The following is a 144,179-nucleotide window of genomic DNA, read 5'->3' as shown; positions in this document are numbered from 1 at the left end:
GAGTGCTGTAATTACAACTTTCTATTAGAAAAACAAATGATACTTAATGTATCATCAATAAGAACGTTCTAGTTGCACTTATTGGTGGCAAACAGTTAATGTTTATATATATAACATACGAATTTTCATCTTTCTGAGTCTAATATTTGGCCCCTTCAATTTTTCGTAAAACGCCAATTTTGGCCAAAATATTGGTCTGATCAAATCGAGACTTGTAACTTTTAATTGTGACATACATTTCCATATTCTGACTAGTAGATATATGGTGTTTTTAGCGAGATCTATTTTTTTCTCAAGATAGTATATTTTGGGTAATATATTCATTTCATCATTCTGAGACCTTAATAGACTGAAGCATACACTGAAGAAATTTGGAAAAGTTATTTTAATTTTTAATTTAACTCTTAACATTAATGTCCAATTCTTTGTATGTTAAACACAGGGGCGTTATGATGACGTTGCGTTGGTAGTAGTGAACTGGGGTAAGCTGCGGCACACTCACTCGCCTCTGTACGTCTCACAATGATACAGCGCTTGCTTCGCCTCTCATGAAGTTGATTAGAAAATATGACACCAAGAATAACCCGGTACGCACTGTAAAACTTCAACTCTACAACGAGCGGCTCTGGAAACGTGTACCGGCATTGTCAGAATACTTTAGGCTGCAGTGGCGATGAATGCGCACTGTGAGTGAATGCCATCGATGTGGGCAAAAAAAGGTAATGAAGACAGCTGCCAAAGATGGACTCAGAACACAGTTGTGCGTTTAATTACTTTGTCCAAGGAAAGTCCAGCATTATGAAATGTACAATTACTAGACTTTGGGAACAGCGATGAGATGCAAAGTTTGGTGGCTGAAATGGCTACAGTTTATAACATCACTACATAAGATATTTACCACAATAGCAAAGCAGTTGTATAACGTAGATTAATTGACATTGAGGAACAAGTGAAGTTATGTTTAAAAGTAATCGTTTTGGACCAAGGCAAGCTGACGTTTAACTTCAAGTAATGCAGCTGTATCTTTACTTTTTATATGACGCCATATTTATGGATTGTATTATTATGTTTGGTGTTGGAGAACAGACCTTCAGGACTGTACGAGTGGTTCTTTAATTCAATACACGTAAAAACGTTCAAATAAATGCATGTCCGGAAATGATTTACCAGATATCAGCTCTATTCGGTTTTTGACCATCTGTGGGTGCCAAGATGAAATTGGTGTCATGTTATTTCAACGTAACTGTTACTTTCCAAATATTAGAGGGAATCAGTGTAGCTGATGCTAGAAACATTAGTGTCACATACAGTCTGTCTTTAACTCCAACGGACTGACGCATAATAGTGCCTAGATTTGTAAAGTGGGTGCAATAATAAAGTGCACTTCTTCCAGCTCCATTGCTGACTGTCTCGTACAATTTCGATATTATTGTGTATTTTCGATCACAAGCTCTACAATGAGATTCCTGCATGCTCCAAAATCATCTTGCCGCCTAATCCGCTCTCTTATCCGGAACGAACACGGTCGTTTATGTTCTTTCTAACTAGAATTATGGGAAGTGCAACAGTAGTCCTACGCCCTACCGTTGCAGCCTCTTCCTTCGGGCACAGAATCAAGACAGAAAAATCTCGCGAGAGCGATCTCTCAGCTGTGACAGACACTCTCACCCAACAGTGTGCAAACGCTTCCGACATCTGCTCTCGCGAGACTCTCAGACACTTACAGAAAGGACTGGAATGGAACTATCAGACAGTAAATATCAGCGAAAATTCTGCCATTACTATCTGAGAGAACCTGTCTGTACCCCAGCCCCAACGTCCACTCCGCGATGAAACAGACCGATACGTTTACTACCAAATCTCACAAGGAATGACAAATACACAACTGGCCATTAAAATTGCTACACCACGAAGATGACGTGCTACAGATGCGAAATTTAACCGACAGGAAGAAGATGCTGTGATATGCAAATGATTAGCTTTACAGAGCATTCACACAAGGTTGGCGCCGGTGGCGACACCTACAACGTGCTGACATGAGGAAAGTTTCCAACCGATTTCACATACACAAACAGCAGTTGACCGGCGTTGCCTGGTGAAACGTTGTTGTGATGCCTCGTGTAAGGACGAGAGATGCGTGCCATTACGTTTCCGACTTTGATAAAGGTCGGATTATAGCCTATCGCGATTGCGGTTTATCGTATCGCGACATTGCTCTCACGTTGGTCGAGATCCAATGGCTGTTAGCAGAATATGGAATCGGTGGGTTCAGGAGGGTAATACGGAACGCCGTGCTGGATCCCAACGGCCTCGTATTACTAGCAGTCGAGATGACAGGTATCTCATCCACATGGCTTTAACGGATCGTGCAGCCACGTCTCTATCCATGAGTCAACAGATGGGAACGTTTGCAAGACAGCAACCATCTCCACGAACAGTTCGACGACGTTTGCAGCAGCATGGACTATCAGCTCGGAGACCATGGCCGCGGTTACCCATGGCGCTGCATCACAGACAGGAGCGCCTGCGACGGTGTACTCAACGACGAACCTGTGTGCACGAATGGCAAAACGTCATTTTTTCGGATGAATCCAGGTTCTGTTTACAGCATCATGATGGCCGCATCCGTGTTTGGCGACATCGCGGTGAACGCATATCGGAAGCGTGTATTCTTCATCGGCATATTAGCGTATCATCTGGCGTAATGGTATGGGGTGCCATTGGTTACACGTCTCGGTCACCTCTTGTTCGCATTGACGGCACGTTGAACAGCGGACGTTACATTTCAGATGTGTTACGACCCGTGGCTCTACCCTTCATTCGATCCGTGCGAAACCCTAAATTTCAGTAGGATAATGCACGACCGCATGTTGCAGGTCCTGTACGGGCCTTTCTGGATACAGAAAATGTTCGACTGCTATCCTGGCCAGCACATTCTCCAAATCTCTCAGCAATTGAAAACGTGTGGTCAATGGTGGCCGAGCATCTGGCTCGTCACAATACGCCAGTCACTACTCGTTATGAACTGTGGTATCGTGTTGAAGCTACATGGGCAGCTGTACCTGTACACGCCATCCAAGCTCTGTTTGACTCAATGCCATTATTACGGCCAGAGGTGGTTGTTCTCGGTACTGATTTCTCAGGATCTATGCACCCAAATAGCGTGAAAATGATATCTTATGTCAGTTCTAGTATAATATATTTGTCCAATGAATAACCGTTTATCATCTGCATTTCTTCTTGGTGTAGCAATTTTAATGGCCAGTAGTGTATATCGGCCAGGAAGGTTGTAGAACCCTCGCAAATGGAAACTGATTTTCCAGCTGAACTACAATCCATGACAATCGTCACTCATTTAACAGCGCAGTGCTGATTTTATAATGTGAGAGAAGGTTCAGTTCATGTCACGATCGTAGAGCACTGCTGATTTTATTAGCGTGAGCCAAGATGTAGTCGACATTACGGTCGTAGAGCGGTGCTTGCTACACAGTGCGACGCGAGATATTTCAGTGTTGCTGCTCTCTGCAGAGTACCGGCAGACGGACGCCTGGAGCGGGTGGAGTGTAAGCAGACAGCCACGCACTGCCCTCCAGCACACAGCGCTGGCCCGCCACGCCGCCAGAATCAATCTCGCAGTGGCTGCGCCGGTGCCGACCTGAATGCATAATCACTCACCCGGCGTGGCTCCATTTGAATGCTGCAGCAGCGGAGGGGGCAGATGGATGGATGGTGGGGGGCAGGGAGGAGGCCCTGTGTCTCAGAGACTCTCGTGACCCAGTTTGCAAGCGCCGCCCATTGTGGGCATCGGAGACATCCGCTGAACTCGTGCAGTTGCTGCAAGTGTTTTGTCCGTAGCGGCGCTGGCACGAATTGAGGCTTACCGAAGTATTCATTCCTCTTCCTTCTGCCGAATATTTACTATTGTCACGATCGGGACTGGGAAGATTTGAACGTAATGGACAGTGTCTTAAAAGGAGGATATAAGAGGAGCATCAACAAAAGCAAAACGAGGATAATGGAATGTAATCGAATTAAGTCTGGTGATGCTGAGGGAATTAGATTAGGAAATGAGACACTTAAAGTAGTAAAGGAGTTTTGCTATTTGGAGAGCAAAATAACTGATGATGGTCGAAGGTTCAAATGGCTCTGAGCACTACGCGAGTTAACTTCTGAGGTCATCAGTCGCCTAGAACTTAGAACTAATTATACCTAACTAACCTAAGGACATCATACACATCCATGCCCGAGGCAGGATTCGAACCTGCGACCGTAGCGGTCACTCGGTTCCAGACTACAGCGCCCAGAACCGCACGGCCACTCTGGCCGGCGATGGTCGAAGTAGAGAAGATATAAAATGTAGACTGGAAATGGCAAGGAAAGCGCTTCTGAAGAAAAGACATTTGTTAACATCGTGTATAGATTTAGGTGTCAGGAAATCGTTTCTGAACGTATTTGTATGGAGTGTAGCCATGCATGTAAGTGAAACATGGACGATAAATAGTTTGGACAGGAAGAGAATAGAAGCTTCCGAAATGTGGTGCCACAGAAGAATGCTCAAGATTAGATGGGTAGATCACATAACTAATGGGGAGGTACTGAATAGAATTGGGGAGAAGAGTAGTTTGTGGCACAACTTGACCAGAAGAAGGGACCGGTTGGTAGGACATGTTCTGAGGCATCAGGGAATCACAAATTTAGCATTGGAAGGCAGCGTGGAGGGAGACCAAGAGATGAATACACTAAGCAGATTCAGAAGGATGTAGGTTGCAGTAAGTACTGCGAGATGAAGAAGCTTGCACAGGATAGAGTAGCATGGAGAGCTGCATCAAACCAGTCTCAGGACTGAAGACCACAACAACAACAACACGATCGGGATAGAAATATACTTATTTACCGATATAACTCGAGCAACTGAAAATCTCCCCCCTAGTTTCCACAGAATGTTCTCGTGCCAGTAACAATACCCTTGTGATCTGTGCGTGTTTTAGATTCATAGTGACTTCAGAATGCAAGCTACGCATGTCGTCACACCCTAAAACCAATACGCAGCATGAGTGACATATTGTCAGAAGACAGAAACCACATTAAAAATTAAAACTGTTTTCTTTGCACGTTTAGCTACACCTTCCAGATACTTCTCTATATAATCGCCGCTCCCACTTAGACATTTGTCAGAGCGTTATACCACATTTCCAACACCATCGTCATAGCCGCCTGTGCTTTCCGATAATTCTCTACGCTGGTCTATAGTGCGTAGCCTGCGCCCAGTCACCCAGCGTTTCATGTGAACAGAGATGATACTCAGGTCCAGCCAATTAGGGCTGTGTTGTGGGTGATCTAACACTTCACATCGGAAAGGCTGCATGAGCGTCTTCACTGCCCCTGCACAGCGCGGCTGAGAATTGCTGTGGAGAAGGAAGTGCGTGGTAGTTGTGTCAGGTGGGCTGCATTCATTAAGGCGAAGCCTCTTAGTGGACCCTCCTACTTAGCGGGAGACATTGTTGTTCCAGGCACCCTTACTCGCTCACAGTGCGCTCATAACTGAAAAGAGCATCTAGATTCGATAGACGGGCATACTAGAGACAATACCAAAAACGTCTGTGAAAAGCTTCATCGGGTTTTCACAGTGGTTTCCATTTCGCGACCGATCGTTCCTCACTTTCTGAATAGGCCTCGTATACTCCATGTTTCCTGCAGACGCTTGTCTTCCAGTAGCGATTATTCCTGCATTCCGGTGTATGGAGTGAAATTGTGCAGCTACATGTAACTTGTCCACTGCTCAAGTACGTCAGAAAGTACCATTCTTCTGAGCGTAACTTCTAATACACACACAGGCTCACCGTTTTGGTTTCTACTTCTATGTCTGCGGACACTACAATATTGACAACCGTATTACTATTGTATTTGGAAGGCTTATTGGGGTAAATTAAAGTAATTGAAATGGTCTTGTCGATTAGATTACGATGAGTATGTGAGAATCCCATATTCTTCCATTTCGTGTTTGATAAAAAATTTGATAGGCCTGTTTTTCTTTTCTTTTTTTTGCCAGATGTAACAGAGTGATTAGACTCAATATACTTACAGCATTAATCATATTAAAAATGAGATCACATTGAAACATTCGAGTTTAGGAAGAACACGTTCCCCAAGTAATTCGAGTATTCCATTAGGAATGATTTGGTTCTGAATTCCGCTAACGGTTACCTCTTTTTCTTCTCGACAGTGTCGCGCTAGCGCATCAAAAAGCAGTGAGGAACCTGAGTCTAACATTGTATCAGCACCTCACTTTGGCAAAAAATACTGTAGCCAAGTGCTGGAAGACCTCGTTTTGCCTCTTTCCGTTCCACAAGTTTTGGAACACATTTCCAAAATGGCATGTGAAATGTACACTTGAAGATGTCTCATTTTTCTGAACCGACGCTATTCCGATGAGATGCAACACGGCACGAGTACGAAATCTCAGGATGGTTAGAACTAAGCGTGATTCCTCGCATTCGTCGAATCTGCAACATCCGTCTATTTGATCACGTCAGTGCCACTTACAGCCGGTACCATGGCATCGCCCAGTCAAATTGTGCAGCTGGTATACGTTGTGTCCACTTCGTCGGTTCTTCATTGAGCGTGCATCTTAGTACCTCCCAAAACAGATGAAGCACCATTCATCTCAACACCGAAATAGAAGAGCTCACTTCTTCAGTACACTAGCGTGACCGTCCACAGAATTGCGACATTCTCAGACTCGTTCTCTGTTACTCGTCTATGGAACAAGCTACCTTTCACTCTGCACGCAAGCCAGCGTCATGTCACATTTCAGGAAAAACTGAAGCACTTTCTTATTTAAAATACATAAATTCCCTCCCAAGTAAATTAACGCATATGGCGGTTTCCCAGTGTCAAACAGTAAGCATATCCTCCTCTCTTTTCCTAAACACGATTCTCTGTTTCGTCGTTCGTCAATAATTCACGTCCCTTTCTTTCCCCCTCTTCGCTACTTGTGTTTTATCGTGCTCCTCTTTCTCTCCGTGTCCCAAAACACCTCTTATGCCCATTCTGCAAGCATTAATAATTTATTTCTATTTGCTTGCAATTTGTCTTCGTTGTTCTAATATTCACGAACTAATAAACACTGTGCTTTTTTCTGCTAAACTTACTATTATTTCCATTTGTGTCGCAGTTACATCTAAATTTTGTGTTCTGTATTTGATCAAAGGCATCTTACAACATGGATGACATAATGAAGGAAATGTAAAATGCGTAGAACGACTGGTTAGACGTAACACACGGCCTGATGGTGCTGATCTTCCCACGATAAATAAATAAATCTTTCGAACCAAGTCAGCTTTAATGTAATCAGATTTGAATGCGATTAACACCGGGAAACGTGGTAATGCTGAATGTTTCTTCTAAACTGTTAAATTTCAACGGATGTCTTTCGCCGATCCACTACCGGTACGAATACAGTTAAATGAATTTTCTACTCGCCGAACGAAAATAATTGATTATTGACCTGGCACAGAAGGAGCAATACTCGTACATAAGGCCAGTTCATTCTGAATACTGACAAGACATTGTGACGCTATGTGTTTGTATATACACTATTTTTTTCCAAAAATGTCAAGGTCTTATGCTGTTGACGTGCCCATGTGTACGAAGACTGGGTTGATGCAGCTCTCTATGCTACTCTATCCTGCGCAAGGCCTTTCGTCCCCAAGAGACTACTCAAATCTAATTTCACTTAAACCTACTTACTGTACAAATCTCTTAGGCTCCCAGTACAATTATTATCCTTCGCATTTTTCTCCAATACTAAACTGATGATTGCTTGATTTCTCAGAATGTGTGCTATCACCCTATTGCTTTTCTCCCCAGTTCTATTTGCAACTTTCTCATCAATTAGCGTTCTACCCATCAAATCCTCAGCCTTCTTCTGTGCACCACATTTCAAAGTGTGCTACTCTCTTCTTGTCTGAACTGCTTATCGTCCCGATTTCACTTCCATGCATGCCTACAATCCACAGAACTACCTTCAGAAAAGAGTTCGGAACACTCGATTGGTGTTCCATTTTAACATATGTCTCTTCTTCAGGAGCGCTTCTCTAGCCACTGACAGTCTGTGAGACCTTGCCCACTCGTCTAATTTAGGGTGCCTAGGAAGCTGTCTCTCGGATAGTTAGACAACAAATCAAGCAAATTATTACAGTAAACTGATTTGCCAATACTTGCAAGCAAATGGCCACATACAAATAATCAAAGTCCTTTGATGTATACAGTTTCGATGCAAGCAAATAATACAATTTGTAAGTCACGGATAAAGCGTTCGGATGATGGCCGTCTTCTAGTACGGCTGCAGATAGGTGGAGCGGCGCTTATGTTTTCTTTGTATAGGGGCCTCTCCTGTCGTGGTGCCGTCCTAGTCAGCGTGCTATTGGCTGTCGTCTCACAGCCCTCCCTGCTAAAACGTTACAGGCCGACGTGCCGGCGCTTCATGTTACGCTGGAGCATTCCTCCCCCACCCCCCCTCCCCCTCCCAAAGCGAAGGACCGTCGTCGTGCAGGGAGCGCGACAACGGCGGGAGAGGCCGGAGCGTAGGCGCTTCGCTGGACTGGAAGCTGTGGCTGCAGCGGACGTCAAGCTTCCGGTCGTACCCCGCCGTCCCTCCTTCGCTCTGGCGGAAACGTCCCCCAGAAAATAACTAGAAGGGTACGCGTCCACCTCCTGATGCCATGAACCAGATAAAGAGGGCGGCGACTGCTGCGGCGTGGGCTCCATCAGTAGGACGAGAGGAGGCGGAGGAGGCGGCGAAGGCCCCGTCTCCATGGGGTCGTCCCGCGGTGTCGTGAGGACACCCTCTGGTGGCTGCTGTCGCCGCGCTCTCCTCTGGACCCGTGAGTCTGGGGCAACAGAGACTGAAAGATCATCGTGTACGTGGCAGAGGCGAAGTTGATTATGATGGCAGAACTGCAAACCATCTGGACCTGAAATAAGATACATGCTAGTGCCAAGTCGACGGACTATCTCCCCTCGCGCCCGCCGTCTGCTACCGCTAAAAACCCTGTAAAAGACAACATCGTGCGGCAGGAAGCGATACTTGCGGCCTTCCTTCGGCGCCGGACGCTGAGGAGGGTGGAGCAGATGGAGCAGTGTCCGATGCCGGCGGCCGTGAAGCAATTCCGCCGGCGATGGGCCATCTCGTGGGTGCGAACGATACGAGGCGAGGAACAGTTGCAATGCTTGATCCCTGGTGTGTGCGGAGCAAAGTTTGGCCATCTGCCGCTTGAAAGTTGTGACAAAAAGTTCCACTTTGCCGTTTTACTGTGGATGGAACGGTATAATTGGTAGATGCTGTGTGCCATTGCGTTCACAGACTGTTTCAGATTCATCTGACGTGGACCAAGGACCGTTGTCTGACACCATGACTTCAGGCAAACCTTAGAGGCAAAAAAATAGAGGACAACACCTGAATTGTGCTACATGATGTTGTCGAGTTCATTGGCACAGGGAAAGGAAACTTGCTACACGAGTCAACCACAATCAGCCAACGAGTGTTCGAAAAAGGTCCCGCACAGTTTATATGCACACGTTGCCATGGTGATTGCTACTTAGGCCAAGCTGGGAGTCTTTGTGGCGCAGCAGACTAATCTTCCGCACGTGCGTGATACTGTGACGTCATCTGTCCTATTTAAGAGTTCATACCCTGCCAACTACAGTGTCGACGCGCTAATCGTTTCGTGCGAACAATGCCCCAGTGTCCTTGGTGAAGTAACTGCAACACTTCTTTTTGCAAAGCTTTAATGATCAACACACGTGACTGTCCACTATCATTTATACATGAATCACACCATTTGTATTACGAGGCTACGCCACCGTGCAAAGTATCGGCGCACTGCAGATTTATTTATGCTGTGGAAGGAACGAGGCCAAGATGTGCGAATGTATGTTAGCAAAATGTTCAGTTCTGAATCAGCTTCCGTGACCTGTGCAATTTTCCTGTAGTTCGTCGGAAAAGACTGAAGCAGTTCAGAATCCTGAGCATCGATGTGACAATAAGATGCAGTAGAAACGTCAAAGTCTGTATCAGGGCCAATCGGAAGACGTCCGCATTACCATGTTGAGCTGTCGGATGAAACACAATCTCTTACACGTATTGAGACAACAACAAATCCCATCTTTGCAATTTTTGGGCAGTTCGTACAGGAACCGGCATCATCGGATGAAACAAGGACTGCAAAGGCTTGTAATCCGTTTTTTCTGCCATAAAAAGTGTACTAGAATTTGGTGACACCATACACAGTACCCGAAGCCTCTTTCTGAATTTGTTGAATAGTTACACTGAGCTTTAGACCACAGTTTTGATGCGAAAGCAATACGTCGGTCTTTATCACCAAATCTGTACCAAAACACTGCACCGATTCTGTAAGAGGAGGCGTCAACTTTCAGCACAACTGGTTCGTCGAAATCAAAGTGAACTAACCATGGATTACTGGGCAATGCGTCTTTAAGTTTCTGAAAAGCTACTTGGCACTCATCTGTCCAAACAAAGGGGACATTCTTGAGACGCAAGTGACGTAATGGAGCTGCGATTTGTGCTGCATCCCGTATGAACCGAATATAATACTTCATTTCCGTAAGACTTACTGCAGTTCTGTGACATTGCGAGGAACTGGCAAATGACGTATGGTTAACAAATGCCACTGAAGAGGATGTAAACCTGGACTGTTTATGACATGATAAAGATGCTGAAAGTCGGGCTTACAAAAATCACACTTGTCCAGTCGACACTTTAGTCCTTCATTTGTCAATGAGATCCTCTGGGCGTGGCAATGGATAAGTATCAATCACAGTTTGTGTGTTGACTGTAGACTTGAAGTCAACACAGAGACGAATGCGACCTGAAGGTTTGGGAAGCTAGACCAGTGGACTTTCCCACCGACTAGCTCGTATGGCCGCAATAGCTCCGCTATCTTGCAATTCTTTAAGTTCAGCAGCGACTCTGTCCCGTAAAGCAATTGGAACAGATCTGGCCCCGCAAAATTTCCATTGAGCATGGTCTTTCAGAGTAAGATGTGCAACAAAACTGTTAGCCTTGCTTAAAGCTTCAGAAAAGAGTTCTAGGGATTCTTTCAGCAAGCTAACTACACTGTCTTTACAGGGAATGCAGACACTGACAACACATTTTCCTGAATGTTAAAGCCGAACAAATCAAAAGAATCAAGACTAAATATTTTCCCACAATTGCGGGATTTTAGCACTGTAAAAGTCACTGTTCGTGTATGGGAGAGATACATGGCAGCGAAAGTACATTTTCCGCGGTCTTGTCCATTATAAGCCGTCAGTTGCGTGCTACTTTTAGACAGGCTTGGGAAGCCTAACAGTTCATGTGTGAAGATTTAGCAATGTGACAGAGATACCTGTGTCCAGCTAAAATATCACATGTTTTCCACAAAGAAGCAATTGAACAAATCTTTGTTGGACTGGCATATCACTGAAGAAACTGCTCAAGTGCTACTTTGGGAAATGCTTGTTGCGGACTTGGAATATACGAGGTGCATTCAAGTTCTAAGGCCACCGATTTTTTTTCTCCGGACTGGAAAGAGATAGAAACATGCCCGTTGTTTTAAAATGAGGCCGCGTTCATTGTCAATACGTTCCAGAGGTGGCAGCACCGTACGGCAGATGGAATTTTACCGCCAGCGGCGAGAATGAGAACTGTTTTAAATACTTAAAATGGCGACGTTTTCCTTACTTGAACAGCGTGCAATCATTCATTTTCTGAATTTGCGTGGTGTGAAACCAATTGAAATTCATTGACAGTTGAAGGAGTCATGTGGTTATGGAGTTATGGATGTGTCGAAAGTGCGTTCGTGGGTGCGACAGTTTAATGAAGGCAGAACATCATGTGACAACAAACCGAAACAACCTCGGGCTCGCACAAGCTGGTCTGACGACATGATCGAGAAAGTGGAGAGAATTGTTTTGGGGGATCGCCGAATGACTGTTGAACAGACGGCCTCCAGAGTTGGCATTTCTGTGGGTTCTGTGCACACAATCCTGCATGACGACCTGAAAATGCGAAAAGTGTCATCCAGGTGGGTGGCACGAATGCTGACGGACGACCACATGGCTGCCCGTGTGGCATGTTGCCAAGCAATGTTGACGCGCAACGACAGCATGAATGGTACTTTCTTTTCGTCGGTTGTGATAGTGGATGAGATGTGGATGCCATTTTTCAATCCAGAAACAAAGTGCAAGTCAGCTCAATGGAAGCACACAGATTCACCGCCACCAAAAAAATTTCGGGTAACCGCCAGTGCTGAAAAAATGATGGTGTCCACGTTCTGGGACAGCGAGGGCGTAATCCTTACCCATTGCGTTCCAAAGGGCACTACGGTAACAGGTGCATCCTACGAAAATGTTTTGAAGAACAAATTCCTTCCTGCACTGCAACAAAAACGTCCGGGAAGGGCTGCGCGTGTGCTGTTTCACCAAGACAACGCTCCCGCACATCGAGCTAACGTTACGCAACAGTTTCTTCGTGATAACTTTGAAGTGATTCCTCATGCTCCCTACTCACCTGACCTGGCTCCTAGTGACTTTTGGCTTTTTCCAACAATGAAAGACACTCTCCGTGGCCTCATATTCACCATCCGTGCTGCTATTGCCTCAGCGATTTTCCAGTGGTCAAAACAGACTCCTAAAGAAGCCTTCGCCGCTGCCATGGAATCATGGCGCCAGCGTTGTGAAAAATGTGTACGTCTGCAGGGCGATTACGTCGAGAAGTAACGCCAGTTTCATCGATTTCGGGTGAGTAGTTAATTAGAAAAAAATTCGGAGGCCTTAGAACTTGAATGCACCTCGTACTGCATTAATGACATGGGCGTTGTGACTAGATTTTTGTGAGTGGGCCAAATTCTTTTGTTTGTTCCGTTGCAAATACGGATTGTACATGTCCTTTCCTGCCACAACTGTAATACTGAGCTTGTCAGGAGGGGCAGTCCTGGCATTTGTGTCATGAATAACACCGAGGGCAAGACTTAATTCTGTTCATATATACTAAGATGGTGTCTGTTCTTTCGGACATGTCCGAAATAACAGATACCATCTTTATATATAGTTAAGGCTCACCGGCCACTTACCATCTTCTTCTTCTGTGCGAAAGCACAAGCAGAGCCCGAACTCTTACGGGAATCGGCAACGCGCCGCGAGTAATGAGTATAATGGGCGGGGGCACTACGAATGTAGTGCGGGACAATACGTTGAGAATGTGGGTTTCGCAGGAGGCGTGCCAGAGATAAATCCCTGCAGTCGCGCTATCCTCTGTGTCCTCGGTGGTTCAGATGGATAGAGCGTCTGCCATGTAAGCAGGAGATACCGGGTTCGGGTCCCGATCGGGGCACACATTTTCATCTGTCCCCGTTGACGTATGCCAACGTCTGTAAGCAGCTAATGGTGTTCATTTCATTGTAATTTAATTCTGTTCACCTGTGTAGCCGCCTATTGAGCTAGCTGCTTACGTGGTGTGGAGACCTGTTTACGTGGCGTGGCGAGTGCAAGTTGCCGCTGAATGGGCCGGTCAGAAACAAGGAACTCTACCTGACAAATTGCTGGCTGCTCAGATTTATTGACCAACAGGGTACCTGAATCGTACTGATCTAGTATTTGCAATACCTGCTGAAATGGTAGTTTCAATATCTGTTCTCTGAGTCTGACATCAGGTACATTGTACAAGATCATATCATGCAGCATAATTTCTGAATATAAAGCACCACAAGCACATCAGACTTGAAATTTCCTCTTCACATCCTGCAAAACTGTTACGCACTTGCGATAAGTTTATTCTGACCGTTTTTTGCAATTGTAGAACTGATACCAAGCTGCTACTACATTCAATTGTTCGTCATAATACGTAGTTAGCGAATGTACAACCTGTTCATGCGAAAGTTCACTCGGAGTGGCGTCAGTGAACAGTTTGTTTAGGAGCCTGAACACTGCAACTCGTACTATTGGCAAGAAATAGGGTAGTTTCACAGTACCTGGTACATTGTGAGCAAGTACATGGCTTCAGACTGTTGTAACCACTCGAGCCATTCCTCTTCTTGTTCATGAAACTGCCGAAAAGGTGGTACAGCTGCTGTAGGTGTTGCTTGTTCTTCCGGGCGTGCAGCGTTGGTCAGTAGCTGCTGCACCATGTTGAGAAGTGCAGATATTTGGTGAGTGTGTAACTGAAACATCTGTATTAGCTGTGTTGCGTCATCTCACAGCCTTCTCAGCTTTTACATTCCAGGCCGCCGTGCCGGCACTTGATGTTACGCTGGAACACAGTCTGCATTCTATATCCTCTCCTTCTGCCCAAACAGCAATACATCTATAATACTTCGAGTGTCTGTTCTTCTAACCTAATTCGCTCAGCATTGCCTAATTTAATTAGACTACATCATTGTTCATCTTATATTCTACCTTCAAGACACTGTGTGTTATGTTCAAATGTTCTTCCAAGTCCTTTGCTACCTCAAGAAGAATTACGATGTCATCAGCAAACTGCAAATTTTTCATTTCTTCTCCCGGTAGTTCCTTTCCCAAATTTTTCTTTGGTTTCCTCCATTGCTATCTACATGTCCAGATAGAGTAACATCAGGCGTAGGTACAGCTCTCTGCCACTCTCATCTCAATCACTGCTCTCAGTTCTTACAACCGCCGTCTGCTTTCTGTACAGTTTGTAAGCAATCTTCCATTCCTAAAATTGTAAAGGTGCAACATTACCTAATAGATATTCGCCTGTGTAGTTGCTTCCATTTGAGAAAACCAACTGAGACTGTACTTGCGGCTAAGCCTACTCTAACTCAGTTGCTTACAGCTCTTTCCTTCTTTCTTTTTTTTTTCTTTTTTTTTAAAAAAAAAGAAGAGTAGCTCACTTATGAGTCGAGCCACACATGTCTACTTCCCTTCCCAGTAGTTTCCTCTCCTCAAATAACAGTCTGTAGGTGTGATCCTGCGGTCACATTCTGACATTGCTAATTTTCTTTAATTTTTTTTTACAATAAGAAATAAGATCTACAGATGTGAATTAGTGAATAATACACATCTTTCTGCGGAATACAAGGAGTTGTCAAGGAGAAAATTTCTCAGTTTTTGTCAAATTTTACTTTGCTGCATGTCAGACTTTTATATCACTGGGTAAGTGATTAAAAAATTTTGTTGCAGCGTTATGCACCCATTTTTGAGCTAAAAAAGCACCTTAACATGAAGTAATGACTGTTTTTTTTTCCTTTTGGTGTTGTAAACCTCATTGTTCCTTCTGGACTGTGTAGTGGGACGAAATTGAAGCGTCACCCATCCACCAGTGTCAGCCCAGTTTGCAGGTGAATATAAGTTTAATTTAGTTTTGTTTATGTATTTTTATAATATTTTGTAATAGTTGTGAATTGTCTAAAGTTTTTGTATTTTCATGTACGGAGAGGGCGGCGCAACGAACGGAGACAGCGTCTTCGCTGCTGGGACCAGAGAGAAAATTGCTGGCCACTATACGTCGCGGGTCGACAGCCAAAGAGCAACAGAAGATCCTGGAACCGAGTTGTTGCGTCGTGCTTCTAAAAAATAAAATAAATGAAAATTTGGAATGTTTTGTACAACAATGATATCATAGGAAGTTTAATCTTATTGAAAATGTTAGTTTTGTCTCGTCAAGGCTCAGGTTCACGTCTGTATGTAGGAAGATAATAAACTTGTGGATGCTACTAAAGTTGAAATACGTGTTCCGAGGATTTATTTATGAAGAATTATGTGAATGAATTAACAATATATTTGACAAGATTATTGAATTTTGACTGTGTTCATCGCGACTTTGAATCTCAAAGTTTATTCAATGTGGTTCTAATATCGATTAAATCAGATAACGTGTATCAATATAATTTCTGAGGAGAAACAAACGAAATCTAAATTGAAAAAGTTTACGCAAACCAATTGGCCCTAGTGGCGTAATTCTGTGCATACGACTCAAATGATGTTTTACAGTTTCGTTCAAGAACCATTCCGAGACAATTTAAAAAGAATATAAATAAATTTGAAGTGGGTCGTAACTGACGTAGGTGACGAAGTCTACACATGGTCATATGTCGAAAGAAAATCATTTATAAACAAATCTATACGTCGTTACACTACAACTGCAGTGGATTATTTACGACAAACTTCATGAGGACTTAAATATACTAAACGGTTCTGATGACTTTCAGGTATGTTGTTATGTCTGTAGTTTCCATAGTTTCTTTTTTGTCGGTCATGTGGTGGAGAATTTCTCCCGGAATCGTAATTGCGCGGTGGACCATTGCATCTGAAGTTATGTTTCTCCCTTGATAATAATTATTTTGGTTCCCATATTGTCTGTTTCTGTGATTGTCTCTGTCATAGTCATTACTGCGGAGAGGTGATCTTTCCCTGTAATTATTACTACTCTGCCAACGGTTGTCATACGGGTGGTGTCTGTTTTGGTCACGATTTGCGTTGTAAGAATAGCCTTGTCGTCTCCAGCTATTATTTCTTTCATCGCGGAATTGTGACGGGTGTGACCTGTAATTGTTGTGTTCCTGTTTTCGTGTCCCACGATTGTCAGTGTCAATTTCCAATTCTTGTAACAGTCCCTGAAAAGCTTCAACGTCGTCTTAGCAACGTCGTGCCAAAACAATATGTCGTAAATGTTCAGGCAATTTGATTAAGCAAATGCAGATGAGTTCCGAGAGGCTGTATGGGTTTGAAAGGTACTGATTCTTGTGCAACATGTCATCAAAATATTTCACAAGACTGGAAAATTGAGATTGTTCTAAATGTTTCATCATTATGATGCTATGTTTTACTCGGTCTTGTGTAGCTTGAGACCCATATGCTGAGAGGAAGGCATGATAAAATTCTCCTTCACTGTGACAATCGTGAATGACCGATCGCATTCTTACAGCTGGTTCATTCTCTAAGTAGCCACACACAAATTCTAATATGTGCTCCAATAACTAGATGGGAGGAAAACAATGAGAGAATTGATGAAGCCACGCTTGTGGATGAATGTCGTTTCCAGAGTTCTTAGAAGTTTTGAATTTACGAGTAGTAATGAACAGCTTATAGTCAAAACCATCCTTTCAGCGAGTCACATATCGGTCATTGTTACGTCGTGTCGGCGGTTCCATCTCAAAATTCGGTGTACCTTGCCAATTTATTTCATAATTTCCGAATTATTTTGTGGCTTTTATGTATTTCTAAGTCCCTCTTCCCGTGTTAGAGCGCGAGGGTCCTCTGAAATATGTCGTTCTTGTATTGCTTGTGCCAACTGATCTTGTACTTCCCTGGTTTCTCTTTTGTGTTGGGTATTAATTTGATTTTGATTTTGTTTAAATTTCTTACTTTGCTCATACTCTTCTGTGTCAGTGAAGGCTACAAGCTTTGTGTCATTCAGATCATCATCTACCTTTGTAAATAAGTTAGTGAACTCATCCGAACGTTCGGCTACTTTCTCCGATAATGAACTGATTTCCTCAGTGTGTTTTTCTGAACCAGGTTTCAGAGTGTCCATTTGTGTTGAAAACGCGTCTACTGTGTCCTTTAAGGTTTCCTGAATTTTTGCAAGTTGCGTAACCGAATCGGTAGATGCAACTGTGTTAATCTTAGCTTGCAAGGTGTCGTGATTTTAATGAACAATAGTTTACAGTTCCTATAAGGCTACTTCGTGATTCTATAATGCGTTTTCATGACGCAAAGAAATAGGTTGGAAATGCTCACAAATTTGTGTTTTTGCGTCATTACAGACTTTTTGACATTTCGATTCGATTTTAAGTGACTCAGCAGTTAAACCTTCACATGTGTGGTGTCTAACTTTTGAAGCTTTTGTCCCATTTGTTTCTCATTTTGTTCAAGCGTTGTGTCTAAGTTTTGAAGCCTTTGTCCCATTTGTTTCATTAACTGTAATAACACTGCACTGGTGTCTGAAACATGTTCCTCAGTTTTTTTCGGCAGTGCATCTGAACCGGCAGTATTCGCATTTTGAAAAGCAGAAAATGTGTCTTGACTTATTTGAGAAAACGGTGAGGACACAAAACCTGAATCTACAGTATTTGCAAGATTGTGTCCTGTCATTTCGGCTTCCTGAGGCGAGCTGTTGCCGACCGATCGATCGACAATACTACCCTGTTCACTAGCTGTTTCACTGTCTACACCATTGTTTATTGCCTGGTCCATTCCCCTATGCACGGTTACCAAACTGCTACTTTCAATGTCCGTTAATTCATTACACGGAGGTGCTAATAAGCTACGCTCGTCGTCGCTATCATTTCTCAATTTACTTTGGATCCTAGTGTTACGTTTTTCACACGCCATAATTATCACGTATTTCACACGATAACAAGAAAAGCACAATCTGAAGAGCAAAAATAAGCAAACACATTAACATAGCACTGAAAATACTTTCTAGTTCATTGCAAGTGCAGCTGCGAAATACTTGGTGCAAATCTACATGCATGCCACAACTGTTTTACTGTACAACAGTGAAAAACTACAACTACAAAGGAAATTATCTCTACAATTACGCGCTAGCAATAAACAATAGCTACACTAATTACACAAACTACAAGAAAATATCAGAAGATTCCAGTGAGGTACCCTCGGCTAAGGGTCGACATATGAAACATCCCCTTATGAAAATTTATAAATGATTGTGCTGGTAAACCCCTTACTTTATTTGATTTTCAAACAGCTGAGCAGAACTCAATGTACTCAGACATTTCGCTCTTTACTTATTCTGATCAACACTAAACTGACACACAATATTTTTAGCGCAACGCAATCTGACTTTCAATCATCCCTACAAAAGAATGGCCCTGACTAGCAATAACCTATATCGTTCATGAATCACTTACCTCACAAAAATCTTCGTTTCTCGAACTACTGCAATACAGCGAGCGCCAATACTGCCAGCTAAATAAAAGATTCTAACTACTGAAGTCACTAACTACTGGTAGGCATAGTTAGCATATGAAAGATTTTGATAGAGAAAAAATAATGTATTTACCTTAATAATGTTCTAAAGTCATCATATATATATATATCAGTTCATAATATACAATATTACAAATTTATCCTTTCTGATGGATACACGTCCAGATCATCCGCTCTCCAAAATCTGCCATCTCTCTCCCCACATCCACCACTGCTGGTGGCTTACCTGCAACTGCGCAACGCTACGCACTGTTCACATCCAACTGCCCAACACTACAATAGCGAATATTCCAACAATGCAAACCAACCACGGACTACGCACAGCACAGTCAGTGATTTTTATATAGAGCTCTACGTGGCTTCACCAACATAAAAACCTAAACAGCCTACTTACATAAGAGCGCTCGTGGCTTTACGAACATAAAAACCGAAACAACCTACTTACAGTTCTATCTGATTCAGGTATGGTTGATAAGAGTCGGTCTAGTTAGTTGTAGAGCTCTTCCTTTTTATCATCCTCTAAATCTGTGGCTGATGTGTATGCAGTAATTATAGCAGCTATTTGGTTGTACACAAGTTTGAGACGGAAGTTCATAAGTCCTTCATTTATTCCAGACGGTAGTTCGTCTAGATCCTCGACAAGTTTTGTTTTTCACAGCCAACCCTACCCCATCGATACGAAGCTCATTTTCATCCAACTTGTTCATTTAGTTGACTCTCTCACAAGTCTTGTTTCACTGAGTGGAGCAATATCGATGTTGTGTATATTTAGTTCACGTTCGAAAACAGCTGTCCTTCGCTGTAGTCTGTTGCTTTTGTCTGATTCAATGAGAACTCGAACATTACAGGTAGCAATATTTAAGTCTTGTTTCTTCTTTTTGTTTCCACCGCACACGGTGTACCCTCTGGATGTGGTCATCCAGTCACGTAGTTGTTTGGTTAGGCTCACTATGTTTAGGGCACCTTTTCCAGCCCCCTCCCCTGCGGGGTGAGCAAAGTGCATACTGAATAACAGGCTGGCTGGGTCACGAGTGCAGGACGTGAGCTACTCTATATTCTCCTCGAGTAAACCGGAGATGACACGCCGCCGCCTACGCACCGATTTCTCACTAAGGACTCCCTGATTACACAGTCCTGCTCCCGTCGCAAATTGCCGATCACTGCAGGGCTATCCCGTATCGGACAGATGGTATTGTGCTTTAAATGACGCCTCTGCATGTATTTTTTTTTTTAATGTGTAAATGTTCTTGCACAACAAGTCCACAGTCCCTGACAGCTATGTGAATCTTGGCCCAGTGGCTTAGTGACTACGACGACTGCATAAGGAAAAGAAAGAAAATGGGTCGTTGTAAGGCACACTTGGTCTGGCTCCTCTGCTGCAATATGTCCGGCTAGGCTGGACCTGCCAGTAGCTACGCTATGGCTGACATAGCTGCCAGCTTCATTGGAGCACACGAACTCTGTAGTGTTGGCAGTTAGCCAACACTACGCACACTACTTGAGAGAGGAGGCCGAATGCACGCCTTAAACTCACGCAGGCTGGTGTGAGGTCTGAAACAGGATACGTAATGAATGCTATAAAGAAAAGTACGTAGCTGCTGGAATACTTAACTTTAATCCATCATTGTTGTACATCGCTCTTGACGATACAAGTGAGACTCTGTAGATACATGCAATGTAATGCTAATGGCGCCTTGCTACGTCGTAGCCATTGACTTAGCTGAAGGCTATTCTATCTGCTCTGCACAGGAGCGAGGCTTCGACAGTGTTGCATCGCTAGCTAAGTCGTCCGTACAACTGGGGCGAGTGCTAGTAAGTCTCTCTAGACCTGCCGTGTGGCGGCGCTCGGTCTGCAATTACTGACAGTGGTGACACGCGGGTCCGTCGTATACTAACGGACCGCGGCCGATTTAAAAGCTACCACCTAGCAAGTGTGGTGTCTGGCGGTGACACCACGAACTCTCTCCCTCACAAGGACAGTGCTACAATAAGGCGGTGCCTCCTGGGAGAGTTAGCGACAATAGTATCCTTAGCAAATCAGTTTGCGCTTCAGGCAGGTTGCTCTACAGGTTGCGCTTCAGGCAGGTTGACCATTTACACATTTACCCACCAGATTTTACAAGCATTAAATAATAAAATAGCACCTGTTGGTATTTTCTGAAACTTCTCTAAGGCATTTGACTTTGTGAATCACAGTGTTCTCCTAGATAAACTGACATTTTATTGGACTTATGGCATAGCCAACCAATGGATAATTTAATATGTATAGGGTTCCCCAAGGTTCTGTTTAAGGTCCACCACTGTTCCTCACATATGTAAACAATCCTGCACCTGGTTTACTAGAAGAAGAACTAGTCAACGTTGCAGATGACACTAGTATTGTAAACAGTCTGAGCATGTGTGAAGAAGCAGAAGAAATAGTAAACAGAGTTCTTAAAAGTACCACTGACTGTTTTTCTGCGAATGATCTCACGCTCAGCTTTAAAAACACGCAACATATTCAGTTCTGCACATCTACTGAAACTACATCAATGATAAGTGTAGCACATGCTCAGGAAATAATAAATAGGGTGTAAACTTCAAAAGTAACTAAACAAATGCTGTTTTTAGCCTTGTTTCACAATTTATTATCAATGTTATTGAACAACCTAGGTTTCAGGTTATAAGCCCAATTTCAAGTACAAAATGGGCTTATAACCCGAAACCTAGGTTGTGCAATAACATTAATAATAAATTGTGAAACAAGGCTAAAACAGTGTTTGTTTATTAATTTACAATGTTTCACCAACAACCCACAGTTGATTCAATTAAAACTTCAAAATTCTTAGGGGTCCATATAGATGAGAATTTTGTTGTTGTTGTGGTCGTCAGTCCTGAGACTGGTTTGATGCAGCTCTCCATGCTACTCTATCCTGTGCAAGCTTTTTCATGTCCCAGTACCTACTGCAACCTACATCCTTCTGAATCTGCTTAGTGTATTCATCTCTTGGTCTCCCTCTACGATTTTTACCCTCCACGCTGCCCTCCAATACTAAATTGGTGATCCCTTGATGCCTCAGAACGTGTCCTACCAACCGATCCCTTCTTCTGGTCAAGTTGTGCCACAAACTTCTCTTCTCCCCAATCCTATTCAATACTTCCTCATTAGTTATGTGATCTACCCATCTAATCTTCAGCATTCTTCTGTAGCATCACATTTCGAAGGTTCTATTCTCTTCTTGTCCAAACTATTTGTCGTCCATGTTTCACTTCCATACATGGCTACACTCCATACGAATACTTTCAGAAATGACTTCCTGACACTTAAATCAATACAGGATGTTAACAAATTTCTCTTCTTCATAAACGCTTTCCTTGCCATTGCCAGCCTACATTTTATATCCTCTCTACTTCGACCATCATCAGTTATTTTGCTCTCCAAATAGCAAAACTCCTTTACTACTTTAAGTGCCTCATTTCCTAATCTAATTCCCTCAGCATCACCTGACTTAATTTCACTACATTCCATTATCCTTGTTTTGCTTTTGTTGATGTTCATCTTATATCCTCCTTTCAAGACACTGTCCATTCCATTCAACTGCTCTTCCAAGTCCTTTGCTGTCTCTGACAGAATTACAATGTCATCGGCGAACCTCAAAGTTTTTAATTCTTCTCCATGAATTTTAATACCTACTCCTAATTTTTCTTTTGTTTCCTTTACTGCTTGCTCAATATACAGATTAAACAACATTGGGGAGAGGCTACAACCCTGTCTTACTCCCTTCCCAACCACTGCTTCCCTTTCATGTCCCTCGACTCTTATAACTGCCATCTGGTTTCTGTACAAATTGTAAATAGCCTTTCGCTCCCTGTATTTTACCCCTGCCCACCTTTAGAATTTGAAAGAGAGTATTCCAGTCAACATTGTCAAAAGCTTTCTCTAAGTCTACAAATGCTAGAAACGTAGGTTTGCCTTTCCTTAATCTTTCTTCTAAGATAAGTCGTAAGGTCAGTATTGCCTCACGTGTTCCAGTGTTTCTACGGAATCCAAACTGATCTTCCCCGAGGTTGGCTTCTACTAGTTTTTCCATTCGTCTGTAAAGAATTCGTGTTAGTATTTTGCAGCTGTGACTTATTAAGCTGATAGTTCGGTAATTTTCACATCTGTCAACACCTGCTTTCTTTGGGATTGGAATTATTATATTTTTCTTGAAGTCTGAGGGTATTTCGCCTGTTTCATACATCTTGCTCACCAGATGGTAGAGTTTTGTCAGGACTGGCTCTCCCACGGCCGTCAGTAGTTCCAATGGAATATTGTCTACTCCGGGGGCCTTGTTTCGACTCAGGTCTTTCAGTTCTCTGTCAAACTCTTCACGCAGTATCATATCTCCCATTTCATCTTCATCTACATCCTCTTCCATTTCCATAATATGTCCTCAAGTACATCGCCCTTGTATAGACCCTCTATATACTCCTTCCACCTTTCTGCTTTCCCTTGAGAATTTTATTGGACAAAATAAATGTTTGAACTCCTAAAACAATTTAGTTCAGCCATAATTTTACACTTAGAATCATTGCAGGTCTTGGGGAGAGACAAATCAGTAAACTGACATATTTTGCATATTTTCATTCAGTAATGTCGTATGGAATAACTTTATGGTGCAACGCACCTTTACGAAATAAAATTTTCATTATGCAAAAACGTGATGTAAATATAATATGTGGTGCTCACCCATGATCATCTTGTAGACATCTGTTTAATGTGTTGTGCATTCTGACACATGACTTCAGATGCAATGGTCCACCGCACAATTACGATTCCGGGAGAAATTATCCACCACATGACTGACAAAAAAGAAACTATGGAAACTACGGACATAACAACAGACCTGAAAGTCATCTGAACTGGCGGGATTCAAACAGGGCAGGGCCCCCTCAATAAGGTGAATTTGTAGAAGTTAGATCTCCAATAACAATGCACGCCAAAAAAGAGGCAGTAGACAATGACTCGCACTGCAGGCAGCCACGTGCGCAGCCACGTGCGTCGGCTGGCTCAGAGAAAAGTAACATAAGCTAACCTTGAAAAAAATTCCAGTGTTCTTTACCGACATGTACCGCATGATAATTGCGTTCAAGTTGATACTCGGCGTACTGAGGATGAGTAAATAATTGCACCACATTTCACATATAAAACCGTTTATTGAGAGATAATCTGATTTTTAACTTCGTCTTTGCCATAAAATGTTTCATTTCACATTGCTAGTACGCTTTGTCACACTTAGAAACTGTTAACATGCAACAAAGTTTTGAAGTTAGCTATCCAGTCTAGAACCTAGGGAACATATTTAGACAGTAATTCGAATTCATTGTTATAGTGAACAGACGACACAGTGTTATTATGGGTGTACATTCTTGCTTGTTAGTTGCACGATTATGTAACGACTTTAAGGCTGACATACTTAGAACTTATACCGATACTGCTAATGAGATTTTAATGCAACATTTTGGTTTACTTGAAAATACATTATGGATTTAAAGTGCTTTCTGAGAGATACCAGATGACACAGTTGTTAGTTTATTTGGCAGCTACACGACTATATCATGACGCTACTAATATGTGACACAATTTACATTGCTGCTTTTGCGGTGTATCTGTTTTATATCTGCACAGTTTTTCTGAATTATTCTGGAAAGTAAAACAGGTTTTAGTAGTAACGTTTGTGGTATAGCTACAATGAGACAGCCTTTTCTGTAGCACAACAATATGTTACAGTACAGTACTTTCTTCATCACAGCAATAAGCGTAACAACTACGATATCTATACGCATAGCAATTCACTTTGTTTATTACGAGGTAAATACATTGACTTCTACAGAACTTTGCTTACAAACGACGATAATTACGACATTTGGCACAGTTTTTACCATTAAGTAATGAGAGAGATTATCTTACAACAAGTCGCGCAGTTTAGCGCTGCAGTACACGTATTTGAGTGATTAATTTAGTACTTAAAACATTGATTTTTAAAGATCTTTGAATTACAGAGAAACATAGGTTTTCTGTGATACATTTAATTCCATTGGTGTAATCTGTAACACCTGAGGGTATAATTACATTAATCCTCTGGGGGTACACGCATGCTTTGTGTGATGGGGAGATGAGCGGGGGGCGTGCTGAAGAGGGCCAGCTAGGGAGGGACGGGACGTGGGAAGGAAAGAGGCAAGTATGGAGTGCAGGGTCTCAGGGGGAGGGGGGGGGGAAGGAGGAAAATCCGCTCTGGGAGAAGGAGGGAAGAGGAAAAAAGGGAGCCCTGGGGAGGGGGGGGGGGGGGAACAAGGCCAGGTTATAGTTGGAAGGAAGGGTAGATGTCACGGCGAAGTTCGTCATCCGGGAGGGGGAGGTGTTGGAAATTGCCCTGATGAAGGTGATGGAGGGTGTGGAGGTGGAGAGAGGGAGGGATACAGCGATAGAGGCGTGGCAACGGTCGTGGGGTGGAGAGGAAGGAGGAAACCAGAGGGTGGGTGGGATCAAGCCTGCGGACAATGTAAAGGATGCGGAGATGTTGGAGGAACAGGAGGAGGTGGGGGAAGGGGATCAGTTCATACAGGAGCCGTGTGGGGGGAAGGAAGGCGGATACGGAAGGCAAGGTGGAGCGCATGGCGTTCAAGGATTTGGAGGGCCTTGTAAAAGCGGGTGGGGGCGGAGATCCTGGCAATGCTGGCATAACAGAGGATAGGATGGATGAGGGATTTGTAGGTGTGGAGGATCATGGAAGGATGCAATCCCCATGTCCGGCCAGAAAGGAGTTTCAGAAGGCGGAGGTGGGAATGGGCTTTCTGCTGGATGGTCTGGAGATGAGGGGTCCAGGTGAGGTGGCGGTCGAGGGTGAGGCCAAGGTATTTCAGGGTGGGGGTGAGCTGGATAGGACGACCATAAATGGTGAGGTAGAAATCATGGAGGCGAAAGGAGCGAGTGGTGCGGCCTATGATGATTGCCTGGGTTTTGGAGGGGTTGAGACGGAGGAACCACTGGTTACACCAAGTGGTGAACTGGTTAAGGTTGGTTTGGAGGATACGTTGAGACCGTTGAAGGGTAGGATAGAGAGCCAGGAAGGCAGTGTCAGCAGCATACTGGAGAAGGAGGACTGGTGCGGGTGGCTTGGGCATATCAGCTGTGTACAAGATATAAAGGAGAGGGGAGAGGACAGTACCCTGGGGGACGCCAGCTGTGGGATAAAAGATACGGGAGTTGGTGCTGTGGAGGGTGACATAGGAAGGACGGTGCGAGAGGAAGGAAGCGACCAGATGGACTAAATTGATAGGCAAGGTGTAGGTTTGGAGTTTAAAGAGGAGACCGGGATGCCATACACGGTCATAGGCATTTTGGAGGTCAAGGGAAACAAAAATGGCGGAGCGACGGGAGTTGAGCTGGAGGGACACAAGGTGAACAAGGTTGAGGAGTTGGTCTTCAGCAGAGAAGGAGGGTCGGAAGCCACACTGGGTAAGGGGGAGGAGGTGATGTTGAGCAAGGTGCTCATGGATACGGCAGGAGAGGATGGATTCAAGGACCTTACTGAAGACAGAGGTGAGGCAGATAGGAAGATAGGAAGAGGTGGCAGAAGGGGCTTTGTTGGGTTTGAGGAATAAGAGGATGTGGGAGGTCTTCCACAGGTCAAGGTAGAAGCCAGTAGAGAGGATGACATTATAGAGATGGACGAGGACAGTCAGGAAGGTATAGGGGCTTTCTCGAAGGTGACAGTAGGTGACACAGTCATGACCAGGGGCCGTGTTGCGTTTGGACCGGAGGATAAGTTTAATGTCTTGTTCTGTGATGGGAGTGTTTATGTTGGAGGGGGGCAACTGCCCCAATTACTGGAGACTAGGAGCAAGTGGAGCGACCGAGGTATTGGCACATTCCATGACGGTGGGGAAAAGAGAATAATCAAAGTGGGGATCATTGGGCATGGAGAAGACCTCAGAAAGGTGGGAAGCGAAGTGGTTGGCCTTACTGAGTTGTCAGGAAGGGGGCGATCGTTATGGAGAAGGGGGTAGTGGGGAGTGGAAACGGAACCTGTAAGGAGATGGAAGGCTGACCAGTACTTGGAGGTGTTGATAGGGAGGGTGGTGTTGAGTCGTGTGCAGGTCTGGCGCCAGTCTCGGCGTTTTGTTGCTGTAATAGGGTTCCGTACGTGTCGCTGTATTTGCCGGTGGCGTTGAAGTGTATCCCTGTCACGAGTGCGCAGGAAGGAGCGATAGAGGCGGCGGTATTCACGGAGGAGGAGGACAGCCCGCGGAGGGAGAGTGGGACAGTGTGGGTGGATGGTTTTAGTAGGAACATGGGCCTCCACAGCGTCAGTAATTACCTTCTGAAGGAAGGACGAGGCGTGGATGATGTCGTCAGGATGGCGATAGGTAAGAGGGTGGCTTTCGACCTGGGTGGAGATGGAGTCCCGGTAGGCATCCCAGTTGGCACAGTGATAGTCATGGACGACCTTGGGAGGGGGTGCAGGTTGCGGAGCCAGAGGGGGGCGGTGAGCAGATGTTATGGTGAGAAGGACAGGGAGGTAATCGCTACCTGTGGGGTCAAGGACGGCGACAGCGATACGCCCAAGGAGGTTGGCGGAGGCAATGACAACATCAGGGGTGGTGTCACTTTCGGGTCGGGTGTGCTGGGGAAGGGGAACAAGGTCACCTTGGATTGTGGAGATGAACTGATGCCAACGCCGAAGGGCAGCAGGAGTGCGGCTATGGATGTTGAGGTCGGTGGCAATCACATAGGTGGAGAAGGTGTGGTCAATGTGCGAGATGAAGTCAGAAGGAAGAGGAGCAGTGGAGCGGACATAGATGGTGGCACAGGTAATGGTGAGGGAGGGGAAGAAGACGCTAAGGATAATGTGTTCAGTGGGGTCATTGAGGAGAGGTTGTGGCCAGATGGGGATATGCTTAAGGTGGCCAATCGCGACTCCACCCTGCGCACGAGGACCAGGAGGGTCAGTGCGGTGGAGGATATAAGGAGAGGTGCAGATAGAATGGTGGGGCTGGAGAAAGGTTTCGTTCAAGAGGAAGGTGTCGACCTGGTGGTGGTAGAGGGTGTGCATGAGAAAGTATTTGTTGGAGCGGAATGAGCGAATGTTCTGGAAGAGGATGCGATACTCGTGCCGTGCCACGGCGGGAAGGAGGGGGGTAAGAGAGTGAAGGGAAGAGACTTAAACTAGGGTGTCGAGGCGGGTGAAGGTGAAGTGGGCTTGGTTGTGGGAGTAGGTGGCATAGGTGTTCAGGTGGAAAACGGAGCAAGCGGCAAGGGAGATTTGTTGGAAGGTGTGTGGGTGCTGAAAAGGGTGAATGTTTCGGAGGACAACGGTAAGGAACCAGATGATGTCCTCAGCCGTGGGGGGTGGACGGAGGGAGTTGTTGGGATGGGCAGGGGGATCGACGAGGCGAACTGGGACTGTAAGCTCAGGGGTGGCTGGAGGGGGTTTAGCTTTACACTTGTGAGAGTAGGTGGGATGGGGGCCATTGCAGGTATTACAGGAAGGAGGAGCAGCGAGGTTGGGGCAGTTCTTAAGAAAGTGGGAGGCCTTGCAATGGGGACAGGTGGGGTGGGTTTTGCAGTTGGGAGTCAGGTAGTCATTGTACATCAGGCACCGCTGGCAATGGAAGGGTTGGGGAGGCGATTTGGAGGATTCGACAGGGTGGCGACGGTGGTATATCAGGGTACCCTGGGTAAGGAGATGGTCAATGGATGGGGCGGACTCAGAGAACACCCGCATGAGGTAGGTGGGACCAGAGGCATTGTGGATACGGTGGACAGAGCGGATTTCCAAGTCCGGGTGGGAGTTCAGTTCTGCCAACACTTCATCCTCTGTGATCACCGGGTTGAGCTCGGTGATCACAGCTGTGTAGGTAGGGGGGCGACGGGGAGGCTGGGGCTGATGAGGAGTGGAAGCGGAAAGGAAGGGTGTCAGAGAGGCGTGGGGACCAAACATAACTCGTGGGAGTTTTCGCAGGAGGTCTGTGTGAAAGGATGGGGACGGGGACTTGATAAGAACTGAGTCCCTGCGGGGAATGAGTTGGGAAATGGGAGCACCAGGTAAGTACTTTCGTATCTCCATGGTGAGGGTACGAGCATCGAGGAACTTAGGATCGGGAGTTGACAGGATAAAGGTGTGGAGGGCGGGGGCCGAGGTATGTGTGGCAGGAGGAGGGGTGGTGTCCATGAAGACCGCAGGGGGAGGGGGAGGTGGTGTGGACTTCTTGAGGGAAGTGGCAGGAGCAGGGTCGGAAATGACGCGCTTTTGGGGTTTTTTGGAGACTGGAGGCTGGGAGGAGGGGAGAGGAACGGGGAGGAGAGGGAGGTGGCAGGTGGCAGATCCCTGTGGCGTAGTGGAGGCACCGGGAGAAGCAGCCGGTTCAGTGGTGGCGATGGTGGCTCGGCGCGACGTGATGCGGGCGGGAGATGCAGATGACGAAGTGATGGGGTGGGTGAGAGAGGGGAAGCCGACCACTTGGGGGGCGGCAGCAGAGGCGACAACAGAAGCGTACGTGAGGGCGGGGGTAGTAGTGGGAGCTGTTGAGGGTGTGGAGGCTGGAGGAAGGGTGTAGAGGTGTGGGTATACAGCAGGGGAGGAGATAGGGGGCTGGGTAAGTGAGGGAAGGGAAGGGGAAGTGTGAGGAGGGAGGCCAGGGGCGGCACTCCAGGAAGTGACTGTGGGAGAGGGGGAGGGGGAGGGGGAGGTGTAGATGATAGTGGAAGTGGGAGTACTCATTGCAGACGAACGGTGACTGACAGACGGACGGGCAGCAGGCGGCGGCTGCGGCGGCGTCGGTGGCGGCGGTCGGCGACGAACAGCGGACGGACAGCAAACAGCAACGGCGGCGGCGGCGGCGATGGACAGCGAGCAAGCAGGCAGACGGACGGACAGACGGACGAACAGCTACAGCAGCAAGCGGCGGGCGGACAGACAGACAGACAGACAGACACAATCTTCGAAGACAGAGATTCCACCCTGAGAGTAGCCCAGGCTTTGCAATCTGACGCTTTCGAAGGAGGGGATCCAACCCTCTAGATGGCATTATACTCGACCGTATCGAGTTATGTAGTGGATTTTTGTTCCATTTATTGCGAGTTGTCATGGCGGATGGTAGTGGTGTGCGACAAATTCTGGAGAAACAAGCGAGAGACATTGTTTGCGGGGTACATGCTTTCATCACACGTAACATACGTGTATGTGCGTACCGCAGCCGTCGCGTGGAACCCCCGAAGCGCTATCCCTGTTCTTCCCTCGAGCTGCGCGAACCGCCATTATTCGTGGATCGAACTACACCAGGTGTAGAGGTATGAAGCCGGAATTTCCGTGTACGTGGTGCTAGCCGTCAGTGTAGGGCCCGTGAGACGGCGTCCGCAGCGCCATCTGCTGTCTGTAACGGCTGACGACGAGCGTCAACACGGTAATCAGAGTTTCATACATCGGTGTCTGTTTCAAACCTGTAAACATGTCGAGTTTTGTGCCTACGAACTACGATTTGCGGACAGCATTGGTTTTATGTTATTGTTTGATAAAAAAAAAATTGCTGCAAAATCGCATCGAATTCTTGTCGAAGCTTTCGGCGAACATGCTCGTGGGAAAACACAGTTTATCGAATGGTTCAAAAAATTCCAAAGTGGTGATTTTGACGCTAGAAACGAGTGCGGGAAACCACCGAAAAAGTTGGAAGACAACGAATTGCATGCTTCGTTGGATGAAGATGGTACTCAAACTCAACAGTAACTCTCGAAACAATGGAATGTGTTTCTCTTCGATAGAAAGCTATGGGAAAGGTGCAGAAAGTGGGAAAACGGGTACCGCATGATCTGAACAAAAGACAGCAAGTAAATCGAACGAACACTTGTGAAATGATGCTTGCTAGCTGAAAATGAAAGTCGTTTCTCCATCTAACAATGACAGATGATGACAAATGGATGTACGAGGTGCATTCAAGTTCTAAGGCCTCCGACTTTTTTTTCTCCGGACTGGAAAGAGATAGAAACACGCGCATTGTTTTAAAATGAGGCCGCGTTCATTGTCAATACGTCCCAGAGAAGGCAGCACCATACGGCAGATAGAATTTTACCGCCAGGGGCGAGAATTAGAACTGTTTTAAATACTTAAAATGGTGACGTTTTGCTTACTTGAACAGCGTGCAATCATTCGTTTTTTTGAATTTGCGTGGTGTGAAACCAATTGAAATTCATCGACAGTTGAAGGAGACATGTGGTGATGGATTTATGGATGTGTCGAAAGTGCGTTCGTGGGTGCGACAGTTTAATGAAGGCAGAACATCGTGTGACAACAAACCGAAACAACCTCGGGCTCGCACAAGCCGGTCTGACGACATGATCGAGAAAGTGGAGAGAATGGTTTTGGGGGATCGCCGAATGACTGTTGAACAGATCGCCTCCAGAGTTGGCATTTCTGTGGGTTCTGTGCACACAATCCTGCATCACGACCTGAAAATGCGAAAAGTGTCATCCAGATGGGTGCCACGAATGCTGACGGACGACCACATGGCTGCCCGTGTGGCATGTTGCCAAGCAATGTTGACGCCCAACGACAGCATGAATGGGACTTTCTTTTCGTCGGTTGTTACAATGGATGAGACGTGGCTGCCATTTTTCAATCCAGAAACAAAGCGCCAGTCAGGTCAATGGAAGCACACAGATTCACCGCCACCAAAAAAATTTCGGGTAACCGCCAGTGCTGAAAAAATGATGGTGTCCATGTTCTGGGACAGCGAGGGCGTAATCCTTACCCATTGCGTTCCAAAAGGGTGCTACGGTAACAGGTGCATCCAACAAAAATGTTTTGAAGAACAAATTCCTTCCTGCACTGCAACAAAAACGTCCGGGAAGGGCTGCGCGTGTGCTGTTTCACCAAGACAACGCACCCGTACATTGAGCTAACGTTACGCAACAGTTTCTTCGTGACAACAACTTTGAAGTGATTCCTCATTCTCCCTACTCACCTAGTGACTTTTGGCTTTTTCCAACAATGAAAGACACTCTCCGTGGCCGCACATTCACCAGCCGTGCTGCTATTGCCTCAGCGATTTACCAATGGTCAAAACAGACTCCTAAAGAAGCCTTCGCCGCTGCCATGGAATCATGGCGTCAGCGTTGTGAAAATGTGTACGTCTGCAGGGCGATTACGTCGAGAAGTAACGCCAGTTTCATCGATTTCGGGTGAGTAGTTAATTAGAAAAAAAATCGGATGCCTTAGAACTTGAATGCACCTCGTATTTTGAGAACCATAAGCTTCGTAAATCACGGCTGAATCCAGGCAAACCATCGACATCCACTGCAAGACGAAATCGCCTTGGAAAGATTGGTGGGATTAGAAGTGTGTCATCTATTATGAGCTGCTTAAACCTGGCGAAATACTGATCCATACCAACAGCAAATGATCGATGTAAATCGAGCATTACGTAAAGATCGACCGGAATATGGAAAAAGGCAACACAAAATCATATTGCACCATAATAACGCCCCCTCGCACACAGCAAAACAGGTTAGGGAAACAAGCGAGACGTTCAGTTGGCTTATTCTCCAGACTTGGCTCCGTCCGATTACTAGCTATTTGCATCAGTGGGACATGCTCTCGCTGAAGAACGCTTCAGTTCCTATGAAAATGTACGAAAATGGCTCGCTGACTGCTTCGATTCAGAAGAAGAAACTTTTTTTTTGCGTGGCCTTCATGGCCTGCTGGAGAGGTGGGAGAAAAGTATAGATAGCAATGGAGATTATTATGAATGAAATATCATTTATCGACTACCTATAGGCAGATGATGAGCAGCCTCACAGATGTTAAGGTCATTCCATCTGAGGCCTTAGACAGTGACCATCGGCTGTTGGTAGCCACCCTGAGAGAGAAAAAAGATAGGAGGGCAACAGATATACAGGAGAAAAGGTTGAAGACATGTATGCTGAAAGAGGATGAACGGAGGACCCAGTACCAGACACTGATCAGGAAGAAGCTGCCAAGGGAAGATCAGAGAACAGTGGAAGAAGAATGGGGAGATTTTGAGAGGGCTCTAGTTGAGGCAGCTGAGACTGTGTGCGGAAGAACTAGCACAAAGAGGAGAAGTAAGGAAACCCCATGGTGGAACAACATATGTAAAGAGGCAGTACTTCGAAAGAACAAAGCCTTCAGAGAATGGTTCCAGACCCGAACAGAGGAAGCTAGGGTAAAATATAAGGAAAGCAAGAAAGCGGAACAGACCATAGTAAGGGCAGAGAAGAAGAAGTGGATGGAAAAATGGACAAGAATGTTAGAAGAGGACAGTGAAGGGAACAAAAAAGTACTTTACACCATGGTAAGAAATAAGAGGAACGACAGAAGCGAGTGCCTGAGAATCATGGATAATAATGGAAGAGTTGTGGAGGAAATGCATGAGCTCAAAAAGATTTGGAAGGAGTAATTTGAAGATCTGTTGAATGCCGCCAAGCTGGTAACTAACAGCGTTGGAGAGCCTAAGGCAGCAGACGATTATAATAGTGGGGAAATTGATGATCTAACTTGGAATGAAGTGGAAGAAGCCATAAAGAGGATGAAAGGGGGCAAGGCACCAGGTTGGGACGAAGTAACAGTGGATATGATACGAGCAGCAGGAGAACTAGGAACCCAGTGGCTATACAGAGTGCTGAGGGTGGTGTGGAAGGAGAACAGAATTCCTGAGGATTGGAAGAAAGGAATTATAGTCCCGATCTTCAAGAAAGGGGATAAAAGGAGATGTGAGAACTACAGAGGAATCACTCTGCTATGCCACTGTGGAAAAATCTATGAAAAGATCCTGGAGAAGAGAATAAGAAGCAGTATTGAAAGTAGACTGAAAGAGGAGCAGTATGGTTTCAGACCGGGAAGACCAACAACGGACCTCATATTTGCGGTAGGGCAACTGCAGGAAAGGCACTATGAGTACGGGAAGGACTTAATCATGGCCTTTTTAGATATTGAGAAGGCGTATGACAGTATCTGTAGGGACAAGCTCTGGGATGTGCTGAACGCAAAAGGGATAGATGAAGAGATAACATGAAAAGTCAGAAAAATGTATGAGGGAAGTGAGAGTTGTGTGAAAGTGGGGAGGGAACGTACTCCATGGTTCAAGCTGGAAAATGGGCTGCGACAGGGAAGTGCACTTTCGCCTTTATTGTTTATTATTGTTATGGATGAAATCCTACAGCAAGTATCAGATGCAATTGGAGATCATAAAATGAAAGCAGTGCTTTTTGCCGATGACCTGATGTTATGGGGAAATTGCGAGAAGGAGGTGCAAGAGCAGTTAGATGTATGGGAGGCAACGGCAGCACAATATGGAATGCATTTCTCTGCAAAGAAAAGTGAAATAATTGTCACAACAAAGAAGAAGAATAGGCCAAATGTGGGTATAACTTGTGGAGGGGAAAAACTACAAGTGGTAGAGAACTTCAAGTACCTGGGAAGCATGATTGAAAGTAAGGGGGCAAACGCAATGGAAATAAATGAAAGGTGCAGAAAAGCAGGGCAGTTCTACAAATGCATTAGGGGGCTTATTTGGAGCAAGGAGGTGCCACAGAAATCCAAGGGAATTATATACCGAACCTACTTTGTCCCCATATTGGCATACGGATGTGAGACATGGGTAATGCACAAAAGCGACAAAAGTAGAATACAGGCTAGTGAAATGAAGTTCCAGAGGAGCAGGTTGAGTGTAACAAGACGAGACAGATTGCGAAATGTGTATGTGAGGAAAAGACTAAAGGAGGAACCAGTACAGGACAGGATAGAAAAATCAAGACTGCAGTGGTATGGACACATGAAGAGAATGGATGAGGGAAGAATTCCAAAGAGGATGTTTGATCTGCAACTGGAGGGGAAGAGGCCCAGAGGAAGACCAAGAGATAGATGGGTGAAGGGAGTGAAGGAATGTGTGATGAGAAGAGGAGAGAACTGGACGAAGGTGGAAGAGGGGGAATGGTGGAAAGACAGAACACGATGGAGAGGCTTGTGTTCCCGACAGACCCAGCCAGTGGCTGGAAACTGTCCAAGATGATGATGATGATGATGAATATCATTTATCCGTTTCAAACAACAGACGTGTAATCATTGCAACCAAATTCCGGTTTCATACTTCTACACCTGGTAGTTAAATTCGTAGACTTCGCAAACTACGTAAAGAACATCATCGAAGTTCTGAAGTGCTTTCGCTCGCCGCATTCCTGGATAAGCGGCCGACGGTCGAGCGTGTGTCGTTTTCCGCAACTTCTACAGTCGCTGCTGACGTCAGCAGCAGCAGCGCCAGCAGCAGCAGCAGCAGCAGCAGATGGGACACCGGGCAGCGTCAGTGTCTGCCGGCAGCATCTTGCCGAGAGAACTCTAGAGGCAGGCAGCCATAACGGTGTGGTAAAACCTGAAGCCAGAAGACAATGTCCTGTCACAGAGAGTGACACACACTCCACCGGATGACGTAACAAGCGATGTTCACCACTGAATATGGCTGGGGACATCGTAAATTTCCTCCAAGAAAGTTCCTTTTGCTGTAAGAAACGAACTAATGCAGAAAGGGTCCAAAGTGGCCATGTTTCCGTCCAATTTGCTTGGACTGATACAAGATCTACGAGAGGAGAGTGAACGATTAGGTTGAGCTTCTAGTACAGGAGAACTCCAAACTGAAAGAAAAAGCAAGTGCGTCTATTCCTCCATGTTCTGCTGTCGCAGCTTCGCAAAAACCAACGCTAAGTACAACAGCCAAGATACAGAAATCAGCAATGAAGAAAACCAACACACTCTATCCTAGATCCACCGACAACAATGATGCCAAACATTTAAAGAAGAAACTTACTGACGCAATAAATCTGAGGATGCATAAGATTACGATTTAATCGATCCGGACAGCCAAAAGCATTGTCATAGTGGAAACAGAAAATAACGATGACTGCAAAAGCTTCAACGGAAAGCTAATCAGGTACACAAAGTTAAAGGTGAACCACCGAAAAGGGGGAGGCCTCTGCTAATTGTGTGCAGTGTGCTTAAGAAGGTGGACGACAATGGGCATGTCGACCATATTTATGAGCTTAACTTGTCTGAGCACCGACAAAACAAGGAGTTTGAAGGACAGGTATGACTGAGATTCCGAAACGGACCGCGAGAGGGAAAATACGTCAATCACATAACCAAAGTCACTTCTCGCGTTTGTAAATTTCTTCGGCAAAAAGAAAATGTGTATGCCGGTTTCCGTTTTGGGAATGAACGATTACGTGGACGTGCCAAAATGTTATAAACGTTGTAATATAGGTCACACCAATAAGATCTTGTAAGTGTAAAGAGAGGATGTACTCCCACTGTGGAGCAGAGGACCACCACAAAAACACATACTCAAGAATCGGAAAGAAACCTGTCTGCATTCCTTACCGTAACAGGAACAGAAAATATGACTCACCTGCGAAAGACTGTACAATTTATGCATTGCCTTTAGAACGTGGAATAGCTAGAACAGACAATGGATCCATCTAGAATACAAGCAAACGTAGACTTGTCAACTCCATATCAAATGTGATTAAAGGAAAGGGGAAAAAAACTAGCACAGGAAACGGAAGGTCAGATCGTGCCACATCCTGGAGTCAGAAGCTTGGGGCTATACTCACCAGTAGACGAGTGTCACATCTTGCCGATACTGCAACACCAATCACTAAAAAGTTCATTGAGAAGCAGCATCTTGAGACTTCAGGAATTTCACAGATGACATGAGACTGCAGTGGAGATTAGGGACAATAGTTCCAAAATAACGTACAAGACAGACTCTTAAATGGGTAACAATCCAGCTAAAGATGTGTTGCATGATAAATGAACTCAATCCAAAGCAATTTTGTGTAAATGAAGCTCAACATTTAGGAGGCTTACACAGAGACAGTATAACTGACCTGTCCTCAAGACAAGAATGCACATACATAATTTGTCAACAAAGTTTAGACCATTATCTGATCTTCTTCGGCAGGCGTTTAAGGGAAGAAATGAACATTCGACATTGAGCATTTTTAAGTGAAAGCGTAGATGAACGTTCGACATTGAGCATTTTTACGTGGAAGCGTATGGACTTTTTTTTATCCCTCCCTCCCCTCTCCAAATACTTTGTTTGCATTCGAAACACGTAAATGGTTAAAGATACTATAGATAAATGCTGCTAGAAGCAAATTTGCCCGACTATGACTGAAAAACGAAAACCAGTTGACGAGTTGAGTGTTGATAGGGTCAGTTTGCAAGAATCATACAGAGCTCCAATATTTTCCTGAAGATATATTAAAAGTTACCGGCCACTATTGGGTAATGTCTGCCACTGTCCGTACAAGTAGGAAATTCACTGTGTCAAAAGTGGCACACCTGTGTGACAGGCAGTTGGCCACAGTAGAAGTGAATTACGCGCAGACAAAGTGGGTTGTCGAAAGCATATATACGCATTATTCTCGTCTTTTCATACCTTATGTAGGTCATCTCAGGTCGGTTGTTCTATGTGGGTGAGGTGCGTGTTTCCTTGTGGCTACAGATGCGAGTGCAAAATCCTCCCTCTGGCCCAATAGACAAACTGACGAAAGAGTTGTGAAACTAGAGGACGCACTACAGGAAGTGGACCTCATTGTTTTCAATCTAGAAGGCCAGTCGAACACATTCGAGGGACGAGAAGGTGTAGCCACTAACATAACTATCACTTTATCAAACAGCATCGTAGCAACTATGATTAACAGTGGTTCAGGAAATTAAAACAATACGCTGGTTGAAGATGACTGCAATTTGACTTATGAGAAAATCGCATTTGTTATTGACAGAAAAGATTAACAAACCCACAATTCCTAAAGAGGATGGATCAATAACGATTGGATGGAGGGAGTCAGCAGAATATCTGCTAATCGCCCTACTTCCTGATAATAACACAGACACAGATATTGAAATGCACGCAGAACTTAGAAGTGAAATAGATAACGAAGACAAAAATCAGACGTTGGTGACAACTTTCGCTCAAGAAGAAGCTACTGTCACAATTTCCAAGCTCACAAGTGGAAAGGTACCAGATACTGATGGCATCTAACCTGGCATCGTGCGGATAATAGGTCCACTAATAGCGCCAAATTTGACAGCATTACTAAACCAGTCGTTGCAAATAGATACGCTCTCGGCGATACGAAAACAGCCAGAACAGTAGCGATTAAAAAGGGAAGGGATAAAGAACCTGCATCACCGGAAAGCTATAAATCTATTAGCTTTATAGTCTTGGCCAAAGTTCAGGAATGTCTGCTCTGTCATAGGTTGCAGGTACACAGAGGGCTCTTGGGGCTAAGTCAGTGTGAATATGGAGTCAGTCCACAGCTCGTGGTCGTGCGGTAGCGTTCTCGCTTCCCACGCCCGGGTTCCCGGGCTCGATTCCCGGCGGGGCCAGGGATTTTCTCTACCTCGTGATGACTGGGTGTTGTGTGATGTCCTTAGGTTAGTTAGGTTTAAGTAGTTCTAAGTTCTAGGGGACTGATGACCATAGATGTTAAGTCCCATAGTGCTCAGAGCCATTTGAACTTTTATGGAGTCAAAAAATGGAAGTCTATAGATGTTGCGGTTAATGGGGACCTCCAAATTGTAGAAAATTCGAAAGCGAAGTATGCAGTCGTGCTCATGATTGACATCGCAAGCGCATTCGATAATTCTTGGTGCCCTGCGACGTTCGCACGCCTTGTAGATCTCAAGAACCTCAAACGTCCGTTCAGCAGCTTTGTAGATTATTGTAGAGGACGTAGCGGCTTGCGTTGCAGAGCTAGGTAATATAGAAGGTTACCCAGGGCTGTTCTCAAAGCTCCAAAAATGGTCTATTGGATTGGGATCTTAGTACTAAACTCCTACTACACCACTTAAATGGAGCAGATGCTATTGAAGGTGTCGTTGGATAAGTAGATGTGAAACGTCCCCTTTGAACAATTATAAATGACCTACTGTGCTGATAAACCTCTTACATTATTTGATTTTCAAACAGCCGAGCAGAGCTGAACGTACTAAGACATTTCGCTCTTTCCCTATTCTGATCAACAGTAAACTGAGACACAATATTTATAGTGCAGCGCAGTCTGACTTTCAACAATCCCTACAAAAGAATGGCTGACTAACATTAACCTATACCTTTCACAAATCACTTACCTCACGAAAGTCGTCGTTACTCGAACTACTGCAACACAACAAGCGCCACTACTGCCAGCTAAATAAAAGATTCAAACTACTGAAGGCACTAACTACTGATAGGCATAGTTAGCAAATGAGAGATTTTGATAGAGAACAATGTTCTCTTACAAGTGTTCAAAAGTCATAATATATATAGAAGTTCATGACATCAATTCTTACAAATTTACTGTCTCTGATGGACACACGTCCAGATCGTCCGCTCTCAAAATTCCGCCACCTCTCTCCCCACATCCACCACTGCTGGCGGCTCGCCTCCAACTGCGCAACGCTACGCGCTGTTAACAGCCAACTGCCCAACACTACAATAGCGATTATTGCAACAATGCCGATCAGCCTCAGACTGCACACAGCACAGCCAGTGATTTTCATACAGAGCGCTACGTGGCGTTACCAATAAAAAAACCTAAACAGCCTACTCATGCTCCCCACAAAAAATCTTACAAATTGTTTTGGGCACTGGCCAATACATATTTGAAAAAAAATTTTTGATACAATGTTGGTCAAAAGCTAAAATTTTCTCAGTCCATAAAGACAGTCCTGATCATTCATCACAGTAAAATTGCAGCCTTTTTTTTCTCAAAGTCTGAGCAGTAAAAGAAAATGCACACGGAAGTAGTGGATTTCCATGCAGTCTTGAAGAAGTAGTGTTGTCCTTCCAACGGAAAAACAGTGCTGATTCTTGACATGCAGACAGGTAATGGGCCACAACAGAGCAAACCCACAGCAGAGTCAGTCGAAGTTCGAAGAATATTGGTAGGTAGGTCATCACAGAGCAGACCCACTGTAGTCCTGGTAGAGCTTATGGTATTGGTGGGCCATCAGAGGTGTTGACCCACTGCAGTCCTTGTAGAGACGGCCAGCAGCCATCTGCTGCGACTGTGCAGGTGCACAATCACCATCGAAGTGTCTTGCGGAGAATATAGCAAGTCCATAACCACCACTTGTGCACTCACAAATTTTTTTTTTTGAAATGTCCTTAGAACCAGCAATGCTGTTAACCAGTCCCTTGCTGAATTATTAACACACGTCGAAACACTAACAGTCCTCTTTTTTTTCACATATTGTGCATATACTATGACCAACAGAAATGTGTGCAGAGAAATGCACGCTTACAAGTTACTTAATTTGATGAGCTGGTGTCCATTACAATTTTATAACATGAGAATACAATTACAGAGATACAGAGAACATCATGAAAACATAATAATATAGGTAACAATTGTAGTAATACAGGCTTTACAAAAGAATAGAAATAGTCATATACATCAGTGTTACAGGAATTATGACATAAGTAAATATAATAAATAATGAGAATACTTTTTGAAACATTAATTTCACACATGAGCATTAAAACAAAACAGAATAAATAATGTCTCAACATCTTTACAAAGTAAATAACATATTATTAATGCAAATTATATTTGAGGATAACAGTATTCCTCATCATAGTGAATGTAGCTTAGTACTAGAAAAATTCTACAACATAAATCTTATTAACTAATCACATAAAGAAAGGAAGAACACAAATTCATAAGGGTACACAAACACATAGAGGGATAACACAAAAGGAAAGGACAGGGTTTGTTTTACTGCAGTACTTTGCATGGAGATCTCCCTTCGTTCATCATTATTCCCAAAAAGTCCTATCTAAGCCTGCTTTTTGCATTCTATCCATCCTCTATTAAAATAATTATTGTTCATTGTACAGTACCTTTTCTTTTACGAACTTAGTGAATGTAGCTTAGTACTAGAAAAATTCTACAACATAAATCTTATTAACTAATCACATAAAGAAAGGAAGAACACAAATACATAAGGGTACACAAACACATAGAGGGATAACACAAAAGGAAAGGACAGGGTTTGTTTTACTGCAGTACTTTGCATGGAGATCTCCCTTCGTTCATCATTATTCCCAAAAAGTCCTATCTAAGCCTGCTTTTTGCATTCTATCCATCCTCTATTAAAATAATTATTGTTCATTGTACAGTACCTTTTCTTTTACGAACTTTTTTCGTATAACTTCTCAATGCATTTCTTCCAATTCATCATAACTCTTTCTCTTATATAGCCTACCCCCTCTTAAGCTAACTTAAATCTACTGAGCTCATATGCATAAACTAAGGGACGAGGCAATGCAGCAGCACAAAACAATTAATACAAACAGCAATGACAAAAAAATTCAAATTGGCAAAGCAAGCAGCAGTATATCTAAATTAGCAAAGCAAATGCAACATTACAACTAATATAAGGCAATGTGCAGCAAATAAGAAATATAAATCAGTAGTAAAACTGGCTTAGCAGAGTAATACAAAGAGAAATTCAGTAGCACTATGCCTGGCAAACAGCAGCAACAAATGTAATGACTTACATTTAAACATGAAAAACCCACAAGCAGAAAAAATAGTTCACTAAGGACAACAATGCAGATAAGGTAAATTTATATTCACATCTTAATGTCTATGTAATTAAAGTGGTGCACCACAAAAACTTATTCTACAAAAAATTACCAAGTACTTGAAAAGAAAATTATGTATGCAGTTACTGTTATTAGTCCCTTCTTACCGTTCTTTCCTTTCCAAGTGCTGCTTTCTCGAAGAATGTGGATCATAAAATTATTATTTAATAGATCTGTTGACAGAAAGTGTTCACATTAGCAAATGCATTTAATTTTATTTTATAAAAGCAATGCTGTAACACAGCTGGAAATCAGATATCAAATGAAATAAGCAACTATGTACAAAGCATAAAAATATCATTCAAAAGTCATGTGACATTTCATAAGTTAGTAGAAATTCTCTCAACTCTTGTAGAAAGACACTTGTCATAATCAAGTGTGCAGATGTAAGAATATTTCCCATCAGTTTATAAGCATTTCAGTAAGCAGCACAAAGTACGCGCTCCACAATATAATCATATGTTTCCAAGTAATAACGTGTCATATTTGTGATGCTTTCTACAAAGGAATGTCAATAGCGAGGTTAACGGTCTCTCTCTTTTTTTTTTTACCTAATGGTTTTTTCTCCAGGCAGGTGGCACAGCTGGGCGTCCACGACACATTACGTAAAGGTCACTTAACTTTCTTACCGAAATATTTACAACAGCAGTGACAGTCTCATATAAAAAAAAATTTCACAGGTCGAGAAATTACGTTACGAATGTGTAGAAACAAAATCCTATAACTATAACAGCGCCGGCCAGAGTGGCCGTGCGGTTCTAGGTGCTCCAGTCTGGAGCCGAGCGACCGTTCCGGTCGCAGGTTCGAATCCTGCCTCGGGCATGGATGTGTGTCATGTCCTTAGGTTAGTTAGGTTTAATTAGTTCTAAGTTCTGGGCGACTGATGATCTCAGAAGTTAAGTCGCATAGTGCTCAGAGCCATTTGAACCATTTGAACTATAACAGCGTCCAAAAAATTATCGCCAGCATTGTGATACATTCACGCATAAACACACATTTCATAACTCTTAAAGTATGATTCTTGGTTTCCAACATCCTTTTTCACAAACCGGAGTCCCTAACCACTACTCATTATTCCTTACCTTATTACACATATACATATTCGTCGATACTTCTTCAATATTTCATCATAATAAATACATATCATAATAAACATTCCTCAACAGCATAATACACATCGTCGTCGTAATAATAACATCATAACACCTCAGTCAAATCTCAAAATCGTCGTAGCTTCCTCCAATAATTTTAAAACCTAAAAAAAATTCTCTGCTCATTTAAATAGTGTCATCTACCTCAAATGTACTTGAAAAATCGTGATCCCATACCAAATACATCATTCAAACCTCTCATAGTATCACAATGGTTCTGAAAAAATATGAAGAGTTCACAAAGTACATACAAAATACAATTTCATAAGTGTGAAGTTATCCAACTGTGTAATTACGTAAACCTCTGTCACTGATGTAGTAAAATAAATGTTTGTCTCCCTCAGTTAAATGATCACATAACTGCGTAATTTATGTGTTAGAGAAACATAGTACCGATGTGTAAAGTTGTATAAGCAAATACCACATTACCTAGGGCTCCTTGTGCTTGCCAAACACATGGTACACAATGTAGGCGTGTACCCCCCTGAGGATAACCCTCAGGTGTTACAGATTACAGCAATCGAATGAAATGTGTCACGGAAAACCTTTGTATCATTGTAATTCAAAAATCTTTAAAAACAAATGTTTTAAGTACCAAATTAAGCACGCAAATGCGTGTCCTGTAGCGCTAAATGTGCGTCTTGCTGTAAGATAATTCTGTGGAACTGTGTAGTTATCGTCCTCTGTAAGCTAAGTTCTGCTGAAGCACAAAAGTGAAATGCTTTGCGTATAGATATCTTAGTTATTACGCTTATTGCCGTAATGAAGAAAGTACTGTACTGTAACGTATTGTTCTGCTACGGAAAAGGCTGTCTCATTGTAGCTATACCACAAAAGTTACTACTAAAACGTTTTTTACTTTCCAGAATAATTCAGAAAAGCTGAGCAGATAGAAAACAGATACACCGCAAAAGCAACAATGTTAATTGTGTCACACATTAGTAGCGTCGTGATGTTATCGTGTAGCTGTCAAAGGAACCAAATACTAAGTCATCTTTAATCTCACAGAAAGTACCAATAAAAAAAACCTAAACAGCCTACTTACAGATGACGTTCTAGTAATTGTGTCTGAGACTCTCGGACGTGGAAAATGTGAATGATGTAGTTGCTCAGATGTAACATTGGTGCAAGAGTAACAAACTGAATATGGCCGTTCATAAAACCACATAGAGGCTCTTAGGAAAGGCTTTCTCTTGTCGGAAATCCTATCCTGGCGCTTGATGAATACCTGTAAAACGCAGCACTTTTTGCAGATACTTAGGTGGTGTTCTAGACGAAAAAAGAAACTTTCTAGAACATGTAAAATCCGTTACTCAGAAGGCATCTAAAATTATGCATAAGACTGCTCGTGCTGGCACTGCTGACGATAAATTACCGTTGCATGTGGTACGGTCATATCACGAAGCTATCTTCAACGCCATTGTTGGCTTGGCTGCCTTAGGTTAGCCAGCTACTAAACCATGTTGCGACGAATTCACCGGAGTGTACTCCAGTGGCTTTCGCGCTACACTTGTAGTTGGTTAGCAGAAATATCCCACCTTGCTTAGATGAGGTCTTTTTACCTATACCTCTTGTAGCCGCATCGACAGGTTTTATTTATCTCATTGCTTATGTGATAGGATTCTCGGTTAACGTTATCCCACTTTCCTTTTCTCACCATTGCGCTGTGGCGGGCACTGTTGTCCTTGAACGGTAGCCTGTGAAACTGTTTCAGACTCAGTGGATACTGAATGTCTTCCATTTCATGGACAGCGTGCTGAATGATATGGTTGGCGCCTTGTTGGAGCGTTATCTCCACTCCACTGAGCGGTACTCTGTTCGTCGTCTATAACATCGTACTGTGTCCTTTGCTACTCGAGTGAGGGATTTTCGGAAAACTTACAAATTTTAATACACTCTTCTGCGTGGACGTTATGAATGAGTGAGGGACATCCCACAATGGGTCCAAGACATTCGCAGTATTAGAGCAAAGCTGCTGCAGCAACAAGCAGCTTCAGATGGGAGTTTTCCTGGTCAAATCCAATCCTCGATCAGCTCTTGAAGTGGAATTGACATCCTTGTTTCACCTGCATCACCATCATTCTCGAAGTCGCCGCACTTTCATTTCGTCTCTCACAGTTGGCAACTGACTGAGCACGCGCTCTACTAATATTACGCGGAACTATGTGCGGCGGATGAACATGTGAGACCACTTCCTGATGATGTTCATGGACCCCTAAGTGGGAGGATCACACCTGCTCGGAACGTTGAGTTTCTGGCCAGCTTTCAGGTAGATGAGGTGTTGACTAGTTTGTGCTTCTCCCTCCCGTAAATCACCTGTTTCGGATGCGCACCTTAGGGAGTTTTATGTCCGCTTTTGTTCCCTCTTGCCTGCCACGTTTACGGCAATTTTAGCGGGCCGGAGTGGCTGAGCGGTTCTAGGCGCTACAGTCTGGAACCGCACGACCGCTACGGTTGCAGGTTCGAATCCTGCCTCGGACATGCATGTGTGTGATGTCCTTAGGTTAGTTAGGTTTAAGTAGTTCTAAGTTCTAGGGGACTAATGACCTCAGAAGTTAAGTCCCATAGTGCTCAGAGCCGTTTTGAGCCACGGCGATGTTAAACGAGGTTTTCCGGGGGAAAACAGCACCCACAGCCTCTAAGGAGAGTAAAATTGTGTTAATATCAAAATACTCTGGCCATGTCCTTGTGGATTCTTTTCGTCCTCCCAATTTTCTTAGTTTTGATTACAAAATTTTTTCCATAGTCTCTCACTTCTCTTTCGTGGAATGACCTTATCTGTGCAACCCTCACGGTGAGAGCATATGCCGACGATTCGGTGGTTTTTCTGCGCCAGGCGGTATTCGATGATTACTGTCGAGTCACAGGTGCACGTCCAAACAGAGACAAAAGGAAAATTTTTACTCTCCAGGCCTTCAACGGATAACCTGTACCGTGGGCCGTTGCTGTAGACAGGCTTATGTCTCTGGGGGGGGGGGGGGGGTCATAATTTACCGTTGCCCTAATAAAATGGCGACATTTAATAGGAAAACTGTTGGTGACAAAATCCAGGGATCCACAATGCAACGCGAATGGCGCAAAATTACAAGTCTCTAAAAAGTTCGCATTTTGGAATCTTATGTGTTGTGTAACGCATTTTACATAGCCCAATTGTTCCTGCTCCATTAGATGAGGAAAAAAGAATTGTAGCAGTCGACTGGGTGGTTTTTATGGAAACGATAAATATTTGGGTTGCGCTATGCAATCAAACCACGTATCTTTGTGGGTTTGGGCCTCTGTCTCATCAACACCAAGTCTTCTGCTTCATACATTCGGTTCACGGATTTGATCGTTACCCAGAACTCATATTTCACGTCTCCGCTTTTCACACTTGTGCGTCTATCGAATCTTACGCAGTCTATTGGTGTTGCTCCGTCTTAATTTTAAACTACGCCACGCCAGAGAATTTTATCCTGCCGCGAGCTGTTTGGTTGACGACGTAGTGCAATGTCCGGTGCTTACGAACCGGCCTTTGCTCGCACGCAGGGAGGGGGTGATGTCTCCCCATCCCATAGAACTCTTGAAGCCGCGGATTCCCTGAAATCTCCGTACTGGTTGGAGGACAGTGGCCTCTTCTTGCAACAGAGCCGTAAGTAATGTAATGCCCACTAATGATCGTTTGCATAGAATTGGGGTTAGTGACAGGGACAAATGTAGTACGTGTGATCTTATAGATACCATCCAGCATTGATTATCTTCCTGTGAGTATTTGGAGCACTAGTATTGCCTGCGGAACACTTGGCCTTCCTAATCGACCCCGGCAGCTGAGTGGTCAGCGCGACAGAATGTCAATCCTCAGGGCTCGTGTTCGATTCCGCTCAGGGACTGGGTGTTGTGTTGTCCTAATCATCATCATTTCATCCCCATCGACGCGCAAGTCGGCGAAGTGGCGTCAAGTCGGAAGACTTGCACCAGGCGAACGGTTTACCCGACGGGAGGCAAGTCACACGACATTTCCATTTTCTTTATCGGGTCTGTTGACACCGTCCACAACAGTGACATTGTTCTGTGGCATGTAACTTTTTTTTCGAGAACGAAAAACATTAATACAATGTGACTGCTTGGTCATTTTGTACACTTTTTTGTTGTTTGTGATGGGGGAGGCGGCAGTTTGACGTTTCGCCAGTATACATATTTTGCATACAGGTGCAGCCGGCATTGACGTAGGCCAGGTGCGGGTGTGAGATGCTTGTGATAACATGTTACGTTGCACAACTGCATAACAACAGTCACGTGAGAGAGCACTAGGCTTGCAGTAATGTGTGACTGGTAGTGGAAACGTGACGGTACAGACGCAAAGTATAACAACAAGAAACAAAGAATCAGAGTAGCATACTTAGCAGAGTGCTGCTTCACGCAGTTAAGGTTAGATTGGTATGGGTTCTGCCTCTCACAGCGTTCAAAGCTTTGTTTTCTGTTTTTTTTTTTTTCTCACCTTCAATTTTCCTACATGGTTGTGGGACTTTCTTACGAAATTAACAGAGATAATTTTTTCCTTAAAAGTGGTAAACTGCATACTTGTGAATGGGAAAGAAGTTATAAAGTGAGGGCTTGCGAATGGAAACGTCGTGTCATCCAATATCGGCTGAATCCCGGATCCTTTTCTTTTTTTTAACGTAGCAATCACTTGAAGCAAAAGAAACGATTTTCGAAGTTCATGTTAAACTGTATGTCGCCTTTCCCCGGCTGGATAACTGCCTGGGGAAATGCAATTCGACGAAGTGAAGTGCAACTGATACAGTTACACCAGGACTGCGTGTTATACATTGAAGTGTCCCGCCGGTTTTTCCGGCCTAAATATGAAGGTTAGTATCAGGAACTGCTGTAGGGATTTTGATAAGGTTTCCACTAATACATACTTTGATTCAAGGAGAAGGTTATTGGATATAATCTATAAATATTTGGTGCAATTTGGCTGAGCTACATTGACGGAAAAAATCCCAACACCTAGAAGTAATGTGGAGTAATGAAATTTGTGGAATACGTCTGTCTGGGGTAACAGCCCTTAGAACGCTGTTCACAAATGGCGGCGCAACAGGTGGAATCACCGGTCTGACGTACAGATTTGCAGTCAGGGTGCGTCGAACAACCGCGAGAATGCATCCGCTATCATACGAAATCGCGACCTAGACCGTATGTCCAAGTGCAGGTCCATTGTCTCTAGGCCGCTGATAGGACAGTCAGAGACGCTCAGCTAGCCTCCCTCTAACCGAACCACGGCCGTCACCGACACCGAGACAGAAACGGCTTTCATCAGAAAACAGAACAGACCTCCAGCTCGTCCTCGAGTGAGCTCTGGATTGATACCACTCAACGGCGGTGGTCTGGTATCAGTGGGATGCACGCTACAGAGCGTCTGACTCGGAGCTGTCCTTGAAATAACCGATTTGTAGCAGTCCGTTGTGTCACTGTGGTGCCAGCTGCTGCTGAAACTGCTGCTGCAGGTGTAGTACGAAGCGCAACAGCCGTGGTCTTCCTTCTAGGCAGTGCCACGTGGCCACGTGGAGCGCGGTTTTATTGCCACCGTGCACTGCAGTGACCACCGCTGCGAGCTGTCACGCACAGTGGTCACATTCCTGCCAGGTGTTTCTGCAACATAGCGGAAGAAACATTGAGCTTCTCGTAGCTACATTACAGGACCTCATTCATCCGCAGTGAGGTTCTTATGGTAGCATCTTCGTCGTGTTAAAGGCATTCTCGACCAACAGCAACATACTGCGGCAAATCTCAGAGGTAAACAAAGCTTACAACCATTACAGCACGTATTTAACGTAAACCTGATTTTCGGTCTCATAGTGGTGCTAGCAGCGCCACTCTTAAGCGACAGCAGTGAAATCTTAACAGACATCATGCTGTAGAAACACGCCTACCATGTCTCATTTACCTCGTCCAACTCCTTGGTGTTGGGACGCTTTTTTTTTTTTCTTTCGTCAGTGCACGCTGAATTACAGTCTCCCAGCGACATTTACTGTCTGCATATGAAGGCTACTGTCATAAACTGTTATACGGATTTAGATACTCTGCGGCGAGGCGGGGTCTGTCGTCGTCTGTGTTGTTAACGCCATCGTTCAGTGCAGCTACCTCGATAGCATTCTTGCCGATGTCCCTTCACTCTGTCGTAGCAGATGCGTGCTGGCCAAAGTAAAGCAGCGTTGATGAAACCACCACCTAATACCTACCACACAGAGGCCGCGTAACTCTAGCTGAAACTCAGTTCCTGAAAGTTCACGAATAACGAAATCGGGTGTTCGGGATATTTAGTCTACTTGCAGAAAAGCATTTGAAATTAGATTAACTCTGTTTTTTTTTTATTTATAGTGAAGCACATGAAATGGCTATCGAGTCCGTATTTAATATCGTGAAACGTTGTCATTGAAAGTTCACTGTCTGTATAACAAATATTTACTCGAAAAGCAGCCAGAATTTTAACAAGTCCGACCGGACTAGTTTTCACGTTCTAAGTCACAGACCCACAACTATTCGCGAGTTAATCATTCGGTCGTTTCAGTGGTCTTCTTCGTAAGAAGTCCTCGCCAAAATATTCCGTTCAGAGCACAAAACACGCCACGCGGAGTTGTTACTACGACCAGAAAGTTCATATACTCATATCTCTCAAACTGTTTAACTTAGAAACACCAAACTTTCAGTAAAATGTTCGTAACTCCAGTCGCTTCAGTCGCGATATGTTCGAACCGAAATTAGCTCTCTACTCTTACAGAGTATTTTTAAGGAGCGATCTAACATCGTGTTATCCGTAGACGGGCTAGCAAGCGACTCTCTCGATCTCTCGAGGTCCTCTCCTCTCGCGCGGAAACAGCTTAATTCTGTTTGGCTGTTGATCTAAACGACCAATGAGAACGTTCCTTCCTGATCATTCTTGCAGCAAATACTCGCCTTATCCAATCAATAATGTAATAGTAATTAATGTCAGCAAAACTTCAATTTCTTGTATTATGTTTAATCAAAATAAGCAAAGTGCAAAATATTCTTCAAATTAATAAATAAACTTATCCCGCCACTAACTTCTATTCTGGCTGTTTTTGTACAAAAGCATGCTCACACAGACATACGTCACCTCAATCGTGGTTGCAACATAACTTTCCCACGGTTCATTTGTACAAGCTTTTACGTAAAATGAAATATTACATTTTAGCATTTGTCCCACATGCGCTCTCTCAATCATTCTCACACACTCACACAAAAAATATAATCAAATAATAATTTTGATCGATTTTTGTATTACGTAATGCAAAGTGACTAATGGTTTAAACAGAAAATTCTAATTAATTGATTTTTATGCGCTGACAACTTTCTAATGCCTTCAAATGATAATGAAAGTCAATCTGTTATTGTTCCTAACATGGTTTTAAAAAACGAGCGTCAGTTTTAGGACTTTTAAGTAATTCTCCGTATCTCTGGAACTATAATAAATAAGAATCTCAAATTTTGACAGCATCATTCCATTAATAACAAAAGGCTGTGTACCAATTTCGAAAAAATCAGATAATAACTAATAAGGATTATTTAGATTCGTATAGGGAATGAATCTTCGTAAAAACTGAATGTTACGCTATGCAGTTCTCAGCATAGCAGGCAGGCAGCGTCAGCTGTGCTGTGAGCAGAGAGAAAAAAAAAAAGAAAGAAAAACATAGCCATCCTGCAACCACTGTACTAGACGGCTGCTTGCCTTACTGCAACGAATCTCGTAATAACTTGCTGCATTACAACTCACGACGCTGTTTACTGGTTATCACTGTTAGCATTCAACCGCGATTCTTATACATATATTTTAACAACGCGTTTCAAGAGACAATGCTCTCATCATCAGGTTGTAAAGTCTATGTCATAAAATTAAACGGACTAAAAAGGCAAAATACCATCACAAATAGTTGGGAAGTCCATAGAGTAAAACAGAATTAAAAGTATATTGGACCGTGGGTCCTCGTCTTACATTGAAGTTGTTGACACAAGTCGATGTCCGTCCCATAGCTACCAAATATGCTGTCGCACTGCGCCGGCTCGGGAGCTGTTGTGGACTGACGTGCCTAGGTGTTGTGGCGTGGTTACAGCCGTGTGCTTGACGGTAACGCTATGCTATTGGGCGCCTTATTTCCTTATTGCATTGGTCTGCCATCGTTAGCCGCTAGCAACTCCGTCAGTGACATGCTACAAGTTTGAAGTCGCATACCTACCCTAAAATAATTCTAAAAACCCGCTAAAAAATCTCGTTTCTTTAAAATTATCTTGTGCATTTAGACTATTGCTTTGTTTCTTTTCATGGATAGCTATCTCGAATTCCTCTAGTAAATCAAGTTTCCTCCCTTTCTTTTCTACATGCAATATTTTCACGTTGTCTTCTATGCTATTAAGGGGATGGCCTGTTTGATATATATGGTTCGCAACAGTTGATTTGTCATAATTTCCTAACCTGAGCGCATCTTTGTGTTCTTTGTACCGGATCGCGAATGATCTTCCTGTCTGCCCTATATATTTTGCATCACAAGTTCTGCACTGAATCTTATAAACTCCCGATCTTTCAAACTTATTTCTCTTCTCGCCAATATCGTGCTTAAGGCTATACCTCACTAGATTATTAGTCTGAAAAGCTATTTTAACATCGTATGGCTTAAAAATATTTGCAATCTTTTGTGAGACTGTTCCGTAGTTATGGAATCGTGATAATTTTCACCTTCTCTATATCAGGTTTTTTCTTTTTGCGCTCATTACTTTTCCGTAACAGTTTTTTAACCATATCTATTCTGTAACTGTTATTCATCGCTATTCTCTTAACTGTATTAATTTCAGTCTCCCTATCTTTTTCGCTCATAGGTATATTGACTGCCCTATGCACGAGACTACGGAAAGCAGCTTCTTTATAACCCTGCGGATGGCATGAATCATTCGGGATCACGGCATCGGTCGTAGTTTGTTTTCTATAAACGGAGAACGCATGTTTGTTACCCTGCTTTTTTATATTCGGGTCCAGGAACTGTAAACAGTTATCAGTCCGTCGACCAATGAGCGGCGCCTCCGACGCACGAATTGCATCTTAAGCGGGTAGCAGTCGGGCTGTTTGCTACGCCCTTAGGCGCTGTTGTACACCGGCAAATAGCGTTCGCTGCGTGAAATGTTTAATTTATATGGAAGTGACGACATTCACTTATCTAATGTTTTTCTTTGTTTTTTAGTGAAAACTCCTCGCTGTGGTACCTAAATGAAATTGCCGCTATGCTACACAAATCGTCCGACCGTTGATGTAATTTCCCTTACGAAGCCGGGGTAGGTAGCTAGTACGAGGACTATTTAGAAAGCAAGGTCCCATTGGGAAAGGAAACAGCAGTGAAAATAAAAAAGGTTTTATTTGGTACAGATGGCAACGCGTTTCAGCTACCTCTCTACATAGTCGCCGCTTCGACATACACAATTTTCGTAGGGTTGCACAAACGTTCCAACACCCTCGTCATAGCGGGTCTGTTCTATCTGCCAATTTTCCACTGTAGCAAAATGTTGACATCATAGGCCGCGGCTCATGTGAACAGAGATGAAAAATAAACAGCCGGCTGTATGGTTGGTGATCATTGCCCCTACAGTGTGTGGCCAAAAACTGTCATCAACATGGAAATGCATGACAGTTACGTCGTGTCGGCTGCATGAAATCAGGTCAGATCTCTCACATGCACTCACACTTGGAGGGAGACACCATTTTCTAGACATCTGTACCTGCCCACAGTGTGCTTAGAACTGAAAAGAGCTGTGGGGCGGCGGATGGAATTATTACGTTGTTATATTATAATTTGTTTGTTTGAATGGAGAAGCACTGCATTTCCCGTTATTTAGAATGTTATTTATGCTGTCTTTCGCCGTTCTCAACACTGGCTCTCTAACTACAATATTGGCAACCAGAAAGTGATTAGTAAAACGTGAAGCCTGTAATTAGAATTCCTAGTGCCCACTTCATCTGAGAATGAGCTTATAGCTCTGAGGAATTAGGAGATTGTCCGGGATTTATAATCAAAAACAATTTTCTAAAATAGTTGAGTATATTCTGAAAGTCACAGATGAAAAACAAAAGAATCCACACAACCTAACTAACAGAGCAGTTCAGAGTCTAATGCGCTGAGGCAACTATAATTGTCCAAATTGAATATTTAAATGAATGCTCGCCATAATTTGATGATTAGGTTCATCAAACGCCACGCTAAATAATGGTAGAATGTCTGTCCCGCGGCGGCACCTGAAAATACGACATACGCAAACTGAAGATCGATAATTAAAGTCAACCCAGAATTAACACTTCACTCGAAAATGATTTCATGGTTACGCTTATCCCGAGTAAGTTAATACGGCATCCGAGGCTGTCTGTAGCAATGATACCGACGCGACGCGACTCCCGACACAGATGGCGTGTTATTCAGCGTCTGGAGAGAACTGGGACCTTTCTTCCTCGCGCAGCGTTCTTATATATAAAGCCGCGGTGCGGACGGCTAAGGGAACGCCTGATCAAATCGGCTCTCCCGACTAGCCGCTGGGCTAGTAATGCACCACATTAAGTTACCGAATAAATCATAGCTTCCTTTGCTGATGGCCGATGAAGCTCTCAATTTAAATGTGCATTCAGCACACAGGTAAGTAATCATAATAAAATTTGGATGTGGCTAAGTTAAATATTTTGGGCGAGAGAATTAATTTAATTACACTGCACGCAGTAGACGAGCTCTGAACTGGCCCTTTGGAGATACGCTATCGCTGTAGTTTTATAGGTATTCGGATGAAACTTCTCACATCCTTATGGTGATAGCGGATCTCCATTCTACGTAAATATAAACATCCTAGCCTTATTTATTAGCCTACTTAATCTATCCTGCTTCCTTAAGTTTTGAGACGAAAACCAGAAAATCATGAATTTCTACTAAAATTTTAATTTGTGAAACCCAAAGTACTCTTTTTATTAAATTATTACGAAAGAAGAATCTAATTATCAATTTTTAATTTTCTAGCTCTTTTCTGTTGCGCCAATGATTTTTACAGACAAACGTCCAATTTTCGAAAATGGCTAAAATTATCGAACTGATATTCAACACATGTTGTTTTAGTATTACTCCTGACATGCTAGAAACATTTCAGGTTATTTATTTGATTTTTAAATTATTGCGCAACATTTATGACGTCAGAGCTAGTTACAACGGACTGGCTGGCACACAATGGAAAGACTGATGTGAATTTACTACAGCGTGAGTAGGCTGCTTCCCTACAGAGCGATGACTCGATCGACGGGCATGCTAGAGAGACTGCAAAACACATCTACCGGGTGATCAAAAACTCAGTATAAATTTGAAAACTTGATAAACCACGGAATAATGTAAATAGAGAGGTTCAAATCGACACACGTGCTTGAAATGGCATGAGGTTTTATTAGAACAAAAAAAAAATCACCCTATATTGCTAGACGCGTGAAAGATCTCTTGCGCGCGTCGTTTGGTGATGATCGTGTGCTCAACCGCCACTTTCGTCATGCCTGGCCTCCCAGGTCCCCAGACGTCAGTCCGTGCGATTATTGGCTTTGGGGTTACCTGAAGTCGCAAATGTATCGTGATCGACCGACATCTCTAGGGATGCTGAAAGACAACATCCGACGCCAATGCCTCACCATAACTCCGGACACGCTTTACAGTGCTGTTCACAACATTATTCCTCGACTACAGCTATTGTTGAGGAATGATGGTGGACATATTGAGCATTTCCTGTAAAGAACTTCATCTTTGCTTTGTCTTACTTTGTTATGCTAATTATTGCTATTCTGATCAGATGAAGCGCCATCTGTCGGACATTTTTTGAACGTTTGTATTTTTTTTTTTTTTTTTGGTTCTATTAAAACCCCATTTGTGTGTCAATTTGTACCTCTCTATCTACATTATTCCGTGAGTTATTCAGTTTTCAAATTTATACTGACTTTTTGATCACCCGGTATATAAGGCTTCGACGGATGTTCACTGTCGTTTTCATTTTTCATTCGATTGGACCTTACATTCCGAACAGCTCCCGTTCATTCATAAATTTAGTGGGCAAGAAGTAATGAGCTCCATTAACAAGATGTTAAATATCACATTTGATTAGACACCGAAACGTTGGGCTGTCAAAAACGGAGGAAGAGAAGGGCAGAGGGGTGTATTTGCGTCTTTGATTACCATCGTGTGAAAGTCATACATGCATTGACTTGTGAAAGCTATGAAGAAATTACGCGTGTAAATGAAGAGACTGGCGACCACCTCTTCAGTTCTTTCACCTTAAGTAGTAATAACAGAACATCAAGGACTTGTGGACGTCGCAGCTGCAGACGTAGTCTTGTTTCCTGCATGCTGGTGTTTTGTGTGAGACTCCACGACACGGCAGAGCAGAGCAGAGAGGGAGGGAGCCCTGGGGTACGCGACGTGCATCACCCGCCCCCGGCCCGCGCAGCAACAAGTACTGTTCGTCTTCTGCTGCGACGCACGACGGCTGCCGCGCCCCCTGGAAGCCTTCCGCTGTAGCCGCGTCTCGTATCTCACGGCGAGGGCGTCCCCAGGTACGCGCCACGTCGCCGCTCACTCTCCTCCGCGCCGCGTGGGTCACCTCTCTGCGGCGTGCCGCCAAGTGACGGCGAACTCAGACCCCGCTGCGGGAGACACCCTGTCTGCCGGATTTCATGCGCGCCTCTGGAAAGGAACACAGCAGTTCCTGTAAGACTGCGAAGTGGGTGTTACTCTGAACGGCAGTAAAAGGAAACTCACTCGTCGGTAGAATAAAGGCACCAGTAGCGACACGGGGTTTCATGTAAATAATGAGCTCGTGCGAACGGAACATTTCTCCACCTGGCTCGTAAATAATCGAAATATTTTTGGATAAAAAAAGTGCTGGCAATCTAGCCAAGAAAACACCAAATGCTGTACATGGATGGGCACCTAAAGTAGGTAATACATAGGATTAGTAATAAATAGGATAAGCAACATTATTGCTCTACTAATAACCATTTGTGTGTGTGTGTGTTTGTGTGTGTGTGTGTGTGTGTGAGTGTGTGTGTGACTGGCGGTCAACGGCTCGAAGCAACCATTCCGAGGTATTCACCATCAGTCACATTCGGTGATGGTACTAACAAGGCTCTCATCTATCCTATCTTCTTTTTATATTCTTCTTAAAAAACAATAAAGTTTTATTTATATTTCATCCTTAAATTATTGTTATTTTGAAAAGTATCATTCTTTGTTAATGAAAATTGTAAGATGTACAACCTGTTTTAAACATCAGGTAACAGGTCTATAATTTGGCAATAAATAAATAAAAAAAATATTTGTACTTACTGCTACTAAATAAGCTCACCGGACAAGAGACTATTAATGACTAGAGAAATCATTACAAGCATCATTTAACACCGTGTAAGTCCACCCGTGGACTTGATAAACACCCTACATTCTATTACGAAGCGAGTCCACAAGGCAGTGCAGCTACACACAGGTTAAGCCTCTCGCTGAGGATTTGACGGCGCAATTCCAACAATCTGCGGGCATGCCGATGTAGCAATTATAACTGCTGTTCAAACATGTCCCATACATTTTCTATTGGGTTCAAGCCAGGTGCCTCTGCTGGCTATCCTAGATGTAATGGGGTGCGGAAGTGTTCAGAAACCCATTCAGATACTCTTCCAGCTCGATGAACTTCCCTGTCGTCGTCTTCAAGTGCTCTGTGTGAGCAATGGCCTCTTGCGAGGCGACTGATCCAAATACTCATTCCTTAAAGTTCCCGTCGCAATGTTCTCTCGCTAAAAGGTTGCGAGGGATCTTCATTCATCGCCTCCAGCATTTTTTGTCGGTTTCGGAGTAGTTTTTTATTCACAAATCTGCTGTCCCACTCAGTCACGATCTTTTTCCGATCATAGTTCTGACGTCGTGATCCGTAGCCACGTGTGTTACACCACAGCTGGCAGACACATTCAACAGCCCGCCACGATACACAAACAAATCGAGCAATTTCAAACACCGCAGGGCTATGTGCACACCGAAACACGTTTCCCACTTTTTTCCACTGTGTCACGTAATTACATTTACCCACCCTTATTTACAATGCCCCTTGAAAGATAAATGTTTCACTTACCACTACTGCCTTATTAGATTAGATTACCTTCAGTTTTTGTTCCACAGATCGAAAAATGAGATGATTCCCGTGGTTTGGAACATGTCAGAAAGTGTAACATAAAAAACGTAAAATATTTGACTATAGTACTGACTTCCCTGGCCATTTGTCAGGAGAGTGTCAAAATTTATGAATAAATTACATTAAACAGGAACTGCTAATATTTGCACAATAAATACACTGTCGGAATGAAACATAGCTACGCATTTTAATAAATTTATCGTACGCAAAATACGTAATGTTGACTGTTGTGACCAAGTGCTGTCAAAACTGAAATCTAACAGACATTTTTACTTAACTTGGCCTAACAGTCCCCGTTAAAACATTCATCTACTAAGTAGAAGGAGTTGTCTGTCAAAAACTCCTTCAAACTCCCTGTTTAAACAGTGGTTAGCACACTGGACATGCATTCAAGAGGACGACGGTTCAATCCCACGTCCGGCCATCCTGATTTACGTTTTCCGTGATTTCCCTACATTGCTTTAGGCAAATGCTGGGATGGTTCCTTTGAAAGGGCATGGCCGATTTCCTTCCCCATCCTTCCCTAATCCGAGCTTGTACTCCGTCTCTAATGACCTCATTGTCGATGGGACGTTAAACACTAATTTCTTCCTCCTCCTCCTCTGTTTAAACTGTGCTGGAAATTGATCGAAAATATGCGTTCCAGAATGTTGGACCCCTTTTTGCACCAAGGTAAGTGGTTTTACATCTTTATGTACATTGTTCTTGTTCCTAGCATTGATACTACATACTGAGATGCATTGACCTATTGGTTAGAAATAGAGACATACTACACTTGTAAGTAGGCTGCTTATGTTCTCTTATTGGCAACGTTACGTAGCGCTCTGTATGAAAATCACTGGCTGTGCTGTGTGCAATCTGTGGCTAATTTGCATTGTTATCTGCCAATGTAGTGTTGGGCAGCTGAATGTGAACAGCGCATAGCGTTGCGCAGTGGGAGGTGAGCCGCCAGCAGTGGTGGATGTGGGGAGAGAGATGGCGGAGTTTTGAAATTTGTAATATTGGATATCATGGACTGATATATATACTATGACTTTTGATGACTATTGAGGTAAATACATTGTTTGTTCTCTATTAAAGTCTTTCATTTCTAACTATGCCTATCAGTAGTTAGTGCCTTCCGTAGTTTGAATCTTTTATTTAGCTGGCAGTAGTGGTGCTCGCTCTATTGCAGTAGTTTGATGATTGAGGAAGTGTTGACAAATGAGGTAAGGAATAATGAGTAGTGGTTAGGGACTCTGGTTTGTGAAAAAGGTTGTTGGAAACCAAGACTCGTACTTTAAGAGTTATGAAATGTATATAAATGCGTGAATGTATTACAATGCTGACGAAAATTGTTTGGACTCTGTTATGTCAATAGGATTTTGTCTCTACAGATTTGTAACGAAAATTCTTGACCTGTGAAATATTTTTATATGAGACTGTCACTGTAGCAGAAACTGTTGTCGTAAATATTTCTGTAAGAAAGTTAAGTGACCACCTGCACGTAATGCGTTGTGGGCACCCAGCTGTGTCAGACGCCTGGAAAAAAAGTCATTAGTGTGTGCCTTTCAGAGGCACAGGTCGAGAAAAAAAAGAGGCCATTATCCTCGCTATTGACATTTCTTTGTAGAAAGTATCGCAAATACGACACGCTCATTACTTGGAAAGATACTTACATCTGCACACCTGATTATGACAAGCGTCTTTCTACGAGAGTTGAGAGAATTTCTACTAACTTATGAAATGCCACATGACTATTAAATGATATTTTTGTGCTTTACTTTGTACATAGTTGCTTATTTCATTTGATACCTGGTTTCCAGCTGTGTTGCAGCATTGGTTTTATAAAATAAAATTAAATTCATTTGCTAATGTGAACACGTTCCGTCAACAGATCTATTAAATAATTATTTTATGATCCACATTCTTCGAAAAAGGAGCTCTTGGAATGGAAAGAACAATAAGAAGGGACTAATAACAGTAACTGCATACATAATTTTCTTTTCAACTACTTGGTAATTTTTTTATAGAATAAGTTTTTGTGGTGGACCACTTTAATTACATAGACATTAAGATGTGAATAGACATTTCCGTTATCAGCATTGTTGTCTTTAGTGTAATATTTTTTATGCTTGAGCTGTGTCATGTTTAGATATAAGTTATTGCATTTGCTGCCGCTGTTTGATAGGCATAGTGCTACTAAATTTCACTTTGCGTTACTCTGTTAAGCCAGTTTTACTACTAATTTATTTTTCTTGTTGCTGCACATTGGCTCATATTAGTTGTAATGTTGCATTTTCTCTGTTAATTCAGATTTACTGCTGCTTGCTTTGCCAATTTGCATTTTTTGTCATTGCTGTTTGTGTTAATTGTTTTGTGCTGCTGCATTGCATCATCCCTTAGTTTAGCATCTGAGCTCAGTAGATTTAAGTTAGCTTAAGATGGGGTAGGCTATATAAGAGAACAAGTTGTGATGAATTTGAAGAAATGCATTGAGAAGCTATAAGAAAATGGTTTGGTCAAAAAGTATTTTGAGAGAAGATGTGAACAAAAAAGTAGGGTTTAGGGACAACAGGTTTAGGTTGGATTTCCTTGGAAATAAATGATGAGGTAAGATAATGGAAAATAAATAATGAGGTAAGAAATATGTGAACATAGAAATTCAGAAGGCAAGCTTGGATTGGATCTTTTTGGTGAAAACAAATGTTGAAATAAGACGAAAGATCTATGGAAGGAAGTTTTGGGTTGGACTGCAGTACCAAATGTTACCCTGAAAACGAACCCTGTCTTTCCATTTGTATTATTCCGTTATGTGTTTATGTATCCTTGTGTATTTGTCTTTTTCCTGTCTTTATGTGTTTAGCTAATAAGATTTATGTTGTAGAATTTTTCAAATAATATGTTATTTCCTTTGTAAAGATGTTTAGACATTATCTATTCTGTTCTGTTTTAATGCTCATGTGTGAAGTTAATGTTCCCAAAACTATTGTCTTTATTTTATATATTCACTTATGTCATAATTCCTGTAACACTGATGTATACGTTTATCTCTATTCTTTTGTAAAGCCTGTATTACTACAAATGTTATCTGTATTATTACGTTTTTAGTGATGTTTTCTGTACCTCTGTAATTGTATTCTAATGTCATAAATTTCAAATGTAATTGACACCAGTTCATCAAATCAAGTAACTTGTAAGTTACATTTCACTGCACACGTTTCTGTTGGTCATAGTATATGGACAATATGTGAGAAGTAGGGACTGATGGTGTTTGCACGTGTGTTAATAATTCGGCAAGGGACTGGATAACAGCATTGCTGGTTCTAAGAACATTTCAAAAAAAAAAAAATTTGTGAGTGCACAAGTGGTGGTTATGGACTTGCTATATTATCTGCAAGACTCTTCAATGGTGATTGTGCACATGCACAGTCACAACAGATGGCTGCTGGCCATCTCTGCAAGGACTACAGTGGGTCTGCATCTTTGATGACCCACCAATACCATTATTTCTACAAGGACTGCAGTGGGTCTGCACCTCAGGTGGCCCACTAATCCCATACTCTCTACCAGGACTGCAGTGGTCTGCTCTGTGATGACCTACCTACCAATATTCTCCAAAACTTCGAATGACTCTGCGGTGGGTTTGCTCTGTTGTGGCCCATTACCTGTCTGCGTGTCAAGAGTCAGCACTGTCTTTCCGTTGGAAGGACAACACTACTTCTTCAAGACTGCACGGAAATCCACTACTTCCGTGCGCATTTTCTTTTACTGCTCAGACTTTGAGAAAAACACTGCAATTTTACTGTGATGAATGATCAGAACTGTCTTTATGGACTGTGAGAAAATTTTAGCTGTTGACCAACATTGTATCAATAAGTGTGTGCATTTGATATCTTTGTTATTGTAACTATGACAGATTTTTTCAAATCTGTATTGGCCACTGCCCAAAACAATTTGTAAAATTTTTTTGTGGGGAGCATGGGGGCTATGTAAGTAGACTGTTTACGTTTTCTTATTGGCAACGTTACGTTGCGCTCTGTATGAAAATCACTGGCTGTGCTGTGTGCAGTCTGTGGCTAGTTTGCGTTGTTGTCTGCCAATGTAGTGTTGGGCAGCTGAATGTGAACAGCGCGTAGCGTTGCGCAGTGGGAGGTGAGCCGCCAGCAGTGGTAGATGTGGGGAGAGAGATGGCGGAGTTTTGAAATTTGTAATATTGGATATCATGGACTGATATATATATTATGACTTTTGGTGACTATTGAGGTAAATACATTGTTTGTTCTCTATTAAAGCCTTTCATTTGCTAACTATGCCTATCAGTAGTTAGTGCCTTCCGTAGTTTGAATCTTTTATATAGCTGGCAGTAGCGGCGCTCGCTGTATTGCAGTAGTTCGAGTAACGAAGATTTTTGGTGAGGTAAGTGATTTGTGAAACGTATAGGTTAATGTTAGTCAGGGCCATTCTTTTGTAGGGATTTTTGAAAGTCAGACTGCGTTGCGGTAAAAATATTTGGTGTCAGTTTAAGGACAGTCATGTATAATTTCTCTAAGGGGACGTTTCATACACTGAAGAGCAAAAGAAACAGGTACACCTGCCTAAAATCGTGCAGCGCACCCATGAGCACCAAGACGTGCGCAGCAACACGTGCCATGGACTCGACTAGTGTCTGATGTAGTGCTGGAGGCAATTCTCACCATGAATCCCACAGGGCTGCCCATAAATCCGTAAGAGTACGAGGAGGTGGAGATCTCTTCTGAATAGCACGTTGCGAGGCATCCCAGATATACTCAATAATGTACATGCCAGGGGAGTCTGGTGGCCAGCGGAAATATTGAAACTCAGAAGACTCTTCCTGGAGCCACTCTGTAGCAATTCTGGACGTGTGGAGTGTCACATTATCCTGCTGGAATTGCCCAAGTTAATCGTAATGCACAATGGAGATGAATACATGCAGGAGATCAGACAGGATGCCTACGTACGTGTCACATATCAGAGTCGTATCCAGACGTATCAGGGGTCCCTTGTCACTCCAACTGCTCACGCCCCACACCATTACAGAGCCTCCACCAGTGCCCTGCTGTCATGCAGCGTCCATGGAATCACGAGGTTGTCTCGGTACCCGTAGACGCCCATGCTCTCGCTACAATTTGAAACGAGACTCGTCCGACCAGGCAACATGTTGTAAGAGGTCCGAGCAGATGTAATTTCGATGTATTGCTCATGCGCTGCCGGCGATATGCAAGGTATAAGAGAATCGCTTACCAGAGAGCAGTGTTGACTGCAGTAGGAACTGTGTAGCTGTAGCAGTAAGTTGTTGCTAGTCTGGAGTCTGCCCTGGTCTGGTCTGGTGTATCGTGTTGGCTGGCCCGGTCGCGGCGCAGCGATGCCGGAGCCTGAGTATTATTGTGTAAGGTAAAAGCAGCCTCGAGCATATGTAGTAATGTTATCTCAAGTCGCATGTAAATGTTTTAAAACTCTCGTAATAATAATCTTCCTGATGAAAAGTAACTTTTAACAACCATTCATTTCAATTTAAAGAATTTACTAATTTCTCCCATCCATGATCAACCCGATTATTGCAATAGAAAAATCAGTTGCTGCCTTTCATAAATGACAGATAGGTCGGCCAGCATTGCACAGAGCTGTGCCGGAAAAATTTATTGTAAGAGCAGATATATCCGGCGACTTCATTGAGGTAAGAATTTTTCCTTTTTTTTTAATTCGGAATGATCTTTCAGGGCCATGACGCAGCACTGCCAGAAAGCTAAGTCAGACACGACTTCACATATTCCTCCGTTACATCCCATTGTATCTGTTAAATTGAGACACATGGCCGCTGTAGACATTTTTGATCCGATTCCCAGAACTAATAGAGGTTTTTGTAACATCTTTGTCGCTGTTCAACTCACTTCGAAATTTGTTACCTTCACTCCGTTACGCAAAGCTACTGCTAAATCTGTTTCGAATGCATTTGTAAAACAATTACTATTTCATGTAGGGCATGTATTGAAAGTAATTTCCGACAATGGACCACAATTTCGATCTGCTATATGGACACGTATGTTACGAGCAAGAAACATTTCTCCGATTTATATATTCAAGTATCACACTTCTTCGAACCCTTGAGAACGTCTAATGAAAGAAATTGGTAAACTATGTAGAATATACTGCCATAAAAAAACATATCGATTGGGATACACCCATACTGTCATTCCAGGATGTAATTAAGTCGATACCAAATGAATCTACTATGCTATCTCCGACTGTTATATTGAAAAATGTTGAACCACCTAACAAAATTAAAGAACTAGTATCCTTTCCTACATCTCGTCGACTACGACACAATGAAATAATTGACATTGCGCTGAACAACATCAAACGTGCCGCAGAGCGCCGGAGAAGACAGCAAAAACAGGTTTGTACACGCCGTGATATTAGTACGCACACATTATTTATCCAACAGAGGAAAGAGTAGATGCAGTAAATTTGAGCTTCTATACGCAGGTCCATACAGAATTCGCAGCATTCCTCACCCCAATGTAGTACACGTCGAAACTCTGAGAACCAGAAAAAGTAAAGGCAATCACCATGTCTCCAATATTAAACCCTTTATTGAATGATCATACTTTATGATTTATCTCACTGTAATGCCGTTTGCAGATATTTATATGAAACTTACTGATGATTATCATATTTTTTTCTTGGCAAGTGCCCAGCAAGGTAAGGTTAGCAGGTCGCTTTTCTTGTCGTTACACATCAGACCGTGCACATTTTTCCAGATAAACTGACACATATTATGACCACTTAAGCAATTATAGTTATGTGACTACTTACTGATGATTATCATATTTTTTCTTGGCAAGTGCCCGGCAAGATAAGGTTAGCAGGTCGCTTTTCTTGTCATTACACATCAGACCGTGCACATTTTTCCGGATAAACTTACATATTTTATGACCAATTATGCACTTGTATCTAGTGACATATTAATTTTATCAAATTCTTTCTCCATTAAAGCCTTCAACTCTCGCCTCTATAAACTACACAACATACAAGCTGAACACAAAGAAAGTCATTTCTTGTCGTTATATATCAGACCGTGCACATTTTCCATTTTTCGTGTATGTATGATTGTTTTCCTGTTTTGTTTGTAAGCACTACGAAATCTTTATGATATAACAAACACCAGTAGACTTCAACATTTTTCCTTATGATATCTCAATATCTTGACTATTCTACACTCTTGGCTACTGCATTATGAGACTGTGTGTACATTTTTGCACCTGAACGCTCTCTATGTTTTTGACATAATACGTTTTCTGTCATGCTATGCTGTATGCTTAATTGTATCACTAGAAACCAGGTTTTATTTAATGGGTATATGATTTAAGTGCAAGATATTAATCCTTATTCATCACTTTCAGAATGCAATATCGTGTAAAAGAAATGAATTAAACAAACCACAGTAGATTACTATGAAATGGGAATTTCACCTTCGGAATGAACGAAAGGAAATGGAATACCTTATGATGAAGAGTAAATGGATCAGAATTAACAAGCATTAACAAGAATAAACTACACACATCATATGATAGCAGTCTTAACTAATTATTTTTCTTTCAGCATACAAGACGATTGATGCAGGCTGTCAGACAGAACTACAAATCTTAGTTTTAGTGATGAAATATGCTAGAAATAAGAAACTCTATACTATGAATAGTTGTATGAAGTAAATGGTAATATGAATAATGAAGTGTCTTTTTGCAGATGATAATGAATGATGATGAATAGTGATGAAGAATATGCTGATATGAATAATGAAGTTTTTCTTTGCAGGTGATGATGGTGATGAATTTTATATGGCCACTTAACGCACCACTTTTAAGTTTTTCTTTGCAGATGAGAATAATGATGAAGTTTATATATTTACTGTTAGTTAAGAAATGCTATGTAGTTATTTAAGTATTTGTTGCAGTTCACTTTGACAGTATGTCTTACGTCACATGGTATAATGACTGAATGTTTTGGAAAGGACAGCTGGAGTACATACATATTGAGTACACGTTTCATTACCTGTTAATTCGAAGTTCACTACTTTTCAGCATAATATGCGTTTCTTCTTTCAGCTTAATAATCCATTTTGTATTTTTTCCAGGAGAAGCTATTCATGAAATTAATGTGCTATAAGCAGTTAGTTATTAAACCTGTTCTAGTGCTTGCATTTTTTTTACCTATTTGTGTGTGTTATTCACGAATGTGATCACATATACTCTGCTTGTTTCATAACCTTGCTACAGCTGACTCATGACGAATGACGTTAGTAATCCTTATTTGCAGCAATAAGTCAAAAGCAAATACTTTCATGCCCCAGCAATTAATTATCGATCCCAACGCGATGCATTGCTAGCACACAAAAAAATGTATTACCAGTCCCAAATAATGCTACTAGTTTAAGAGATATTTATAGTACTAAATATAATGCAGATTTGTCAGATGTATTGAATCCATTATATCTATGTATTATTGAACCACAGACCTTGAGTAATAGTTATAGTGTGTTACATTTTAAATATGTCCTATGTCACTTGAATGATGAGTTCTGAGTAATACTGAATGATGTTTTGTAATAATGCATAAATACTATGCCAATAATTTCTGTAAATAATATTTTTTTATTCTCTATAAATGCTATGCCAATAATTAACTCTCATTTTTAATGATGACTTCTGAATAATACTGAATAATGTTTTATAAAACTATATGAATACTTTGTAACTGGCCAATGAATGCCACTGTTTCTTATATTTGAAAATTGTCTTATGTCATTTACATGCTATTATATATGAATACCAGTAGCTTGATGCTACACTCATTAGCTCCTGTTTTGAATGATGACTTCTGATGGTTTGGAACTGGCCAATGAGTGCCAATGATTACTATAACTAGGTGAATTATGTAAATGGTATGCCATTAATTAACTCTTGCTTTGAATGATCACTTCTGAATAATGTATAAAAATGGTTTGCAACTGGCCAATGAGTGCCAATGATTACTATAACTAGATGAATTATGTTAATGCTATGCCATTAATTAACTCTTGTTCTGAATGATGACTTCTGAACAATGCATAAATATGGTTTGTAACTGGCCAATGAGTGCCAATATTTAGTGTAATCAGATGACTTACGAATAATGTTCTGTAATACTCCATACATAGTACAGAAATGTTTAGTAACTAGGCAATGAGTGTCAACAATTACTCAAATCGGTTGATAGACTAGTGTAATTCTCAATTATGACTAGCATAGGACTTAATGTCCTTCACCTTCTGACCTAATTACCAGAAATTACTGCAATATCCGTTTGTCCTGTCCATCCTCATGATCATGGAGCACTGTATTTGGATTTTGCACTAATTCTACGTTGGTGAAAAAGTATCAATTCTGCAGGAGTGTGGTGTTGACACATCATGCTGTCCACCACCTTGAACGATGGAGATGTTATTATGGTCCCACTGTTTGGTGTACCTAATGTACTACCAAAATGATAACACTGAATATTAATACTACATTTCAGTGTCTTGGCTACACTTGAGGGAAGAGAACTTCAGATTGTCTCTCTTGGTGTTGTGCTTCTGTAGAAAGATATGGACTTTCAGTGCAGCTATGTGCAACCTACTGTGCTACAACCATGATGCAATCCTTCCCTTTCCTTTCCTAGTTCATGTAAAATGGTAGAGACATATAAAGTGCGTGTGCACTTTATGTCATTTGTTAATATGTTTTGTACTCATTGCGTATCCTAGTTCTTGTAAAATGGTAAAAATATGTATAGTGTGTGTACACTTTATGTCATTTGTTAATATGTTTTGTACTCATTGCGTATCCTAGTTGTTGTAAAATGGTAAAAATATGTACGGTGCGTGTACACTTTATGTCATTTGTTAATATGTTTTGTACTCATTGCATATACATTTTGTCATTGCTTGATATGTTCTGTACTCAGTGCATGTGCACCCTATTTCATTTTATGTTCTGCACTTATATATATTTATATAATCTGACTGTAAACTTAGTTTATTAAGAAAAATTTGTGCTCATGGCAAGTCCAATTGACTCACCACCACTGCCAAATTTTTGCCCCCCCAGTGGAGGGTTATGTAAGAGGTCCGAGCAGATGTAATCTCGATGTATTGCTCATGCGCTGCCTGCGATATGCAAGGTATAAGAGAATCTCTTACCAGAGAGCAGTGTTGACTGCAGTAGGAACTGTGTAGCTGTAGCAGTAAGTTGTTGCTAGTCTGGAGTCTGCCCTGGTCTGGTCTAGTGTATCGTGTTGGCTGGCCCGGTCGCGGTGCAGCGATGCCGGAGCCTGAGTATTATTGTATAAGGTAAAAAGCAGCCTCGCGCATATGTAGTAATGTTATCTCAAGTCGCATGTAAATGTTTTAAAACTCTCGTAATAATAATCTTCCTGATAAAAAGTAACTTTTAACAACCATTCATTTCAATTTAAAGAATTTACTAATTTCTCCCATCCATGATCAACCCGATTATTGCAATAGAAAGATCAGTTGCTCCCTTTCATAAATGACAGATAGGTCGGCCAGCATTGCACAGAGCTGTGCCGGAAAAATTTATTGTAAGAGCAGATATATCCGGCGACTTCATTGAGGTAAGAATTTTTCCTTTTTTTTTTATTCCGAATGATCTTTCAGGGCCATGACGCAGCACTGCTGTCGTCCAAAATTTACCAGGTTAAATTTACAGTGAATTATTGAAAAGTCATAAGTGAGCGACAATTTAATTGAGAGGTTAGTTACATTGTTTTATTACCAGGTTACTTAATTTATTTTTTTATTGGGATGTTATACCGAATGTGAACGACATGATTATAATTTTTACTGTTGAGAGGTTTAGGAATTTTTCTGTTTTGAGGTTACGCTAAATGTGAATGAATTTTGAACTTAGATTAAATGAGAAAGAATTTTGTAGGGAAGTTACACTAAATTAGAATCATACTCATATTATTTATTATAATTTTTGTGGGGAGGTTACAATGTTTCCAGTCATCAACAATCTAATATCTGTGTTGACGGGCCCAGGCGAGGAGTAAAGCTTTGTGTCGTGCAATTATCAGGGGTACACGAATGGGCCTTCGGCTCCGGAAGTCCATATCGATGATGTTTCGTTGAATGATTATCACGCTGACGCTTGTTGACGGCCCAGCATTGAAATCCGCAGCAATTTGCGGAAGGGTTGCACATTTGTCTCAAGTGACGATTCTCTTCAGTCGTCGCTACTCCCGATCTTGCGGGATCTTTTCCCGGCCGCAGTAATGTCGGAGGTTTGATGTTTTACCGAAGTCCTGATGTTCGCGGTACACTCGTGAAATGGTCGTCGGAAAAATACTCACTTCATCGCTACCTCAGAGATGCTGTGTCCCAGCGCTCGTGCGCCGAATATAAAACCACGTTCAAACTCACTTAAATCTTGATGAGTTACCATTGTAGTAGCGGTAGCCGATTTAACAACGGCGCCAGACGTATGTTGTCATATAGATAGGCTTTGCCGTCCACAGCGCCATACACTGCCTGTTCACATATTTCTGTATTTGAATACGCATGCCAATACCACTTTCTTTGGCGCTTCGCTGTATTTGCAACAAATTTCATCAAGAAATAAATATACTGAGCAGTCGTTAGAACACCCAATTCCTCGAACAGGTTTCCATATGATGTTCTTGAATTAACACCGTAACGAGTCTTATTACACGCTCTTGCATTCTGAAAACTTTTGCTCGGTTTTGATGAGTTACCCCAGAATATGATCCCATATGATGCTGTAGAATGAAAGTAAGCAAAATATGGAAGTCTTTTTTAAATTTTTATGTCTCATACATCTGGCATCATTTGCATTCCGAATATAGACTTGTTTAGGCGCTTCAGCAGTTCTGTTGTATACCCTTCCCAACTTTATTAATTATCGAGTTGTAATCCCAGAAATTTAACACTGTCTGTCTCTTCTATGTGCATGCCTTCATACGTTATACACATGCTGGAAGGAAATCTCTTCCAGGTGTGATCAGGCAGCGGCGGCACGTGCGCTGTTGACCACTTGAGTTCTGCTAGGGCTTAACTATTCGTCTGTGTGTACGCACTCGGGCGGCTAATTTTTTCTCCGGTGGTGAGCTTATTCATTACTTAGGAACCTTTTGAGTCATGTTTTGTTTGATCATACGCTGTGAAAAATTAGCTAACTTTATTAACCTAAATGCTTCGCGATGTTTGAAAGAACTGCAGTCATTATCCATTGGCTTGTGAGTGACAAATATCTGGAGTATTATCTACGACCAACAACAGTAATTGTCTATAAACACAGTTTTTACTAAACCACTTGCCTTCAAAAATTTTATAAAGGCTACTTGCCTTTAAAATTTTTGTAAAGGCTAAACGTTGTTTGTTAAAGGGGCCGTTTCAATTTTTCAACAATTTTCTTTCATTGAATCGCAAAACGGACTTTGTTCAGACTCTCAAAAAATGGCTCCAAGCACTATGGGACATAACGTCTGACTCTGCAAAGATGTTCCGTAACCAATATCGCTACATACAGTGTAGAATCTTTGAGCGGCCTCTCTCTCTGTTGTGTTGTGGAGGGCTGTATAGAATATGTTACAGCAGTTCTTCATTCCGCGAAGGACATTAAGACTTACTTTCGCAGATGACAAGTCGGTGTGCAGGTATTGGGATATACACTCCTGGAAATGGAAAAAAGAACACATTGACACCGGTGTGTCAGACCCACCATACTTGCTCCGGACACTGCGAGAGGGCTGTACAAGCAATGATCACACGCACGGCACAGCGGACACACCAGGAACCGCGGTGTTGGCCGTCGAATGGCGCTAGCTGCGCAGCATTTGTGCACCGCCGCCGTCAGTGTCAGCCAGTTTGCCGTGGCATACGGAGCTCCATCGCAGTCTTTAACACTGGTAGCATGCCGCGACAGCGTGGATGTGAACCGTATGTGCAGTTGACGGACTTTGAGCGAGGGCGTATAGTGGGCATGCGGGAGGCCGGGTGGACGTACCGCCGAATTGCTCAACACGTGGGGCGTGAGGTCTCCACAGTACATCGATGTTGTCGCCAGTGGTCGGCGGAAGGTGCACGTGCCCGTCGACCTGGGACCGCACCGCAGCGACGCACGGATGCACGCCAAGACCGTAGGATCCTACGCAGTGCCTGGGACCGCACCGCCACTTCCCAGCAAATTAGGGACACTGTTGCTCCTGGGGTATCGGCGAGGACCATTCGCAACCGTCTCCATGAAGCTGGGCTACGGTCCCGCACACCGTTAGGCCGTCTTCCGCTCACGCCCCAACATCGTGCAGCCCGCCTCCAGTGGTGTCGCGACAGGCGTGAATGGAGGGACGAATGGAGACGTGTCGTCTTCAGCGATGAGAGTCGCTTCTGCCTTGGTGCCAATGATGGTCGTATGCGTGTTTGGCGCCGCGCAGGTGAGCGCCACAATCAGGACTGCATACGACCGAGGCACACAGGGCCAACACCCGGCATCATAGTGTGCGGAGCGATCTCCTACACTGGCCGTACACCACTGGTGATCGTCGAGGGGACACTGAATAGTGCACGGTACATCCAAACCGTCATCGAACCCATCGTTCTACCATTCCTAGACCGGCAAGGGAACTTGCTGTTCCAACAGGACAATGCACGTCCGCATGTATCCCGTGCCACCCAACGTGCTCTAGAAGGTGTAAGTCAACTACCCTGGCCAGGAAAATCTCCGGATCTGTTCCCCATTGAGCATGTTTGGGACTGGATGAAGCGTCGTCTCACGCGGTCTGCACGTCCAGCACGAACGCTGGTCCAACTGAGGCGCCAGGTGGAAATGGCATGGCAAGCCGTTCCACAGGACTACATGCAGCATCTCTACGATCGTCTCCATGGGAGAATAGCAGCCTGCATTGCTGCGAAAGGTGGATATACACTGTACTAGTGCCGACATTGTGCATGCTCTGTTGCCTGTGTCTATGTGCCTGTGTTTCTGTCAGTGTGATCATGTGATGTATCTGACCCCAGGAATGTGTCAATAAAGTTTCCCCTTCCTGGGACAATGAATTCACGGTGTTCTTATTTCAATTTCCAGGAGTGTACATTGCTAAAAGCAGGGGAAAACTATCTCAGAACTCAATGACCTCAGCATGTTTTACATGTGCCGCAGTTAGACAGACAAAGATGGACCTTTACAGTACGTGAATGCGGAATGACAAAGCACACCTCAAACTGTATGTAAAAGAGCAACGTATAGCTTCAGGGAGTGGAATGAGATTCACAAAGTGTAAGTAAATTGTAAAATGATTTAAAAACAAGCAAAGAGTGGATGTTCCAGCAATCACAAAGACACAAATATGTATGGCTGACTTAAAGGAAAGCGGAGAATGACCTAAACTGAAGGGGAGAATAACGAAAGTCAACGTATGACTATTTAGAATGAGTGTCAGAACACGATCCTGTAACCAGTTTCAAGCTTAGTATAAGTACAAAGACTCGGAAATTTTGCAATACGACACGCCTGAATGTCAGCTCACCTGCTCAATTCATAACAAGTTTAACACCCGAGGTTAGTGAAAATAAGCTCTGGTATACAAACTCCACATGAGTCATTCATTGATGTGTTCAGTCACACATAATAGTTCATGCGTATTCAATGCTTTCGAACAGCATCACTCAAATAACATGGAGAAGTATTACCAGCACTTAGTCTTCTACACGATTCAGTATTATGACTACAGAACTGAATCGGAGTCTCTAGTCCACAGCGGTCGGATGTGCTTTGATCACTGTTACTCGTATTAAACTTTAGAGTGACTTTCACGTTAATTGATGTTTCTTACACATGCTATTCCCCTTACTTATTAGTTGCGCTTCTTATGTATGGACTGCTTGCTTGGATTCCTTTTCCATTATCGAAGTCAGACAGCGATACAACATTCATTATTGGGCTGTGAATTTGTTTATTCACTAAATCTGGGCTTAATGCTACTTCTTGCATTAGGAGTCAAATGTCTAAAAAATGGCCATCTTGTAACCTAACAACTAAAATTCAAGACTGTACGCAGTTATGTTAATCTATTTATTAGACAACCAGTTTCAGTCATAGACAGATCGTTCATCAGATGTACTGTGACATATCGCAGTCAGATGTATCACAAACCATAACCACTATCACCATATCAAAAGCCACCACCTCCATCAGGAGCATATAGAGCACTGGCGCTATTGTCATTTGCTTCGCCATTAGTTTACTGTACGACATACATGCTGTAACTTATTTATCTTTACAGACTTTGAGGACTTGTAGTGGGGACTAAGACGGTAAAATTTAGCGTAGCAGCTTACGGCCGGAAACCTGTCGTCTTCCCGCTACACATGCTACCCTCTGACTCCTACTGCATGTCGTCTAGGTGCACTTACAAGCAGGGATCGATGTCACGGCCACCGAGGGACGTCAACACAGGTACGGCAACTACGCATCATATTCCTCTACATACGTCCACCAACGCCTGCACGGCGTTCCGGTTTCTGTTCCCAGCCGGGTCGGGGATTTTCTCCGCCCGGGGACCGAGTGTTTGTGTTGTCCTCATCACTTTATCATCATTTAGGGAAGTGGCGAGACTGTGTGCAAAGATTGGGAATTTGTATGGGCGCTGATAACCATGCAGTTGAGTGCCCCATAAATCAACTACCATTATCGCTCTCTTTGTCACCAATCCCTGGTCCTCCAGCATACGCCGCAGCCATAACCTGCCCCAGGACGTCTTCCCCTGATGCTACAAGGGACTCGTAAATCAATGTGTCCGTGTCACCCCTCAGGAAGTAATCTAGCGAGATCAAGTTGGGAAAACGCGCAGGTCAAGCAATTGGCCCACCGTGATCTTCCCTCTGATGCGCAGATCGTTGGTTCAGTTAATCTCGGACCGCACATGAAAAATGAAATGCTGTACCGTCGTGGAAAAACCACATGTTTCGACTCACATGCGGTACGCCGCCGAGGAATCACCCGGCATAGTTACGGTGTGGCGGAAGATGGTGTGGCCCAGTCACACGTCCATCCAGAAACCCTGTTCAACTGTTCTAACCGTATCATTCCCGAAACACCTGGGAAAGCGCAGCATGCTGGTTTTCGTCAGCTCACATATAACTGTTGTGGGAATTGAGGCGTCCTCCCTGCTGAAGATGGCTTCATATGTGAAACGGATCCGCCACTGGAGATCAGGTACCCCACACAACGACGTAACAACCACCTGCAGAAGTAGGCTCGTGACGCAAAATCCTGTGGCTGCATCGCCTGTACCTTCTGGGGGTGGTACAGGTGTAGCTGCTGCTCGTGCAGAACTCAACAGACTCACTCTAGTTGCAGTGCCTCCGATGCTCGCCTCTTCCACTGTGTGGAGTGCAGCCTCCTCAAATTCGCGTGTGCGGCGCCGCTGCAGACCACCGCAGTCGGCCCTGTTGGTGATGAAAGCACCCGCCTCCGAGGTCTGCTGGTGCAGCGAAGCGAGGAGGAAGTGAGAAGGTGATTGGCGGAGTGGAAAACAACTTACGAGCAGTCCTCACACATCACTGAGCTTCGCCGGACAATAACATCATGTCGGCGTATTCCGAAAACGTGTAGTTCACTGAGTTCAATGTATCACACTGAAAATGAAGTGTACGTACAGCTTGTATTCTGTACTGGACCGAATGATTACTACCGTATAGTAGTGCGGTTTGAACGAAGACCGCCCGCCGGGGTGCCCGAGCGGTTCTAGGTGCTACAGTCTGGAACCGCGCGACTGATACGGTCGCAGGTTCGAACCCTGCCTCGGGCATGGATGTGTGTGATGTCCTTAGGTTAGTTAGGTTTAAGTAGTTCTAAGTTCTAGGGGACTGATGACCTCAGAAGTTTCATAGTGCTCAGAGCCATTTGAACCATTTTTGAACGAAGACGACGAGCACAACAGCAGGTACAAACATCTCTGGGCAGATCCCGAACTCAACTGAATCTCATGTAAGTAAATCTGTACTGGGAGTGGGACATCGGGTGATCGGTGAAAGATGTACGTAATACCCTAGACTGTGGCGCCTAAGTCCGAGAGATTTGGAAGTGTGTTGTGATATTTTGCGCGTAGCGGGAAAGCAGTAGGTTTCCGGTTTATGAGCTGCTGTGCCAAACTACACTGTCTTGGTCCCGCCTACAAGGAATCAACATCTGTAAAGAGAATTTAGTTACACTCTGTAAGTCCTATAGATTTATAGTTAAATAGAGGCACTGGCTTGAAACATGATGTTTAGTACTGACTGTCGGCTCTCATACATATTACTACGATGTCAAAATTGATGTGGAGATGGCCTGTCTATGACTGAAACTGGTTGTGTAATAAACTGATTAATACAGGTATACGAAACCATGCTTTTTCAACGGTGTATACAATATTCAAATCGTCGCTTCCTCAAAAGATGGCACGAGAAGGATAAAAACTTATCTACATGTACATCCATACTCCGCAAGCCATCTGACGGTGTGTGGCGGAGGGTCTTTTAGTACCTCTATCGCCGGCCTGGGTGGTCGAGCGGTTCTAGGCGCTACAGTCTGGAACCGCGCGACCGCTACGGTCGCAGTTTCGAATCCTGCCTCGGGCATGGATGTGTGTGATGTCCTTAGGTTAGATAGGTTTAAGTTGCTCTCAGTTCTAGGGGACTGATGACCTTAGAATTTAAGTCCCATATTGCTCAGAGCCATTTTAGTACCTCTATCGGTTCTCCCTTCTATTACAGTCTCGTATTGTTCGTGGAAAGAAAGATTGTCGGTATGCCTCTGTGTGGACTCTAATCTCTCTGATTTTATCCTCATGGTCTCTTCGCGAGATATACGTAGGAGGGAGCGCTATACTGTTTGACTCTTCGGTGAAGGTATGTTGTAGAAACTTCAACAAAAGCCCGTACCGAGCTACTGAGCTATTGATCCTGTAGAGCCACAGTTCTCTGCATAGTCGTGGATAATTGTTTGTCATAGTGGACAAAATTTGGTTTCGGAAAATTTCATGATTTTCTGACTGATGTTTCTGTTTTCACTAATCGACAAAGGCTTTTGTGTTCTTTCAGTTCTTTATCAGCAAAATAACAGACGAGGTTGGCACGATTTTACAGAAACATGATATCAGACCGGTTTTTAGACCAACCAAGAAAATATTTCAAGCGCTCCGGTTGTGGAAAGGTCTACATTGGAAATACCAACAGAAGCTTGAATGCAAGAGTGAAAGAACGTAAAAGTCTTCTGACAGCGGCTGTGCAAAATAGGTAACTTTTATTCTTGACAGGCGACTCCTCCCCAAATTATATCCACTGTTAACGTGTAAACTCTAGAATGTCCACTTTACACAGCGTTTATCTACAGCTACCTCTCCATAGATACACCGCAAGCCACCATACAGCGCATGGCGGAGGGTACGCTGAACCACTACTAGCCATTTTCCTTCCTGTTCTACCCGCAAGTAGAGCGATGGAAAACCGACTACCTACATGCCTCCGTATGAGCCGTAATATCTCGTATCTTGTCTTCATGGTCCTAACGCGCAGTCTATGTTGGTGGCAGTAGAATTGCTTGCAGTCAACTTCAATTGTAAACTCTCTAAATTTTCTCAATAGTGTTTCTCTAAAAGAACATCGTCTTATCTTCAGGCATTCCCATTTGAGTTCCAGAAGCATCTCCGTAACAAGTGGGGCTCCAACGTACCGGTAACATATCTAGCAGGCAGTCTCTGAATTGTTCTGCCTTAATGTTTTTCCACATTTGGAGCTAGCTACCACTCATCACACCAACTAGAAATTTCGTCTAAGTCGTCCCGTGTCTTGCTACTTTCACTCAACTTCGGTACCTTACCGTACGCCACGACATCATCAGCAAACAACCGCAGATTGCTGCCCATCCTGTCCGCCAAATCATTTATGTATATAGAGAACAACAGTGGTCCTATCACACTTCCAAGTGGCAATCCAGATGATAGCCTAGTCTCCGATGAACGCTCGCCGTCGAGGACAACATAACTGGGTTCTGTTATTGAAGAAGTCTTCGAGCAACTCTCATATCTGTGATCTTACTTCATATGCTCGTACGTTCGTTAACAGCCTGCAATGGGGCACCGTATCCCTGCAATGGGGCACCGTATCAAATGCTTCCCGAAAATCTATAAATATGGAATCCGCCTGTTGCCCTTCATCCATTGTTCGCAGTATATCATGTGAGAAAAGGGCAGGCTGAGTTTCGCACGAGCGATGATTTGTAAAACCGTGCTCATTCGTGGGCATGAGCTTCTCAGTCTCAAGAAAGTTTATTATATTCGAACTGAGAATATGTTCAAGGATTCTGCAGCAAACAGAAGTTAGGGACATAGGTCTGTAATTTAGCGCATCCGTTCTTTTACCCTTCTTATATACTGGAGTCACCTGCTCTTCTTCCAGTCGCTTCGGAGTTTTTGCTCGGCGAGAGATTTACGATAAATGCAGACTAGGCAAGAGGTCAATGTCATAGAGTATTCTTTGCATAACTGAACTGGAATTCCATCCGGACCAAGTGATTTATTTGTTTTCAAATCTTTCAGGTGTTTCTCTGTGCCAGGGATGCTTATTGCTATGCCGTCCATACGGGAGTCTGCCCAATGATCAAATGACGATATATTTTCACGATTCTCCTACGTGAACGATTTGTTGAACGTGAAATTTAAAACTTCGGTTATCGGTTTGCTATCTTCAACTGCCACACCAGCCTGGTCAACACAGGATTTAATGGAAACCATAGACGGGCTTAGGGATTTCACATAGGACCAGAATTTTCTCTGGTTCTCTGCCAGGTCTTTTGCTAAGGTGTGACTGTGGTAGCTGTTGTAAGCTTCGCGCCTAGATCCTTTCACAGACGCACGAATCTCTACTAACCTTTGCTTGTCGTCATTTGTGTGAGAATGCAACAGCCTCTGCTTCCTCAGCGTCTTCCGAGGAGAGAGACGTCTCGTCGACAGTGAGGTCATTGGAGACGAAGCACAAGCTTGTTGTGCTGGGAAAGTCCCTGAGCTTCAAGCGCTAATAGAAAGCACAGAAGCTGAAATCGTTATAGGTACAGAAAGCTGGCTAAAGCCTGAAATAAGTTCTGCAGAAATTTTTACGAAGTCTCAGACGGTGTTTAGGAAAGACAGATTAGGCAGAATTGGTGGTGGAGTGCTTGTGTCTGTCAGTAGTGGTTTATCTTGTAGTGAAGTCGAAGTAGATACTCCGTGCGAATTGGTATGGGTGGAGGTTATACTTAATAGCCGAACTAAGTTAATAATTGGCTCCTTCTACCGACCCCCAGACTCCGATAATATAGTTGCTGAACAGTTCAGAGAAAATTTGAGTCTCGTAACAAATAAATACCCCACTCATACGGTTATAGTTGGTGGGGACTTCAACCTTACCTCGATATGTTGGCAAAAATACTTGTTCAAAACCGGTGGTAGGCAGAAAACATCTTCCGAGATTGTCCTAAATGCGTTCTTCGAAAATTATTTCGAGCAGTCAGTCCACGAACCTGTAACCTCCCCACAAAAATGAAAGAAAATAATTAAATATAAATGGAACCAAGTGTAACCTCCCCGTAAAAATATGAAAATGAAAAGAATTGAATAGAATTGCAGATAGTGCCAAATGTTAGCTTCCCACAGTAATAAAACTCAATGATAATAAAAATGTGCAAGAAACATGTTAAGTCCCCACAAAATTAACGTTAAGTTCAACCTGATAAATTTATATAAGGGCAGCTGCGCTAACCTTAGGCCCTGTGCCGTAATTAATCTGGTAAATTGATTCTGGAAGGAAAAACATAGGAAATATTGTTTCAATTGTAATGATTCTTTTCTTAAAAACGATTGCTTTGAAAACGAAATTATTATTGGGGCATTTTTTGAACAAATTAATTACAATTACCATACATTATTAGCTGAGCGCAACGTTGCTTCATTACCTTATTTAACAATATACCTCGTCCTGAATCGTGACCAGAGACCCATGTCGACGCCCGCCGACTCCTCACACACGACTCCGACAGGCAACTCGCAACTGAACTACATGCTCTCGCGACTCGCTACGTACAACTACTGCGTCCAACTCGGAACTGCACACTCGCGCGGTCAAGCGCAGACTAGCAACGATAAATAACTCTCTGGTCAGAGATTCCGTCATGCCTCGCCATCGCTGGTTGAAACATACACGTTTCAAACCCACGCGAATTGTAAATGGTTGCGAAAACACACTTGACCTCTTAGCCACAAAAAATCCAGAGCTAATAGAGAGCATCATGACTGATACAGGGATTAGTGATCACAAGGTTGTTGTAGCTAGGCTCAATACCATTTCTTCAAAATCCACCAGAAACAAACGCAAAATAATTTTATTTAAAAAAGCGGATAAAGTGTCACTAGAAGCCTTCCTAAGAGACAATCTCCATTCCTTCCAAACTGACTATGCAAATGTAGACGAGATGTGGCTCAAATTCAAAGATATAGTAGCAACAGCAGTTGAGAGATTCATACCTCATAGATTGGTAAGAGATGGAACTGATCCCCCATGGTACACAAAACAGGTCCGAACGCTGTTGCAGAGGCAACGGGAAAAGCATGCGAAGTTCAAAAAAACGCGAAATCCCGAAGATTGGCTAAAATTTACAGACGTGCGAAATTTGGCACGGACTTCAATGCGAGATGCCTTTAATAGGTTCCACAACGAAACATTGTCTCGAAATTTGGTAGAAAATCCGAAGAAATTCTGGTCGTATGTAAAGTACACAAGCGGCAAGACGCAGTCAATACCTTCGCTGCGCAGTGCCGATGGTACTGTTACCGACGACTGTGCCGCTAAAGCGGAGTTATTGAACGCAGTTTTCCGAAATTCCTTCACCAGGGAAGATGAATGGAATATTCCAAAATTTGAAACACGAATAGCTGCTAGTAGGAATTTCTTACAAGTAGATATCTTAGGGGTTGCAAAGGAATTCAAATCGCTTGATACGGGCAGGTCTTCAGGTCCAGATTGTATACCGTTTAGGTTCCTTTCAGATTACTCTGATACAATAGCTCCCTACTTAACAATTTTATACAACCACTCGCTCACCGATAGATCTGTCCCTACAGATTGGAAAATTGCGCAGGTCGCACCAGTGTTTAAGAAGGATAGTAGGAGTAATCCATCGAACTAGAGACCTATATCATTGTCGTCGGTTTGCAGTCGGGTTTTGGAGCATATACTGTATTCAAACATTATGAATGAACCTCGAAGGGAATGATCTATCGATACGTAATCAGCATGGTTTCAGAAAACATCGTTCTTGTGCAACACAGCTAGCTCTTTATTAGCACGAAGTAATGGCCGCTATCGACAGGGGATCTCAAGTTGATTCCGTATTTCTAGATTTCCGGAAAGCTTTTGACACCGTTCCTCATGAGCAACTTCTAATCAAGCTGCAGGCCTATGGAGTATCGTCTCAGTTGTGCGACTGGATTCGTGATTTCCTGTCAGGAGGGTCGCAGTTCGTAGTAATAGACGGCAAATCATCGAGTAAAACTGAAGTGATATCAGGTGTTCCCCAGGGAAGCGTCCTGGGACCTCTGCTGTTCCTGATCTATATAAATGACCTGGGTGACAATCTGAGCAGTTCTCTTAGGTTGTTCGGAGATGATGCTGTAATTTACCTTCTAGTAAGGTCATCCGAAGACCAGTATCAGTTGCAAAGCGATTTAGAAAAGATTGCTGTATGGTGTGTGGCAGGTGGCAGTTGACGCTAAATAACAAAAAGGGTGAGGTGACCCACATGAGTTCCAAAAGAAATCCGTTGGAATTCGATTACTCGCTAAATAGTAAAATTCTCAAGGCTGTCAATTCAACTAAGTACCTGGGTGTAATAATTACGAACAACTTCAGCTGGAAAGATTGTGGGGAAGGCGAACCAAAGGTTGCGTTTCATTGACAGGACACTTAGAAGATGAAACAAGTCCACTAAAGAGACAGCTTACACTACACTTGTTCGTCCTCTGTTAGAATATTGCTGCGCGGTGTGGGATCCTTACCAGGTGGGATTGACGGAGGACATCGAAAGGGTGCAAAAAAGGCAGCTCGTTTTGAATTATCACGTAATAGGGGAGAGAGTGTGGCAGATATGATACGCGAGTTGGGATGGAAGTCATTAAAAGAAAGACTTTTTTCGTCGCGGCAAGATCTGTTTACGAAATTTCAGTCAGTAACTTTCTCTTCCGAATGGGAAAATATTTTGTTGAGCCCAACCTACATAGGTAGGAATGATCATCAAAATAAAATAAGAGAAATCAGAGCTCGAACAGAAAGGTTTAGGTGTTCGTTTTTCCCGCGTGCTGTTCGGGAGTGGAATGGTAGAGAGATAGTATGATTGTGGTTCGAAGAACCCTCTGCCAAGCAGAGTAATCATGTAGATGTAGATGTAGATTAGGGAAGGATAGGGAGGGAAATCGACCGTGCCCTTTCAAAGGAACTATCCCGGCATTTACCTGAAGGGATGTAGGGAAATCACGGAAAACCTAAATCAAGAAGGCTGGAGGCGGGTTCGAACCGTTGTCCTCCCGAATGCAAGTCCAGTGACGTCTTCCGAATTTCGTTACTAAACCATGGTGGATCTTTCCCATCCTTTATCCACTTACTAGGCACATATGGCTTCAGACCACGATTTACAGTCAGCTTAAACTTTGGCCATAATTCCTCTACATCCATCCTACTACAACTAAATAATGTCAGTTCACTGTCTAAGTGAGATGTTAATAACTGATTATCTGCTCTATGTAGGACAGAAACTCTCCTAGTCTTGTTGACTGATTTATTAACTATCGTAACTATAGTTGCTACAATAACATCATGATCGGTAATCCCAGTTTCTATACAGACGTTGTCGATAAGGTCCTTTCTATTTGTAGCTACAAGATTTAAGACAGTTTTCAGAAAACATGTTCTGTCTGTACCCCTCACAATGAATCCCTAGACACCTCAGTATATACTCGCTAGGTTAAAGTCGCCTCCAACTAGCTATTTACGCTCTATTGACTGTAGAGTTTTTTTAATGACTCTAAAACTGTCACAGCGGAAATGGGTGGGCGGTAAAAACATCCAACAATTAACTTCGTTTCACCTCCACCGGCTATAGCGACCAGTTAACTTCACTGCCACAATAAACTTGGACTTCAATAGACAACTCCTCCTATGGCTCCTAATCGGTCTTTCCAATATGCTTTGCATACCTCAGAACTGTCCAGCTTGAGCTCTCCGTCCCAAGAATAATTTGAACCTTCGACTAGTGAGTCTGCAAGACCCAGCGCTTTAGGAGCAGCTCTGAAGATGAACAGCGCAGCTCTGGACGAAACGGTAAGAACCGAAAAGTTTCTTTGACCACGCCCATACAGCCCGGAAGATTCATCGGCAACTATGAAATTGAGGGGCTGCATTGTATAAGATTCAGTTCTTCGCATTTAATGCGTAACAGTAGAGGGAGTAGTATTCAGACCGGACAAAATATTAATCTCTAGAATGCCAGCATGAAAGCACTCTATGATGATTAGGTCTCGAAGGGCTACCAAATTTCAATGACGATTTTTCATATATGTTACCGTCTCTTCCAAATAGTAGCAGACATTTGATAGATCCAGTGATTCAGCGGGCTATCTGAAGCATAGAAAAGTGTCTGAGTAAATCAGACCAGGAAAGTATTCGTGGAGTCCTGTGTACACGCCGTTGTTATCTTGGAAGACTGGACTCCCAAACCCATCTTCATCACGAAAATGTAGAAGTGATGTCAACACTCCGTCAACGAACATGTTGTAATAAACATCGGGATTTTTATTCGAGTTAACCTAGTCGACGGCAGACATGGTGCAATAAACGCTTCCAAAATATGAGAAACCCACCTCTCTGTCCTTACGTGCAGCCTAAGCACACTCCAGGTTAAACACGTCTCACTAAGCAGTCGCTGCATTCGACGCCTCGCTTCAATAGGAAATTGGAAAATTTGTGGTAAGGTTCTATGGGACCAAACTACTGAAGTCATCGGTCCCTAGGCTTACACACTAATTAAACTAACTTACGCTAAGGACAACATAAACACACCCATGCCCGAGGGAGCAGGGAGCACTCGAACCTCCGAGTGAGGAGGGAGGGGGCGGGGGGGGGGCGGAGCCGCGCGAATCATGACAAGAAGCCCGAGACAGAGCGGCTACCCTGCGCTCCTTCAATAGAAAAGGGGCGAAACCACGACTAGTCCGACCACAGTACACGCCTCCGTTCGCTAAACGTCCAGCCAGTTTCTGTGTCCTACTGAAGATGTGTAGCCTCGTGTGCCACTCTCTTATTTGTCCTACAGTAAACGGCCACTGCATGCAGTTTCTTTTGCATTCGCACCGAAACTACTTCAGATGGACGCAGTTTCACTGACGGCAGTAGGCGAGAATGAGAACGATCGTCACGTCAGGCGTGACATTCGCCTACGGTCCGTGTCTGTCTACATTTTTTAACGATCACTATTCTCACGCCTTGTTACAAGGCTGCGCGTGGTACACCAGTTACTGTTCGATAGACCGCGATGATGGACCAACAGAGCAACTTCGTACACGGTGTCCTAACTTGATTCTCCTTTCTAAAATTCTGTCACGTCAGTCAATGTTGCGAGGGTTCTTCTATTGTCGCGAACGAATAACCTTCATTGAAAGAATTTTAACCATCAGTTCCTGAATGAATCGTAACATGAATTTAAGACCGTTATGTTTGGGCGACCCAGCACTAATAGAGACCGGACATGAAACTCCACTGATTTTATTTATGTAATATTCAGTCCGTTCTTGGAGGAAAGTAGACATGTTTATAAGTTGAATACGAAGTATTAATGTTCCACAGTAATATATTAGTTCGTTGCGAATCGGCTTTTGGCTTCTCAGGCCATCGTCAGGTAACTCAATGCCAAACAGGTAGTCCAGAAAATTTCAAAGAGAATTTGTAGCTGTACAATGAATGCTGTACGTGACATTTTATGACCATATCGATACAAAACATAAGCATAACGTAATACCCAAAGAGACACTGAACAAATAAATCTCACATTACAGTATAGTAGTCTTAGCCCTACCTGATTGACCTAGATATAATTTGCCACACAGATTGCAGGAAATTCTGTAGATGGAATCTTCTCTTTACTGTTGAAGAGAACACATTCATCAGTTTGTCCTTACGACACAGTAGCCTGTTCCATTACTCAATTGTAGAACATTTCTGTTTTATACGCCCACATGGTTTTAATATTTAAAAATACTGTAATGTAAGATTTATTTAGGTATTACATCATGCTGATGTTCTGCATCGATATCGTCATAAAATGTGACATATATTTGTACAACTATCAATTCTCACTGAACTTGTGTGGACTATCTGTTTAGCATCAAGTTATCCGACGATGACCTAAAAAGCCGAAAGCCGGTTCCCCAGATATTGTTAATGTTCCAGCCAGTATTCATGACTAGGCCCCTGAATTTAGGAGCTGCACCAGGGTATGAATACTTCGGCTCACTGCGGGGTAACAGCCACCTGACAAGACTTACAGGAAAGGTGACGTCATTGTGACGTCACACGCAATATCGAGAATCGATGCGGCAGGCGTTGTATTCTTGTTGGCATATTTAGCTTTTTTCTATAATAGCTCGCAGTATGCCGTATCAAGGCAACAGTGCACTGAAAAATTATCACAAACAAGTCAGCCTTATCAATAAGTATCAGCAGATAAGTCATCAACGATAAAAGCCATCAAGATATTTTGTGATAACTAAGGGAGCAGGCAACAACCACATGACGACACTCTAGTGTAAAGGATAATGCCGTGCTTTACGAGGTTGAAGCATGTGGGTTCGCATTCCACTATATGATAATGCTTCTTTTTATCTCAGCGTTTTTAACACATTCTGGGACTTTCTTATGAATGTAAAACGTGTATGTTCTGCAGTATTCGATGTTATTTACATTTCCATCTGATTAGAGAACGAAGGATGAAATAAATATTTAGCTGCTTATGTTGGGATATGTGGCGACTTCCAAGTGTGTGATTAGGCAGGGACCTGAGTGGGCAGCTTAAATCGCTGTGAATGAAACGAGGAGCAACAAATTCCGTATTCTTCCCTGTCAGAAATACACTCTAAGACTGATGCAAATTCTTCATAATTTGATATTCATACAGATATCGACGGAACATGAAAAACTGTAAATTTTGGCGGCCGATAGATGACTGGATGACGCTGCAATGCAGTTTCACCCAACAGCTGGCATGGATAGTAAATAAGGGACATGCAGCTCGAACAGTCCACGGGTATACTGCCGGTTCATAGTGTCCAACGGGCTCAATATTTCGGCGATCAGACATGTCGCCATTGTCAGGTGCGCTGACGAACTGAGCTGCTGAGGGCGGGCGGCCGATTTAAATTCCCTCCCCCCACGGGTCGCTCTCTTCGCCGTCCGCGCCCGCGCGCCGGCGGTCGCGAAGACGTGGGCGTCGGAATCAGTCGTAGCGTCGATGTGCTTGCTACGTCCGCCCTGGTCGCCAGTTCGTACTTCTCGCTGACCGCCCTCAGGAGCTCAGTTCGTCAGCGCACCTGACGACGGCGACATGTCTGATCGCCGAAATATTGTGCCCGTTGGACACTATGAACCGGCAGTATACCCGTGGACTGTTCGAGCAACAAATACGCCGGGAGAAACTGAAGAATCACAAGGGACATGTAGATACCAGGGCAAATGATCACTGCGAGTTTCATTCCGTATACTCACAAGTAAACCTACCGAAGGGATACACTTCGATATTTATCGGCTTTGAATATGTTGTAGCATACTGAAAATTAATAGACTCATATTTTTTATATGTGCCCATATGACCGTTAAGGGAGTGAAACACCTCAAAAAAAAAAAAAAAAAAAAAAAAAAAAAAAAAAAAAAAAGTATTACAACAAGCCCACCCATATTTCTCGAAAAACTATTTTTTTAAATCCCCTCCCCCCTCTCTTTTTTGTTTTTCATTTCGACATTTGGCTAATAGCAAAACTGTCAATACCAAATTCAGTTTTAGGCCTATATGATGAAGTGCTATTGCAAAGACGCACTTGTCCCAAATAAGCTAGAAATTTCTCTATATCGAAGTCCGCACACCCAGTGCGTGTTCTCTTCAATCCCAGTTGTCATGTTAGACTGTTTAATAAGTCTTTCCCAGATCAATACCTATTTTATATGTATATTCTACCTATATTGATCTACATAGTTTTTTCCTTTTAATTTTATGAAATACAAAATACCTTGTGCTGTATTTGTGTTTTTACGGCCGTGATCCAGTGGTAACACCGGTTCCCCTTAGATCACCGACGTTAAGCGCTGTCGGGCTGGGCTAGCACTTGGATGGGTGACCATCCGGTTTGCCGAGCGCTGTTGGCAAGCGGGGTGCACTCAGCCCTTGCGAGGCCAACTGAGGAGCTACTCGACTGAAAAGTAGCGGCTCCGGTCTCGGAAACTGACATACGGCCGGGAGAGCGGTGTGCTGACCACGTGACCCTCCATATCCGCATCCAGTGACGCCTATGAGCTGAGGATGACACGGCGGCCGGTAAGTACCACTGGGCCGTCATCGCCTGTTCGGGAGGAGATTAGTTTTATATTTGAAATTGTTCGTACATTATTCTTGTAACATTATGGTAAGTCTGTACAATAATGAGGAAGCGCAGAATTGTTCAGGTCATAGAATGCTGAATGAGTGGGGAATGCGAAAACATTGTTTTTTCGATAAATGTGGGTGTACCGTTGTAATGTCATTAAAAACCATAGAAGCTTCGTTTGAAGATTTTTTTTTTTTTTTTTTTGGCTTCTGTTACGTTTCAGCGGTATTCCTTCAGAAAGGGGATGTTTCACCCACTTAACAGCCCCATGTGCAAGTATAAGAATATATGTGTCCCTTATTTTTCTGTCACTACAATATATCCAAAGCCGATCAAAATCGAATAGTATCCTTTGGTAGGTTAACTCGTCAGTAGGGAAGTATCTGTGTCTTGCAGACAGGCGTGTGTACTGTATACGCAGATGTTAGCTTTTGAGAGAGGACGTGTAGTTCGGTTCAAAGAAGCCGGCTGCGGTAATCGGCTAGTCGAAGCGCTGCCCTATACGACAATGCAGGCAGGAATATCTTCGTAGCTCGCCGGTACGTCAACGTCATTCTATGGCCCTTTTTGTTGCATTTCGTGCCAAGCCAACCTGGGCTTTCGTTTCAGCAAGATAACGGCCACCCACATACGGCGAGAGTTTCTACAGCTTTTCTTCGTGCTTGCCAAACCCTTCCTTGTTCAGCAAGGTCACCGGACCTCTCCCCAGTTGAGAATGTTTGGAGCATTGTGGATAAGGCACTCCGAACAGTTCGAGATTTTGTTTTTCCGAAGTTCTAATCTTTTGTTTGTCTGTACGTGTACGAGGGGCGTTCGAAAAATCCCTGCAAAAATAAAAACTACTTACGTGTTTGGGGTAAACCTTTTTTATTTTTCAACATAGTCTCCTTTTAAACCTATACACCTCGTCCAACGCCGTTCTAATTTCTTGATCCCTTCCGAATAATAGGAATTGTCCAAGTCTGCAAAATAGCTGTTAGTTGCTACAATCACCTCCTCGTTTGAATAAAATCTTTGTCCTGCCAGCCATTTCTTAAAATTGGGGGACAAATAATAGTCGAAGGGAGCAAAGTCTGGGGAATAGGGAGTATGTGAAACGGGTTGGAATCCTATTTCCACTAATTTTGCTACCACAACTGGTGACGTGTCTGCTGGTGCATCGTCGTGATGGAAAAGGACTTTCTTGCAGCTCGGTTTTGAAACGGTCCATAGTTTTACCTTTTACCAGATAGTCGATGAGGATTATCCCTTGCGAATCCCAAAAGACAGTCGCCATAACCTTTCCGGCAGAAGGGATTGGTTTCGCCTTTTTTGGTGCACCTTCTCCCTTGGTAACCCATTGTTTAGATTGTTGTTTGGTCTCAGGAGTATAGTAATATCCATGTTTCATTCACAGAGACGAAACGACGCTTAAAGTCCTGTGGATTCTTCCTGAACAGCTGCAAGCCATCCTTGCAACACTTCACACCATTCCGTTTCTGATCAAGCGTGAAACATCACGGAATTCAACTTGCGGACAGATTTCTCATGTCCAAATGTTTATGCAAAATATTATGTACCCGTTCATTCGATACGCTCACAGCACTAGCGATCTCACGCACCTTAACTCTTGTGTCATCCATCACCATACCATGGATTTTATCAATGATTTCTGGAGTAGTAACCTCCACAGGGCGTCCAGAACGTTTTGCATCACTTGGGCCCATATGGTCACTCCGAAAATTCTAAAACCACTTATAAACTGTTCTAATCGAATGTGCAGAGTCGCCGTGATGTTTATCAAGCTTCCCTTTAGTCTCCTGAAGCATTTTGCCTTTCATAAAGTAATGTTTAATCACAACACGAAATTCTTTTTCGTCCATTTTTTGACAGCCACTAGACTTCCTTGATTCACACGAATGCCAAACACAAAGAAATAGACAAATATGGCTGAAACTTGGTGTACGTTCTTTCCAAAGATGCTACTAACTAAACATGACCTCGATACGCACCGGTGGTGCCATCTCTCGGACTTTGCACGGACTTTTCAATCGCCCCTCGTACATCACATGTACCGATTTCCGTCCCATTTGGATGATTGATACGTGGTGTGTCTTTTATCTTTTTCTTTGGGTGTATTTCGCGGGTAACAGTCACTTCACAAGACTTTCTGCAGACGAATGGCGTTTCCGGTTGGTACATTTCTCCCGTCAACGACTTGTTTGAGCTATTCCCCGCGTGGAACGCTAACGAAAGACGACAGCAATTCCAGCTATTGTGAATATTGCATGTGACGCCAAAATGACATCACGTTTGCAGCAAATCTTGTGAGTGCTACCTTAAAGTTCCGCCGACCCGGGTGCGCATCGAAACAGCAAAGAATATTCCGACACAAATCTAAGAATAATTCATTCCTTACTAACAGCAGTAATCCTGGCCTGATGCAACTATCAATATGTCAATCGGAAACAAGTGACGGGAGTCATACCCTTAATGTTCTGTTGTTCTTTTCCTGGAGCTCGAAGTTGTCTGGAGACTCGGAAACCCTTAATGTGTAACACATTTCCAGTCAGTGATTAACAAAACATTTTCCTCCCGTTTGCTGACATTCCTTCATCACTCAATAAACGTTTTATCACATAATCTAGCTCTGCATTTTGAATTAAAATTCCATAGGGTAATAAATAAAGCGCATGTAACTGAACCATTACGATATTTCTGTCACATTTCTGTCTGGTACGAGCTGTAGCTACATCTAGCACAGCGCTCCAAATGGATCAGTGTTCTCCCTTCAGGATGTGACAATCATTTTGCGAACGTTCTCACCATTTGAAAATCTATGTCATCCACATATTTTTTTAGCTTGCCAAACAAATCAATAGCATTTGAACTTCCGTACCAACATCACCCAAGTCCCTGAGCCACTGGTCAAACGGCTGGCACGATTTTCCTGCGGCTGCACGAGACATTATAACTGCTCCTGGCGCCGCCAAATTTACAAGGTTGAATTCAAAAGTTTTGCCCACAAGGATCATACTGCACCACTTGCTACGACTTCAGAGTACGTTCCGAGCACCGAGTCACAACATTCGCATTCTGTGGTGTACCCGTTACCCGTGCCACAGCAGAACAGTGTGTGCGAGACACCTGGAACATGCACTCTCTTCTGACAATGCGCCACGCTTGTAGCACAGTGGTCGTAGCGTGGGACGACGTGTGTAACTTGCCTTCGAACGCTTATCTGTTTCCTTTCCCTCAATCACAATTCCTTTCCTTCCCAAAGTTTTTATTCGTTCCCTTTACTGTTTCCTCGATGTTACTGTACAGATCACGGCTGCACTGCTTGATAAACATATTTTCTCATGAATTTCATTGTGCGCAACTTTGTGGCTGCTCGAATATCCACAAAAGACATTAATCAGCCTCAGTTTCCTAATAACGCAACAATACTGTAGGCACATAATTAACAGAAAGAATTTGTAAGGTGTCCTTTCCTGTAGAAAATAATTAATTTACTATTATCTGTAACGCAATTACTATTTATTAATTACAAAGTTCTATATGTTAGTACTTAGTATGTCATTGTTAAAATGGAAGTACACTACTGGCCATCAAAATTGCTACACCAAGAACAAATGCAGATGATAAACGGGTATTCATTAGACAAATATATTATACTACAACTGACATGTGATTACATTTTCACGCAATTTGGGTGCATAGATCCTGAGAAATCAGTACCACCCCTGGCCGTAATAACGGTCTTGATATGCCTGGGCTTGGATGGCTTGTACAGGTACAGCTGCCCATGAAGCTTCAACACGATACCACAGTTCATCAAGAGTAGTGACTGGAGTATTGTGACGAGCCAGTTTCTCGGCCACCGTTGACCAGACGTTTTTAATAGATGAGAGATGTGGAGAATGTGCTGGCCAGAACAGCAATCGAACATTTTCTGTATCTAGAGGGGCCCGGACAGGACCTGCAACATGCGGTCGTGCATTATCCTTCTGAAATGTAGGGTTTCGCACGGATCGAATGAAGGGTAGAGCCACGGGTCGTAACAAATCTTAAATGTAACGTACACTGTTCAAAGTGCCGTCAATGAAAACAAGAAATGACCGAGACGTGTAACCAATGGCACACCATACCATCACGATAGGTGATACGCCAGTATGGCGATGACGAATACACGCTTTCAATGTACGTTCACCTCGATGTCGCCAAACACTGGTGCGACCATCAAGATGCTGTAAACAGAACGTGGATTCATCCGAAAAAATGACGTTTTGCCATTCCTGCACCCAGGTTCGTCGTTGGGTACACCATTGCAGGCGTTCCTGTCTGTGATGCAGCGTCAAGGGTAACCACAGCCATGGTCTCCGAGCTGTTAGTCCATGCTACTGCAAACGTCGTCGAACCGTTCGTGCAGATGGTTGTTGTCTTGCAAACGTCTCCATCTGTTGACTCAGGGATCGAGCGTGGCTGCACGATCCGTTACAGCAATGCTAGTGATACGAGGCTGTTGGAATCCGGCACGACTTTCCGTATTACCCTCCTGAACCCACAGATTCCGTATTCTGCTATCAGTCATTGGATCTCGACCAACGCGAGCAGCAATGCGGCGATACGATAAACCGCAATCGCGGTACGCTACAATCCGACCTTTATCAAAGTCGGAAACTTGATGGGACGCATTTCTCCTCCTTACACGAGGTATCACAAAAACGTTTCACCAGGCAACGCCGGTCAACTGCTGTTTGTGTATGATAAATCGGTTGGAAACTTTCCTCATATCAGCAGGTTGTAGGTGTTACCACCGGCGCCAACCTTGTTGTGAATGCTCTGAAAAGCTAATCAGTTGTACATCACAGTATCGCATGTCTAATGTGACATAATAATGTTGTTGTGGTCTTCTCGTTTGACGGATCCACCATGCTGCCCTTTCCAATGCTGGCCTTTTCATCTCCGCTTACCATCTGTGAACCACATCCATTAGAAGCTACTTACTGCATTAGTTCGTTGTTCTGACTCTACAATTTTACGCGTTGTTCTTCCATACAGTATTAAACTGATGATCCCTTTATTTCCCAGAATGTGTCCCATCAATGCATCACTTCTTTTAGCCAAGTTGTGCCACACATTTCTTTTCGCCCCAGTTCTATTCACGTTCTCCTCATTATTTTTGCGATCTACTCATCCAATCTCCTGCAGTCTTCTGCAGGTCTACGTTTCAGAAACTTATGTTCTCTCTTTGACTGAACTGCCTATCATCCACGATTTACTTCCAGAAAAGGCTACAATCCAAATACCTTCAGAAAAGACTTCCTAATACTTAAATTTGCATTCGATATTAACAAATGTGTCTTCTACAGAAACGCTTTCCCTGCCATTTTCAATCTTCATATTATGTGCTCTCTGCTTCGCCCTTCACACTTGTTTTACTGCTCAAACGACACTGCTCTACTGCTTTTAGTTACTCAGTTCCTACTCTAACGCCCTCACCGTCAACTGACTTAATTCAGCTATATTCTATTACTCTTGTTATGATTTTGTTGATGTGCATCTTACATACTTCTTTCAAGACGATTTCCGTTCCGTTCAACTACTCTTCCATGTCCTTTGCTGTCTCTGAAAGAATTACAATGTTATCGGTAAACCTGAAAGTTTTTATTTCTTTCCCCTGAGCACTAATTCCTTTTCCAAGGTTTTTTATTCGTTCTCTTTGATTCCTCAATGTAGATATTGAATAACATCGGAGACAGGCTGCTACCCTGTCTCACTCTCTTCTCAACAACTGCTTCCCTCTAATGCCCTTCGATTAATATTAGTGAGATCCGGTTTCTGTATAAGTTATTTTACCCCTGTTATCTTGAAAATTCCATACAGAGTATTCTAGTCAACATTGTCAATAGCTTTCTCTGAGTATGCAAATGCTATAAACGTAAGTTATATCTTTTAAAATAGGTCATATTGTCAGTATTGCCTCTCGTATTCCCACTTTTCCGGAACTCAGGCTGATCTTCCCCGGTGTCGGCTTCTACCAGTTTTTCCATTCTTCTGTACATAATTCGTGTCAGTATTTTGCAAACTAGATTAAACAGACTACTCAGTAACCTCCATATATGTGAGGACCTGCTTCCTTTGGAAATGGAATTATTATGTTCTTCTTGAAGTTTGAGGGTAATTCACCTATCTCATTCATCACACACACCAGGTGGAGTAGTTTTTTCCGTGGATAGTTCTCCGAAAGGTACCATTAGTTCTCAGGGAACGTCGTCTATTCCAGGGGCCTTTTTTCGACTTTGGTCTTTCAGTGCTCTGTCAAATTCTTCTCTCAGTATCACATCCACGACTGTATCTTCATCTACATCATGTTCATTCACTATCACACTGCCCTCAATTTCATTTATCTTGAATAGCCCCTCTATATTTTTCTTTCAACTTTCCAAAAAAATGGTTCAAATGGCTCTGACCACTATGGGACTTAACATCGATGGTCATCAGTCCCCTAGAACTTAGAACTACTTAAACCTAACTAACCTAAGGACAGCATACAACACCCAGTCATCACGAGGCAGAGAAAATCCCTGACCCCGCCGGGAATCGAACCCGGGAACCCGGGCGTGGGAAGCGAGAATGCTACCGCACGACCACGAGCTGCGGTCTCAACTTTCCACTTTTTTTTTTTTTTGGCTGAGTATTCTTTTTCCATTTGAGCGTACAACTGTTTCTCTTTTCTTCATAGGTCTCTTTAATTTTCCTACAGGCGGCATCTGTCTCTCCCCTAACTATAAATGCTTCTATAGCCTTGCCCTTGTGTTCTGAGGATTCCCACGTGGCCGTTTTGCATCTTCTGAGAGTCTCAATTTTTGGACGTCGGTACTCCCTCCTGTCTTCTTCATTTACTGCATTCTTTTATTATTATTTCCTTCCGCCAGTTCAATTATCCAAAGCCTTGGCTTTTTACCTATTTGATCCTCTGCCGCCATCACTATTTTACCTCTAACAGTTACCCGTTCGTCTTTTATTGTGTTCCTTACCTTTGTGTCAGTCCTTGGATTATTCTATGAAGCGCTCATATAATAATAATTTATAAATAACCCAACCACAAATGCCTCATTGTTATGATTTATTCGTTGCCGCTGTTTCACGAGCGAGCTTATATTCAGGTAATTCACTTGTATTTGTTCATTACGTTAATGAAACGCATTGCAGCTTTCGAAAAGAAAACAGTAAACAAAATCAGTGAAGTGTGCACCGGTGATAAATTACTTCCATCTCGAGAAAGCTTTCTCTAAATTAAAACGTGTAGCAATTGGAAGCAATGATTGCAAATTCGCCCTCTGGTAAAGAGCAGATTGAGGCTATTATAAGGTCTCTTAAGTCTCCGGAAACTGGACAAGAAGCCGTATTCACATCCTTTCATATGATGACGCCTCAAAAACTGAAACTTAGTAGGCAGCGTCCAAAATTTTTATAGGAATGGTACCTAATATTATCAGACTAATCGGATGAACTTCGACACGAAATGTCACTTAAAAATAGTTAAGTAATTAGCTACGACAGTGTTTCTCCCATGTCCTCAGTAAAATTTCAATCCATACAGTCTGCATTTGCGTTACCTTTAGATAATTTTCTGTCCTAATGCCGGTGTACTGAGTGATTATCTTATGGTATGTACCACTACAACGTTCTCCACTCGCTGTTAAATGTACTTTTCGTGAACGTTATCCCTTTCTGTACGCAAGCGGGCTTTTCTTAAATGCAGTATTTAGGAACTATCTTTCCAGAACGTATTTTACACATTTTTACACAATACTTCTCAAGTAATAACTGAATGACGTTTCAGAAAAGTCGGCAAGTGAGGAAGACGAAATCGTAAAAGTGTACACTTGTACGTCATACAGTCTGTGCAGGAGTTGAGCCCTTTGCAGAAATAAAGTATACTTTATCACTGCGTGGTTCACTTACCCTTTCCCGTGAGCGTGACCCACATTAATTAAGGTAGCTGCCAAAACGTACTATGCTTTAAATGTTTGAACAAGTACATAACGGGAACAACGCTTACAAATAGTGAGGCTGCTATAAATTGTCTCTGGTGAGTTTTGTACATTTACCAGGCTCACCAACCACCCTGGTACGAATGTCCACTGACGTAGCGGTCACTTACAAGTGAAGACGCTTCACTCCGATAACTTACCATGGTTCCTTCCTCAGTCATTGTGAGACCCTTCTATTCACAAATTTCGGATAAGTTCTTCCTCTGTTAACTTGCAGACAATAGTACCGTTGGTTACTAACATCGTAAAACGCTCAGTCTAGGATTACTAGCTCGACTCTTTCCTGCAGATCCTAGTTGTCGACCCAGTTTATTTAACTATGGCAAACTTTTTGTAGGCTTCAGGCGATCATTGGATAGCGAGTGCCGTTATACATATATATATATATATATATATATATATATATATATATATATATATATATATATATATATTCTGTTGATGTCTGACACCATGCAGAGCATATAACCTGCATCACATAGCTGTTTCTGAGATGCCAGTATTCCTGTCCACATCTTGTACCTCACTAGTCATTCCTGAGCCTGGAAAATCTAATACACTAAACATTGCGGAATCCAGTTTTAGAAACTCGATATTTAACCCAGAGTTTCCGGTAATGACTCACATTTTGGAAAAGTGTCATTCGATGACGTCTGTCTTGGCGAAGAAAACTATATTATGTATTGAATGAAGTAAAAATCTACAGGATATTAAAAGTATTGGTGTGTTTACAGAATGCAATATCTGTCATCATGAACTTTAAATGATCATGTTTCATTACTGAAAATCTGTTTCTTCCCTTTTTTGTACCTGAATTTCTCACTACGTTAATTCTAGATCTATATGACCAGTCTGCAATTCACAATTAAGTGTCCGGTAGAGATCTAAATCCACTTTCGGTCAAATATGATAATGAGAATGCTATGGAGTTCTTGTAACTTCTTTGCTACAGCTCACGTATTACAAACATAATTGTGATGCAAATATTTGGTATCCAGTGGACACTAAGTGCGTCAAAATGAATGAACAAGCTTTGCTACAGAAATCTCAAATTATTCTTCACCCTACAAAGTGACTGCTATAAATTTCTTGCACTTTTCTCTCTCAACATTTTTTCCCCCCACTAGTCAGTTTTTCAGCAATTCAAGGCTAGTTAATTTAAAGTATCAACATCTACTTTTAACACGGACGGGTCGTGCTTAAAAGACATATAAAACTAGTGTGTATTCGATAATGTTTGGTACTAAAGCAACTTTTCAGCTGAATTTCTTTAAAGCTCACGAATCAGCAGTTCATCCTCAACCTACCCGAAATTTGTCCCACACGAAGATGCCTCGTAAGAATTCTCCAGCTGCCCCTGGTGGACAGCGCCACTTACGTCAGGAGCCATTTTTGCTCTGCATCATTTCAGAAGAATACTAACTTTGTAATTTAAACAAGTCATTTTTTAAATGTTTACCACATTGGAATCCACATTCCTTCGTAGCAATACGTTTCTGTTACCAGTTGTCTGAATTCTGCGTCGTTCCTGTACTAGCCGCGAGTGCTCGATGAAAGAGTCTTCCAAAAAGAACACGCGGCTTCTTCTCGCCGGCCAAACGTTTCTTTGCTTTATCCTATTGTACTTTCATATGCCACATTACTGTTCAACACATACACTCCTGGAAATTGAAATAAGAACACCGTGAATTCATTGTCCCAGGAAGGGGAAACTTTATTGACACATTCCTGGGGTCAGATACATCACATGATCACACTGACAGAACCACAGGCACATAGACACAGGCAACAGAGCATGCACAATGTCGGCACTAGTACAGTGTATATCCACCTTTCGCAGCAATGCAGGCTGCTATTCTCCCATGGAGACGATCGTAGAGATGCTGGATGTAGTCCTGTGGAACCGCTTGCCATGCCATTTCCACCTGGCGCCTCAGTTGGACCAGCGTTCGTGCTGGACGTGCAGACCGCGTGAGACGACGCTTCATCCAGTCCCAAACATGCTCAATGGGGGACAGATCCGGAGATCTTGCTGGCCAGGGTAGTTGACTTACACCTTCTAGAGCACGTTGGGTGGCACGGGATACATGCAGACGTGCATTGTCCTGTTGGAACAGCAAGTTCCCTTGCCGGTCTAGGAATGGTAGAACGATGGGTTCGATGACGGTTTGGATGTACCGTGCACTATTCAGTGTCTCCTCGACGATCACCAGTGGTGTACGGCCAGTGTAGGAGATCGCTCCCCACACCATGATGCCGGGTGTTGGCCCTGTGTGCCTCGGTCGTATGCAGTCCTGATTGTGGCGCTCACCTGCACGGCGCCAAACACGCATACGACCATCATTGGCACCAAGGCAGAAGCGACTCTCATCGCTGAAGACGACACGTCTCCATTCGTCCCTCCATTCACGCCTGTCGCGACACCACTGGAGGCGGGCTGCACGATGTTGGGGCGTGAGCGGAAGACGGCCTAACGGTGTGCGGGACCGTAGCCCAGCTTCATGGAGACGGTTGCGAATGGTCCTCGCCGATACCCCAGGAGCAACAGTGTCCCTAATTTGCTGGGAAGTGGCGGTGCGGTGCCCTACGGCACTGCGTAGGATCCTACGGTCTTGGCGCGCATCCGTGCGTCGCTGTGGTCCGGTCCCAGGTCGACGGGCACGTGCACCTTCCGCCGACCACTGGCGACAACATCGATGTACTGTGGAGACCTCACGCCCCACGTGTTGAGCAATTCGGCGGTACGTCCACCCGGCCTCCCGCATGCCCACTATACGCCCTCGCTCAAAGTCCGTCAACTGCACATACGGTTCACGTCCACGCTGTCGCGGCATGCTACTAGTGTTAAAGACTGCGATGGAGCTCCGTATGCCACGGCAAACTGGCTGACACTGACGGCGGCGGTGCACAAATGCTGCGCAGCTAGCGCCATTCGACGGCCAACACCGCGGTTCCTGGTGTGTCCGCTGTGCCGTGCGTGTGATCATTGCTTGTACAGCCCTCTCGCAGTGTCCGGTTCAAGTATGGTGGGTCTGACACACCGGTGTCAATGTGTTCTTTTTTCCATTTCCAGGAGTGTAGTTATAATGTACACTTCATTCATTTATATCGGAACTGATACTTCACTGGACATGGTCATCATGAGTTCTGGATAAAGCAGCTGCATTTCCTGGGTGCACTACTGTTGTTTTTAATTCTCTTGCTGCCAGCAGTTTGCGTTGGTTGGTTGGTTGGTTGGTTTGGGGAAGGAGACCAGACAGCGTGGTCATCGGTCTCATCGGAATAGGGAAGGATGGGGAACGAAGTCGGCCGTGCCCTTTCAGAGGAACCAGTCCGGCATTTGCCTGGAGTGATTTAGGGAAATCACGGAAAATCTAAATCAGGATGGCCCGACGCGGGGTTGAACCGTCGTCCTTCCGAATGCGAGTCCAGTGTCTAACCACTGCGCCACCGCGCTCGGTAGTTTCGGTACCGCGAAGCACTTGGTGACTGTGAATTTTTCTGCCTTTAGGATCCCAATCGAGGAAGGATTTTGTGTTCTGTAGCCACTCCTGGACTTAGTGTTATTGATAGGATGCAACTAACTCCTTTTGCGGCATTACATAGGACACAAAAGCATGTGATGTGTTCCAAACGGTTGAATAATATCATTGGATTTTGAGTCACTCGTCAAGCGTGGTTACATTTTTTTCCTCTTAGAATACAGAACGAGAGGTGCCGGTATCGTAGAACTGTATATGCAAATAGGAAGTATCATTCTGGGTGAATGTGAACTGGTGTTACTGATGGATTGGCAGGTACAAAATTATCCGGTCTCCTAGATCGTGTCGCCCGGCAGCCTCGCTCAGCGGCTAAGTCCGCTTCAAGGTCACCCGCCTTACACAGCGACATGCAGTAAATGCACACAGCCATTGAAATAACCCACCCACCTCCCCAGGGGTCGTAACCCCTGCAACCCACAGAAGAGAAAGATGCTTCAGTAGCTCGTTTATTTTAAAAAGGATAGGATCTTTATTAACAATGATATTACAGAGTTAAATCTCCTTGAACAACAACTGCTTTAGCGAAAGGACCATCAATCTTCACCCATACATGCACTCTCTCATTGGCATTAACCTTTCTCCTGTTCTTTGTATAAAGAGAAAAAGGCTTGTCATTAGTAACAACACATGTTCCGTAATCTCTGTTAGGAACAACACCAATTGCTATGGTGCGATAAGCAATTATGTCTCGATCATAATAGGATTCAAGTCCTTGTAAAGCAGTGTCACCACCTCTCAGAACAGCAATAGTCAACCAACCATTACCACTAACAACCTCAGTAGTGGTGCAGGTGAAGTTAATTTTTGCTCCAACAAAAGAAATAGGTCCAGTGAGAACCTCTTGTTGAGAAACAATGTAATGGTTGGTTGACTATTGCTGTTGTGAGAGGTGGTGACACTGCTTTACAAGGACTTGAGTCCTATTATGATCGAGACATAATTGCTTATCGCACCATAGCAATTGGTGTTGTTCCTAACAGAGATTACGGAACATGTGTTGTTACTAAACTATTTAAACAAAAATATGATTAATGATGATGTTATTAATACAAATGTGATAGAATCCTTGAAAGTAAAGTATGGGTGAAATGGAATTTTTTCGATATCTCCGTTTAACCCTAATGGCTGTTTGAGCTCTAAAGGACTTCCATTACACCGTAATAGAATGGAATGGTGTGTCTTGCTGCAGATTGTTTGGAGACCATGGTAGAATCCTATTAGTCAGACGGCATGAATAAGCAGAAACTGACCAGAAAAAGGCGTGACTCTGGTTGCCGGTGGAACTGTGCAATTCTGATGAGAATTCGCTCGCTCCCAGCATGGCTCGAGCTTTAATATGGGGTCGAGCAATTCTTAGGCTGTGTGGATAGCTACTGGTTTCATACCTTCACGCAATCTGTGATCGAAACATACATCGCAGTTGCTCAGAGTTAGAGTGGTAAGTTCGCACCCAAAGGTGGATCTTATTCCATGTCTTCATAAAACAGCTCACCTAGTTGTGTTTCGAAGAAAAAATTGGGCACTGTAAGTTGTATTCGGGTGTGAGCGCCACTGTAAGAGCTCACAGATTAACTTATTTATTCGCACTGTAATCTATGCACCTGTAGATGTGTGACAATAAGACATTGTGCCACCAGCATTGAAATAAATCTCTTCGTTTCTGTCTCTTGGGTTTGGGGATATTTTTGATCAGCTACATTGCCTCACACAGTATACTGACCCATTAGCTTTTTGAATATCTCTGAATTCAAAATCTACTGGACTGCTGGAAAGTAGCACCACTGTGCTACCTGTCCAGCTGCTTTCTTGGGAAACGTTGTTTATGAGCCTCCAGGTTGGCATTATAGTTTTCTGGTTCCTTCTCAAGCCGGTACTTCACACAGACGGATAATACTATCGACAAATTTTAATGATGTTGTACCTATACCGGCCTCGAAAGTTAAACTAATGATCATTACCAACATAACCTATCTGAAATGCTGGAGTGATGTACCATCTTTCGAGTAGAATCTGACAGGAATTCTTCCGATTTTCTGCATCGTTCATTAGCGTTTCTAGCATTTATTCTATTGCTTCATGTCGGGAATACTGGCATTTAGTGCGTATAATTTCCTGGGTTAGACATAAGTTATCTACAACCAGCAGGTGTGATGCAGGTGTGAAGAATTTTGTAAAATTATTTTGTGAAGACCTTAGCTAACTTCTTCTTTATTTGATGCACAGTTACACAGTTTTGGTCTTAGACCATTTTCAGGTATCTGAAATGGAAGCACTATACATGGATGTCGTTAGTACCACTTATGAATTTAACGTGAGGATAAATCACATCCCAAGCTCAAATGGTTCAAATGGCTCTGAGCAATATGGGACTTAACATGTGACGTCATCAGTTGACCTACTTAAACCTAACTAACCTAAGGACATCACACACACCCATGCCCGAGGCAGGATTCGAACCTGCTTCCGGAGCCGTCGCGCGGTTCCAGATTGAAGCGCCTAGAACCGCTTGACCACAGCGGCCGACTACATCCCAAGATATACCAAGAGTATTCGATAACAGCACATTATGCTATATACATTTTTGCTCCTATATTGTAATTATGTCCGGCATTTAACTGTCATAGAATGAACTGGAAATATTTTTTTCGTAACTGCAGCACGTTTCATCTGATCATTTTCCATACAGGCAATAAAATTTTTCTGGGATTGTGACCACATTGTCAATATATAAAACTACCTTCCTTTCGGTCACTGTTTCAAGTGACCTTATTCAGGGTGTTTTTGTTTACTGCTCAATGAGAAAATTTTGTTTCTTATATACCTGCAGACGTCTCTGTTATCTGATCCTGATAGGCTGTTAGTGTGAAGGGGAGGGATGTTAGATGTTCTTTATTCGTGTTTTTATTAGTTCTTACCATTTTACATCTACGTGAGTACTCTGCTATTAACAATAAAATGTCTGGCAGAGGGTTCAATGAAATACCTTCAAGCTGTCTCTCTACCGTTCCACTCACGAACGGCGCGCGGGAAAAACGAGCACTTAATTTCTTCTGTGCGACCTCTGATTTCTCTTATTTTATCGTGATGATCTTTTCTCCCTATGTAGGTGGGTGCCAACAGAATGTTTTCGCAACCGGAGGAGAAAACTGGTGATACCGGTGATTGAAGTTTCATGAGAAGATCCCGTCGCAACTAAAAACGCCTTTGTTTTAATGATTGCCACTCCAATTAACATATCATGTCTGTCGCACTATCTCCCCTATTTCTCGATAGTACAAAACGAGCTGCCCTTCTTTGTACTTTTTCGATGTCATCCGTCAGTCCCACCTGATGCGGATCCCACACCGCACAGCAGTACTGCCGGCCGCGGTGGTCTAGCGGTTCTAGGCGCTCAGTCCGGAACCGCGCGACTGCTACGGTCGCAGGTTCGAATCCTGCCTCGGGCATGGATGTGTGTGGTGTCCTTAGGTTAGTTAGGTTTAAGTAGTTCTAAGTTCTAAGGGACTGATGACCACAGATGTTAAGTCCCATAGTGCTCAGAGCCATTTTAACCATTTGAACAGCAGTACTCCAGAATAGGGCGGACAGGTGTGGTGCAAGCAGTCTCTTCAGTAGACCTGTTGCACCTACTGCCAATGAATCGCAGTCTTTGGTTTGCTTCACCCAAAAAATTGTCTGTGTGATCGTTCCAATTTAGATGGTTTGTAATTGTAATCCCTAAGTATTTTGTTGAATTTGCAGCCTTCCGATTTGTGTAACTTATCGTGTAATCGAAATTTAGCATATTTCATTTAGTACTCATGTGAACAGCTTCACACTTTTCTTTATTCATGGTCAGTTGCCACTTTTCGCACCATACAGATATTTTATCTAAATAGTTTTGCAATTCGTTTTGGTCATCTGATGACTTTACAAAACGGTAAATGGCAGTAACATCTGCAAGCAATCTAAGACGGCTTCTCAGATTGTCTCCTATGTCGTTAATATACATAAGGAGAAATAAAGGGCCTATAATACTTCCTTGGAGATCGCCGGATATTACTTCTGTTTTACTCGATGATTTTCAGTCTATTACTACGAACTGTGTGACCTTTCTGACAGGAAATCACGAATACAGTCTCACAACTGAGGCGGTATTCCACAGGCACGCAGTTTCGTTAGAAGGCGCTTGTGAGGAAATCTAAAAGTATGCAATCAATTTGACATTCTCTGTCAATAGCACTCATTGATTCATGAGTATACAGAGCTAGTTGTGTTTCACAAGAACGATGTAGTTTGAATCCATTTTGACTATGTGTCAATAAATCGTTTTCTTCGAGGGAATTCATAATGATCGAACAAAGTATATATTCCAAAACCCTGCTGCAAATCGACGTTAGTGATATACGCCTGTAATTCAACGGATTACTCCTATTTCCCTTTTTGGATATTGGTGTGGCTTAAGCAACCTTCCAGTTTTTAGGTACGGAACTTTCTGTGAGCCAGCATACTCTGAAAGGGACCTGACTGGTATACAATCTGGACCGGAGGCCTTGGCGTTATTAAGTGAATTAAGCGGCTTTGCTACATGTGTGCATGTGGGCAGTTCCATGTCGGCCAGACTGTTCGCACCATTGAACAGCGCCGCATAGAACATGAAAGGTGTTACCGTCTGCGCTATCCCTAAAAGTACGCCGCATGCTCTGAAAAACGGACACCGAACTGCATTCCATGAGACGTTTATTATTAAACGGACTAAGAGCTTCTTGGATACCGTGATAAACGAGGCCATAGAGATTAGAATTTCTGACAACACCTTCAACAGAGACGGTGGATTGCAGCTGAGAACAGCGCGGGATGCGGTGTTCAGGCAGTTGAAGCGGGCCCGGCCGTCGCGCGGCCAAAACATTACCATACATGGTGCGGGACCAAACACCAGTGACGTCACGAGCGAAGTCACGAGCGACGGCGCGGCTATATAAGCTCGGCAATGACAACCATACGACAGTCATCCACTTGATAATGGCAGAGGACATCTCTGCCGAAAGCTCGTGGACTGTAAACCACTTGACGCGGTTGGAAACCCGCGACTGTTTTCTTAACGGACATCTCCGTGAAAGCATGCATTCGTAAACAACGGTTATTATTCTTTTATGTAAATCCAAATTATAGAGATATATTAATTTAAAACAAAGATACGATATCTAGTTTACCAGTCCAGAACCGATTTGTTTATAGGTGTACTCTCGCACACATTTAATGAAACTGTGATGAAAAACATGACAATCGAATAAAATTTTCACGACATGCCGAATGGCTCCATGATCTTTTGCATTATGGTCATATTTGTCAATGAGTATAGCCATGAATGCGCGTTCCATTGTCCTAAAATGCTTCATCATAGAACTGGCGAACAGGTATCTGAAATTTTCTGTTTTCCATGTTTTTAGTTCATTTAAAACTCCATGTGACTGGGCTCTTAGATGGATGCAAATCTCCATTTCTCCCATTACATCCAATACTTTAGCTTTAGACGCCTTATGTAATACTAGCAGTGATTTATTAAGATTAGGCATTTTGTGTTTGGTGTCTTGCGAAGAGGATTCAACAGCTGACATTGTCATTAACACTTTAGAATAATTTTTTTTTTTTAAATTCGCTTACGTAAACAAGAAATGCCTGTTTGATCGATTGTTAATACGATTAATAGCCTAACACATGGTATTACTCTTCAAGGAGTATTAGACGTATAAGAGTGGACAAGCCACAAAAAGTTCTTCCGATAAAATAAAAAATATAAGAATATCAGACAATGGAAAACTATTATCACACGATTGGTCTAACATGTATAAAAACATTCCAGTAATAGAGACTGAAGAAATCACGAAAATAAGCTTCCCAAATACTGTATAAAGCAACCACTCAAGTTAAATTTCATGAAATAATAGAATTGCTACAACTAATCACTACATACAACTACTTCTCCATGAATAACAAATTTTATCTCCAGAAGATGAGATAGCAATGGGTTCATGCCTAACTGGTAGATTAGCTAATATTTTCATTAACACATTATATGCCCGATTTTATAACGGATTCACACGAACGACTGAAAAAGTCCTTTGTTGTTATAGGTATGTCAACGACATTTTAATGCAACACGAGTGGGCCTTCGTTTCCGAAAGCCCATTCTATTATGTTTCGTTGAATGGTTTGCACGCAGACACCTGTTGATGGCCCAGCATTGAATGGTTCAAATGGCTCTGAGCACTATGGGACTCAACTGCTGAGGTCATTATTCCCCTAGAACTTAGAACTAGTTAAACCTAACTAACCTAAGGACATCACAAACATCCATGCCCGAGGCAGGATTCGAACCTGCGACCGTAGCGGTCTTGCGGTTCCAGACTGCAACGCCTTTAACCGCACGGCCACTTCGGCCGGCGCCCAGCATTGAAATCTGCAGCAATTTGCCGAAGGTTTGCACTTACGTCACGTTGAACGATTCTCTTCAGTCGTCGTTGCTCCTGTTCTTGCAGGATCTTCTGCCGGCCGTAGCGATGTCGGAGGTTTGATGTTTCCTGATAGTCGCGTTAAACTCGTGAAATGTTCGTACGGTTAAATCCGCACTTTATCGCTATCTGGGAGATTCTGTGTCCCATCGCTCGTGCGCCGACTATAACCACGTTCAAACTCAGTTAAATCTCGATAACCTGCCATTGTAGCAGAGATTTCTTGTGTTACATATAGGTGTTGCCGCCCGCAGCGCCGTATTCTGCCTGTTTACATATCTCTGTATTTGAATACGCATGGCTATACCAGTTTCTTTGGCGCTTCAATGTATATGTTTGTTAAAAGCATTGTCGCTTTAAATAAGAGCTTTGCAAGAACAGCTCAGAAGTAGTGTGCTCGTATAACAACGAAAAAAAAAGCCAGTTTAATTTATGACAATTATGTGCCTCATAATTACAACACGGGAGAAAAGATGCATGTGGCACAGTGTAATATTAAGGAATCTCCTATGAGGTACGTTATAATCCTCAGAGTATATTTTGGAATATAACTTATTCTTACGTTAAATTCGTAAATGGTAGTAACGGATTCAGTGTATAATGTTTCTGTTTTAGATACATGAAAATAGCCTAAAACTGAAATTGTAAAATCGTACATCAAATAAAGAAAACGTCAGCTCAAGGCATCACAAAAACGTTTGAGAAATAAATTCTCTACGTTTTGGAATGCCTATACTGCTGCCGAAAGTCAAAATTTTCCCAGGAAATTGTTTCGGGTCTGCGTTCCGAGTTTCTTCTCCGACACAGCTGTACACACAACGTGATTATGCTGCTTAAGACTGTGTAGCTCCTCCACAGCGCATGCAGCTATTGATTAAATTTCCTTTACTTTACATCTGTACTCACGAATTTTTTGCGATCTGATTACCGGTTTCAGTCTCTAATGACCATCTTAAGATCTGCAACAAAATATGGAAAAACGTAAGTACACTAGCAGATTGTCTACAGCTTAAAACAATAAAATAGATCGTAATGAAAAGTACACTGATATACATGTGCATTTACTTGTTTTAAGTATGAAGAGGCATACCAGTTCTATAAAAACATGTCCTAATGTACTGCAACCATAGTAGCATCGTCAAAAGTTTAACACAAAATTAGCGCCAGTATCGTCAAATATATATAAATAACAATATATGCAACAGTCCTCTCGTGAGCAACACTACCGTTACGTGTCTTCATTCCAGTGTTGCAACGGGTAACGTGCTGTTTCTGATTTCGTTGTATGACGAAACTAAATTTCACTTCACAGCTGCTGAATGTACGTATTGTGCAAACTGGTTTCAAAACATTACAGCTTCATTTCCAGGGCTACGAAACGTATGTCTTTATCAACGGAACGAAACCACACCAACAATCTTGCATAGCCAAGAATGAAAGTAATACAAACGTACTTGAAAAAATGGCAAAGAATAATTTCATATACATGTTTAAAAGTCACGAATGGGCTGTCACAGACTTTTGTTGTGAAACGCGCCATGTGAAGACACGGGGACAGCAAATGACAAATGATGTCCACTACACACCGACAGAAATGAAAGGGGCCAAACCCATCCAGCGCTGTGTTCCTAAATGCTTCGTCGTCGCCATGATGTTGACTCTAACAACCTCTCCGTCCTCTGAATGGCGTGGGCTCTTCTTTATTCTTTGATGGTATTCAGGATGTTTGTCTTTCGAAATTTCGTGAGTACAGAGTTCATCCACAAACACGTAAAATTTGAAAATTTGTGGTAACGTCTTACGGGACCAAACTGCTGAGGTCATCGGTCCCTAAGCTTACACACAACTTAATATAACTTAAAGTAACACACCCATGCCAGAGGGAGGACTCGAACCTCCGACGTGGGGAGCCGCGCGAACCGTGACAAGACGCCTCAGACAACGCGTCTACCATGCGCAGCCCAGAAACAATCACGGACATTGAAATGTAGTTTAAAATGTATTTCCAAAACTACTAGGCTAGATTTTCGGCTAAACTTAATTTTGAATTACTTACCTCACCATAAGGCCGTAGAATCGCCAAACCAACTGTGAAGCCTACTCTGTGGCAAGAAACTGCTATCTACGCGGTAAATGTACGCTTAGCTCTGAAGAACGCTAGCAGGTTTTTAAGTGGCACTGTAAGTTAGAGAATGTTACTGCGGTTCGTAGACAATAGAGACATTAGTATGAGGCTCATGCTCCAAGGATATCTATTGCACGATTACGAGAGAAATTAGTGGTTTATAGAACAGTGTGTGATGTGCAGAAAGACAGATCTGAGAGAACTCACGTGGCAAGAAGTGATCGATCTTTAAATATAGAGCTACAGATGGTTCGATATTCACCACAAATATCTTGGAGGCAAGCATAAATTGAGATTAGAGTAAGCGCCAGCAGTGAGCGAGTCATTCTGAAGGGAAGCTGGTTGTGTCGTTTCAAAACTGACGTAACAATTATGTGACTACGACACGGAGAGCAGATTATAATTTTGTGAATGAGTTCAGAGGGTGGTTACACGAGCACCTGAGTTTATCAGTAGCACAGGTTGGTCGGAGAACAGTTCAAACTTAATGTAAATTCTTGTTGTCGTAACGGTATGTAAAGAGGAGAAGATAGTTCCAAAATGTTGAACAGGCTTTCAGTTTGCGTCTTGTGAAAATGGGGGATGGGGGTGGGGAGGGGGCGGATTGTCTCCTAGCTAGATGTAACAATGTCTGCTGACTACAATTTTGCTACAGTTCGTGGAATTTACGGTAATGGAAGGTTATGTTAGAACAGTTTGGGAAAATGTAAGCAAAAGTATCTTCATACACTCCTTAAGGATACAGGCTACTTATAAATGGTGGACAAATCGAAATTTTTTATGACTTTATTCAATTCTATAGTTTTTGCTGATTACATTGATGTATACATTATAGAGTTTCAGATGAAAAATGACCTACATATACCAAATTTTAAAGCATCGGTCATGTATGTCGCCACGCCCCCTTTATTTCTCTTACAGAAACCAGTATTATTTCAAAAAGAACTGTGAACTTTCTGTTTCCAGCGATTATACGTATGATACATTGTATATGTTGGTAACAGCGCAGGTTTCTAGTGTTTGTAAATGATTATTTTTCGTAGTATCTACTTTTGTTTCGCTAAAGCAGTTTGTTCACTTGTTACTGAATATTTACTGCTCAAGTGTTACACATATTTGCGGAAGTACATATCCTTTAATGTGCAATAAATACGAACTATCCCACTCATCAGAAATTCAATAAAAGGATATTCCGTGGTAACCAGTTCACAAACAATGCTATCCCCACTGCTGAAAGAAACCTATGTATCAGTTCTTCAGGGGAGAAACTCTCACATGGCACGCCTCCTGGTGATTCAAATTTTTGTTTTAACAATGACGCTGTTTGTAGAGAATTTGTTGTTGTTGATGTGGGCATCTTATCTTCTTTGATAAAGGAAGTGGCGAAACGTAAACAATGTGATGTTGTAGGCCCCCTGGAAATAACTGGACAACAAAGTAGCGGGAAGGGTTTAGCGTCAAAATATGTTGTTCCGTGTGGATCCTGCAATAAATCTACCTCGAAAATGTCTTCGAACATTGTGCATAATTCAAATGATGTGAATTTGAAGTTGGTGTGTGCAGTGCGTTCAATGGGAAAAGGAAATAGGGTGCTCAAACGTTCTGTGGTTTGATGGACCTTCCTCCTCCTCCCAGGTTTAGCAAGTACATAAAAATACTTTTAGGTGGCTTGCCGGTTGTGGCTAAAGCACCTATGAAACGTGCAGTAGAAGAAACTGTAAATATTAGTGGAATCAGGGACATCGCTGTTGCACTAGATGGGACATGGCAACGTCAAGGACATTGTTCCTTGAATGGTGTTGTAAGTGCTATTTATCTGGAGAATGGAAAAGTTGTTGATGTTGAGTGCTTATCTGATAACTGCCACACCTGCCATGGTAACACTGAAGGATATTTTGGACATCAGCGTTCTAAGAATTATGATGGTGACAGTAGAGGTATGGAGTGTGATGCAGCTCTAAAAATATTTCAGAGGTTGTCGCCCTTTTATAACGTTAGATATACGAAGTACCTAGGCGATAGGGACGCTAAAGCTTTCAACAAAATTAATGAGTTCAATGTTTATGGTGATACCTTGGTAACGAAACTGGAGTGTTGTGGAGATGTGCAAAAGAGGATGGGTGCTAGAATGGGGAAGTTACGAAGAGAAATGAAAGGAAAGTTGCTATCTGATGGAAAACCTCTGTCCGACAGAGGCAGGTTGACAGAAACTGAAACAGACCTTCTTCAGAGTTATTATGGACTGGCAATTAGACAAACTGCACCTCTTTATGATGTTACGGCAATGAGAAAAGTTGTATGGGACATCTACTTTCACAAGTTGTCCACAGATGACCACCCTGTTCACAGACTTTGCGCTAAAGATTCTTGGTTTGGTTACCAAAAAGCAAAAGAAAGTGGTCAAGTATACCGTCATAAGAACTCTCTTCCTGAGCCTGTTATGAATGAAATAAAACCAATTTTTAGAGACCTGAGTGACCTTGTATTGCTTACTAAATGTCTTCATGGGGGCACTCAGAATACAAATAGAAGTTTCAACCATTTTGAATATGGAAGGATTACCCAAGAATATTTTTGTAGGAATAAATACATTAAAAGTTGGTGTACTAGATGCAGTGATATGTTTCGGTGACGTAGTGATAGGAAGGTTGGAAGTCCAAGAAATTTAGGCATAAAATGTGGCTCTGATATGGAAAATCATTTGCTTGCACGTGATAGACAACGGGTGCATGAAGATGAAAGATTCGCTCTTCAGATTACCAGAGAAGCAAGAAGTGCTAAAAGGAACGCCAAGAGGAAACTTGAAGATGAAGAAATGCTGCAGGATGAAGACTATGCTTCATGAGTGTCCTGAGCCACAGTTTCATTGGACTCATATCTTCATTCGCAATTTCTCGCAAGTTGTACTTTTCAGAAGTGAAGTACAAATATTTTCTAAAGTTTATAAAACATTGCTCTATTTTTCTGCAGCTTGCCACAGTCCATACTTAACAGACCTAAGCTTTGTTGCAGGCCGGCCGGGGTGGCCAAGCGGTTAAAGGCGCTACAGTCTGGAACCGCGCGACCGCTCCGGTGCAGGTTCGAATCCTGCCTCGGGCATGGATGTGTGTGATGTCCTTAGGTTAGTTAGGTTTAAGTAGTTCTAAGTTCTAGGGGACTGATGACCTTAGAAGTTAAGTCCCATAGTGCTCAGAGCCATTTGAACCTTTATTGCAGAATCAACTAAATTATGGAAAAGATAACATTTTTATTAGGAAAAAATTATAAAAATTAATATGTAAGATGTGATATTTTTTGTCCTTGTAGTCTACATAACAGGTGGAATTCAATTAGTGCAGTACCTCAGCCATCATATCATGCATATCTGGTAAAAATTTGGTCTCTTTCAAATGTGTAACATTGGATTAAATGGGACATCAATTTGAGGAAGCAGTTTCGAAAAAGAATTGTAACAATTTCTTTGAAATTTTTTTAATAACCATAATCAGGTTGAAAAGTATTCAAAATACTTGTAATTTGTTTAGAAAGAGTGCTGCATTATCTGACAATAACAAAAAATCTTTAAAACATATACACTATAAGCAGTGCCTGAAAGAATTAGGTGTTGATTTTTACATAATATTGAGCCGGAAAAGTACCCTGTATCCTTAACATTCCTTGAAATATCCGTAGTCACAGTTGCTATCACAGCTTTGTGATCACTGATAACTTTACGTTAACTGATTCGATAAGTTCAGGTCTGTTTATTACTAGGAGGTCTAAGACGTTATCTTTACGAGTTGGTTCTATTCAAAGTAATTTGCGGACAAGACATTCAGAATAATGCCACGCAAACACGTGTCGGGCACCAGTGTTGGCCACATCCCACTCCCAGTGTATACTTTGCTGGTTGAAGTCACCCCAACGGCGTGATGATGAAAGCTACTAACGATACGCTTTAAGTTTTCTCTGAAACACTCTACCATTACAGGTCCTGAACCAGACGGTATATCAAAGCACCCAAGCACCACTTTTGCCGACCTTCGTTTCTTAACTTCAGATTAATTCACCTTTTGAATCCGTGATAAACTCGCTAGATGTTATCGAATCCTTTAATGCCAGAAAGACAACGAAGGCAAGGTTACAGATATTGAAGCTCCCACGGAGAGTTACCAGCAATCATTCTTGCTGCGCATCGTTTGCGACTGGAACGGGAATGCGGAGAAGTGACAGTAGTACAGAAAGTACTGTCCACCACACAACACGAGGTGGCTCACAGACTACAAATTTACATGCAGTAATGTTTTAACAGTATAGTTTAGGGAAAATGTACCTTCAAGCACTCCACCGTGATGTGTGTAGAGACGTTTGCCGATGCGCGTGTTTCAGCAGGTGAAGTAAACGACAAGAAGAGCCCTGGAGTTGCCTGGAGACGGAGGCATCAGCGTCCCTGAGCCAGGGCGCTGGAGCTGGAGGGAGGCTGGAAGGGCGGGCGCAGGTGTTCCCAGTCGGCGAGATAAACCGCAGCTCATAACGGCGCCCCCCTTCCCCCTCCCCCTCTCCAGCCCTCACCAGCGCGGGGAAGAAACGAATTTGCTCTTCTGAGCGAGAGCCGGGGAGGCGGATAACAGACCTTATTTAAACGCGAGGGGAAAGTTTTCTTAGGCGGCGTCGCTGCTCCGCTGGATCGCTTAAACAAGTTTCTACAGTGTGGCTTGCGAGTCTCTCCTTACCAGACTCGGCGAGGTGCTGGCTGCTCCAGAGATAGATGAATATCGCGTGCCGGCGGTGCGGATGCGAGCTGAGAGGTGTCCGCGCGAAACTGGGAGGCGAGGCGGCTTGTAGAATTAAGTGAAGGAAATCCTCCTCCCTCGAACAAAGACCTCGCCACACCTGTCGCTTATCATCACACAGGAGTTCATTCCACATATTAGTGCAGTGTGAGAATTACATTCTGATCGCGGACAGTAAATACTGCTGGTTCTATAGTCTCTTGTATGTACGGGCCAACAACCTTTGTGGATTTCTTGGTGCAATGCATTTTCTGGCCTAGTCGGTTCTTTTATTTTGAAATAAGTGATTCATTTCGTAATTTAGCGATTAGTCAGTGTCGTCCCTTTGGGCATTGCAATGAACATATTATTAAAAACAATGCGAAACTGATCTAGCAGCTTCGAGAAGAACCAGGAAATAAAAAGTCGAAATAAGTCGGGCGATGCTGAGGGAATTAGATTAGGAAATGAGACACTTAAAGTAGTAAAGGAGTTTTGCTATTTGGAGAGCGAAATAAGTGATGATGGTCGAAGTAGAGAGGATGTAAAAAGCAGACTGGCAATGGCAAGGAAAGCGTTTCTGAAGGAGACAAATTTGTTAACTCGAGTACAGATTTAAGTGTCACGAAGTCGTTTCTGAAAGTATTTGTATGTAAGCATGTATGGAAGTGAAACATGGACGATAAATGGTTTGGACAAGAAGAAAATAGAAGCTTTCGAAATGTGGTGCTACAGAAGAATGCTGAAGATTAGATGGGTATATCACGTAACTAATGAGGAGGTATTGAATAGAATTGGGGAGAAGAGGAGTTTGTGGCACAGCTTGACAAGAAGAAGGGATCGGTTGGTAGGACATGTTCTGAGGCATGAGGAAATCACAAATTTAGCATTGGCGGGCAGCGTGGAGGGTAAAAATCGTAGAGGGAGACCAAGAGATGAATACACTAAGCAGATTCAGAAGGATGTAGGTTGCAGTAGGTACTGGGAGATGAAGAAGCTTGCACAGGATACAGTAGCATGGAGAGCTGCATCAAACCTGTCTCTGAAGACCACAGCAGCAACAACAGCAACAACAAATTTATTGGGTAATTCACTTGCCTCTAACACTAGTTATTATGCAACCTTCAACGCCTTCAAAAACCATCCACGAGATTCTCGTACCCTCTCATTTACTACACGCAAACTGTCTGTCCTACAAAAAATATGAATAGAATCTTTTTATAGGAAATTTAACATAGTTACATTTTTACTCGGTTGCGTTTCCGTTGGAGGCCACAGTTTTCCAATTAGTCAAGAAAAAAGCGTACGAAATTAATTTTTGTACCGTTTTCTTGAAGAGGTCAAAAACTACGGCCTCTAGCGGAAACGTACAGGAGTACAAAATGTAACTACATTAAATTTTTCCGTTCCTTTTTTCCGTAGGACTAATAGCCTGCAGGTAGTGAGCGAGAGAACATGAAAATATCGTGCATGGGTTTTGAAAGCACTGCAAGCCGTATAAAACTTTTCGGTAGGGGCACCTCAGTCAACCTGGATATAGAAATATTTATACTCTACTGTTTACCACGGTAAAAATCTGAAACGCATATAGCATAATTTTTGATAGTGATGTAAGGAACAAAGACATGTTAATTCTTTTTTTAATATATGTGTATCTTTTTTATTTTATTTTTTGTTTCTTCTTGAAGCTAATATAACTTTTCTACTGGTTTTACCATCAATTAATTTGATAATTCACAACGAAACGGAATTAGTGAATCGTAAATTGTGGAATAAAATGTTTATTTCAAAATAAATGTTTCCTTTAAAAAATTGTGGTACTTTCTGTCGACCGTATACAAGTCGACACTTACTTCACGTATTGAAATACTCAATATTTCCGTTAATATTAAGCATTTCCCTTCATTCAGTAAATGATACATCAACGTTGCTTCTACCAAGACTACTCGATTTGGTAGACACTGAAAGAGAATTCGTTGAACGTTTGGGAAGAGACGATAGACTCAAAATCCAGGGCAGTGATTGCGTTATTAGTACGTCTTACAGCTAGACTGATAAATCATGTAGTTTAGGTGGAAGGATGGCATACGCTCACTTGTTTTAGAGCTTACGCCGGGCATCGATTTAGTGATACCACGCTGAGCTACTGTTGCAGTTGTACACCGGTGGGCAAAACTTAACGCGAAAGTAACTTACACACGATTTATCACTACGCAGTAACGTATCTCGATGAAACTTGGATCATACACAGAAAGAAGTGTTACAGTAAAGCACACAAGGTAACGAGGAAATGCGCAATGAGACGAACAAAAACTGTACTTTTATTCAAAAACAATTGCAGAAGTCACCGCTAACTGTAATGGACCCCAGGACACAAAAAAAAGGCTGGACATGGTCGATACTAGGGTGTGGAAGTGCTGCACATGTACTCGATGAGGATTAAGTTGTGGGGAGGGGTGGGGGGGGGGGGGTGGAACTGGCAGGCCATTCGCAGAATATCGTCTAGTTCCAAGAGCTCTTCCACCACCTTCTCTTCGATGCTGTCGCGCATTGTCATCCTTAAATATGAAGTCAGGGCCAAATTCACACCTGAAATGACGCACACGCTGAAGGAGTACAGTGTCACAGTAACCATGACCGGTGAGTGTATAATGTTCAGAGATTTGGAGGTCAGTACGCTGATGCAACATTATGCACCCCCACAGGATGGCAACCGGTCCGCTAAAATCATTATGTTCGACAATGTTTCTGGGTGTATTACATGTTCTCTCCTGTCACCATATGAGAGTACGTCCGGAATTACTCAGACCAAATCTGCTCTCATGCACGTAACCCGCTTCTCCTTGGTTGAGTCCCTACGCTCTTGGCACAATAGCTAAAGGTGGCGCAGATGTGCGGGTTTCAATGGCACACAACACTCCGGTCTTTGGTCAAAGAGACCACCTCCATGCAGACGCCAAGCCACTACGCAGCGTGATATTTTGTGCCTTTCGGTCTGTTAAATGTTGTTCCAGATGTACTCACTACTTGACGTGCGCCCCATCTTCCCTGTTGCACAGTGTGGCAGTTAGCTGGGGCTGCAACCGTGGTCGACCACCTCCTCTCCTTCGGTCAACAGTGTCTGCAGTTCAGACCGCTCCTGATGCACGTAAAACAATGCTGTCAGATACACCAAGGTCTTGGGCTACACTCGTCACACATCGTCGTTCTTCCAGCTTCTCGGTGATTGTTGCCCGTGTGAAGTCATTCAGATGTTGGCTCCGGCCACGTTGTAATGAAGAACACCATGACGCTCCAATGTAACTTCTCGCTCACTGACAAACTCAAGAACACACACACTCACACACTGTTCTTTGTAACTGATTCACGGTGTGGGTGTGCCTCATTTTGCGATATAGTAACGCCGACCTGACTCCGTGTGACGTCCAGATTTCTATACACGAATGGTTAACCTCCGGCAACGTGCTCCCGCATTATCCCTTATTTCAGCTGCGTTGATAGTTCGTTCGCGTGCTGTTACAGAGTGGAAAGGTAGAGAAATAGCTTGATCGTGAACTGCAGAGTAGGCCTGTAGATGTAGATGATCAGTAAGTGTTACGTTACTTTATCTACCTTGTCCTCAAGTTTTTCAGAACGGTGTGTATATTGATACTACGCACTGTAACTGACTTCTCTGAACAAACACTGGCTTGGGTGATAGTAGTATTTTTCGCAACTCTTTGGACTAGAAAGTTGCTGGGTGAGATACGTGTGTGACGCGAATCTCTTTGCGTACTTTCAACCATTCAGACACTTCTCGGAGAGGGTTCGATTCGCGGTGATTAAGAATCTGGAATTGGTGGTATGCAGTCTGAGGTAATCGTTCGTTCGTTGTCGTACCTTCTGCTGGTGTTCTGACTGCGTTCAAGTTCCTGAAGGTATCTCTACATTCCTCATACTTAGGCAACACATTGGTGTTACAATCTGCAGCACTCTCGTGGAACGGGGACTTTCATTCCCTGGTGTTCTGACTGCGTTCAAGTTGCACCCATTGCTGAAGGTATCTCTACATTCTTCATACTTAGGGAACACATTGGTGTTACAATCTGCAGCACTCACGTGGAACGGCGACTTTCATTCCCGGTTGTGCTGTCATGCATTGTTAAGTTCTTCCGTTTTTCTGTTTTTTATTCTACCGTATCTATGATTTGGTGCGCGGTGTTAGGTCTTGTGGGCTTAGGTATCAACTCAATTCACAGGCATATTATAAGTACATGCCCTCTTTCAACTGGTAGTAAGTCAATTCGATTCGGGAAAATCGTAATTTATTACTTTATTCACCGATGTAAATTATTTTCTTCTTGTTTCGTTGTTGTTTCTTGTAAGAACTTAAGAACATATGTGTCAATACTGGTCTGTACTGCCATTTTCAGATATCATGTCCATGAATTTGATAAAAGATGCTTTCAGGTTTCGCCGGCCGCGGTGGTCTAGCGGTTCTAAGCGCGCAGTCCGGAACCGCACGACTGCTACGGTCGCAGCTTCGAATCCTGCCTCGGGCATGGATGTGTGTGATGTCCTTAGCTTAGTTAGGTTTAAGTAGTTCTGAGTTCTAGGGGACTGATGACCACAGATGTTAAGTGCCATAGTGCTCAGAGCCATTTGAACCATCTTTCAGGTTTCTCGCACTAGAGACTAAGTTAACTTCTTTCTCTGCAACATGTCCATGTACTCGTTATACTGATTGACGTTCCTTGATCTCTACTCGTTATTCTGCAAAAGATGTGCCTCGTATGCAGTGAAATTGTAACAAAACTTCTTTTTTATTTTAGTTTATTTTTCTTAATTAAAACAATATGTTACTCTTCTACATCCGTTCGACTAAACTGAGGAGCAAATCTCCCTGGTTACGATAATTTGCTGCTGCATATTTGAACAGGTTGTTGGGACTTCCGTGTGACATTCCTCTTTTAGCGTTCCCCACAGGAAAAAATCAGGATTCGTCAAATCAGTTAAACAAGCAGACCACTCGTCGGCACCTCCTCTTCATCGACCAGGATGGTGTCGATTCATAAATTCACGAGATATCCACGAATAACGCCCTGGACAAGCATTGTGTTGAAAGCACGTATCTGTTCTTGTTTGAAACGGGACGTCTTCAAGTAGTATTGGCAAAATATTATCTAAAGGTTCGCCATACATTCGACCATGCACATTACAGTCTGCCGAGTGTGGTCCAACTATCCGGATTCCTAACATAGTATACCAAACATCGACACTTCAGGGGCGTTGATGCTCGCCTTGCCATAACTGGTTGGGATTCTCCACTGCCTAATAATAACGATTTACATGACCGCGATTCGTAAACGTTGCATCATCAGAGAAAAGCCCCTATGAATGAAAAATATCATTGGCTGCTAATTGTTGTTGCATCGAACTGCAAAGGTTCAAACGTGTAAAAATGAGCGAAGAGACCCTTAGAGAAGTAGGATTGTCTTTCAGAAACAGGGTAGCAACGTGTGTTGTAGCAAACGGGCACCATTTCGAAGATATGCTCGAGAAAAGTGGGAGCTAGGTCACACAACTAAGACAAGCACCCTTATGATGAGAGACAAGGGGACCCGCCTAAAACAAATACTTTAAGATGAGAGGCCAGGCTACTCACCTAAAACAAGCACCCTGATGGTGAGAAGGATTGGGACCCGCATTAACAGGCACCTAGAACGGAACAAAACACTACTGCGTCTACGTAGTTGCTACACGCTAGGTGTAGTTGTTACTGCTTTGATAAACAAATCGATGACCCAGCCGCTTTCCACTTCGGCGGCGTCTGTGAAGGTAATTACACGAATAATGTAGACACCGTAATGTCTTATGGCCGGGATAATTGCGTTGGTTTGTTATAAAACACTAGTGTCGCTTTACAGAATGTAAAAATACCGCCTAGGAATCTAATCTGTTGGGTAATTTTCCGAGATACTATAACGTTTCCACGGATTGCAACCATTTTGATTTGTCTCTGTCGGTCCATTATGGCCATGGGACATCGGCTGGTACGTACTTGACAATTCAATAAACTTTACCAACAGCCCCACACTTTGAGATATTTTATTTTATTTCGAACACAGGCAGTTTCGGCGATTCATTTTGCCACCTTCAGGCCCCATACGTTCTTTTCGATTCAACGAGCTTATCGTATAGCGCCATAAAGGTCGGTATCGTGAATCCCAAAAGTTGTGCTGCTGATTCATACGAAAGCGTGACAGCTGTTGGTAAAGTTTATTGAACTTAAAAATTTTGAATCGTGTTTATTGCTACGCCATCCATCACACAACGATAAAATGTGTGCCGCGCGGGATTAGCCGAGCGGTCTAGGGCGCTTCAGTCTTGGACTGTGCGGCTGGTCCCGGCGGAGGTTCGAGTCCTCTGTCGGGCATGAGTGTGTGTGTTTGTCCTTAGGATAATTTAGGTTAAGTAGTGTGTAAGCTTAGGGACTGATGACCTTAGCAGTTAAGTCCCTTAAGATTTCACACACATTTGAACATTTGATAAAATTGTTCCATACAAAATTAACGTATTTTCCAAGGAATCCGAATCCGCAATAAAAATTGGGGGTTCCTGTTGAAGATGTCAAAGTTGACCCCCTCCCACGCCCTGGGGATGATGGAGCTGGGCGGGGGGGGGGGGGGGGGGGAGGGTTCGGGTAGTGCCCCTGGATGTCCCTCATCGAGACGAACAACTGTTATTACGATCTTCTTTGTAATTATATGTGCAGTTTCCCATGTACTTCCCAAAACAGTTTTAACCACCTCACCGTGTATATTTAAGAGGCAGAATTCACAGACTCCTGAATATTGATTGACAATAGGCTCACGAAGTTACTACACAAGATAATGTTTGGTTTGTGCGGCGCTCAACTGCGGGGTCATCAGCGCCCGTACAAAGTCCTAATTTTTGCTCAGTCCAATTTCTTTACACAGCCCAATCGTGCCACTGTCACGTGTGATGATGATGATTATGATGAAATGATGAAGACAACACAAACACCTAGTCGCCGGGCAGGGAAAATTCTCAACCAGGACGGGAATCGAACCCGGGACCCCGTGATCCAGATGTAGCAACGCTAGCCACTAGACCATGAGCTGTGCACGTTACATATTGATCGAACTGCCTGTTTCTGAGTTAAAAATATTCTTTATGAATGGAAAGAATTACCCAAGAATATAATAGCGTATGAAGCATGTGAAAAAAAGCAAAGCTAATTTACTTATTGAAATATCATAAAAACTGGTACTGTACTAATGGTCAATTCAGCAGTATTCATTTTTGAACAGAACATGGGCTTTCCAAGACAGCTTACCATCTACTTGAACACGAAGGAATTTTGATTTTTCTGACGCGCTGATCACATGCCCATTCCGTGCAGCCAAAATGTCATTTTTGGTTAGAAACTGTAAAAATTGTGTCTTAATGTCATTTAGCGTCAATTTATTTTCTAGAGACCACGTGACTGCGTTCTTCTGAGATTTCCTTCGTTTCCCTTCACCACGTATTTATATGTACGCTAACATCCTGCAGTACTTTGTTCCCATTCCATGATTTACTGCGTCACGGTCTGCTAATGTTACTCACGTTCGACAGCGCTGCTGTTTTTTACTGTGAAGTGGTCTTTAGCAGCCGGCCGGTGCGGCCGAGCGGTTCAAGGCGCTTCAGTCCGGAACCGCGCTGCTGCTACGGTCGCAGGTTCGAATCTTTCTACATCTACATCTACATCTACATCGATACTCCGCAAGCCACCCAACGGTGTGTGGCGGAGGGCACTTTACGTGCCACTGTCATTACCTCCCTTTCCTGTTCCAGTCGCGTATGGTTCGCGGGAAGAACGACTGTCTGAAAGCCTCCGTGCGCGCTCTAATCTCTCTAATTTTACATTCGTGATCTCCTCGGGAAGTATAAGTAGGGGGAAGCAATATATTCGATACCTCATCCAGAAACGCACCCTCTCGAAACCTGGACAGCAAGCTACACCGCGATGCAGAGCGCCTCTCTTGCAGAGTCTGCCACTTGAGTTTATTAAACATCTCCGTAACGCTATCACGGTTACCAAATAACCCAGTGACGAAACGCGCCGCTCTTCTTTGGATCTTCTCTATCTCCTCCGTCAACCCGACCTGGTACGGATCCCACGCTGATGAGCAATACTCAAGTATAGGTCGAACGAGTGTTTTGTAAGCCACCTCCTTTGTTGATGGACTACATTTTCTAAGCACTCTCCCAATGAATCTCAACCTGGTACCCGCCTTACCAACAATTAGTTTTATATGATCATTCCACTTCAAATCGTTCCGTACGCATACTCCCAGATATTTTACAGAAGTAACTGCTACCAGTTTGTTTGTTCCGCTATCATATAATCATACAATAAAGGATCCTTCTTTCTATGTATTCGCAATACATTACATTTGTCTATGTTAAGGGTCAATTGCCACTCCCTGCACCAAGTGCCTATCCGCTGCAGATCTTCCTGTATTTCGCTACAATTTTCTAATGCAGCAACTTCTCTGTATACTACAGCATCATCCGCGAAAAGCCGCATGGAACTTCCGACACTATCTACTAAGTCATTTATATATATTGTGAAAAGCAATGGTCCCATAACACTCCCCTGTGGCACGCCAGAGGTTACTTTAACGTCTGTAGACGTCTCTCCATTGATAACAACATGCTGTGTTCTGTTTGCTAAAAACTCTTCAATCCAGCCACACAGCTGGTCTGATATTCCGTAGGCTCTTACTTTGTTTATCAGGCGACAGTGCGGAACTGTATCGAACGCCTTCCGGAAGTCAAGAAAAATAGCATCTACCTGGGAGCCTGTATCTAATATTTTCTGGATCTTTCCTCGGGTGTGGATGTGTGTGATGTCCTTAGGTTACTTTTAAGTAGTTCTAAGTCTAGGGGACTGTTGATGATGACCTCAGATATTAAGTCCAATAGTGCTCAGAGCCATTTCAACGTTTTTTTTTTTTTTTTGTCTTTAGCGGTAAAAAGTAAGGCATCAAGCAGTAAATTCGGCGCCGACAGGCAACAGCCTAACTACCACACTCTCCAGGTCGTCTGTTATCAACTTAAATTAATAACCTCCATTTCGATCTCAGGGAAACTGTTTTGTGTTCCTAAGTAAGGCCCATAGATTTTGTAGATTATACAAATAGCACTCACATGTGTGAAGTCATGGATTATTCCTGTCTGACTCCATTAACATCTAACTTCATACTTGTATTCTTAATTTAGCATTAGATTTTGTCATTTCGAGTTCTGAGGGTACGGTACCACAACACGGCGAGATATTTGACGTCAGTTAATGATTTAAACAGCAAGGTTATCAACCCGCCACTCCACAGAGTTTGTATTACAACAGCCTGTGACTTTTGTATGAAGCAATCGCAATCAATGAACTTAGGGTCGATAACTGTTGTTAAAGGTAGAGAGCACCAGCTGTACAGAGACAGTAGGGAAGTCAAGCGTGAACAATGTCCAGCCAGGCACATGTTGTTGTTGTGGTCTTCAGTCCTGAGACTGGTTTGATGCAGCTCTCCATGCTACTCTATGCTGTGCAAGCTTCTTCATCTCCCAGTACCTACTGCAACCTACATCCTTCTGAATCTGCTTAGTGTATACATCTCTTGGTCTCCCCCTACGATTTTTACCCTCCATGCTGCCCTCCAATACTAAATTGGTGATCCCTTGATGCCTCAAAACATGTCCTACCAACCGATCCCTTCTTCTGGTCAAGTTGTGCCACAAACTCTTCATCTCCCCAATCCTATTCAGTACCTCCTCATTAATTATGTGATCTACCCATCTAATCTTCAGCATTCTTCTGTAGCACCACATTTCGAAAGCTTCTATTCTCTTCTTGTCCAAACAATTTACCGTCCATGTTTCACTTCCATACATGGCTACACTCCATACAAATACTTTCAGAAATGACTTCCTGACACTTGAATCTATACTCGATGTTAACAAATTTCTCTTCTTCAGAAACGCTTTCCTTGCCATTGCCAGTCTACATTTTATATCCCCTCTACTTCGACCATCATCAGTTATTTTGCTCCCCAAATAGCAAAACTCCCTTACTACTTTAAGTGTCTCATTTCCTAATCTAATACCCTCAACATCACCCGATTTCATTCGACTACATTCCATTATCCTCGTTTTGCTTTTGTCGATGTTCATCTTATATCCTCCCTTCAAGACACCATCCATTCCGATCAACTGCTCTTCCAAGTCCTTTGCTGTCTCTGACAGAATTACAATGTCATCGGCGAACCTCAAAGTTTTTATTTCTTCTCCATGGATTTTAATACCTACTCCGAATTTTTCTTTTGTTTCCTTTACTGCTTGCTCAATATACAGATTGAATAACATCGGGGAGAGGCTACAACCCTGTCTTACTCCCTTCCCAACCACTGCTTCCCTTTCATGTCCCTCGACTCTTATAACTGCCATCTGGTTTCTGTACAAATTGTAAATAGGCTTTCGCTCCCTGTATTTTACCCCTGCCACCTTTAGAATTTGAAAGAGAGTATTCCAGTCAACAGTGTCAAAAGCTTTCTCCAAGTCTACAAATGCTAGAAACGTAGGTTTGCCTTTCCTTAATCTTTCTTCTAACATAATTCGTAAGGTCAGTATTGCCTCACGTGTTCCAGTATTTCCACGGAATCCAAACTGATCTTCCCCGAGGTCGGCTTCTACTGGTTTTTCCATTCGTCTGTAAAGAATTCGTGTTAGTATTTTGCAGCTGTGGCTTATTAAACTGATTGTTCGGTAATTCTCACATCTGTCAACACCTGCTTTCTTTGGGATTGGAATTATTATATTCTTCTTGAAGTCTGAGGGTATTTCGCCTGTTTCATACATCTTGCTCGCCAGATGGTAGAGTTTTGTCAGGACTGGCTCTCCCAAGGCCGTCAGCAGTTCCAATGGAATGTTGTCTACTCCGGGGGCCTTGTTTCGACTCAGGTCTTTCAATGCTCTGTCAAACTCTTCACGCAGTATCGTATCTCCCATTTCATCTTCATCTACATCCTCTTCCATTTCCATAATATTGAGGGTATAGACCCTCTATATACTCCTTCCACCTTTCTGCTTTCCCTTCTTTGCTTAGAACTGGGTTTCCATCTAAGCCCTTGATGTTCATACTAGCGGTTCTCTTATCTCCAAAGGTCTGTTTAATTTTCCTGTAGGCAGTATCTATCTTACCCCTAGTGAGATAAGCCTCTACATCCTTACATTTGTCCTCTAGCCATCCCTGCTTAGCCATTTTGCACTTCCTGTCGATCTCATTTTTGAGACGTTTGTATTCCTTTTCGCCTGCTTCATTTACAGCATTTTTATATTTTCTCCTTTCATCAGTTAAATTCAATATTTCTTCTGTTACCCAAGGATTTCTACTAGCCCTCGTCTTTTTACCTACTTGATCCTCCGCTGCCTTCACTACTTCATCCCTCAAATCTACCCATTCTTCTTCTACTGTACTTCTTTCCCCCATTCCCGTCAATTGTTCCCTTATGCTCTCCCTGAAACTCTGTACAACCTCTGGTTCTTTCAGTTTATCCAGGTCCCATCTCCTTAAATTCCCACCTTTTTGCAGTTTCTTCAGTTTTAATCTACAGGTCATAACCAATAGATTGTGGTCAGAGTCCACATCTGCCCCCGGAAATGTCTTACAATTTAAAACCTGGTTCTTAAATCTCTGTCTTACCATTATATAATCTATCTGATACCTTTTAGTATCTCCAGGGTTCTTCCATGTATACAACCTTCTTTCATGATTCTTGAACCATGTGTTAGCTATGATTAAGTTATGCTCTGTGGAAAATTCTACCAGGCGGCTTCCTCTTTCATTTCTTAGCCCCAATCCATATTCACCTACTACGTTTCCTTCTCTCCCTTTTCCTACACTCGAATTCCAGTCACCCATGACTATTAAATTTTCGTCTCCTTTCACTATCTGAATAATTTCTTTTATTTCATCATACATTTCTTCAATTTCTTCGACATCTGCAGAGCTAGTTGGCATATAAACTTGTACTACTGTAGTAGGTGTGGGCTTCGTATCTATCTTGGCCACAATAATGCGTTCACTAAGCTGTTTGTAGTAGCTTACCCGCGTTCCTATTTTCCTATTCATTATTAAACCTACTCCTGCATTACCCCTATTTGACTTTGTGTTTATAACCCTGTAGTCACCTGACCAGAAGTCTTGTTCCTCCTGCCACCGAACTTCACTAATTCCCACTATATCTAACTTTAACCTATCCATTTCCCTTTTCAAATTTTTTAACCTACCTGCACGATTAAGGGACCTGACATTCCACGCTCCGATCCGTAGAACGCCAGTTTTCTTTCTCCTGATAACAACATCCTCTTGAGTAGTCCCCGCCCGGAGATCCGAATGGGGGACCATTTTACCTCCGGAATATTTTACCCAAGAGGACGCTATCATCATTTAATCATACAGTAAAACTGCATGCCCTCGGGAAAAATTACGGCCTTAGTTTCCCCTTGGTTTCAGCCGTTCGCAGTACCAGCACAGCAAGGCCGTTTTGGTTATTGTTACAAGGCCAGATCAGTCAATCATCCAGACTGTTGCCCTTGCAACTACTGCAAAGGCTGCTGCCCCTCTTCAGGAACCACACGTTTGTCTGGCCTCTCAACAAATACCCCTCCGTTGTGATTGTACCTACGGTACGGCTATCTGTTTCGCTGAGGCACGCAAGCCTCCCCACCAACGGCAAGGTCCATGGTTCATGGGGGGGGGGGGGGGGGGGGGGGGGCAGGCACATAATCTAATAATATTATTGTCATATGAGATGACAACACTTTTTGCTATGACGACAACTCTCTTTGCTGTGAAAACAAAAGCATCTAGCCTTTTTTCGAATTTTTGGAGAAAAGCAATGCCGATTTGACATTGTGGTTTTTTCTGGGGTGAGATAATTTTGCATACAGAATTAATTTGAAGTGCAGAGGAAATACAAATTGTAATCGCAATTATTAAGAACAAAAACAATTCTCTTATGAAAAAGCAGGTAAATATCGGTTACGAACATTTATTCGCTGTTGGACCTCCGGACCTTCCTAGACCGATTAGTGTGTTTAGCAATACAGTACATAGTGATTTCTTCTCAAATTAACAATACCGAGGGAATCTGCTACCACTACGGTCCGAACGACGCGCAATATTTCGCCGAAGACGTTTCCTAAGCGACCAGTTTGTTAGAAGATATCATACTGCCACTGTTGTTCAGCCTCCTCATTCTGGAAGTGTTTCCAGAAAATCTTACGGTGGTTGTGAGTACTTTAGCTGCCACAAGAGACGGAGTCGTCATCGCGAGTTGTAGCAGTTGTCTCCGACTTTTCCTGGCGTTTTCTGAAAATCGGAAATCTCCAACCGCCAACTCATCGTGTACGTAACCCGTTCTCTCCTTACAGCAACCACGAACAAAACATATTTATCTATAGTCAAATTTTTTCACAGATTTTTATATTAATCACGCAAAATTTTTTAAAATATATGCATCTATGCAAAAAATCAGAAGAGCGTCTTATCTGCTTCAAAGCCAAAGGTCAAGTTAGTTAATTAATTAAAATTTTTTTACGACGTAGCAGTACAGCACTGTTACGCTGTTTTCTGGTTATTCACGTCGCGGTCGGTTACCTGCCGTATAAGTTTCGGTGCGAACACGAGCGGTAACAAATGGCGGCACGTGGAACGTGGCTTAGCTGTGAGTAATTGAAAGTGTTCTTAACTATCCGTAATAAAGCATACGGCCTGTGATCTCTTAACAGCCATTGCTCTCAGTCAGTTCCGCCATCATTCGCTTTTTCAGCAATTCCAATCAGTTCATTATCAAATTCATGGAGAAAGGTGAACGAGAAATCGCTTGTAATGTAACAGCCCAGGTGATATTTGCTCAATTGTGTTCAACTGCGCTTTCAGCTACGAATGTTCACTGTTGTTGCCACATTATATGGTCGGATGCATACTACCTACCTGGAGGACGACTTCAACCCAATTCCAAGTACTGCAACCCTAAATTAAAATAACAGACAACTGTTTGCTTTCAAGAATTCAACTAACAAGAGGCATGATTGAGAGGAGGGACCGCATTACCATCTTCGGCGGTGAAACAGTTTCGGACACACAATTCAGAATTTTGGCCTTCTCTAACCCATTTTCTCGAGCCACTGAATAGCCGATTTCTATCCTCTTACTAATTTTACATAACGCAAAAATTTCATAGGATTTTTTGCTAGGTCGTTTGGCAAAATTCACTGCTTCTCGTACCGTTCTCCTCACCGTCATTTTGGATTAACTCCATTCTGTTTGTCTACAAGGCTTTGTCTTCGCTTGGTCAGAGATGAAGCTCTCTTTGTTTACGCAGAAACTTTCCGACATGGCTGCTGAACCACTGCGGGTCTTTTCCACCCCTCACAACATTCCTCGGCTACACTTGTGCTAAGCTCATTTTACAATAGTTCATCGTTTTACCCGTTCGTGATGCGTATCTGGTGATGAATGCTTAGAAACTCCGAAATTTTTCTCCTATCACTCTCGCTAACCAAAAATAATTTCCTTCATTTTTGGCATTCCTTGTAAAGCTCTTAGTCACTAGTGCTATAACAAACAGCCTTCTAATCTTCCATCCTCTCCGAGACGTTAAGTCATTCGAAAACATCGGTTCTGTCAGTTACTAGTTCAGTAGTGACAGGAATTCGGTAGCAGGAAAAGTAAGAGAAGGGAAAGCTGTAGGCGAACATGGACTGAGGAAAAAGAGATGAGAGAGGACATCTTCTGGAAGAATTTAGCACAATGTATAATTTAATCATCTCTAACATTTAGTTGATGAATCGTGACAGAAAGTTCTATAGCAGAAAGAGATGTTAAGATACCAGACGGATTCAGGTTGATTATGTAATGGTAAGACAGAAATTTTGGAACAATAGTGTAAACTGTAAGACATACATAGAGCCATATTTGGGCTCTGATCATGATTTATTGCTCACTAACTGTAGTTCAAAACTGAATAATTTTGCAAAAAGGTTGGAAATGAAGGAGATGTGACATGGATAAGTTCAAACAGCTAGAGTCTGCTGAAAATTTCAAATGTAGAATTAGGCAACGATTGTCTGTAAATGAGGAAAAGAATACAGTACAAGACTAATGCGTATCTTTAGAAGATCAAAAAGTGAAAGGCAGCAGGGGATCCGGTAGATAAACGACAGAATCTAGTAGAAATCGTTGCAAATCACAGGAGATACTGAATTTAACTGATGAAAGGAGAACATATAAAAAAAGCAGCAAATAACGCACCCGAAAAGGGAAACAAACGTCTGAAAAACAAGACTGACGGGACACGCAAAATGGTGGAGGTGGAGCGGGTACAGGACAAATTTTAGTCTATAGAATTTATATGACAAGGAGAAACATAGATTCCGCCAACAGGAAACACAATCAGCTGTATGAATATCAACAGCTTGGATGGAAAATAAGTACGAAACCAAAAAGGGAAAGCTGAAACATGGAAGTAATAGATATAGGGACTAGACAAAGGATTTGAGTTGAAGGCACTGTCATAGAAAGCCAGGTGAAAGTAAATAAAAATGAGATGGGAGATTTGATACTGAAAGACCTAAAGAGAAACAAGGCCCTTGCATTTGCAGACAGAACTGCTGATTTCCTTAGGAGAGACAGCAACGATAAAACTATTCCACCTCGTGCATATGGTGTGGACTTCAAGAAGATTGTCATAATTCCAATTTCAAAGAAAGCAAATGGTGTCGTATGAATATTACCGAACTATCATTTCAGTAAGTCCTGGTTGCAAAATACTGATACGAATTACATACATAAAAATGGAAAAACTGAGAGAATCCGAGTTCGGCGAATATAATTTCGGGTTCCGGAGAAATGTACGAACACGTAACGCTATACTGACCTCACGTCGTATCTTAGAAGATAGATTAAGGGGAGGCAAACCTACATTTATAGCATTTGTAGACGTAAAGAATGCTATTGACAACGTTGACTGGAATACATTCTTTGAAATTCTGCGGGTCGTGGGTGTGCGACAGAAGGGGGCGAGAGGTTATTTACAACTTCTACGGAAGCAACGGCTGTTATAAGCGTCGAAGAGCACGAAAGGGAAGGAACAGTTCAGAAGGAAGTGATACAGAGTTCGTAGCCCTTCCCCGATGTTACCCGGCCTGTACAGTGAGCAAGCTGTGAAGGAAAGCAAGGATGAATTTGGAAAGAGAATTAAAAGTTCAGGGAGAACATATAAAAACTTTGCGGTTTGCGGATGACATTGTAAGAGATGTTTCCGGAAAGTAAGTAGAGAAAGAAAATGACTTCGAAGCGCAGTCCAACGAAGTGGACAGTCTCTTCCTAGCGGGATATGAGATGAACACGAGGAAAAGCAAAAGAAGGGTAATGGAATGTTGTCGAATTAAATCACGTGAGGCTGAGGGAATCACATTTGCAAATAACTAACCAAGAGTAGGAGATGAGGCCTCCTGTTTCGGAAGTAAAATAAATGAAGATGGCAGAATTAGAGAGGATATGAAGGTATATGTCTAGAGTGTAACTGTGTATGGAAGTGAAAAGCGCACGATAAGCAGTTGAGACAAGAAGAGATACAGATGCATTTGAAATGTGGTGCTACATGAGAGTGCTGTAGATTATACGGCTAAATCCCATCACTAGTGAGGAGGTACTGAAGACAACTGGGAGAAAAGAACTGTTTTGGAGTAACTTGACTAAAAGAATGTATCGGTTAATAGGACACACTGTAAGTCGTCAAGAAGTCGTCAATTTAGTATCTGAGTTACGCATTGGGAGTAAAAATTGGAGAGGGAGTCCAAGAAACGGATACGGTTAGCAAGTTGAAATGGATGTTAGTTGTAGTCGTTATTCGGAGATGAAGAGGCGTGCACAGAATAGAGCAGTGTGGAGAGCTGCATCAAACCAGTCTTCCGACTGAAGACCGCAACGCGTTACCTCTCTGTCAACGCGTAGATTAGATTAGATTAGATTTACTTTCATTCCAATTGATCCGTAGTGAGGAGGTCCTCCAGGATGTGGAACATGTCAGAAAAACAACAATACATGACAAATATTTAAACTAAAACAAATAAGCTAATGTACCATTCCACAGGTCCCAAGTGGAATGATCGTCATTTTTTAATGAACACTAAGAGTCATTTTACAAATACTATTGCACTGAATTTAAAATAAAAAAGTTTTATATTTATTTATAAGGTAAGAAACATGTAATACAACTACTGTAATACTTATTTACAATGAACACATTACTGCACTGAAATGGTGCAGAAGTTAGATTATACTTACACACACACACACACACACACACACACACACAAATTTTCAGTGAACACATTACTGCACTGAAATTGTGCAGAAGTTATGTTGTACTTATATACAAATCAGTTGGTTTTCCTCAGAAATTCATCAATGGAGTAGAAGGAGTTGGCCACCAATAAATCCTTTAGGCTTCTCTTAAACTGAATTTCATTGGTTGTTAAGCTTTTTATGGCTGCTGGCAAGTTATTGAAAATGTGTGTTCCTGAATAATGCACACCTTTTTGTACAAGACTAAGTGACTTTAAATCCTTGTGAAGATTATTCTTATTTCTAGTATTGATTCCATGAATTGAGCTGTTGGTTTGAAAAAGTGATATATTTTTAATGACAAATTTCATTAAGGAATAAATATATTGGGAAGCTGTAGTTAGTATCCCTAGTTCCCTAAACAGGCTTCTGCAGGATGTTCTTGAGTTCACACCACATATAATTCTTACTGCACGTTTTTGTGCCCGGAAAACTTTAGCTTGGCTTGATGAATTACCCCAGAAAATAATCCCATATGACATTATGGAATGAAAGTAAGCATAGTATGCCAGCTTTTTCATTTTTATATCCCCTATGTCTGACAAAATTCGCATTGCAAACAGAGATTTGTTAAGACGCTTCAGCAGTTCTGTGGTGTGCTCCTCCCAGTTGAATTTATTATCAAGCTGTAATCCCAAGAATTTAACACCGTCCACTTCTTCTATCTTCTTGTCATCATATGTTAGACATATACTCTTGGGACACCCCTTACAAGTTCTGAACTGCATGTAGTGTGTTTTTTCAAAGTTTAGTGACAAAGAATTGGCTAGGAACCAGTGATTAATGTCTACAAATATTTTATTGGCTGATCTTTCTAAGACTACACTTGATTTGCCATTTATTGCAATGTTTGTATCATCAGCAAACAAAACAAACTTGGCATCTGGTAATGTTACTGATGAAAGGTCATTGATATACACAAGAAAAAGTAAGGGCCCCAAAATGGAACCTTGTGGGACCCCACATGTAATTAGTTCCCAGTTGGATGATGCCTGATAGCTTGATACATGTCTCTTTCCTAATAACACCCTTTGTTTCCTGCCAGAGATATAAGATTTGAACCATTTTGCAGCATTTCCTGTTACACTATAATATTCTAGTTTACTTAAAAGGATATTGTGATTTACACAGTCAAATGCCTTTGACAGATCACAAAATATACCAGTTGCCTGCAATTTTTTGTCTAATGAATTAAGTACATTTTCACTGTAAGTGTAGATAGCCTTCTCAATATCAGAACCTTTTAGAAATCCAAACTGTGACTTTGACAGTATGTTATTTGAGATAAGATGGTTATAAAGACGACTGTACATTACTTTTTCGAAAATTTTTGAGAATGCTGGCAACAGTGAAATTGGACGGAAATTTGATGCTATTTCTTTATCTCCCTTCTTAAACAGTGGCTTAACTTCAGCATATTTCAGCCATTCGGGAAATATTCCACTGATAAACGACTGGTTACACAGATAGCTTAATATGTTACTTAGCTCAGAATCACATTCTTTAATTAACTTTGTTGATATTTCATCATACCCACTAGATGTTTTTGATTTTAAAGATTTTATGATGGACATTATTTCTGTTGGGGTAGTGAGGGTCAAATTCATATTATGGAAGTTACTTGAAATGTCTGGTCTAAGGTAATCCATAGCAGCATCTACCGAACCTGACAACCCCATCTTTTCAGTAACAGTTATAAAATGTTTGTTGAAAAGTTCTGCAACACTATACACATCTGTCACCAATGCATCATTTACTCTTAATGCTATTTGTTCCTCTTCATGTCTGGTTCTACCGGTCTCCTCCTTCACTATATCCCATATTGTCTTTATTTTGTTATCTGATATGACTATCTTTTCCTTGTAATATATTTGCTTTGACATCCGTATTACAGTCTTTAATATTTTGCAGTATTTCTTATAATGTGCTATAGCATCAACATTGGAAATGTTTCGGATTGACAGATACAGTTTTCTTTTTGTTTTACAAGATACCCCTATTCCTCGAGTAATCCATGGCTTCTTTGTAGACTTTGCTCTAACCTTGGTAAGTTTTGGGGGAAAGCAGTGTTCAAATAAGGTAAGCACTTTATTAGCAAAAATGTTATATTTTTCATTCATGCCATGAGCACTGTAAACATCAGTCCAGTGAATGTCTCTGAGGAGTGTCCTAAAATAATCAATTTTTGGCTTACTGATTACCCTCTTGAGCTCAGATTTAACAGATTTTATATCCTGTTCAGTATTAACATTTAACAGAAGGAACTGCATGTCATGGTCTGAGAGGCCATTGACTATTGGTTTTGTAATATAATTTTGTTCATTTGACTTTTCTATAAAGATATTATCAATGGCTGTTTGTGAGCAAGTGGTTATCCTAGTGGGGAACTTTACTGTGGGAATTAAGTTGAATGATAGTGTTACTAACTCAAATAGGTTCTTATTGGGAGAGTCTTTAAGGAAATCTACATTGAAATCACCAGCAACCACTATTTCTTTGTTTTTGGTTGTTAAATGGGCCAGTACAGCTTCAAGGTGGTTTACAAACAGATTAAAGTTACCTGCAGGTGCTCGATATACACTTAATATTATGAAAGATTTTTTGTGAAAATCTAATTCTGTTGCACATGCTTCCATATGCTGTTCTAGGCAAAATTTATGAATGTCTATGTTCTTAAATTTATGACAGTTCCTGATGAATGTGGCAACTCCTCCTTTCTCCATTTCTGATCTACAATAGTGAGATGCTAACCTAAACCCTGTAACACTTAAAAGTTCTATATCAGTGGTCACATAATGTTCAGAGAGGCAGATTATGTCAGCTGGGTTTGAAGACTCTAATTCATCTATGCAGATAGTTAATTCATTAATTTTATTTCTCAGTCCTCGAATATTTTGATGCAATAAAGATAGCTGACATTTCACATTGACTGACTTAAAATTGGATGGAGTTAAAATATCTGCTGACAGTTGAAAATTCTTAACCAATGGCTGTTTATGTTGATGTAATAAGCTGGAATTATGTTTTTTGATTTCTTTCTCAAACTGAAGGTTTGTCTCAGTTCTAACCTCTCTTAAAATTTGTTTTCTTTCTGTCCTCCCTACCCTAAAAAAGGGTCTTTTCTGAATCCTATAACCACTGGTATTTTACCACTCATGACAGTGCCTCCCCCCTTTAACTTTCCTGCTATTTCCCCAGCCAATTTACCCTTCCCCTTCCTGTTGAGGTGAAGGCCATGCCTAGTATAATCCCACCTACTGACAGAATCAACATGAACCACACCAATGTGTGACCCCGCACCCGACATGAGCAGCCGTTCCAGCTCCAAATTAACTCTCTTGACAGAAGAGTTCAAATGAGGTCGGTCATGGCGCCCAAGAACAGATACAAACTCAACACTGGTATGCCTCGATGCTGATGCAATCTTCGCCAGGTCACACTCTATGCTGTACCCAGGATCTCTGTCAATACTGTTACCTGCCCCACCCACTATAACCACGGTGTCTTCCTTAGTGAAATCTTTGCAAAGTGATCCTAAATCCTCTGTCACCTGCTCCAGACCAGCACTAGGTTTAAAAAAATTGGTGACCTGGTATTCTGATCCTAGTTCATCCTGCAAGAGTTGGCCAACACCTCTTCCATGGGAACTACCTAACAACAACACTTTCTTTCTCTTTACTGATTTCCCTACATTCTTACTTTTCAATTTGCTGCTGAAAGTTTGTTGTGCCCTGTCTACACCTGTAACTGCTTGAGGCTCACCAGCTTCTAACTGAAGCAACAGGTCAAATCTATTTTCCACATTCACCATAAAGCTGTCAGACAAAGTTCTAGGCCTGTTCCTCCTGTTGCCTGTTGCCACTTCCCACCTCTCTTTACCCTTCTCCCTCCTTAACCTGTCAAGATCTCCCCTGGCCTTGTCTAACTCAGCCTGAAGGGCAGCAATTTTCCTAACGAGACATTCAGAAGAATTTCCCACGATTGCCTTTATCTTGTAACTATTTTAACTGCGTGAGTCTTCTATTCTAAAGACGGAAAGTAGCAGTCTCCCTCTACTATAATAACCTGACCAGGAAACATACATGTGTTATTTTTTTCTTGTTGTCTCCGAAGCTCTTGTGGCCAACGGTCTTGCCGCAGTGGTAATACCGGTTCCCGTCAGATAACCAAAGTAAAGCGCTGTCGGGCTGGCCTAGCACTTGGATTCGGTGACCATCCGGTGTGCCGAGCGCTGTTGGCAAGCTGGGTGCACTCAGCCCTTGTGAGGCAAATTGAGGAGCTACTTGATTGAGAAGCAGCGACTCCCGTCTCGGAAACTGACATACCGCCGTGAGAGCGGTGTATTGACCACATGCCCCTCCATACCCGCATCCAATGACGCCTATGGGCTGAAGATGACACGGCGGGCGGTCGGTATCGTTGGGCATTCATGGCCTGTTAGGGAGGAGTTTAGTTTAGAAGCTCTTGAGGCACGTGGCTTGTAGGAACTTCCTATTGCAGCGAATCATGCTTACTTTTACCCCGGTTATTTCACAACAGGCATCTGTAACAAAAAAACACTCCGTCTTCAGGCCACAAGTGGCCCATCGGGGCCATCCGACCGCCGTGTCATCCTCAGGTGAGGATGCGGATAAGAGGGGCATGTGGTTAGCACACCGCTCTCCCGGTCGGTATGATGGTATTCTTGACCGGAGCCGCTACTATTCGGTCGAGTAGCTCCCCAGTTGGCATCACGAGGCTGAGTGCACCCCTAAAAATGGCAACAGCGCATGGCGGCCCGGATGGTCACTCATCCAAGAGCCGGCCGCGCCCGACAGCGCTTAACTTCGGTGGTGTGACGGGAACCGGTGTCTCCACTGCGGCAAGGCCGTTGCCCCATCTGTAACAACCTCACAAGATATTATTGAATTCTTTGTAAACACGTAGCCATCCATATATGTGTGTTTGTAAAAGTGCAGCAAATGTACCATGTCAAAATGTTTCTTCAAGTCTGCAGTTTAATAGAAAGTGTGCATTTGTACATAAACGTTCACCAGACCCAAGCCCCTACTACTAGAAGAAGTAATTTTCGATTTATCATAGTTTCATAAAGTTATGTTTCATAACGTGTCATTGTGTAATGTAACACTGTGATTTTCCCAGGCACAGAATTAAACGAAATGTAACGTTGATGTAGACTGTGGAAGCACCTGAAGACGAGCCCCCAGGACTCGAAGTGCATCGTGCATTTCAGTAAAAGCACGGTTTGTGGCTGAAGGCGGTTGTTCTTTATTGTTAGTTAAGTATCTGGTCCCTGCCGTTGGATTAGGGTTCGAGCAACCTTTCACATATTACGAAAAATAAAGTAGGGATTATTTCAGAGGGAAATACTGTGTCCTCTGCGAGTTCTCGAGTCTCGTTTCCAGTCGGCAGCCCGCCTTTAATAAAGGGGCGGGGTTGAAGGGGGGGAGAAGGGGTGGATGAGGGGTGAGGCTAGCGAGCAGCAAGTTCAGTGGCTGTCTCTGCCCGTCGCTGAGCCGCGGTGTTCCTCTGCCACTTGAACCACTCGGGCGAGTGCGCGGGCGAACAAAGGGCCCTCACAAAAGCGTTTATATTCCCCATTAATTCCTTAAGTACCAAGTCAGGCGAGAGCGAGCAGTCGTCCTCTCAGACAGGGTGGCTGCGAGCGGGCTGGCGTTGCGGACCAAACGGGGAGCGCGCTGGAGACGAGACGAACTGGAGGCAGGCGGCCGCCGCGCCGTCCAGGACATGCAAAGCGGGACGCCTGCCAGCCGAAGAGGACCAGCAGGGTACACTGGGGAATCGCAGGCACCGGAGGCGGCGCCTGCAGTATCGGTCGCTTGCTTCTATCCCACCGCTCAGGGGCGATTAACCAATCGATATCAACCAGTATTTCAGCGCCGATGTGAAATTCTGCTACGGAAAATAAACTGCGAGAGCTCGCAAGTGCGAGAATTGCCCCGCAATCAGCTTAACAGCTCATGTGCACAAGTTGCTAACAAGGATAATATACAGAAGAATGCAATAGAAAATTGGGGATGTGATAAATGACGGTCAGTTTGGCTTCAGAAAAGTTTAAAGCATCCGAGAGGCAATTCTAACTTTGCGCTTGATAGCGGAAGCAAGACTAAAGAAAAATAAAGACACACTCATAGGATTTGTGCTGCTGGAAAAAGCGTTCGACGGTGTAAGATCATACAAGATGCTCGAAATTCCGAGAAAAATAGAGGTAAGCTACACGGAGAGACACGTAATATACAATATGTACAAGAGCAAAGAGAGGATAATAAGAGTGGACGACCAAGAAAGAAGCCCTCGGATTAAAGACAGAGATGTTGTCTTTCCCCCGAACTGTTCAGTCTGTACATCGAAGAAGCAATGATGGAAATAAAAGAAAGATTTAAGAGTTCAATTAAAATTAGAGGTGAAAAGATATCAATGATCCGATTCGCTAATGGCATTGCCATCCTGAGTGAAAGTAAAGAAGAATTACATGATCTGCTGAATGGAATGAACAATCTAGTCAGTACAGAATCTAGAATATAGACTGAGAGTAAACCGCAGAAAGACTAAAATAATGAGAAGTAGCAGAAATGAGAACAGCATGAAACTTAACACCAGGATCGATGGTCACGAAGTAGGTAAAGTTAAGGAATTCTGCCACCTAGGCAGTAAAATAACTAATGAAGGTCGCAGCAAGGACGACATCAAAGCAGACTAGCACTAGCAGAAAAGGCATTCCCGGCCAAGAGAAGTCTACTAGTATCAAAAATAGGCTTTAATTTGAGGGGGAAACCTCTGGGAATGTACGTGTGGAGCACAGCACTACATGGTAATCAAACATGGACTGTGGGAAATGCGGAAGAGAATCGAAGCATTTGAGATGTGCTGCTATAGACGAATGTTGAAAATTAGGTGGACTGATAAGGTAAGGAATGAGGAGGTTCTGTGCAGAACAGGACATCTGTTAAGACATCAGGGAATGACTTCCATGGTAGTAGAGGGAGCTGTAGAGGGCAAAAACTGTAGAGGAAGACAGAAACTGGAATGAATCCAGCACATAAATGAGGGTGTAGGTTCCAAGTGCTGCTCTAGTATGAAGAGGTTGGCACAGGAGAGGAATTTGTGGTGGGTCGCATCAAACCAGTCAGAAGACTGATGACTTAAAAAAAGTGAAAAAGAAAACGTTGTAGTTTAGCAGCTTTGGTAAATATTCTGCTTACGCTATCTAGTACTTGCAAAAATGAGAATCGAAAATTGAAATTTATTTTCTGGACCGCTTTTCTTGACAACTGAAGGCTGTGTTACAGAATTTAGACGCCGGGTATTTTTTTTTTAATCTCGAAAATGCGCTTCATACATCTCATTTCATTCTTCAGTTATTGGTCTTGTAGTACAGCTACAGATATATAGATAGAACATTAATAAAAACAGTCAAACTGCAGAAGCGTATTCCTGAGGCTAAATGTAGCAAAAAAGGTCCTACGAAGGTGTGTCCGGAAGTGGACAGTGCGAGTGCAACGAAGACAAATCATCCCGGAACACAGTACAGAGCTGCATCGCATCCACTTCACTACAGATGTTCAAAGTGGCCTCCATGGGATGGAATACACACGTTTACACGTCGCGTCATAGACTACTGTACTGTTTCGCACATGATGTCTCTGGATCAAGGGTTCCCGGGTTTGATCCCCGGATGGCTCCGGGAATTTCTCTGTCCGTGGATTGGGTGTTTCTGTTGCCCTCATCATTGGACTGACCAACTGGCGAGCTCATAGCGCCCCTTAAATGCACGTGAACAGGCAACCTTTCCCCTTTTCCACGAAAGGGAGACACCAAAGTTGCGATTGCCATAACGGCGCCATCAGTGTATTAATATTCAATGTTATCTTTTTGGTTTTACATTAGGTACACCAAACAGTAGGACCATAATAACATCTCCATCGTTCAAGGTGGTGGACAACTTGATAGTACACAGCTGCATCGCATCCACTTCACTATTGATGCAGGCTGTCAGATAGAACTTCACATGTTAATTTTAGTGATGAAATATGCTAGAAGTAAGAACCTCTATACTATATGAAGTAATGCATGATAATGAGTAGTTGTATGAAGGAAATGGTAATATGAATATGAATAATGAAGTGTCTATTTTTTGCAGATGATATTATGATGATGAATAGTTATATAAGTATATGGTAATATGAGTAATGAAGTTTTTCTTTGCAGATGATGATAAGGATGAAGTTATGACAATATGAATAATGAAGTTTTTCTTTGCAGATGAGGATAATGATGAAGTTTATATATTCACTATTAGTTTAGAGATGCTATGTAGTTATTTAAGTATTTGTTGCAGTTCCTTTTGACAGTATGTCCTATGTCGCATAGTATAATGATTGAATGTTTTGGGAAAGACAGCTAGAGTACATTCATATTAAGTACACGTTTCATTACCTGTTAATTCAAAGTTCACTACCTTTCAGCATAATATAATTTTTTCTTTCAGGTCAATAATCCACTTTGTATTATTTCCAGGAGAAGCTTTTCATGATATTAATGTGCTGTAAGCAGTTAATTATTAAATCTGTTCTAGTACTTGCACATTTTTAACTAGTTGTGTCTATCATTTATGAATGTGATCACATGCATTCTACTTGTTCCATAACCTTGCTACAGCTGACTCATGATGAATGACGTTATTAATCCTTATGTCCAGCAAATAAGTCAAAAGCAAATATTTTCATGCCCCAGCAATTGACTATCAATCCCAATGCAATGCACTGCTAGCACTAAAAAATAAAAAAAACAAAAAAATAAAAAATTATTGCCAGTCCCAACTATTACCAGTATACAACTAAGTAATGCTACTAGTTTAAAATATATTTCTAGTCCCAAATATAATGCAAATTTCTCTGATGTATTGAACCCATTATATCTACATACTACAGACCTTGAGTAGTAGTTACAATGTGTTACATTTTAAATATGTCTTATGTCACTTGCATGATATCATATATAAACACTAGCAACTTGATGCTACACGCAATAACTCATGTTTTGAATTATGAGTTCTGAGTAATGCTGAGTGATGTTTTGTAATAATTTATAAATACTATACCAATGATTAATGTTATAAGATGACTTATGCATAAATGCAATGCCAATGATTACAATAACGAGATGGCTTATGTATAAATGCTATGCCAATGATTACTGTAACGAGATGACTTATGCATAAATGCTGTGCCAATAATTGCTGTAATGAGATGACATGCATAAATGCTATGCCAATGATTATTGTAATGAGATGACTTATGAATGATGTTTTGTAACACTGTATAAATGAGTGCCAATAATTACTGTAATGAGATGATTTATGCATAAATGCTATGCCAATAATTACTGTAATGAGATGACCTATGAATAATCTTCTGTAATACTCCATACATACTACTTAAATGCTGTGTAAATAGCCAATGAATGCCGATAATTATTTAGATCAGTTGATACACTAGTGTAATTCTATGATGACTAGCATAAGACTTAATGTATCCTTCAACTTCTGAGCTAATTACCAGCAATTACTGCAATATCCGTATGTCCTGTCCATCCGCATGATCATGAAGCACTATATTTGATTTTTGCACTAATTCTACATTGGTGTAAGAGTATGGATTCTACAAGAATGTGGTGTTGACATATCAAGCTGTCCACCACCTTGAACGATGGAGATGTTATTATGGTCCTACTGTTTGGTGTACCTAATGTAAAACCAAAAAGATAACATTGAATATTAATACATTGGTGGCGCCGTTATGGCAATCGCAACTTTGGTGTCTCCCTTTCGTGGAAAAGGGGAAAGGTTGCCTGTTCACGTGCATTTAAGGGGCGCTATGAGCTCGCCAGTTGGTCAGTCCAATTATGAGGGCAACAGAAACACCCAATCCACAGACGGAGAATATCCCAGACCCATCCGGGGATCAAACCCGGGAACCCTTGATCCAGAGACATCATGTGCGAAACAGTACAGTAGTCTATGACGCGACGTGTAAACGTGTGTATTCCATCCCATGGAGGCCACTTTGAACATCTGTAGTGAAGTGGATGCGATGCAGCTCTGTACTGTGTTCCGGGATGATTTGTCTTCGTTGCACTCGCACTGTCCACTTCCGGACACACCTTCGTAGGACCTTTTTTGCTCCATTTGCCCTCAGGAATCCGCTTCTGCAGTTTGACTGTTTTTATTAATGTTCAATCTATATATCTGTAGCTGTACTACAAGACCAATTCTGAACGAAAAATAGTTAAGATTGCTATTATACAGTGCGTATAGTATATTCTTGTTAATGCTTGTTAATTCAGATCCATTTACTCTTTATGACAAGGTATAGCATTTTCTTTCGTTCATTCTGATGGTGAAATTTCCACTTCACAATAAACCACTGTGGTTTGTTTAATTTATTTCTTTTACACGTTATTGCTTTCTGAAAATGATGAATGTGGATTAATATCTTGCATTTAAATAATATACCCATTAAATAAAAACTTGTTTCTAGTGATATAACTAAGCATACAGCATAGCATGACAGAAAACGTATTAGGTCAAAATCATAGACAGTTTTCGAGGGGAAAAAATGTACACACAGTATCATAATGTAGTAGCAAAACATGTAGAATAGTCAAGATGTTGAGATATCATAAGGCAAAAATGTTAAAGTCAACTAGTGTTCGTTATATCTTAAAGGTTTCATAGTGCACACAGACAAATTTCTACTTTCGATAGGAAAACAATCATACATACACAAAAAAATGGAAAATGTGCGCGGTCTGATATATAACGACAAGGAAAGCGACCTGCTTACCTTATCTTGCCCAGCACTTGCCAAGAAAATAATATAACAATCATCTGCGTGTAGAAGCTCAAATTTGCTGCAGCTAATCTTTCCTCTGTTGGATAAATAGTGTGTGCGTACTAATATCTTCTGTCCAATGTGAAAGTTACGGCGTGTACAAACCTGTTTTTGCTGTCTTCTCCGGCGCTCTGCGGCATGTTTGATGTTGTTGAGCGCAATGTCAATTATTTCATGGTGGCGTAGTTGCCGAGATGTAGGAAAGGATACTAATTCTTTAATTTTGTTGGGTGGTTCAACATTTTTCAGTATAACAGTCGGAGATAGCATACTAGATTCATTTGGTATGGAGTTAATTACATCCTGGAATGAGAGTATGTGTGTAGCCCAATCAATATGTCTTTTATTGCAGTATATTTTACATGTTTACCAATTTATTTCATCAGTCGTTCAGAAGATTTCGAAGAAGCGTGATACCTGGATATATAGATCGGAGAAGTGTTTCTAGCTCGTAACATACGTGTCCATATCGCAGATCGAAATTGTGGTCCATTGTCAGAAATTACTTTCAATACTTGCCCTACATGAAATAAAAAATGTTTTAGAAATGCATTAGAAATAGATTTCGCAGCGGCTTTGCGTAACGGAGTGAAGGTAACAAATTTCGAAGTGAGTTCAAGAGCGACAAAGATGTAGCAAAAACCTCTATTAGATCTGCGAATCGGACCAAAAATATCTACAGCGGCCATGTCTCAATTTAACGGATACAATTGGATGTAACGGAGGAATATGTGAAGTCGTGTCTGACTTAGCTTTCTGCCAGATTTTACATGACGCTAAAACTAGTCGAACACGTTTATCCATGTTGGCAAAATAACAGGTCTGTCTCTGTATAAGAAAACACTTTCTGGCTCCATAACGTGCGTAACTTAAATGAGTATACGAAATTAATTTGTTAACAAGTTCGTCAGGAATACATAATAACCAGTTGTTGCTGTCAGGGTGAGAGCGGCGACACAGAATATTATTGCGTACAGTATAATGTTTTCTAATGGTAACGTTATTCCTATCTTGCCAGAGGTGATTAATTTCTTTCCATACGTTGTCTTTGCTTAGCTCTTGTGCTATGTCTCGTAATGATGACGAAATGAAATTTTCGAATGCAACTTGTTGAATATACATGACGCTAAAATTTGCTTGGCAGAAGTTGGTTCCGATGTCTTGCTGATTGTTGCTAAGAGAACGGGATAGTGCGTCTGCTACAACATTTTGTGTACCGGGAATGTGAACAATTGTAAAATTAAATTCCTGTAAATAAAAATTCCATCCACTTCCGGCCATCATCAGGTGAGTACACAACTACTGAAGAGCCAGGTGCAGTCGCGGTATTTATGCCGAGTCTCGCGCATGCGAAATGTACTGGTATCCTACAGCGCATGCGTCAGTTGTTGACATGCGCGGCATAGCCGGGTTGTTCGTGCTGCCCTCGGTGGTGAAAGTAGAAGATCATCTAGTCATTGGAATCCTGTTATTAAAATTATAAAACCACAGCGGAATCGACAGCGTCATTCGATACTCAATGACAAGAGAAGCCTACAACGAGAAGATATATAGTCATCTAAATGCTTCTACGTACCGCAGAATTGAAAAGGACCCAACAAGCCGAATATCAAGGAAAACTGCTACCCTTTTGAACGACTGTTCTCTTCCTGAACAAGTTATCAAGAGATTGAGACCACACAATGCAGTACCACCAAGACTCTATGGTCTTCCCAAGATACACAAGGATGGTGCTCCACTACGATTAATAGTGAGTAATATTGGTGCTGCGACCTATTCTACAGCGAAATATCTGGCCTCACTACTAAAGCCGTATGTGGGTAAGTGTTGCCACCATATACGTAATTCCGAGGATTTTGTCAGTCGCTTGAAGGAAGTTAAGCTTAGCAGCTCGGATTTATTAGTCAGCTTCGATGTGGTCTCACTTTTTACCAAAGTGCCTTTAATGGAATCGCTACATCTTATTGGTTACTTATTCAGTGCAGAAATGACGGCCTTGTTTGAACATATACTCTCCTCAACATACTTTTTATTCAATGACGAATTCTTTGAACAAACAGACGGCGTCGCCATGGGGAGCCCTTTGTCCCCTGTGGTAGCTAATCTCTTTATGGAGGACTATGAGGAGAAAGCACTTCAGTCTGCTGTTTTAAAGCCTACGGTCTTCTGGCGGTACGTAAATGATACTTTTGTTGTATGGCCTCGTGGCAGACAGGAACTGGAGAAATTCCTTCATCACTTAAACTCATTACATGACAACATCAAATTCACGATGGAGGTTGAAAAAGATGGCACTTTACCATTTCTAGACGTGCTAGTACGCCGTAAAAATGATCGGTCATTAGGACATTCTGTGTACAGGAAACCGACTCACACAGATCTGTATCTCCAGGCGTCTAGCTGTCATCATCCAGCACAAACAGCCGGTGTTCTCATTACCTTAATACATCGAGCGCATGTAATATCGGATGATGAGAACCTCCATGCAGAATTAGAACACTTGGAGAAGGTTTTTAAAGAGAACGGCTACACTTTACGCCAAATAAGGAAGGCCATGCGCAACTGTCATGACAAGAAGCAACATACTGAGGACGCTGATGACAACTTTAAATCAACTGCGTTCCTTCCATACGCCGGAAATGTGTCGCCGAAAATAGGCCGATTACTGAAGAAATATAAAGTCAAGGTTATCTTCCGTCCACCAGCAAAGAACCGAGCTCTGGTTGGATCCGATAAAGACGATTTACAACTGAAGAAAGCAGGCGTCTACAAAATTCCCTGTAAATGTGGCTGTGCATATATTGGCCAGACGACAAGAACTATCCATGAACGATGCACAGAACATGAAAGATACACCCGTCTGCGGCAACCGTCAAAATCGGCAGTAGCAGAGCACTGTATTTCTTTGGGACATTCAATGGAATACAATGAAACAAAAATTTTAGCTCCGGTTTCCGGATTTTAGGATTCAATAATCAAAGAATCAGTGGAAATACGTCTTGCCGATAATGTTATAAATCGTGACAACGGCTTTCAGCTGGATAAAAATTGGAATCCTGTTATTAAAATTATAAAATCGCAGCGGAATCGACAGCGTCATTCGATACTCAATGACTAGCTGATCTTTTACTTTCACCACCGAGGGCAGCACGAACAACCCGGCTATGCCGCGCATGTCAACAACTGACGCATGCGCTGTAGGATGCCAGTACATTTCGCATGCGCGCGACTCGGCATAAATACCGCGACTGCACCTGGCTCTTCAGTAGTTGTGTACTCACCTGATGATGGCCGGACGTCTCTGGGCCGAAATATCGTGGCAGAATGTCGACGGGATCCGGCTGCATACCCGGAAATTATTAGAAGACGAAATACGCCGGGAAAATTTCAGAAGTCACAATGCCACAACCTGATCCATGTCAAAATTAACTGCTGTATTCTCTGTGCTGTGTGATGGTGTATCTGCATTTGTCACGTTTTGTGTAACCATTTGGTCATTCTCTGATTCTTGAAAAGGTTTGTCAATTGGATGTGCACTGTTGGTCACTACACCGGAATCCAATAAATCTGACGTATTTTGAGTACATTGTTCACCTTCGTTAGAAACAATTATCTGTTCGCTACGTGAATTTTGCAATCAGGCGTGTCAAACTGGACAGCGTTCATTGTAACGGAACGTGCCGCGTCATCAATTGTTACATTTATCGTTGACATAAATGAATTTGTTTGCTCATCATTAGGATCATTACTAGTGATCGGCACGCACTGATTATCTGTAATTAGAGGATTACCATTATTGCACTGAGTGTCGCTAGTATTATCGGTCAAATTATTCCATTCAGCTTTTTCACTCAGTGCACGTCGCTACGTACTGTTAGCAGTTTTTCGCGGCATTTTCACAAATCAAAGTTAAGCACAAAATCAAACAAAGACAAAGCAGAAATGGAACAAATACAATTACAACAAAGAGCAATAAATTGCCGATGATCTGTGGAAGAATGAGTGACAAGTTAGTAAATGCATTGCACCAGATGCAAACTCCATTTAACATTAAGTAAATAAGAGCAGATATATATCTGACTAGCACTCAGAAATTCACAAAGAAAATACGATCCTGGCCAGTTGTCGACAAGTGTAACCTCCAAACAATAAAATATAATAAATACATCATTCACATTTAGTGTAACCTCTCCACAGATAAAAAAAATATTTATAATAACCTCCCAACATTAAAAAATATAATATATAATTCACTGAGACTAACGTCCTAATTAAAAAATTTGTCTCATAGAAAACCTTTCAATAACTGACTGTGAATTTCAACGTAAATTTTAGACGTCAGCAGTGCTGCGTCATGGCCCTGAAAGACCATTCTGAATAAATTGAAAACTCTTAGCTCAGTGAAGTCGCCGGGTAACGCTGCTCCTATAGTAAATTATTCTGGCACAGCCCTGTGCAATGCTGGCCGATAGATTTGTCATGTGTAAAAAGAAACAATGATTTTTCTTTATAGTAATCGGGATGACCATGGATTGGAGAAATTAGTAAGCTCTTTAAAACGAGATGAATGATTATCAAAAGTTAATTTTTTATAAGAAAGATTATTATTAAGAGATTTTTAAAAAACATTTACGTGGGGCTTGACATAACAATAGCACATATGTACGAGGCTGATTTTACCTTGTATTATATCGCTCAGGCTCCGCCATCGCTCCCCACGACGTGGGGCTTGACATAACAATAGCACATATGCGCGGGGCTGATTTTACCTTGCATTATATCGCTCAGGCTCCGCCATCGCTCCCCACGACCGGCGCAGCCAACACGATACACCAGACTGATCGCTACTACCACTACTACAACTGCTACACAGTTCCTACTGCTTACAACACAGCTCTCTGGTCTGAGATTATCTTATAGCTTACATATCGCAGGCAGCGCGTGAGCAATCCATCGAAATTACATCTGCTTGAGTGCGCTAGCAACAAATTCTTTAATTATGGACCCCTTACAATATAAATGAATATAAATACAGAAAGCATGCTTAGATAAGATTTTTTTGTGGGAACAAATGTTGAAATCAGAGGAAAGATCTATGGAATG

The sequence above is a fragment of the Schistocerca americana genome, chromosome 4, assembly GCF_021461395.2.
Source record: "Schistocerca americana isolate TAMUIC-IGC-003095 chromosome 4, iqSchAmer2.1, whole genome shotgun sequence".
NCBI classification, from domain to species: domain Eukaryota; kingdom Metazoa; phylum Arthropoda; class Insecta; order Orthoptera; family Acrididae; genus Schistocerca; species Schistocerca americana.
Note: the sequence above shows the minus strand (reverse complement) of the source record.